This window comes from Trachypithecus francoisi, unplaced genomic scaffold (genome assembly GCF_009764315.1).
Source record: "Trachypithecus francoisi isolate TF-2019V2 unplaced genomic scaffold, Tfra_2.0 Lachesis_group11, whole genome shotgun sequence".
Lineage (NCBI taxonomy): Eukaryota > Metazoa > Chordata > Mammalia > Primates > Cercopithecidae > Trachypithecus > Trachypithecus francoisi.
In genome coordinates, this window is record NW_022681456.1 from 48,036,224 (window position 1) to 48,180,402 (window position 144,179).

The 144,179-nt window shown below is 35.3% G+C and overlaps 1 long non-coding RNA gene across 1 annotated transcript; it reads right to left on the bottom strand.

The window, feature by feature from the left end:
* Nucleotides 1–17,197: 17,197 nt before the first annotated feature.
* LOC117089668 lies at nucleotides 17,198–111,715 on the bottom strand. The gene is made up of 3 exons (XR_004439704.1): nucleotides 111,596–111,715; nucleotides 87,426–87,512; nucleotides 17,198–18,510 (listed from the first exon to the last, which is right to left on the bottom strand). It is a non-coding gene; the product is annotated as an uncharacterized LOC117089668 (long non-coding RNA).
* Between the last annotated feature and the right edge of the window lie 32,464 nt (nucleotides 111,716–144,179).

The window sequence follows — 144,179 nt, forward strand, 5'->3', positions numbered from 1 at the left end:
AAACGTCATTCACCTTTAGTCAGTCTGAAAATGCTAACTCTGCAAAAGTTGGCAGAATATGGCTACATGATATCATATGAAAAGATATACAAGAATATTTTTAGTTACTCATGGGGAGAAAAAAGTATGCTTTGAAATTTAGAGGTAACTTTTTCCAGTTGGGGACTGTGGTAATTAGAATTCTAAATTTTCCCCAACGCCCTAACACTTCTGTGTGAAAGCTTTGCATAATCCTCAAGACAGTGAACATGGTGTCTGCTTAGAAGAATCTGCTTAGAAGCAGATTCTTCCCCAGCTCCTTCAGAGGAGAGCTCAGGCCTGATTGACAACTTGAGTTCAGTCTTATAATATCCTGAGCAGCATAAACCTAGACACATCTTGGTGTACTTTTGGCATAAAAAGCCATTAATTAATACATGAGCATTGTTTTCAGCTGATACATTTGTGGGACATGGAATTCAGCAATAGAAAACAAGCATATGGATTATAACGGAGTCCTTTATTCAGGCTTCTATAGATTTAAAATTAATTCCAAAGTTATAAAAGCAGCTAACATTTTTATGTCTTATATATTTTAATATTTGTAGTTAATGTTTTTTAAAATTATTTGAAGTATCACATTAGTCTCTAATAACAAACTTTTAAGACTTATTAAATGATCAGATTATATGTTTGAAGGTATAAAAAAACTGGATAATGTACAACTCACCAAGGAACAACTCTCTAAATTACCCATAACCATTCATAATTCACTTTGTTAGTAATAAGCCAATTATTACTACTATTTAATAAGTGGGATCATGTGCATAGAAAATATGTACCATAAAATAGAATTTATAGAGTAAAAGAGTGTTAACATACATGCAATGCTAATGAATATGTAATATAAACAGAAAAAAAGCACTATTCAACCAAATGGGCTGAATACAAAGGGAAGATAGTTTCATTGAAATTAGAGTACTTTAGAAAAAGGTGGAGCAAGATGACAAAACGGTACTCCCCAGCAATCATCCCCTGACAGGAACATCAGTTTGAACAATTATTCATGCACAAATCTATCTTCACAAGGGCTGAGGAGACCAGCTGAGAGATGAAAGTACCTGAATATAGCATAATAATTTTTTAAAATGTATTGAAGAGAGTAGAAAGAACAGTTTTACATTACCCACATTACCCTTTACACCACTTTCAAGCAGCACAGTGTGGAAAGAAATAAGGGAAAGAGAAAAGTTAGCATAGGATTTTTCCTTGGAATCTAACACTGGGCCTGCCACAGTAAAACCCAGCATCAGGTGGATCCCCATGGCCTCTGACTCCAGGTTGATACCAGTGGACTGAGCCAGATGTGCCCCAATGCCATACAGGAACCCACAGTTCCTGCAAAATGGGCTCCATCTATAGTTTTCATCACCACAGCCAACTATGAGAGACTTGGGTACCTGTAAAACCACAGCAGTATGCAGTACTCAGCAGCCATAGGCTTCAAGAGCACCTTAGTATTAAATCAGTCTCAGTGGTCATAAGATTCCAGCCCTGGCCCATGCAAGCCATGGTGGTCCTCAGCTTAGGGCATTCCATAGCATTGAAAAGGCCACAGTGGTCCTTGGTATAGGGATCACACCAGATGATCTGCTCAGAATCTCTGAACAGGTTTACTGTTGAAGGGCATTCTCAGACAAAGACAGATGCAAGACTTTAATAAATACCTACTTCTTCAAATCAGTAGACATCAAAGAATGTTTATAAGGATCAAAAACAATTGGGGAGACATGATATAACCAGGGAGATAAAATAAAGTGCTAGGGGTTGACTCCAAAGAGATGCAGATGTATGAATGGTCTGACAAAGAAGCCAAAATAACTGTTTAAAGGACATTCAGTGTATTTCAAGTAAATACAGATAAATAATTCGAAGCAATGTGAAACAATAAAAATTAATGGTCAGAATTAGAAATTTAACAGAGAGACTGAAATAGTAATAGTAATATTTTTTTAAAAAGTTAAACAAATTCTGGAATTGAAATAATATCTGTCAACCTTTCAAATCTGCAGAAAATGTAAATGTGCAGATCAAGGAATGTCAAAGGTCTTCAATCAGGTTAAATTCAAATAATACTAGCCTAAGCCATATTATAATCAAATTATCAAAAATAAAAGACAGAAAAAGAAATTCTGAAGGGAGCCCAAGAAAAGAAGCAAATAGCATATAAGAGAGTTTTAATACACCTAGCATCAGACTCTCAGAAGAAACATTACAGGCCAGAAAACAGTGGGATAAAATATTAAAAGTGCTCAAAGAATGAGAACATGTCCTTTGCAGGGACATGGATGAAGCTGAAGCAGCTATCCTTAGCAAATGAACACAGGAACAGAAAATCAAATACCGTATATTCTCACTAATAAGTGGAAGCTAAGTGATGAGAATACATGGACACATAGAGGGGAACAACACACACTGGGGCCTTTTGGAGGGTGGAGGATGGGAGGAGGTAGAAGATCAGGAAAAATAACTAATGGGCACTAGGCTTAATACCTGGGTGATGAAATAATCTGTACAACAAATCCCCATGGCATGAGTTTATCTGTGTAACAAACCTGCACTTGTACCCCTGAACTTAAAAGTTAAAAAAAAAAGAAGAGAACTACCAAGCAAGCATACCGTACCTAGCAAATCTGCACTTGAGAAATGAAGAGGCATTGCCTTTAATCCCAGCAATTTGAGAGGCTGAGATAGACAGATAGCTTGAGTCCAGGAGTTTGAGACCAGACTGGATGACATGGAGAAACCTCATCTCTATAAAAAATAAAGTAAAATAAAAGATTAGTCAGGCATGGTGGTACACATCTGTAGTCCCAGCTATTTGGGAGACTGAGATGGGAGGATTGCTTAAGCCCAGAAGGCAGAGGCTGCAATGAGCCATGATCTCATCACAGCACTCCAGTCTCAGCAACAGAGCCAAACTCACTCTGTCAAAAAAAAAAAAAAAGAATGGAAAAAAAAGAAATGAGGAAGAGATAAAGAAGATAAACAAAAGCTGAGGGATTTTATCACCACCAGACTTGTCCTATAATAAATGCCAAACAAAGTTCTTCAAGCTGAAGAAATAGCTTACTCACTAATGAGTAAGACAAAAATATCTGAAAGTATAAAACTAGCTGGAAAAAGTAAGTACATAGAACAATTTAGAATACTCTAATACTGTAAGTGGTAGTGTGTAAATCACTTGTAACTTTAACATAAATGATATTAAAAGACAAAACTAAAAATAATAACTACAGTAATTTGTTAAGAGATATACAATATAGAAAGATTACAGTGATAACATTAAAAATTTTAAGTGTGGGGGCGGAGCAAGATGGCCGAATAGGAACAGCTCCAGTCTCCAACTCCCAGCGCGAGCGACACAGAAGACCGGTGATTTCTGCATTTTCAACTGAGGTACTGGGGTCATCTCTCTAGGGAGTGCCGGACAATCGGTGCGGGTCAGCTGCTGCAGCCTGACCAGCGTGAGCTGAAGCAGGGCGAGGCATCGCCTCACCTGGAAGCGCAAGGGGGAAGGAAATCCCTTTTCCTAGCCAGGGGAACTGAGACACACAACACCTGGAAAATCGGGTAACTCCCACCCCAATACTGCGCTTTAAGGAAACAGGCACACCAGGAGAATATATCCCACACCTGGCCGGGAGGGTCCCACGCCACGGAGCCTCCCTCACTGCTAACACAGCCGTCTGCGGCGATCTATCCGCAAGGCAGCAGCGAGGCTGGGGGAGGGGCGCCCGCCATTGCTGAGGCTTAAGTAGGTAAACAAAGCCGCTGGGAAGCTCGAACTGGGTGGAGCACAGCAGCTCAAGGAAGCCTGCCTGTCTCTGTAGACTCTACCGCTGCGGACAGCGCACAGCTGCAGTCCATTAGGGGAAAGAGCGGGGCGCTGCAGACCCGAAGACTCTGTCTGACAGCTTTGGGGAGAGCCGTGGATCTCCTAACGCGGAGGTTGAGATCTGAGAACGGACAGACTGCCTGCTCAGGTGGGTCCCTGACCCCCGAGTAGCCTAGCTGGGAGACATCCCCCACTAGGGGCAGTCTGATACCCCACACCTCACAGGGTGGCGTCACCCCTGAGAGGAAACTTCCAAAGAAAGAATCAGACAGGTACACGCTGTTCAGCAATATTCTATCTTCGGCAACCTCTGCTGCTGATACCCAGGCAAACAGGGTCTGGAGTGGACCTCAAGCAATCTCTAACAGACCAACAGACAGTCCTTCTGACTGTCAGACGGAAAACTATCAAACAGGAAGGACACCTATACCAAAACCCCATCAGTACGTCACCATCATCAAAGTCCAGAGACAGATAAAACCACAAAGATGGGGAAGAAGCAGGGCAGAAAAGCTGGAAATTCAAAAAATAAGAGCGCATCTCCCCCTGCAAAGGAGCGCAGCCCATCGCCAGCAACGGATCAAAGCTGGTCAGAGAATGACTTTGACGAGATGAGAGAAGAAGGCTTCAGTCCATCAACCTCTCAGAGCTAAAGGAGGAATTACGTACCCAGCGCAAAGAAACTAAAAATCTTGAAAAAAAAGTGGAAGAATTGACAGCTAGACTAATTAATGCAGAGAAGATCATAAACGAAATGACAGAGATGAAAACCATGACACGAGAAATACGTGACAAATGCACAAGCTTCGGTAACCGACTCGATCAACTGGAGGAAAGAGTATCAGCGATTGAGGATCAAATGAATGAAATGAAGCGAGAAGAGAAAACCAAAAGAAAAAAAAGAAGAAAAAGAAATGAACAAAGCCTGCAAGAAGTATGGGATTATGTAAAAAGACCAAATCTACGTCTGATTGGGGTGCCTGAAAGTGAGGGGGAAAATGGAACCAAGTTGGAAAACACTCTTCAGGATATCATCCAGGAGAACTTCCCCAACCTAGTAGGGCAGGCCAACATTCAAATTCAGGAAATACAGAGAACGCCACAAAGATACTCCTCCAGAAGAGCAACTCCAAGACACATAATTGCCAGATTCACCAAAGTTGAAATGAAGGAAAAAATCTTAAGGGCAGCCAGAGAGAAAGGTCGGGTTACCCACAAAGGGAAGCCCATCAGAATAACAGCAGACCTCTCGTCAGAAACTCTACAAGCCAGAAGAGAGTGGGGGCCAATATTCAACGTTCTTAAAGAAAAGAATTTTAAACCCAGAATTTCATATCCAGCCAAACTAAGCTTCATCAGTGAAGGAGAAATAAAATCCTTTACAGATAAGCAAATGCTTAGAGATTTTGTCACCACCAGGCTGCCTTACAAGAGACCCTGAAGGAAGCCCTAAACATGGAAAGGAACAACCGGTACCAGCCATTGCAAAAACATGCCAAAATGTAAAGACCATCGAGGCTAGGAAGAAACTGCATCAACTAACGAGCAAAATAACCAGTTAATATCATAATGACAGGATCAAGTTCACACATAACAATATTAACCTTAAATGTCAATGGACTAAATGCTCCAATTAAAAGACACAGACTGGCAAACTGGATCAAGAGTCAAGACCCATCAGTCTGCTGTATTCAGGAGACCCATCTCACATGCAGAGACATACATAGGCTCAAAATAAAGGGATGGAGGAAGATCTACCAAGCAAATGGAGAACAAAAAAAAGCAGGGGTTGCAATCCTAGTCTCTGATAAAACAGACTTTAAACCATCAAAGATCAAAAGAGACAAAGAAGGCCATTACATAATGGTAAAGGGATCAATTCAACAGGAAGAGCTAACTCTCCTAAATATATATGCACCCAATACAGGAGCACCCAGATTCATAAAGCAAGTCCTTAGAGACCTACAAAGAGACTTAGACTCCCATACAATAATAATGGGAGACTTCAACACTCCACTGTCAACATTAGACAGATCAACGAGACAGAAAGTTAACAAGGATATCCAGGAATTGAACTCATCTCTGCACCAAGCGGACCTAATAGACATCTATAGAACTCTCCACCCCAAATCAACAGAATATACATTCTTCTCAGCACCACATCGCACTTATTCCAAAATTGACCACATAATTGGAAGTAAAGCACTCCTCAGCAAATGTACAAGAACTGAAATTATAACAAACTGTCTCTCAGACCACAGTGCAATCAAACTAGAACTCAGGACTAAGAAACTCAATCAAAACCGCTCAACTACATGGAAACTGAACAACCTGCTCCTGAATGACTACTGGGTACATAACGAAATGAAAGCAGAAATAAAGATGTTCTTTGAAACCAATGAGAACAAAGATACAACATACCAGAATCTCTGGGACACATTTAAAGCAGTGTGTAGAGGGAAATTTATAGCACTAAATGCCCACAAGAGAAAGCAGGAGAGATCTAAAATTGACACTCTAACATCACAATTAAAAGAACTAGAGAGGCAAGAGCAAACACATTCAAAAGCTAGCAGAAGGCAAGAAATAACTAAGATCAGAGCAGAACTGAAGGAGATAGAGACACAAAAAACCCTCCAAAAAATCAATGAATCCAGGAGTTGGTTTTTTGAAAAGATCAACAAAATTGACAGACCGCTAGCTAGACTAATAAAGAAGAAAAGAGAGAAGAATCAAATAGACGCAATAAAAAATGATAAAGGGGATATCACCACCGACCCCACAGAAATACAAACAACCATCAGAGAATACTATAAATGCCTCTACGCAAATCAACTAGAAAACTAGAAGAAATGGATAATTTCCTGGACACTTACACTCTTCCAAGACTAAACCAGGAAGAAGTTGAATCCCTGAATAGACCAATAGTAGGCTCTGAAATTGAGGCAACAATTAATAGCCTACCCACCAAAAAAAGTCCAGGACCAGATGGATTCACAGCTGAATTCTACCAGAGGTACAAGGAGGAGCTGGTACCATTCCTTCTGAAACTATTTCAATCAATAGAAAAAGAGGGAATCCTCCCTAACTCTTTTTATGAGGCCAACATCATCCTGATACCAAAGCCTGGCAGAGACACAACAAAAAAAGAGAATTTTAGACCAATATCCCTGATGAACATCGATGCAAAAATCCTCAATAAAATACTGGCAAACCGGATTCAGCAGCACATCAAAAAGCTTATCCACCATGATCAAGTGGGCTTCATCCCTGGGATGCAAGGCTGGTTCAACATTCGCAAATCAATAAACGTAATCCAGCATATAAACAGAACCAAAGACAAGAACCACATAATTATCTCAATAGATGCAGAAAAGGCTTTTGACAAAATTCAACAGCCCTTTATGCTAAAAACGCTCAATAAATTTGGTATTGATGGAACGTACCTCAAAATAATAAGAGCTATTTATGACAAACCCACAGCTAATATCATACTGAATGGGCAAAAACTGGAAAAATTCCCTTTGAAAACTGGCACAAGACAGGGATGCCCTCTCTCACCACTCCTATTCAACATAGTGTGGAAGTTCTGGCTAGGGCAATCAGGCAAGAGAAAGAAATCAAGGGTATCCAGTTAGGAAAAGAAGAAGTCAAACTGTCCCTGTTTGCAGATGACATGATTGTATATTTAGAAAACCCCATCGTCTCAGCCCAAAATCTCCTTAAGCTGATAAGTAACTTCAGCAAAGTCTCAGGATACAAAATTAATGTGCAAAAATCACAAGCATTCTTATACACCAGTAACAGACAAGCAGAGAGCCAAATCAGGAATGAACTTCCATTCACAATTGCTTCAAAGAGAATAAAATACCTAGGAATCCAGCTTACAAGGGATGTAAAGGACTCTTCAAGGAGAACTACAAACCACTGCTCAGTGAAATCAAAGAGGACACAAACAAATGGAAGAACATACCATGCTCATGGATAGGAAGAATCAATATCGTGAAAATGGCCATACTGCCAAGGTGATTTATAGATTTAATGCCATCCCCATCAAGCTACCAATGACTTTCTTCACAGAATTGGAAAAAACTGCTTTAAAGTTCATATGGAACCAAAAAAGAGCCCGCATTGCCAAGACAATCCTAAGTCAAAAGGACAAAGCTGGAGGCGTCACGCTACCTGACTTCAAACTATACTACAAGGCTACAGTAACCAAAACAGCATGGTACTGGTACCACAACAGAGATATAGACCAATGGAACAGAACAGAGTCCTCAGAAATAATACCACACATCTACAGCCATCTGATCTTTGACAAACCTGACAAAAACAAGAAATGGGGAAAGGATTCCCTATTTAATAAATGGTGCTGGGAAAATTGGCTAGCCATAAGTAGAAAGCTGAAACTGGATCCTTTCCTTACCCCTTATACGAAAATTAATTCAAGATGGATTAGAGACTTAAATGTTAGACCTAATACCATAAAAACCCTAGAAGAAAATCTAGGTAGTACCATTCAGGACATAGGCATGGGCAAGGACTTCATGTCTAAAACACCAAAAGCAACGGCAGCAAAAGCCAAAATTGACACATGGGATCTAATTAAACTAAAGAGCTTTTGCACAGCTAAAGAAACTACCATCAGAGTGAACAGGCAACCTACAGAATGGGAGAAAATTTTTGCAACCTACTCATCTGACAAAGGGCTAATATCCAGAATCTACAAAGAACTCAAACAAATATACAAGAAAAAAACAAACAACCCCATCAAAAAGTGGGGAAAGGATATGAACAGACATTTCTCAAAAGAAGACATCCATACAGCCAACAGACACATGAAAAAATGCTCGTCATCACTCGCCATCAGAGAAATGCAAATCAAAACCACAATGAGATACCATCTCACACCAGTTAGAATGGCAATCATTAAGAAGTCAGGAAACAACAGGTGTTGGAGAGGATGTGGAGAAATAGGAACACTTTTACACTGTTGGTGGGATTGTAAACTAGTTCAACCATTATGGAAAACAGTATGGCGTTCCTCAAGGATCTAGAACTAGATGTACCATATGACCCAGCCATCCCACTACTGGGTATATACCCAAAGGATTATAAATTACTCTACTACAAAGACACATGCACACGTATGTTTATTGCGGCACTATTCACAATAGCAAAGACTTGGAATCAACCCAAATGTCCATCTGTGACAGACTGGATTAAGAAAATGTGGCACATATACACCATGGAATACTATGCAGCCATAAAAAAGGATGAGTTTGCATCCTTTGTAGGGACATGGATGCAGCTGGAAACCATCATTCTTAGCAAACTATCACAAGAAGAGAAAACCAAACACCGCATGTTCTCACTCATAGGTGGGAACTGAACAATGAGATCACTTGGACTCGGGAAGGGGAACATCACACACTGGGGCCTATCATGGGGAGGGGGGAGGAGGGAGGGATTGCATGGGGGAGTTATACATGATATAAACGTCATGCACATGTACCCTAGAACTTAAAGTATAATAAAAAAAAAAAAAAAAAGGAAAAAAAAAAAAAAAAAAAAAAAAATTTTAAGTGTTAGGTGGACAGTGAGCAAATGCATAGAGATTTTCTTTTTTTTTTTTTTTTGAGGCAGAGTCTCACTCTGTCGCCCAGGCTGTAGTGCAGTGGTGCGATCTTGGCTCACTGCAAACTCCACCTCCCGGGTTCACGCCATTCTCCTGCCTCAGCCTCCTGAATAGCTGGGACTACAGGCGCCCACCACCATGCCCAGCTAATTTTTTATATTTTTAGTAGAGACGGGGTTTCACCGTGTTAGCCAGGATGGTCTCGATCTCCTGACCTTGTGATCCACCCACCTCGGCCTCCCAAAGTGCTGGGATTACAGGCTTGAGCCACCATGCCCAGCCGAGCATAGAGATTTTCACTGTGGCAATCAAAGTTAAGCTATTTTCAGCTTGAAATAATCTATTTTAACTATAAGATGTTTATTGTAAGCATCATAGTAACCACAAAGCAAAACCTATGGTAGATTTAAAAAATAAATAAAACACAAGAAATTAAAACATACCATGAAAGAAAAATCACTTAACCACAAATAGAGACAAACAGAAAGAAAAAAAGAAAAGAACAATGGAATTACACAGCAAATAGAAAACAATTAACAAAATTACAGTCATAAGTCCTAACCTATCAGTCATAACCATGAATTTAAATGATGTAAATTCTCTTATCTAAAGATATATAACGGCTAAATGGATAGACAATCAAAACCAACTGTCTGCTGCCTACAAGAGACTCACTTCACCTGCATGAACACACAAAGACTCAAAGTAAAGAGATATTTTTAAAAAAGAACCACTCCAGGGAAATAAAAAGCAAAAGAAAACAAAAATAGTTACACATACGTTAGATAAAATAGTCTTTAAGAAAAAACTCTGAAAAGAGACATAGAAACTCATTATATAATGACAAATGGGCCTATTCAGCAATTCCAAACATATACACACCCAACACAGTATACCCGAAATATCTGAAGCAAATATTATTAGCTTTAAAGGGAGAAATAGGCTCCAATACAACAGTAGTTGAGGATTTCGATGCCCCGCTCTCCAGCTTTAGACAAATCAGCTAGATGGAAAATTAACAAAGAAACATGGGATTTAAACTGCACATTAGAACAAATACATGTAACAGACATTTACAGAACACTGCATTCAACAGCTCCAGAATACACATTATTGTAAATAATACATGGAATCTCTGGGATAGATAATATTTTAGGCCATAAAACAAGTCTTAACAAATTTTAAAATTGTGAAGGCATATTAAATTATCTTTTCTCACCACAATGTTACAAAACTAGAAATAAACAGGAAGAACATTGGAACATCTACAAACAAATGAAAATTAAGCAATGTACTTCTGAACAAATGGACCAATATAGAAATTAAAAGAGAAATTTAAAAATTTATTGAGATAAGTAATAATGGAAACAAAATATACCAAAACCTGTGGAATACAGCAAAAAGTGTTTTAAAAGGAAAGTTTGTAGTAATAAATGCTACATCAAAAAAGAAGAAAAATCTCAAATGAATAATATAATGTTGCACCTAAAGTAATTAAACAGAAACAAACTAAGCCTAAAATTAGTAGAAAGAAGGAAGTAAAAAAGATCAGAGAGAAAATAAATGAAACAGTGACTAGAAAAACAATAGAATAGATCAAGAAAGTAGAGTTGTTTTATTAATGAGATGAAATGAACAAACCTTTACCTAGACTAAGAAATGCAGAGAGAAGACTCAAATAAGATTTCAGATATAAAGGAGTCATTATACCTGATACCACAGAAATACAAAGAATCATAAGATATTATTGTGAACAATCATATGCCAAAAATTGTATAACTTAGAAGAAATGGATAAATTCCTTGATATATACAAACTACCAAAATTGAATCATGAAGAAAGAGAATATCTGAACAGTCCAATAATTAGTAAGGAGATGGGATCAGTAATAAAATGTCTCCCATCTAAGAAAATCGCAGAACCTGATGACTTAACTCTTCCAAAAAACTGAAGAGGAAGCAAACTTGAAAACAAAAGGCCATAATTACCATAATATCAAAACCAGACAAAGATATAGCAAAAACAAAATGATAATTCACTATCCTTGTTGAATATAAAGGCAAAAATCCTCAACAAAATGCTAGAAAACTGAATTCAACAGCACATTAAAAAGATTATTCACCCAGTTCAAGTGAGATTCATCCGAGGGATCCAAGGAAGGCTCAACATACCCGAATAAAAATCATGACATATCATATTAAGAGAATGAAGGACAAAACCATATGATCAGTTCAACAGATACAGAGAAGCATTTGACAAAATTCAACATCCTTTCATGATAAAAACTAAACAAATTATGTTTAGAAGTAATGTATCTCAACATAATAAAGACCATGTATGGCAAAACCACAACTAACATTCACAGTCAACTGGAAAAAAAATGGAAAGCTCTCATATAAAATCTGGAATAAGACAAGGATACTCACTCTTGCCATTTCTATTCAACATAGTTTTGGAAGTCTTAGCTAGAGCATTCAGGCAAGAGAAAGAAATAAAAGGCATCCAAACAGGAAAGGGAGAAGTTAAATTATTCCTGCTGGCAAATGACATTGTATTACATTTATACAACTCTAAATATAAAATGCCACTGAAAAACAAAATTGTTTGAACTAATAAACAAATTCAATAAAGATGTAAAATACAAAATTGACATGCAAAAATCTGCAGTGTTTCTGCATATTAACAGTAAACTATCAGTAGCTACAAAAAAGCAAAAAAAAAAATTAGTAATAAACAAGCGGATGAAAAATCTTTACACTGAAAACTATATAGCATTTATGTAAGAAATTGAAAAGGACACAAATAAATGAAATAGTCATCCATGTTAATGGAGTAGAACTAATATTGTTAAAATATCTATATTGCCCAAAGCAATCTGCAGATTCAGTGCAATTTCCATCAAAATAGCAGACGCATTTTTCACAAAAATAGTAAAAAAAATCCTAAAACTTATATGGAACCACAAAAGACTGAATTGCCAAAGCAATCTTGAGCAGCATCACATTACTTGACTTTAAAAGATACTATAAAGTTATAGCACAGTCAACAATACATTAAATTCAATAGAACATGAAAAATATTATTCACTATGATCTAGTAAGATTCATCCCAGGGCTGCAAGGATGGCTCAAAACAGCATGGTAGTGACATAAAAAGACACATACACCAATGAAACTGAATAGAAATCCCATAAATTCATGTTTACATAGCCGATTATTTTCTCAAAAAGGTGCCAAGAACACACAATGAGGAAAGAATAGTCTCTTCAATAAATGGCTCTGGAAAATTGGATCTCCATAGGCAGAAGAATGAAGTTAGACCCTTATCTGATACCATAAACAAAATCAACTCAAAATGAATTTAAAATTTAAATATAAGACCTGAATCTACGAAACTACTAGAAGAAATCATAGGTGCAATGCTCCATGACATTGGTACGGGTAATATTTTTTTGGATCTGACCTTAAAAGCAGAGAAAACAAAAGCAAAAATAGAAAAATGAAATTATATCAAACAAAAATGTTTAGCACAGGAAGGAAGACAATCAATAGAGTAGATATAATATCTACAGAATGGGAGAAAATATCTGCAAACTATATATCATATCAGGGGAATATCCTAAATATATTATAAACTCGACGACTGAATACCAGGAAAACAAATAATAAAAATGGGCAAAAGACCTGAATGGACATTTCTAAAACAAAGCTACACAAATGGCCAACAGATATATGAGAAATGTTCAACATGCCTAAACATCAAGGAAATGCAAATCAAAACCAAATGAGGTGATGAAGTATCACCTCATTATTGTTAGAATGGTTATTATTAAAAACTTATAAAATGAGTATTAGGAAAGGATATGGAGAAAAGAGACACTTGCACACTGTTGGTGGAAATGTAAATAGTACAGCCACAATGGAAAACAGTATAGAAGTTCCTCAAAAAATTAAAACTAGAACTACCATATGATCTAGCAATACCACTATAGGGTATAAATCCAAAGGATCTAAAATCAGTAGGTAAAGAGACATCTACTCTCCAGTGTTTATTTCAGCACTATTTAAAATAGCCAAGATTTGGAATCAATTTATGTGTCTATCAACAGATGAGTGGATAAAGAAAATGTGGTAACACATGGAATACAATTCAGCCATAAAAAGAAGGCAATTCGGTCATTTGTAACAATATGGATGAACCTGAATGACAAGTGAAATAAGCCAGGCACAGAAACACAAATCTCACATGATCTCACTTATGTGTAGAATCTAAAAATGTTGATCTCATACAAACAGATAGTAGAATGGTGTTTACCAGAGGCTGCAGAAGTTATACTGGACAGGGTCCCGGGGGAGAAGTTGGTCAAAGGGTACTAAATTTCAGTAGGATAGGAGAAAGAAATTCAAGAGATCTGTTATACAGCATAATGACTATAGTATATGAAGATACACTGAAGAATGCAAATGTTAACTGTTCTCACAAGAAAAATAATAATTATGTGAGGTGATATATATGTTAATTCGCTAGATTTAATCATTCTACAATGTATATGTCCCATAAGACATCTTTTTTTACATGTTAAATACATAGAATTTTATCTATATTAAATAAATATATTTCAAAACCAAACACTTGTGGAACAAATTAAGAAAAAGAAATTGTTGGAGAAATAAATTTTGAACAATGTTGTAAATGTGCATGAAAGATTTTTCCCCTTAAGATCTTATTTCTGGCTATTTCCAATACTCACGAACTTATTCAATACTAATTAGGAAAAGAAATTAGAATGGCAATTGATAGACAGACCCTAAATTCTGGGTTATTGTAACAAATATTCTATTTTTTAAGGAGAAATTTCAAAGATAAATCACGTCCAATATGTAGAAAGCATGTTCTTTGTATCAACAAAGGAGAGCTAAGCTTACAGCACAGGTTAGCGATGAGTGAAAATTAAGAAAATTGATCAAAATAAGCTAAGGGTTCACCTGATAAGGAAGGTGAAAAATGATTATTAAATCACTTAAAACTATTGACAGTCTCTAAATTGCCATTTTAGTAGATTTTTCATGGCTGATTTCATAGTCTAGGCTTTATCTCAGTTCAACTTTAAGAGCCTTATCCACAATAGGTAACTAGCTATACGGCCTTAGCCAAATTGCTGTACCTATATGTGCTTCAGTTTATTCATCTGTAAAATATTACTCAGTTTACCGCGACAAAAACTAGCTCCCAAGGTGCGGTGAGGGTTTGGTAAGCTAATATTTGTAAAGCACTTAGAACAGCATCTGGCACAACAAAAGCATTACATAAGCATGTGCTGTCATAATCTTTAAAATACTGGGCAAAAAGAATCCTTTGATTCATGCATGAATGCCTTAACAAATGCATCAACCAGTATTTTGATTATTGATTAGGTGTTAGGCACCATATAAGATTCTGAGGATGAAGCAGGACCAGATATAGTCCATGTAGTCAAAGAGTTTACAGTCTAACGTGGATTAGAGAGACAACTAACAACGAAATGTCAATGTCATGTGAGAGCACAGGCAATATATAAAATGGATATAGTGATAATACCTACTTCTGAAACTGGCATGAAGTTTCAATATAATTCCTGAAAATATTTTAGTACAGTAATTAGCATAGAGTAAGAACATAGTAAAAGTTAGCTCTTACTCTTGTGTTGTAGTCTTTTCTGTTTGTTTCTTTTCATGCTTGTTTTTTTGACTAGCTCATGAGATTCCCTCCAGAAAAAAAGTCTTATCCTCAATGAACATTTAACATTTTTTGAACAATATATGCTTGATATTCTTAATACTAAATATATGAAGATTAATAATACGAGGTTCTTGCTCTCAAGAGACAAACTTGCGTACTTTAAGTTACAACATAATATGATAAACAGTTACAGTGCTATAAGCAATAAACTCTAGAAATGTAGAGAATGGGGTAACTTTCCCCGAGGAAACAAGAGGTTTCAAAGGACTTATTACCTCATCTGGATCTTAAAATGAAGGAAGTGTTTTTACAGCTAATGAGTGGTATTGAATGAACCATGTAATGAAAGAATATGATTAATCTAGAGGTTTCACAAAAGGTAATAGAAAGGAAAAATAATAAACAGGAGGGCAGACGTGTGGGTTGATCCCACATGGGGAACCAAGCTCTGGAGTAAGTTGGGAAACCAAGCCCTGGAGTAAGTTGTACTTCAAGGTAGAAATTTTAGATTGTGTACAGAGAGCAATGTGAAGCACTGGAGTAATGTCCTTGACCTTACTTGCTTTTTGCATCCCCTTTTTGCTTAAGTATCTGTGGATTATAATCTTCATATAGTAAGCTTTGTTTTAAAGAAGAGAACTCTGAAGGATCATGGTTGGTTCAAGCGTCGTATACCCTGATGTCTTGATTTTAATCCCCAGTATTGTGCTTTAGAAACACTATGAGCTCTATAAACATTTGTGGAGCTAAATTGAAAGCATGCGCTTAATCTGAAACAGTTTCTCACTGAACTCACATAAAAATTTTTTTTGGTAGAACAGTCTGGACTTGAATATATTTAAACCTGTGTTCTCACAATAGACTCCTCTTATCCCACAACTTGCTAAGAAGGTCAAACCTTTTACTGTCACAAGAAAGATTGATTTGTGATCTGGAAAAACTGGGAGCTAATTTTCTCCATGGCAAATGAGCACCTCCCATCAGAAATTGTGCTTATTGCAGTAAAGTATTCGTGATTAAAAAAATTTTGGTCTCTTTCTATTAATTTTATTATCATAGAAAAAAGAAATTGAGTATCCAATTGTTGAAGCTGCAAGAGTTAGGATATGTTATCATCAGTTTCTATTTATATTCTGGGAGCCAAAAGTACAATTGGTTGCTCATCAACCATCAAACCAGAAAAATAGGAGACTGGAAAATTAAGATTCTAAATTTAAAAAGTGGAGTTTTCCTCTCCATTACAACTATCCTAAGAATTTTTCCGAATATGTTTTCTCAATCATCTATAAGTGAGTTTATTATTCAGTCTTGCATGATCACACTGTATTTGTAATCTATTATTTGGCCTATATGGGTCTGAATTTTGTAATGGGTGTGCCTTAGCATACAGTAATTAAATTATGATTAAGTCTATTTAGATGAGTATCTCCCAGTGTTTATGTCCAATTTTGAAAGCATTAACAGTATTAGTCATAGTACATGTTAAGCACACCAAATTGCCTAATGAGGTATCTCTATTAATATAGAAAAATTGAAAACTGTAATTTAGTAAAATTAATCCTGGCAAAATACATAAATCAAGTAATAATGTCTCCAAGTGGAGACTACTACTTTTGGCACTATAAATGTTTTTTTTCCCTAGAGTTATATGTTTCAGGTACCATTGCACATTTCTATTTTCCATTATCTAAATTACCATAGACTAAATTCAAATCCCTAATGCACCGAGTTCATTCATCCACATGTTTGGGATGGGCAGGAGAGAAGCAAAGGTCCAGTTCCTGAAACTTTCTATTTAATTGGAGAGTATCTCATTGTCTATTTTCTAAATTAATGGGTTCTCTTTTTTTTTTTTTTTTTGCCATTATCTATAAAGTATGGAGGCAAAACATACTTTTTCTTTGCACATAATTCATATTTAACTGGGAGATTTTATAATTGTCACAAGAGGTGTCCTTTTATACCCAATAAGCCATGACAATTTAAAAACATTTTTTAAAAGATATAGGTAGCGTATATTTATGTATAAACAGAGTTTATTATTTTTAAATGTGTTAGCATTTAGCAATAGAATCCCCTAATAAAAAATGTGCTTTTCATTAATATTATCCTCTTCCTTTCCAATGCAATTGTACCTGATCATGTCCATTTAGAGCTACAGCCTTTATTACATTTAATTTTCACCAGTCCCCAGTGAAATGAAATAGAGGCATTCATTGTCTCTTTTTTCTCTGATTGGTGAGGAAAAACACTATTTTATACTGTGATTTATAATTCATGTTGTCAAGTGGCCAGATACTCAAGCTAAACAATATTTTTAAAATATATACTTTATACTTACAAGAGAATAAACTGTGAAGGAGATCAGGGAAAATGAAGATCATTTTTCAACTCTAAAGGAAATAAAACTGGAGCTTATGTCACATTCTCTAAATGATAATAGACTGATGTCCAGTCATTTGTCTCCTCAGGGCTACTTTCAAGACTTTTGTAGAAAAAAAATGTTTCTCTAGACTTAAGCACTTTTTAAAATTTATGTTCACCTATTTCCTTGATAACCAAATTTAATTGTACTGTATTAACAGAGTTTTTCACAGCTTTTTCAGGCATTGGTATTTTGTTACATACAAGTAAGAAATGGAAGAGGTTTCATTTAAAAAATATATACACAATGGCAGCTTGAATTTTAGTAGAAGCTTTTCAGAATAATACAACCAACAGTACATATAAACTATGAAAGAAAAATTATTAATTTACTTACAATGAATACCACATAAAGAATGTCTTTATTCTAATTAAAATGATGACATAAGATGAACAGTTCCTAAAGAACTGAAGTTATCCTAACAGAACCTTATTCCCTATCTGGAAAAGTGTATACTAATATTTACATAAAATACTTCAATTAAAATCCTGCATTTGTCAGCTCTGATTTTAAACCTCTCAAATGTGGAGTACTGGCTTTTCAAGAATCCAACAAGAAAAAAAGATGCTGTATATTTTATTACAGAGTATTTTGTTTGTTTGTTTAGCTCAAAATTAGTTATTATCATCTAGCAGGCACAGTTGCCATGAAATAAGCTCTGCTTTCATCATCCTCAAAAGCAATCTCATAGAAGCAGGTCATATTTAAGGACATGATTGATGGCTCAGAAACTGCAGGCAAAGTAGCTTTGCCCTGAGTTTTGATGAGGATCTCGCCCTAGTGGAAATTATAGGCTGTTACATTACCAGAGAAACAGGTGCCCCAGATACTTCAATTCCCTTCCAGTTCCCACTGTGGAAAGAGGAGAGGAAGTAGAAGGTTAAACGGGCACACAAAAGCAGAACTGATCGGTAATAACGGCTCACTTTTTTCTCATGAGAGAATTACTCATTCCACTGCTGTTTCTTAGTATATTTGGAGTTTGATAACAGGTTTTTACCATCTTTTATGCTGCAGTGAGCTTATATCTTTATCTCTTAAAATATCTACTTTTTAAAATTTGTAGTAGTTTTAGGAAATACTGCATAGTTATGTTTCTATAATATGCTAACACTCCCTTGTTAATGTTTCTCACATGCCTCATTCATTTTCCTAAATCCTGGGCAAAATCCCCAGAAGGAAATGTCAATTGCTTATACTGTTTCCTCTTTAGTAATTTTCCAATACTGAGAATCTCAATAACCTGATGAAAAAAAAATATTTTCTCAAAAGTATAGCATAACATTTGGAATAGTCAGTAAAAATGCCATGTTTTCTAGAAATTTAAGTTTCTATTTTTCATTGTCTTTCAAAAGTAATTATCACTAGATTTATAATTAAGTTTTGTGAAAAAATGCCCAAAGTGTCCCAAAATGAAATTTAGAAAAAATCTACTCCTCAAAGGAGAAGAAAAATAAAGAGGTAAAGGAGGGGTATTTACTATTTTACATATTAGGAACAGCTGAAATATTTTTAAACCACTATTTTTATTCTTCACAGATTTTATGCACAGCACACACAAGTTTAAAGGAGAAGAATTGGAAGTTTCAGAGAGAAAAGGAGTAGTACAAGGTAACTGTCTCTAAGAATTCCCTTAAGGTCACAATAAAAGAAACATGCATATCTTTTAGGACTTTTAGAATTATTTTAGGCCAACAACCATGGAAACTTTAGATGAGAAATAGAAAGACAAAACAGAAGTCTCCTTGTCCTGAAATAACGGCTCCCAAGGAAAGAAGATGGTGGAACATATTGATCACATACACACCCTATTTCTTCTAATTTTCATTGTCTCAGGAAGGAAATGACTTGAGTGGATTCAAGGGTAGACATCAGAGAGTATCACAGACCTAAAACAACTAGAGGATGTGCAACTGTATAGCTATTCTTTGTCCTAAAGTGGACAAGGTTCTTTGCTGCATCAGTGGGAGTGAACAGATCATTCTGAAAAAGCTTATATAGAGTAACATTATCTTGAAGTTTTTTGCAGGGGGTTTCAGACTCAGGGGCCCTCTACAGTCTCTCTTACTTTACTCTTACCTTTCAAGTAGTACTTGGGAGTACCTTATTTGAAGATGCTCTTTAAAGGTTAGGAGGTGCCAAGGTTAGGAGTTAGCTCTTTGGGTCTGACTTTTGTGTGAACTTTTAATGTAAGAGGATAAAAAAAATGTGGGGTTAATTGATTGAGGAGTTAGTGCTATGTATTCTTTTAAAATGACTGTAAGTCATACCTATAGCTATACTTATACACACACAGACATACACATATATTTGATGTCTCTTTAGTAACCTATGATATAGGTACATTATTATTATTCTCATTTCACAGGTGAAGAAAAAGAAGTGTAGAGACATTAAATAAGTTTTTCAAGGGGTTACAACTGTAGGTAGCTGAGCCAAGATGCAAATCCAGACTGGATCCCACTGTAGCATTCTTGGACACTATGCTACAGGAAGGATAATACCCCTATGTTAAAGACAATTAATAAATTATTGCTATACAATCAAGCAATTTTCCAGGAATTTGGGATTTCCTTGTTGCCCATCCCATATCAATGAGGTAAGAAACTTGAGTTAAATTTGGTATAAGTGCATAAACAAGGAAAAGAGTTTATGCATATTACATAGTTTTTATCTTTGCTGTATTTCTTAGAAACCTAAAACTCAAAGAAGCAAGTTATATAAATTTAAATTTTCTTGTTTTTAGTTAAATTCTGATTGTATTAATATTTTCCAGTGAGTCCTAATACCAAAATATGACCTATGCAAAAAAGAGGGTTTGCTTTTGTCAAGCAAATTTTGGGAACTGGTAGGAACTCCATTCACCTCTTGGAGCTTCTCTGGGCATCTCAAATGTTAAAGGCTCTATGAAATCCTGCAGTGGGGTTTAGTGTTGTTCACTTCATCATTTCCCAGACTTCTTTGAGCAAGTGTTTTTGGTTGTCTGTGTAGTTGTTGTTTCTTACATACACCTACTCAATTTTTGTATAGCTACTTGTTCAGTGGAACACTCCACAGTAAATTCTGGATTGCTAAAATTAATGTGGGAAATGAGGACAGCCATTTCACTCCTCTCGCATTCTACAGAGAGTTGGAATCTCACAGGTTTTCTCACTGGATGAAAGCACATGCAGTCTCTGGAATTGAGCAGAGTTTCCATGGTAAATTATTTCTTTCAAGCCTCTTTAAAGAAGGTATTTGGCATCTCCTTTGTTGACATTAAACAATATCACTTTCCAATTTCTATGCAACAGCAGTTTACTGTTGTCAGTTTAGAGTTATTTTGCATTATAAATGTTTCTCTGGTTCCTGTTCACTTTTAATAGAGAATTTTAGTCTTTATTAAACACACTTGTATAATGTGTTTTAATTATAACATTCAATTTAATTTTGTTGGCTTCAAATTATACTGAAAAGGCAAGAAAAGAACTTTGCATTTTTATGTTTCCTTTTAGTTGGTTGGCTGATTGGTTCAGTATTAGTTGATACTTTAGCCAAATAGAATTAATACTAATAAGTTCTTTCTGTTGTCAAAACAGTTGTTACAACGATGGCTTAACTACTAATGGCAGATTTTCTAACATCAAATACAGACTCATTATACTTTGTACCATTAAAAATGCTTGTCAATATCAAATTATCTTAGATTTCTGAAGATGTAGTGCTTAATCATTATTCTGATATTTCAGACAAGCAGATTATTTTTAAAATTGGCAGTGGTATCAAATAGCAAGTTCATTAGCTTAGAAAAAATAATTGTATCAGCCCTATAGAAGGTCATTTGTTAACTTTCTGTCTACAGACATAAACATTTGTAAGATCCCAAACCAGGGAATCAAGACTTTTAGTTTTAATATGTGGCCTATAAATCCCACTAAGTAGCTCCATCGCATCCTTTTTTCTTTCTTATTATTCTTAACTTCATTGGAGGTTCTGGACTCTTCAGGTTCTTGTAATAATTAGTTTGGTTCTTCTATTAAGGGTTAGTGGTCTTATCTCAGTACAGGAACTAAATCTCATGTCTTGTATTATCAAGAGAGTTTGGGAAGGGGATGAAAAGTGTGAACAATGTAAATGGACAACCATTATTTCAAAGTGATATTTTTTCTTCACTATTAAAAAAATGAAGGTTAGAAGTAAAGCAGTTGAACATATCAATTTTTATATGCTTTTCTAAGATATTCATTCCAATAGCATTTCCTTTCTTGTATAGTATTATGGTTAAAAGTGTAGCTACACAGATGGCTATTAAGATGCCAGAAGTGAATGAGACTTCCACTTGAGAATACTTGTGTTTGAGGGATTAACACAAGGCAAAGGAATAATGGAAGAGTTAATGTTTTGTCCTCTTAGGAAAGCAAATAGATGACCAATTACTATAAATACTTCAAGGCAAGGGATGTATGGCCAGTGTAGATTCCTTAAGAAGTCTATTATAGTACCTCAATGAATTTTGGATAATAGATTAATAAAGTTTAGGACTTAGAACTAGGATAACTTAAAAAAATATTTGTAGGGTAGCTATCTATGGGATGGAGAAAAAAGAGTGAGTTTTGTTCTGGATCATTTTTGTTCCAATCTAAAGTGCTAACATAACCAGTTTTTCTGCCAATGTAAAACATATATTTTATTCTCCTTCTGCTCCTTTAGTTGTAATTACTTCCTTCTCCCATCAAGTTTAATAATGAAAACAGTATTACTTTTAGGGACAGACAGACCAAATATTTTCTTAGACTTCAGTATTGGGCTCTAAGCAGAGCATTAAGACAGACAAAATTGAGGTTTGTAAGCTTCTGTTTGACTCTCATTTCCCATCCTAATGCACTTCTCTGCTTCCTTTTCCCCAGTCACCTCTTATGTAGACTTTCCCTCATCATACAAGAATTAAGAAACTCAATCTCTGTTTCAAGAGCCTCCCTAACCTAAAGCAAGGGAAAATGGTGTGTTTTTAGTACACTTGAGATTACGGGCACAGCTCATTACTGCCACGACAACCTCTCCTGCAAATACGTTTCCCTCCACCAGCAGACAAAATCATAAGTATTTCTAACTGGGTGAATTAAATTCATCTTTTAAAAGTAAATTGTCACAGAGTTCTATATCATAAGAGACTAGCAGAACAGTTCTTGATCCAGTTACTCTCTGCTCTGTGTTTCCAGAATAAAAAAAAAAAAAAAAAAAAAAAAAGGCCTGTTTCAGCTTTCTTACTGAGTATATTCACTCACCCAATCCCTTCCATTCTTTCCAGGTGGAGATTCTTTCTATGTGGACTCTTCTCTTGTGGGCATATCTGGACATCAAGTGTCCCCAATATTTTCATAAAATTCATTTATTCCTTCTTTTTCCATCCTATTGAAAATATCACAGGAGATTGTAAGAATAAAATACTTTGGCCGTTTTGGTCTTGTGAGAAAGCACCTCAGGTTTACAGGTTATAGGTTCTGGCACTTATAAAAACCATATTCCAAGTTAACAAGAGATAATAAGTAAAGTTCCCATTACAGAACTCTCACCATTGAGTCTCCCACCTAGATTTGCCCATGCTGGGATCTCAGTAGAGACCATGATGACCAAACCATACATTTTATTTTCAAATCTTACTTTATTAAATTTTGTTTATCTTTTTTTTTTTTTTTCTTTTTTTGAGCGGAGTCTCGCTCTGTCGCCCAGGCTGGAGTGCAGTGGCGCGATCTCGGCTCACTGCAAGCTCCGCCTCCTGGGTTCACGACATTCTCCTGCCTCAGCCTCCCGAGTAGCTGGGACTACAGGCATCCGCCAATATGCCTGGCTGTTTTGTATTTTTAGTAGAGACAGGGTTTCACCGTGTTAGCCAGGAGGGTCTCGATCTACTGACCTCATGATCCGCCCACCTCGGCCTCCCAAAGTGCTGAGATTACAGGTGTGAGCCAAATTTTGCTTATCTTTATATCCACACCCAATTTAATACAGTGAAAGTTTTTTTTCTATTGTTTTTAACACTTCCTTTATCTCTAACACCCCTAAATATTCTTCTGGAGCCTGCTCAAATATCACCCTCTCAATGTCGCATTATACTACCAATCTCAGCATTCTTTGTCTATTTATTCCTCCTCTGTTTTCCAAAAGACTCTATTCATACTTCCAGTGTTGAATTTGCAATGAATAGGATGCATCAGCTTACATGACTGCCTTTCACATAGTAGTCCCTAAATGAGTATGCTTTATGTGATTACAGGAATAGATGAATAAATGGTTAGCTGGTGATATGGTTTGGCTCTGTGTCCCCTCACAAATCTCATCTTGAATTGTACTCCCATAATTTCCACATGTTGTGGGAGAGAACTGATGGGAAATAATTGAATCATGGGGTTGGTTTCCCCCATACTGTTCTCATGGTAATGAATACATCTCACGAGATCTGATGGTTTTATTAGGGGTTTCTGCTTTTGCATCTTTCTCATTCTCTCTTTGCCTGCTACCATCCATGTATGACAGGACTTGCTCCTCCTTGCCTTCTGCCATGATTGTAAGGCTTCTCAGCCACGTGGAACTGTAAGTCCAGTTAAACCTCTTTCTTTCGTAAATTGCCCAGTCTTGGGTACGTCTTTATCAGCAGTGTGAAAACAGACTAATACAGTAAATTGTTATCAGTAGAGTGGAGCATTGCTGAAAATATACCCAAAAATGTGGAAGCAACTTTGGAACTGGGTAAGAGGCAGAGGTTGGAACAGCTTAGAGGGCTCAGAAGAAGACAGAAAAATGTGGGAAAGCTTGGAACTTCCTAGAGACTTGTTGAATGGCTTTGCCCAAAATACTGGTAGTGATATGGACAATAAGGTCCAGACTGAGATGGTCTCAGAGAGAGATGAGGAACTTTTTGAAACTGGAGCAAAGATGACTCTTGTTATGTTTTAGCAAAGAGATTGGTGGCATTTTGCCCCTGCCCTAGAAATTTGTGGAACTTTGACCTTGAGAGAGATGATTTAGGGTATCTGGCAGAATTAATTTCTAAGCAATAAAACATTCAGGAGGTGACTGGGGTGCTGTTAAAAGCATTCAGTTTTAAAAGGAAAACAGGGCATAAAAGTGTGAAAAATTTGCAGCCTGACAATGCATTAGAAAAGAAAATCCCATTTTCTGAGGAGAAATTCAAGCTGGCTGCAGAAATTTGCGTAAGTGACGAGGAGCCAAGTTAATCCCTAAGACAATTAGGAAACTGTCTCCAGGGCATGTCAGCAGTCTTCATGGCAGCCCCTCCCATCACAGGTCCAGAGGCCTAGGGAAAAAAAAGTGGTTTTGAAGGCTGGGCCCAGGGTCCCTGAGCTATGTGGAGCCTAGGGACTTGATGCCATGTGCCCCAGAGGTTCCAGCCATGGCTGTAAGGGACCAACGCAGAGCTTGGGTTTTGGCTTCAGGTGGTGCAAGCCCCAAGTCTTGGCAGCTTCCACATGGTGTTGGGCCTGTGGGTACACAAAAGTCAAGAATTGAGGTTTGGGAACCCCCACCTAGATTTCAGAAGATGTATGGAAATGCCTGGATGCCCAGGCAAAAGTTTGCTACAAGAGCAGGGCTCTCATGCTATGGCAGTGTGGAAAGGAAATGTGGGGTCAGAGCCCCCACACAGAGTCCCTACTGGCACACTGCCTGGTGGAGCTGTGAGAAGAGGGCCACCATTCACCAGACTCCAGAATGGCAGATCCACTGACAGCTTGCACCATGCACTAGAAAAGCCACAGACACTTAATGTCAGCCTGTGAAAGCAGCCAGGAGGGAGGCTCTACCCTGCAAAGACACAGGGATGGAGCCACCCAAGATCATGGGAACCCACCTCTTGCATCAGCATGACCTGGATATGAGACATGGAGTCAAAGGAGGTCATTTTGGAGCTTTAAGATTTGACTGCCCCACTGGATTTCGGACTTGCATGAACCTTGTCGTCCCTTTGTTTTGGCCAATGTCTCCCATTTGAAACAGTTGTATTTACCCAATGCCTGTACCCCCATTGTATCTAGGAAATAACTAGCTTGCTTTTGGTTTTACAGGCTCATATGTGAAAGGGACTTGCCTTGTCTCAGATGAGACTTTGGACTGTGGACTTCTGAGTTAATGCTAAAATTAGTTAAGACTTTGGAGGACTGTGGGGAAGGCATGATTGGTTTTGAAATGTGAGAACATGAGATTTGGCAGGTACTAGGGGTGGAATGATAGGGTTTGGCTCTGTGTCTCCACTCAAGTCTCATCTTGAAATGTACTCCCATAATTCCCACATGTTATGGGAGGGATCTGGTAGGAGATAATTGAATCATGGGGGAGGTTTACCCCATACTGTTCACATGGTAGTAACTCTCACGAGATCTGATGGTTTTTCCACCGGTTTCCACTTTTGCATCTTCCTCACTCTCTCTTTGCCTGCTGCCATCCAGGTAAGATGGGACTTACTCCTTCTTGCCTTCCACCATGATTGTGAGGCTTCCCCAGCCACATGGAGCTGTATGTCCAATTAAACCTCTTTCTTTTGTAAATTGCTCAGTCATAGATATGCCTTTATCAACAGTGTGAAAACAAACTAATACAACTTGGCAAGGATCTTCTTTTTCAACTGGATGTAAACTCATTCTGGATTTAGAATCAGTCCTTCACTGAGGAAATGAAGGTAACTCTAACCAGTAGGCATTTTCTAGATTAAAGTAGGTTTGCTCAGTACTGGGTCTTTTGACCAGAAAGTTCAATTTCAGTCCAATTTCATTCATTATCTCCTTCTATTATGTTTTTAATATCTCTTGGCCACATGATATATGCAGTAATTATATGCAAATGACTGGGAACAAAGATCAAAGTGTGTGTCTCTAGCAAAGACTATTCATTTATTGAGAACATGGTGCCAGGTTGCTTATAACTGTGCTGATTACCTGCTTATGCTTTTAACAAAAGTTCCACAAAACATTCTCATGTATCTTCCTAAAGTCTGTCATTTGGCTTTGTAATTTTTTAGAATTTATTTTTTCAAGAATAGAATGTATACACTCTGTTATCTGTGCACTGGTAAGAGATATGTGTTTCAGGGAACCAAAACTTTTCAGATTGTATTTCTGAGGATTGTTTCAAATTTTTTATTCAAGAGCAATAGAAAAAAAGTTCTGATATTTGATAGTGCTTAAATATTCATGTCTTCTCACTCTTAGATGAGTTGATCAACTCAGAAAATTTTATTAGATATTTTATTTATTTTTCATGTTCCCAAAGGAATATATAATGGGGAAAATATTTTCCCTCCCACTCAAGCAGTTCTTTGGGATAAGAGGCAGACAACTTTCTAATAAATATCCCCATCTAGTGGTACAGTTAGAAATATATTGAAGACATAGTTCTATAAGAAAACATTGCTACAAATTCATTTTTCATGTTATGTATTAAAAGTAATGGCAATAACCGCAATTACTTTTGCACCAACCTAATGTTTACACATCTCTGTGTGTGTATTCACTAAAGTATCTAGTTAGGAAGTCAAATTCGACCTCCCATATGATAACAATATTTTTGCTAAATTTTGTAAAAATGGTTGTACCAAAAACTTAAACATTATTTACTAAATTTGAGACATTTTATTCACTAACTTAACTGATATTTAACTTATTCATGACCAGCCCCTTGTATATAGCATACATATCAATACCAAAAATAAAGAAGCAAAATTGATGAACTTTTCACATTTTCAATTTGGGTCAGTTGAGAAAATATTTGACATCACATTTTCTTTTTAAGTTGTGTAATTTGAGAAAATATTTGACAATGGCTTTTCACTATCTAGAGTAGGTGCAGAAAAATATGTTAAAGGTTTAAGACATTGTTTCTTCCTTGCTTTCTGTTCCTGTAAACCAGAATTCAGGTTCATAACACAGAACTTCCGATAGTCATATTGATGGAACCATGAAATATAAGAAAAATAAACACCTGCCACTTCTCAATGTTTGCCTCTATGAAGCTAAAGTGATATCAGACGTTGGCATATAAACAGATATAAGATTTTTTTTTGCTGATTTTTGCTCATGTGGGTGTGTAAAAAGATGTTGTAAGATATATTACGACAAATACACCACCTCATGTCAGGTCTGTTGCTAAGTAACTGACTATCCCAAAACTTAGTAGCTTAAAACAATAGTCATATAATTATAACTCATGATTTTATGAGTGAGAATTTGGACAGAGCTCAGCTGGGGTTTCTTTTGTTCCATGTGGCAGTGATTGCAAAAACTCAGTGAGATTCAGCTGATCTGGAGGGTATATTTGTGAAGATGGCTGGAAGGTGAGCTCAGTTGGGAGTGTTGACTGGGATATTTACATGTGGCTTCACCAGCATGGGTGTCTCAGTATACCTGGACTTCTTACATAGTGGATTAGAGATGTAGCAGCAAATGTTCCAATGAACAAGAAGAAAGCTACATTAATTTAAATGACCTAACTTTGGAATTCACATAGTATCATTACAGTCACATTCTCATGCACAAGTCCACCTAGAGTTACTCAAGTAAAGACCTGTTTACTTAAAAATAAAGTATCAGAAAATTTGCAACCTTATTTTTTAAGCCACCAGGCATCTAAAGGGAATAGTTACTAAGAATATCCCATATGCAGAAGAGACAAAGAAGTTCTGGTAACTGTTTTCAGTTATCTGAAGGGTTATCAATGAAATTAAGATGTGTGTAGTCCATATACAATAGTCAACTCTTACCAACAGTTTTTCTTTCTGAAGTTTCAGTTACCCATGGTCAACCATGGTCTGAAAATATGAGATGGAAAATTCCAGAAATAAATAATTAATTTCCTTTAAATTATGTGCCATTCTGAGTGTAGTCATTGAATCTCACATAGTCCCGTTTCATCTTTCCAGCTATGTCAGTCGTCTCTTTGTACAGTATATCGTTAGTCACTGAATAACTGACTAAGTTATCAGATCAAAAATACCTAGCCTAAATAGGATTCAGTACTATCTGTGGTTTCAGGTATCCACTGAGAGTCTTGGAATGTATTTCCTCAAGAAAATTGATACAAGGACTAATAAGTAAAATGATAGAGAAAAATGTTTTGGTTTAACATAAGAAAGAATAATTTTCTGATAGTTAAATCTCCGTTAAAGTAATAGGCTGCCTTGTGAGGCAGTGAACAATCAGTGTATAAGCAGGAGTCTTAACTGTTATAGATGTGATACCTACATCAAATGAAAGGTTAGACTAAGCAGACCTTAAGGTACCAATACTGCAGCTGTATTTAAAGAGATTAACCTATTCCTTCATGACTATTTGGGTTTAGAGGACAGATGAGATATTTAAAGTAAAAGTTATGTAATTTATAACATGACAAAACACTCAGCTGCTTTCCATATTGCCTTCATGTTGTTACACAATAGCTAGTGCACTTTTAGAGTTCATTAGTAACATGATTCAGTTTAGGAAATATGGAAATGTCTAAAGCAGTGTGTTTTAAATCCTCACTGTGGGGAATTTTAAAACAGACAGTGATTCTCTATCTCCATCTGCAGAGATTTTGATTTACTTAACCTGGAGGGGGTCTGAGCATGGGTACTTTTTAAAGAACGCCAGGTGATTTAAATGTATACTTGGGCTTGAGGACTCATAGCTACAGCATGAGTCTCTGGACTCATAGATAAACCTGTGCAGCAAGGTCCCCTAGAAGGGCAGGGAAAGTAAGTAGCTGTAACCTGAAACAACATGGTGTTCCAAGAACCAGAAGAAAATTTTAGTAGTTTTTTATTATTATTATTGCTATGCCAATATTTAGATCTGTCTAAAACTTCCTAAAGAGCCTGAATAACTTTTACCTTGCCTTTTCAGAGGAATTAAGGAAAAAGTAAACATTTGTAGCTCACACATGAGCTACATGTGTTCCACATGGAGCGGAAGTCCTTGTTTAATATCAGTTTCAAGTGACAGATTTGTCTTTCTTATTAAATCCAGTTAGACTGTGACCAAATTGAGGACAGGGACCATATCTCAATTATTTTGGAGACTCCAGTGCCTAACACCCTGGCCTACATTGTAAGACTTCAAAAATTAATTGTTTGTCAAGGAGAACAACTATACACAATAGCAATTTAATAATATATTTTAAGAACATGTAATAAGAGGTCATATTATAGAGGCTCCTTGGAATGAAACAGATATTTATGAACAGCAATGTTTCCAGAAACATGTATATACTTAGGCCATTTACATTTGAACTTCAGCAACTTTTTAAAAATATTAATCTCCATGTGATCTCTTAGATAGTCCTTGAACTAATGGTTTTCGCTGAAATTTAAAAATAGAACAAATAATCTAAAAATTTTCAGGGAGCCCAAAGCTATGATTTTTAGTATATTTTCAATTCGGTTGTTCATGTGTTATTCAATATGAAATCATTTCAGATTTAACTGAAGGGTAAAATTAAATTTACCATTTAAAACTAGTCAGCTGGAAAATTTCAGATCTCTCAGGAACCATGTCACATCTCAATTTCTGGATTGACTTGAGTGAAGATTCAGAGCTTACTGTGAATGCTGATGTGAAAACTAGTATTATTTTTCAGTTTTGTTTCGAGGCCTTAAACTGCTATCTATGCCACTGAAGTGAATCATTAGTTCCAAGCATCAGAGCAAAGTTCAACCAAAATATCTTAGGGTTTAGTCATGGTAAGTCATCACAGTATGATATGCTAACACTTAAAAACCGGGATTTCCAAAAAAAAAAAAAAAAAAAAAAAGTTTGACAGTCCTTGAAATTTCCTCATAACTTTTAAGTAGGAATTATTCTGCACTGTAGTCTATAAGAAATTGGTAGACTGCTGTGCCAAATTCATCTTGTAGATCACTATACATAGCTAGCAAATTACTTGACAATTTTACTTTCTAGTTCTGAAAACAAACAAAAAAGTTTATATAAAATGGCTGAATTTATTTTTTATTTCTGTAAGTAGCTTATTTTACCTTTGAAATGTGTTTTATTGACTACAAGGATTTTATGCTTAGTTCTCACATGAATAATATCATAATCCAAAATCAAAACCAGAAAAGCAGGAGAAAATATGTGCATGTGAATAAACTACAACAAATATCTATCATTTTTTGTTTCTAAACAAAATGTACTTAACATTGAGTGTTACCTACATAAGGATGGGTATAGTAACCTTACTCATCATTGGATTCCCAGCATTTAGCGCAGGGCATAACATAAAGTAGGAATGTAAGACTTTTTTTTTAAAGCTAAAATGAATTAATGAATCAATGAAAGTTCTCTTTCTAGTAAATTGCAGGATTTTTTGGTAGGATTAATTGTTATTGTTAGAGCAAAATTAATTCTTGATATACATAATGCTTTTCTGAATAAAAATAATATTTTTAATAATTTAATAATTATTTTAAATTAACCAATTAGTTAACATTTAATTATTAATATATATTTGAATACCAATATGCTTATTTGTATATCATATTTTTTCTATTTCTATAAAATATCTTTTTACTGTAAATGTCAATTTAGAATTGTGAAATTTAAGCAGATAACTAGATACCGCAAGATGTGATATCAACTAAAATGACAGCGATATTAATCTAACAAAAAAGAATGTCTCAAATATCTTTATTCCTCTTAAGCTCATTTTTTAAAAAAGTAATGCACATTAGATTCACATAATAAATGATGAGAACAACCTTCCATTGGTCTTCTTCGTATAATCAACAACAGTTCTAGTCATTTTTTATTAGGGTAAATAGAAGAACAATAATCTTAATTCTGAGAAGGGAATTTGATTTTAACTTATCATCCCTTACCCAGTTTAACACTCTCCCTTTATTCTCTCCCAGGAAAACTTACTTTTTCTCTGTCTTATGTTTCCTATCATCATTTCCTCTTTGATCTTTTCTCTCTATTTCTGTTCCTGGGCTATTTTATAACAGAACAGGATGAGTTAAAAATACTAGCTTCCACTTATTAAGTTTCATTTGAGCTTTATGACAGCCTCATGAAGTAAAGATAATACTTTAGAGTGATTAAGTAACAAAGTGAACATTAGTCAGTAATTTGCATAGTTGAGATTTGTAAACAGTTGTGTCAGACCCCAAACCTCTGTACCATGCCACCTATCTGACAGATATGCTTGGGTTTAATAGCAGTTTCCTTCCATTCTGTAATTAAAGAATTATTAATTTGAGTAATCTACTAGCATTAGAAAAGCAATATACTACCACTTATTTTAAAACAAGTAGTGTATTCGAATCTTAGGAAATATACATATTTTTCAAAGACAACTGTTTTGACCTAAATAACTTCATTACTTCGGACTAAAAGCTGTGAAGGGGGTCAATCTGTGATTCCAAGTGGGAGGCTAATTTTGGACTTCAGATCCAGGATGACAATGAAAAAACCTAAAGTTGGATTGCTCCATGGTGATCTTCATTCGAAGGCCTGTTGTCCTCCCCTCCGTGCAGCATTACAACGTGGTTGATAGGGGTAAGGAGAACTATCTCGAACTCAGAAAGTTAAATTTTCCTCTTTGAAAAGCCTAGTAGTTCTATGATAATTCTATTATGAATGTCAGCTGCATGAACCCAACTCTACTTTGCAAATAAAAATGAATGATTTTTTAATATATTAATACAAATTGATATTTCCAGGAATGAAACTATTGTATAATAAGGAAATTTAGCTTTTATTTTTTTTCTGGAGCTTTAAGACATGCTCACCATTTAAAAAAATCATGGCATTGATCAAAAACACTTATGATATTATATTTTAGTTGGCCAAAAAAAAAAAAATCCTGTATTAGTTTACAATTTTTAACTGTTACATTATTGGCAATTCTATATTTAGGTATAGACATCTAATTACTTTGTTATGTTTTCTAGTGTATTTGTTCCCAAGTATTTACATGTGTTGAAATATAGAACTTTTTTTATCATCTAGTACATTTCTTTTTGTCTTTTATATTACCAATGGGACATTATCTGGATTTATAAATTATATTTGTAGATGAGTTATATTACTTATGAATTTCAGCTTAGGATATTTGTTATGAAAAGGAATTGGATCTGAGAGGAATGAAAATTTCTGCAGCCCACGCTCTCTTTAATGTGGAAACTTTTCTTCTAAAAAAGTTTGAGCTGAAGAGACAGATATTTAGAAGATGGCCAACAATTTAACTTGCCACTACACAGGAACTCAGGAGTATCTACAATGTCCTAGATACCTATTTCTTCTACGACGTTTCTAGGAGTGTAGGAGGGCATAATGTTCCTACAAATCAACATTTTTGTACAAACGCATTTGCCATATGACCCAAAATATATCCTCTTTCCATAACGATTTATATAATTTATCTGTTTTTTAAAATGTATTTCTACCCTCATCTGAAGAATAAAGATGACTGTGCAAGGAGCCATTGATCAGAAAACAGCTGGAGGACATACTCCCTAGGTATGAAGCTTCTTCATTGACTAGTCAATGTAGACTAAAGAAAAATATCTCACTAGAAGATTTACACAAATCAGTAGCATCTGCTGATTTATGGCTTAAATGCATTTCTAATTAATCTACAAAACACATTTGCAAATCATCTCGTATAAACACTCGTAATGTCGTGGAGTTCGCTACTGTGTCAGAGAAGTAAGAAGAGTGTTAATTGATGTGTCCAGTCATCATCAAGGCTATCTTTCTACTCTCATGTACCAAGAAGTGAGAACAGAAAATGAAAACAGCAGAGGTCAATGTGATCTTCCTGTTCTCTCTCTCCTTCTGTTTTTTCTTTTTTTTCTCTCTCTGTCTCTTTCCCCTTCTTTCTTTCTTTCGTATTTCTCTAATTCTAAGCAGATGGCTAGGATAAATCAATAACAGAACAAATACTATAAGCTGGGTGTGGTGGCTAACATCTGTAATCTCAGCATTTTGGGAGACCTGGGCAGGCAGGGAGCTCTAGACCAGCCTTGGTAACATAGTGAAACCCTGTCTCTACTAAAAATACAAAAATTAGCCTGGCATGGTAGTGCATGCCTGTAGTCCCAGCCATTTGGGAGGTGGAGGTTGCAGTGAGCCAAGATCACACCACTACACTCCAGCCTGGGCAACAGAGTGATACACCATCTCAAAATAATAATAATAATAATAATAATAACAATAAATAAGATAAATGCTACAAATATCCTAAAGCCTAACAGTCTAAAGCGATCAATAAAGACCTCGGTATAAATCTATAAAAATATTTAGATTAAAAATATAGCAACAAACTTGGTTGAATTTAGCATTTTAAGTAAGGCTTGAAATGAAAACTAGAGCCAGGAGCAGTGGCTCACGCCTGTAATCCCAGAACTTTGGGAGGCCGAGGCGAGCGGATCACAAGGTCAGGAGATCGAGACCATCCTGGCTAACACAGTGAAACCCCGTCTCTACTAAAAATACAAAAAAGAATTAGGCGGGCGTGGTGGTGCGCGCCTGTAGTCTCAGCTACTGGGAGGCTGAGGCAGGAGAATGGCATGAACCCGGGAGGTGGAGCTTGCAGTGAGCCGAGATGCGCCACTGCACTCCAGCCTGGGCGACAAAGCTTGACTCCGTCTCAAAAAAAAAAAAAGAAAAGAAAAGAAAGAAAACTAGAGGTATGTCAGCAGACATTGGTAAAGTGAAGAATATGAAGAAAGATATCAAATATATGTTGTTGTTTATAGTTCTTAAAAATCTTTAAATTGAGGCTTAATTTAAATGTAGTGCTCATTAATTATTATGCATAGATTAGTTTTTATGTAAAATCTAAGTTAGCTTTAGATTTTACATAAATCTATATTTATGTAAATAAATAAATCTAGATTTTACACTCAATCATTCTTGTAAGTAGTCCAGCCTTCAAGGTGAGGGCCATAGAGAATGTACAGTTACTGATGGTTACTGGCACAAAGTTTGCAGGACAGAAGAAATACTGATACTTATTTTGCATTCAGTAAAAAATAGAACCGTTTCTTGGATTAATAAACTACTGAGACTTTTTTTTCTGGCTTTTAAAAATATTCTCTTTGGGCAGGGCGCAGTGGCTCATGCTTGTAATCCCAGCACTTTGGGAGGCCAAGGTGGGTGGTTCACAGGGACAGGAGTTCAAGACCAGCCTGACCAACATGGTGGTGTAATACAAAACTGGGTGTGGTGGCACGAACCTGTAGTCCCAGTTACTCAGGAGGCTGAGGCAGGAGAATTGCTTGAACCCAGGAGGCAAGGTTGCAGTGAGCCGAGATCATGCCACTGTACTCTGGCCTGGGCAACAGAGAAAGACTCGCTCAAGAAAAAAAAAAAATCTCTTTTATTTGCCTCAAATTTAAAATATAAAAAAAAAATTGGGAAGTGTTCCCTTACGCCAAACCAGTCAAACAATTCTAACATTTCTCATATTTTTGTCAAACCCCATTTCAAACAATTAAAGTTCAGAGTTTTGTTCTGAACTTTCTCCAACTTCGTTGATGTCTGGCCTCCAAAAATTGTATAAATATTAGAATTCTGGATATACCAAGTGTCAGTCCTCTTTTATCTTGACTCCCATAAATGATTTTCTAAAATCTTACTTACCATATTAGTAAATTGAGTAAAAATTTTTCATTTCCATAAATTGTTATTAGTAGGCCGTCGTCAACTTAGAGAACATGTTCAGGGAAGTGAGACTGGGTCTGATATTTTAGACAGTTATTTTTTCTGATATGAATTATTGAGTACAAAACATTCTTATTAAAGTTACAGCCAGTATCAACTGACCTGGTTTTAAGGGTGATAGAAATTCAGAATGCCATTGGAAAATATAGAAGTGATCAGAAATAAAGAAAGGGAAATAAGTTAACCTTATTGCACTATTTGTGATATTTAGGTGCCCACACTTCACAGTACTAATCTAATTTGTTATTTAGTACACTCTGCAAGCAGTTTTTTTTTTTTTTTTTTTTTGAGACGGAGTCTCGCTCTGTCACCCAGGCTGGAGTGCTGTGGCCGGATCTCAGCTCACTGCAAGCTCCGCCTCCCGGGTTCACGCCATTCTCCTGCCTCAGCCTCCCGGGTAGCTGGGACTACAGGTGCCGCCACATCGCCCGGCTAGTTTTTTGTAGTTTTTAGTAGAGACGGGGTTTCACCGTGTTAGCCAGGATGGTCTCGATTTCCTGACCTCGTGATCCGCCCGTCTCGGCCTCCCAAAGTGCTGGGATTACAGGCTTGAGCCACCGCGCCCGGCCGCAGTGTTTTTTTTTTTTTTAATGTGATAACATAAATCTACATTTCAACCCAACCAATGTTTCACTCTGACAAAAAGAAATAAGAAAAAAAAATTCAGCAAGCTGATTTTTCCAAATATATTTGATAATTCTTAATGTTTTAAAATGAAAATAAAAATAATATATTGTAGAGTGTGATTAAGAAAATTGATTTATTTGGCCGGGCGCGGTGGCTCAAGCCTGTAATCCCAGCACTTTGGGAGGCCGAGACGGGCGGATCACGAGGTCAGGAGATCGAGATCATCCTGGCTAACACGGTGAAACCCCGTCTCTACTAAAAATACAAAAAACTAGCCGGGCGAGGTGGCGGGCGCCTGTAGTCCCAGCTACTCCGGAGGCTGAGGCAGGAGAATGGCGTAAAACCCGGGAGGCGGAGCTTGCAGTGAGCTGAGATCCGGCCACTGCACTCCAGCCTGGACGAAAGAGCAAGACTCCGTCTCAAAAAAAAAAAAAAAAAAAAAAAAATTGATTTATTTTTATTCTCTGATGATACGACTTGTTATTTATTACATAAACCCATGAAGCCGCTTTAGAGTATGCCTGTACATTCAAAAAGACTACAATAAAGTGGAAACATTTCCAGTTTAAAAAACTGAAAGAAAAATCAGTTTCATTTCAATACCTTTAAGATTGACAATTGGTGTTCAGACATGTCATCAGCATGAAACTGAGTCAAGACATTTAACAACTTGAAAATTTAGCATGATCAATATAATTTATACATTTTTATTGTATATGTTTGATTTTTATTGTCAAAGTTTAAATGAGCTTATTACAAATTATTACATGAAAAAAATTAGGTGGATTGAAGAGGAAGCCCATACTTGATTAATATATCAAATTATTTTCTTAATTTATTTTTCCACAGGCTGAAGGTCACTAATACCCATTAATTCAGTTTTGCTTTCTGAATCCTCTTTTTTTTTTTTTTTATCATTCCTTATCATTCTGAGGTATTAAAATCTCAATGTTCCAGTCCTGCAACCACTCCAACTCTGATATCACTTCCCTACAAATTTACAAATAAAAGAGTTCTTTCTCAGTTAAGTTATGTGCAGAAAATTAGAGTTTTCTTGCTAAGACTCTTAAAGTATAAAAGCAAAGTGACCCAGCATATGTGCATTTACTAAAAACTACATAAAGAGTGTTAATTGAAAAATATGAATGCCTTCCACCAAGAGACTCTACTGTACTAGTCAAGACACTCTGTTCTGATACCCTACTGAATGCCTTATTAATATGCTTTACAAACATCGTATAATTGAAACCTCACCAGCACCTTGTAAGACTGAATATTATCATCACAATTATACAGATGAGAAAAATGAGGCTTACAGAGTTTAAATAATTTGCTCAAGATATACAAGTAGACTGTTCTAGAGAATGTTTCCAGCGCTATCCAGAGGAGGAAATGAGTGAAACCCAAGACAGGGCTTCTGCCTTTCAGGATGTACCATTACCTAAATAATGCCATAGATAGCACTGCTTTAGGTTAAATAATCTCATTATTTTCCCCTCTTTCTAGATATGAAATGTTTCATCATTCTCATAATTTGACTATAGTCCAATTATAAATGAGTAAAGTTGGACATTTGTCTCAATATTTTCTTTTTTTTCTTTTTTTTTTCTTCCTTTTTCTTTTTTGAGATGGAGTCTCGCACTGTCACCTGGGCTGGAGTGCGATGACTTGATCTCGACTCACTGCAACCTCTGCCTCCTGAGTTCAAGCAATTCTCCTGCCTCAGCCTCCAGAGTAGCTGGGATTACAGGTGACACCACCATGCTTGGTTAATTTTTTGTATTTTTAGTAGAGATGGGGTTTCACTGCATTGGCCAGGCTGGTCTCAAACTCCTGACTTTGTGATCCACCTGCCTCGCCCTCCCAAAGTGTTGGGATTACAGGCGTGAGCCACCATGCTTGGCCAATATCTTTTTATATTACACTTCTGTTTACATATTATTATATATTTTCATCACTTAAGTAAACATACAGCTTAAGACCCTCTCTACCCTTTTATTCTTTGAATTCTACCTGTGCATGGTTATTAGCCATGTTGTTTTGGCTTCCATTTCCTTACTCTGTAAGTTCCGGTACTTGTTAACTGTCATTTTACTAATTCAGGTAAGGGTGATTAAAATTAAAATTCTTATTTATTTAAGGTGGGTGACTAGTGACATCAGACACCAGTTCTTCTCGGAAAGATTAAAGTTACCAGTGAATAGACAACTTTTGAATAGAAAATGAAGGGAAGAGAGCCAAGACTTGTCAGAGTCCCCAAGGGAAGAAGCCGGAGGAGGAAAGAAAAGGAAAGGAGCAAAAGTCTGTCAGAGATTGACCCTGAAGAACTTGGTGCCTCATGGGAAGGGTAGGTGGAAAGGCTTCTCTCCTCCTCCTCACCCCTCTGACAATTTGCTGACCACCAAACTGTTGCAGGGTGCCTCTGCCCCCCAACTCAGGGCAATACAATTGGTGGTGGTATGGGAACTTCCCGGGGACAGAGAACCAGGTGACCATGCAGAAAAGCCTACACTCCCAGCAGACATGAACCAAGATGCTGGGTTCCATATAGGTTGTGCCCCTGTGGTGAGACACTGCCCTACCTGGGGATTCCTTCCTCCTACACCACCAGACACTCCCCCAGACTCACTCTGGTTTTGGCAAGTACTGAGAGTGTACACTGGCCAAAAGTGTTTTTTGTGCTTTTTGTGAAGGTTCCACCCCTGCTGAAAGTGAGCCTGTGCTGCTCAGGCTTTCATGCAGAGCAGGGCCTAACTGTTCTCCCTACACAGACTGGCAGTGCCCCAGCAATAGAGGACAGACAAGTCTTTAGCCTGACTGCTCTGGTCTCCAGGAACAGGCTTTGCCCCAAACCCACTTTAGTGGCAGTCATCAGGGAGCCTGCCATGGCCCACAGCCACACTACGGCCCGGAATCAAAAAAGAAAGTCTTTATGAACTTAGAGTCCTGTGCCTTGCAACAAGGACCTGGTAGGGGAACAGAACACATCCCTGCCAGTTCAAGAAGAGGAGTTGTTGCACTTCCCACCCCTATCCTGGAGACCTCAATGCACTCCAGTACAATCTGTTCCTGCCACCTCCCTGTCAGGGTGGTGCTTCTACTTGACATCAGCCTACCTGAGGGAGAGCCCACTCGCACTGTCAAGTATCATCTGCGGGACTGCAGCCTGAACTTCACCATCACATAAAAAACCTGCTAATAGAAGGACTTAGTGCTAGTCCTTGAGATAATCTTCCTGAGACCTTTGCACCCTCAGCTCTGTAGGAGATAGTGTGTCAGCGCTTACCTCCATTGCATCACTACAACCAGAAGAATATGAGAAAGCCACCTCTCAGAACTTATCCACTACCTAGGAACCCATCTAGAACTGTGGCTCCCTGAAAGCACCCAGAAATGAAGCCAAAGGATGATACATAACAAAAATCACAGTCATACCCTCAAGGGGAGAAAAAAAAACTAATTAAAAAAAGTAAAAGTCTCATCCAAACAATAGCAATTTCAAAAATAAGAAGTGACAATTCCCTCAGATGAGAAAGAATGAGTATAAGAACTCTGACAGTACAAAAAGCCAGCATGCTTTGCCTCCTCCAAAGGACCACACTAGCTCTCTACCAATGGATCCTAACCAGACTGAAATGGCTGAAAGGACAAATAAAAAATTAAAATATGAATTTTAAGGAAATTCAATGAGATGCAAGGAAAAGTTGAAATCAAATACAAAGAAATCAGAAAAAAAATAGGATACAAAAGATGAGATAGTTATACTAAGAAAAAAAATCGATCTGCTGAAATTGAAAATTCTGCTAAAAAAATTTCAAAATACAGCTGGAAGCTTTCAGAGTGAACTACACCAAACAAAAGAAAAAATTTCAGAGCTTGAAGACCAGCCTTTTGAATTAACCCAGCCAGATAAAAATGAAGAAAAAAGAATTTAAAGAAAATAAACACAGCCTTCATGAAATATGGGATTATGTAAAGTGATCAAACCTACAGCTTATTTGCATTCCTGAGAGAAAAGAAGAAAAAGTAAGCAAGTTGGAAAACATATCTGTGGGAATAATTCAGGAAATTTTTCATAATCTTGTAGGAGAGGTTCACCTCCAGCTTAAAGAAATTCAGGGAACACTTGCGAAACACTATAGAAGATGACCATCCCCAAGGCGTAGAGTCATCAGATTATGCAAGGTCAACATGAACGAAAAAAAGTTAAAGGAAACTGCACAGGTCATTGAGGTAGAAAACTAACACAGAAACTTGGTACTGAAATTGGACTCGACCAAATGGACCCAATAGACATCTAGAGAACACTCCATCCAATTACCACAGAATATACATTCTTCTTATCTGAGCACAGACATTCTCTAAAGTTAACCACATGGTCATAAAACAAGTCTCAATCAATTTAAAACAAATTGAAATCATATCAAGCATCTTCTCAGCCCACAATGAAATGAAACTAGAAAACAAAACTATGTAAGAACATGCAAACTAAACAACTTGCTCCTGAATGACTTTGGGGTAAACAGCAAAATAAAGGCAGATTTAAAAAATAAAATAAAATAAAAATAAAGACACAACATACCAAAACCTCTGGGATGCAGCAAAAGCAGTGTTAAAAGGAAAGTTGATAGTACTAAATGCCTATATCAAAATGATAGGAAGATCTCAAGTTAACAACAACATTCTCCCTAAGAACTAGGAGAAGACAAGGACATCCACTCAGCCACGCCTACTCAACATACTATTAGAAGTCTTATGCAGAGCAACTAGGCAAAAGAAAGAAAGAAAAAGCACCCAAATAGGAAAACAGAAAGGCAAATTATCTCTGGTGGCTGATGACATGATCCTAGAAACCCTAAGATAACTAGAAAACCCTGAAGAGTCCTCTAAAAGCCTCTTAGAGGTGAAAACCAATTGCAATGTTTCAAGATACAAATCAATGTACAAAAATCAATAGCCTTTCTATACACAAGTAACCTTCAAACTGAGAATCAAATCAAGAACTCAATCCCATTTACAGTAGCCACACACACACAAATAAAATATCTAAGAGTATATTTAACCAAGGAGGTACAAGATATCTACAAGGACAACTACAAAACACTGATGAAAGAAATTAGAAATGAAACAAACAAATGGAAAAACAGCCCATGCTACAGATTGGAAGAATAAACATTAAAATGATGATATTGTTCAAAGTAATCTACAGATTCAATGCAATTTCTATCAAATTAACAATGTCACTTTTTACAGAATTAGAAGAAAAAATTCTAAAATCCACATGGAATCAAAAAGGAACCCAAATAGCTTTAAAAACAAACTAATTAACAAACGAAAACATCATAAGCAAAAATAACAAAACTAGTGGCAGTGGTATCACATTACCTGACTATACTGTTAGGTATACCTGCTGACTATATGTTACCTATAATTATACTACAAGGCTACAGTAACCCAAACAGCAGGGTACTGGTACAAAAATAGACACATACATCAATGGTACAGAGAAACCAGAAATAAAGTCACACATCTGCAACCAACTGATTTTCAATAAAGCTGACACAAATAAGCAATGGCGAAAAGACATACTATTCAGTAAATGATGTTGTGAAAACCAGCTAGCGATTTGCAGGAAAATGAAACTGAACCCCTTCCTCTCACCATATATAAAAATTATAAACAAACTCAAAATGGATTAAAGACTTAAATGTAAAACCTCAAACAATAAAAATCCCAGAAGGAAACCTAGGAAAAACTCTTTTTGACATTGGCCAAGGCAAATAATTTATGACTAAGACCTCAAAAGCCATTACAACAAACACACAAAAAATTGACAAACAGGACCAAAGTGTTTCCGCACAGCGAAAGGAAACATCAACAGAGTAAACAGACAATCTACAGAATGGGAGAAACCATTTGCAATCTATGTATCTGATGAAGGACTAATATCCAGAATCCATATGTAACTTAGAAAGAAAAAAAATAACCCCATTAAAAAGCGAGCAAAAAACATGAATAGGCACTTCTCAAAATAAGACATACAAGCAGCCAACAAACAGATGGAAAGGTGCTCATCATCACTAATCATCAGAGAAATGTAAATTAAAACCACAAAGAGATATCATCTCATACCATTCACAGTGGTGCTGAGGATGGAGCAAAAGGGAACATTTGGTAGAAATGTAAACTAGTTCAGCGTGTACAGCAAGTAGTATAGTATTTCTCAAAGAACTAAACAAACAAACAAACCTACTATTTGACCCAGCAATTCTACTACTAGGTATCTACCTGGAGGAAAAATGAATCATTTCACCAAAAAGACACCGGCACTCTCATGATATCGCAGCACGATTTGCAATAACAAAGTCATGGAATCAACCTAAGTGTCCATCAAAAGTGGACTGAATAAAGAAAACGTGGTCCATACACATTCTGGAATACAGCATAACTATAAAAAGAACACAATCATGTTATTTTTGCAGCAACATGGATGCAGGGGAGGCCATTATCCAAAGTTAAATTTTTGCAGAAACAGAATATCAAATACTGCGCGTCCTCACTTGTAAATGGGAACTAAACAACGGGTACCCATGGATATAAAGACGGAAACATCAGCATTCCCTCCAAAAGCGGGGAGGAAGACAGGAGGGCAAGGTTTGAAAAACTACCAGTTGGGTATGATGTTTCCTATTTGTGTGATGAGGTCAGTAGAAGCCCAGACCCCAGTATTATGTAATATATCCGTTTAACAAACCTGAACACGCGTCCCTGAATCTACAGTAATACAAAAATAAAATACAATATTTTTTTAAAAACATAAAACTATCTTATTCCAAACCCCTAATCATTTCTTCTGAAAATATATCTGTTTTTTAATTAAAGTCATAAGATGTAATAGCGAATATGAAATAGAACCAAAATTATTATGAAAACTTATAGTTTGTACAGTGGAGAGAGTCAAGGAAGGTAACCAAGGAAAATGTGCGGCACAGCGGCTGTGCTGTTTAAGAGTTGGAAGAGAAGAGAGGCCACTGGTGAAAACAGAGTTGTCTCAGTGAGAGCTATAGCAAGACCCAAGCTCTGTCTCTGGGAAAGAGGTACTTGGCTCCTTCTGGGCTCTTGAATCTACGACAACAAATAGTGGGGGGACCCAATAAAGGCATTTACCTGCTTACTACTGTTTGCCTCCATTGTAAGGTAACCCCGAAAGTATCACAATATAATAAAGTCAGATTCAACAGTAAAGTACATATCTTAATTTCTGAAACAGTGTAAAACGTTGCAGTACTTCTAACCAACCAAGTAAATCATGAAACATAAATTATGGATCTTTCAGCTTTTGCTTCACTGTAAAACTCCTGCATTGATGGAAACTGGAAGCAAACCTAACCTAAGAGTGCCATCTAGTGGAATGATCTAGCATGACTACAACAGGTTGTTCGCTCTCCCTAGATTTTTCTTAAAATGATGAAAATAAATTGGAAGGAGTCAGCCATCCAGAAATGGGATACTCTAGCTATACTCGGCAATTGAAGAAAGAAGTTTAAGCCTAGAAGTAAAGGTGGGAGGGAATGCTAATCATTGTCTCCTTTCTCCCCCACAGAAAAACTCACTATCCAGCCCAGAGGCAGAGAAGGATGTGGAGGAGGCCAAGTGTGTGTCTCAGCAGAAGAGTTGTATATACTGCGCTGACACAGGGTGAGAAGGACCATCCCACTGTGCTCATATTCCAGGGTAGGAGGGTTCTCTCATGGTGATGACTCCTGTGAAGGAGAAGATGTGACAAAGAAAGAACTAGGAGTTGAGGGGGGCTGGGAGGAGTGCAGCTTTCCCTCAAAGAATTTGATAGTGGTGTAGATATGACTGCAATAATGAAAACTTTGAAATGGCAGCTATGGAATGTACAAGAGACAAGAGGGCCTGATTGGAGCTTAAACATCTAATAATTGCCCTGGGGCAAGGGTTGGAGGGAAGACCCTGAAACAATAATGTTCAGAATCCCATGTGTACACCAAGCACTCCTGCATGGGGCAGGATTTTGGTAACCCCCAGGTATGTATACCACCAAATATGTAGGTAACTGCAACTTGGGGTCTTATTTAAATAAGTGCCTGTATTAGTTAAATAAGTTAAATGCATCAAAAAATGAGTGTGAGGCTTTTGTCAAACTCTCTCATTACCTAAACTTGATCCAGATAGCTAAAGACAGAAGTTCTCTCTTGCTACTTTATAGACTTCATAAAGAAATACAGTCCAAACTTTAATGAATACAGGGATTCCTATAAAATATTTATTAGCAATGTGGTTTTGCAAGTTCCATTTGTGAGATTTGAGGGTTGATCTGAGGTAGAACTCAGGGATTTGAATTTTAAAAAGCATTCTTACTCTGCTTCAGGTTGTATGTAAACACAATTGCAGAAATGCTTTCTGCTAAGCCAAAGGTAAATTGGCACTGCCAATTGCTACTTCACAGAAAGTAAAAATTATGCTGAGAGGAAAGCAAGGAAGTATGGGATTTTGTGCTGCTGTTGTTACCTGGCTACTCCAGAGAACCGTAAGATTATAACCAACTCATCTTGGTTTGCCTGGGATTGTCCTGGTTTATCACTGAAATTCCTGTATTCTGGAACACCTTTGAGCCCCAAGCAAACTAGAACAGTTGGTCACCTACTGAAGAAACCTCCTTCAAAAAGGTTTGCACAGTTGTAGCTACCAGAAGAAAGTTCAGCAAAGATCCAGAAGTCCTTCTAAAATGATCTAGATTGAGAATACCAGCTGCTGGGGAATCATTATTAGGCATTACATCATGAGCAGGCATCAAAAATCCAACAGGAGAAGCTACCTTTGCTAACAATAGGGAAGACACAGAATTCAGAATTCTCACTGATTGGAGTCATCACAAGAATAGATTAGATTAGATTAGATGGTTTTTCCTGCTAGAAATCATTTTTTTTTAACTTTAGCAGTCTTTTATATCCAAAATGAGTACATCAGTGGACAAAAAAGATATAGGAACAAAATGAATTTGGCATAACTCATTACCAGAAAAGCAATGTTCATGTTGAATAATGGGAAACTGAATTTGTGTGAATTTGTGTGACATCATCCAAAGCCTCCAATTTCACCAATGCCACTCACTTACATCTGAGTTACACAGTTGGAAGTTTTTCACTTTAACTCTTCCAAAATAAAAGTAAATAAAAATATTCTATTAAGAAACCTGGTAAGTTTTGAAATCCAAAAGCTCAAGCCAGTTCTACAGACCTTGAACTTTCAACCTAGCACTAAAATTGTCAGTAATGGTTTGGATAGAATATAGGCTTACACAGAAACAAATATGGTTGAATTTTTCCAGACACAGAAAATAAAGTTATCAATGTTATAAAATATCTAAGTTATATCTACTTGGAGATACTGTGCTTGATATCAGTGGTGTCAATTTCATTAGGAGAAATCTGATTATCTTTCTGGAATTGAAAACTGGGAATGGCCCAGCTGGATTTCCTTTTGAAGACACAAGGTTTCTTGAAATGAGCTATCTAAAAGTAAGATATTCCTTTCTTGCACCAGTGAAGACTGAATGAGCTTGAACAGGTGTAGCATAAATAACCACTTGATCACCCAAATGCATGAGCCTCTCTTCTTTCTGGATACACAGCCAAGCCAAATCATGTTTTCTTGCCTCCCTTTTACTTATGTATGGCCATGTACTAAATTCTAGCCAAAAGAAAGGAAGCAGAAATGATATGTGCTACTACCAAGATTGGATTATGACAACCTACTACACGTTCTCCTCAACGTATGTTTCACTTCAAGTCTGCCAAGATGGTGGCTTACAGGGTATTGAAATCTGCTGAAGACAAAAGGACCTGCATTCACCTGGGAGCCCGAATGACTGTTAAGAAGGTAGTCCAGTTGATCACCTGATTGGTTTATGTGGGGAAAAATATATTGAGCAAGAGCTTATATGGTTTCAGGAGTATTGCTAGAGAAGTAAGCCTACTTTCATCAATTTAAACAAAAGCCAAAGACAGGCTGCCTTATGAAGGTGTTGTTTCTAGGGCTTGCTGTGAAAGAAAATATCCAGGTAATGAGCATTCGTGAGGGCAGGTGATGCCTTTTACTATGTGCTCGGGCCATGTCAATGCACAAGACAGACATACTTTCTCTAAGGCAGCCCATTTCCCAGCAGAGAGTTTCTTAAGTGTCAAAAAATATTGCAGTAAGCAAGCAAGATTTATTTTTAATTTATTGCTGCTAAAAGTAATAAACATTAAGGTCTCGTTTTAAAAATATAAATAAATGGAATTACAGGTGAAAAGGAATGCATCATGCTGCTACTTAACATTTCTTTTATTTCCCCAAATGGAAATTATGGTTAAGCCTAAGTTTTAAGTTATAAGTCATTTGAGACGCTTCTGAATGCTGTCTCCATATTTGTCTCCATATTCAAAGAACTATGTATTTCTCCAAGGACTCATAAAGTGGAGAGTGCTCAAATGTGCCAACAGTCTAAGAAAAGGAAACCCCTTAAGTGAAGGAAATGTTGCTAATAAGTGGAAAGGTTACATTTTATTGAGTATACATATTTATGGTCATAGTGTTAAGTTACGCTTCAAGCAGCATTGCCAAGATTAAAGTTATAATTAAATCCCCATTTTACAAAGATGTCAGTTAGTTTTTTCAGTGATTTTATGATTTAATTAATGACTAGGAGTTCTAATAGTAAAATACAGTTTAGATTACTAACTTGATGTTCCAGAGGGACTGCTTCCTTGTGAAAGGGTAATTCCCTGTAAGACTTCCTTATGTTCAAACCTGTTCTCTCTTCATGCAGTGCATTTTATGACTCAGTTTTGTGGTTTCCACATACAGCTATCCTAATAGCAGCTGCTTCCCAACCTCCCCCCACCCCAAACAAACACATACACACACACACACACACACCACACACACACACACACGTTTTTGTCTTACAGATTTAGTTCTTTACTTATGGTGAAACTGTTAGAATAGAGGCAGAATGCTATATGAATCTACAAAGATATACCTCTTCCAATGAACATAGTAATTACTTTTTCATAATTTCACAAAATGACCAAGGCTAAACAAGCAAGACATATGCAATGAACAGAGGAAAAAAGAGGCAAGTCCTAAAACACACGTAAAAAGCTTTGTTTACCTTGAGCTCTGGCCTTTTCTCACCACTTAAGAAAATTTGTTTCAGTGGAGGAGTTGTGAGAGTACTTGTCACATGCAGATATCAGCCTTTTCCTACCATCAAGGAAAGAAAAAGAAAGGAAACTGATGAACCTGATGAATAATAATTTAGGGTGGCAGAAGTAGAAGGGAGTCAGAGATTCATCCAATGCATTTTTATAATCTAATATTGGACAAAACTAAATACATGTAGAGTATCACAAGATGCCTTAACGGAGTCTATATTGGGCATACAAAGACTGGTTGATTAAAGCTCTTAAAAACAGACATCTGGTGACTCTGTGATTGGTAGTAGTGCATGCGTGTGTGTGTGTGTGTGTGTAGAGAGAGAGAGAGGGAGAGAGAGAGAGAATGAGAGAGAGACAAGGAGAGAGAAAGAGAAAGAACAGAGGGAGAGTACACACACATACAACAGCTCTGTGGTTTGGATGGTCTTGGCACTTGGAGGATATACAAAGTATGAACCTATAAGAACCCTCTACCAAATTGGGAAACAAGACTCATGCAATGAAACAATAAAGTAATACAAGAAAATAAGATGTGATTCAATGCCAAAACAACATGTTATTGGGGAGAAAAATAAAAAAAACGAGAGAGAGCACTGTCCTGTGATATAAAATTTGAAGTTGTTAGTCAGCTCTGCAGTAGCTAGTTCTTTGACACTGATAAATTTCCTTAAATTTTCTAAGGTATTGAACTACATGATCTCCAAAATTCCTAATTTCCTTAGATTATCTAAGGTATTGAACTACACGATCTCTGAAATTCCTTACACCTGTAAATTCTAAGACTTTAATTTTAAAGATAATCAGACTAGGAAGTGAACAAATGTGTCCTCAGAGGGAATAGGACATGAAATGAGCCTCAAAGCAAAAACAGGTTTCAAAAAGTGTTCAAGAAGGACAAAGTAGGCATCCAAATATGAAATTAAAAAAAAAACACAAAATATATATCTGATATGGTGAATGATGTGGCATGTCTACTTTTCCATGACAAGGTATTGGAGTAGAACACATAATCCATGTCAGAGGCAGTCGCCACATATCAGGAGATCCTGGCAGGTTTTGAAAACCAGGGTGAGAATTTGACCATCACATTTGAAAGGAAACAGGAAGAACATAGTTGGAAAATGACAGAGAAAGAACCAAGTGTTGAGGAAGAAGTTGAGGTAATGAAATGAAGCAGAATTAATAGAGAACCAAAATGATACCACAATGGGCTGGGGATATTGTTGAAAAGAATAGCCAATCAAATAGTAGACTTTGACTCAAAATATAAATATGTCAAATGAGACAGAGACATACTGTTTCAAAGCTATTCCCAAGTCAAAAGAAAATGGAAATTTAAAGCCATGCTATGCTTGCTTACTTCATAAACAAAGAGAAGACTATTGTAATCAGCAGCACGTTTGCTTTCTCCAGCCCGTGTCCACGTGGAAGCAGCCATTGACACAACCACTGTTATTGCCAATAGAAGGGAGAAACATAAAACAAAATAAAATAATAATTACATGTGGTTTCTAAATGTTTGCAATTTATGTATTCAAAAGTAGATATATTTTTATAATAAAAATTAATTTTAAAAGGTGAGTGTTTGACATAGGCACTGATTAAAACAATGATGTATATGAGGCAATGCTAGCCATATCATTATGGGTGAGATGTTTTGTGCTATAGTCAATAATCTGATTTTTTAAAACTTTAAATTTCCCATAGCTTCAGGCAGGAAAGGAGCACTTTGTGTGTACCAGCGGAAGAAAGACAGGGAGGTTCTTACCATTACACTGCAGAAATTGACAAAATTTGGCCTACTCAGAGGCAGTTAAGTAAAGAACATCATGATTACTTGTAGTTTGTGGAAACAAAAATAAAACTCACCATGCTATAAAAGAAACAAAATTAATCTGACACAGAGGAGCAAGGAGAATTTAACACTCCCTGTATGTGAAAAACTGCTAAGCCAAAATTGATTAGCAGCCATTGTTTTCTGTAGACAGGAAGTAAGAATTAACTTAAATTGTAGCTTGCTTTTAAGTTAAATATAAGGAAGTGTTTATTTACTACATAAATTATTTCCAAATACAGGAAAGAAATACAAAATGTGAGAAAATTATGGAATGAGTTTTCATAGTCATACTGAGAAATGGAAAAGTAGGAAGTGAGTTCTCTCTCTGAGCTGTGAATCTGTCAAATGTAAAACATTGGAAGAAAAGCACTTAGAGATTTGGATGAGAAATATTAAATCAGAAGCCTGCATAAGGAAGAGTGACAAAGTAGAAAGAATTATAAAGGAATATTAAATACATCATTATATTAAAAATACTTCCCCCTAAGAAATTAAATGTTTCATGTTTATTTTATATATTCAGTATAAAAATTTTAAACAATGCAGCAAAGAATAACAGTTTTTAAATTAAATGTAACAAAATTTTAGTTAAGTCACAAACAAATGACACAAACTACCACAATCCAGAAATGACTATTTTTATCATTAGGTAAATATCATTACAAAAAAATATATATATATATATATTATTGACATAATAGATACAATCTTTTTTACTCTTAGTGAGGTATAATCAACATAAAACAAACTGCATATATTTAAAATGTACAATGTGGTGAATTTGAGACATGTGTAAACCCACGAAACCATCACCACAGTCAATATATTGATACATGAGAAAAGTTTTGGGGGTAATAGACATCATTATTTTGATTGTGTATTTAACAGACATTAAATATATTTTTAATAAACATTAATTAATCATTCTAAAAATCCTACAAGCGTGGTGTTATTTTATCCCCACTTAAGAAAACTAAGGTCTAGTTGGGTTAAGTAAACTGATTAATGTCACACAACTAGTATCAATCTGAACTTGAACCTGGCACTCTGGAATATAAATAAGCAAATATAATGTCTGTAGGTATATACTTATAGAAATGGTACAGAGATTACAAAATAAATTCTTATAAACAATAACAAAATAAAAGGAAATTGTGTTTCTAATTTGGTTTATTTAGCAACCCTTAAGGGCTTAAAGGCTAAGATATTACTTAACTCTAATGTAAGTAATTAAGGCATGTAAGATATTGGCTGGGCATACTGCCATCTTCTGGGAAGCTCTCTGTGAAGGTGAGTTTAACTGTGAGATGGGGACAGTACATCTCAGGTGAGTAACTGTGAGGTGGGGATCTAATTCATAGGGAGAAATTTAAGTGTAAGTCAATGATTTAAATCACTTAAAATTTTGTCTACCCACCCTCGCCAACCCAGGGAAAATTTAGCAAGGTCTGGAGATATGTTGGTTGTGACAACTTGGGGACATTTCTGGCACCAAGTGCCAGAAGTAGGGATCTTACTAAACGTCCTACAATGCACAGGACAGACCCCTACAAAAAAGAATTATTAGGCCCCAAATGCCAATGGTAGCACCATTGAGCAGGTCCTGAATGAGGAGAAGCCATGAGTCAGCCAAAGCCATGGACACAACAAAACAGAGTAGGGACACTTAGCCTGTAGCGCACTAACAGTAAAAGCCAAAACACACAGTAGTTTAGCTGACTGTCCACAGTGGCAGAGGTCTTGTACGTAACAATGGAAGCCCACTTTTGAGAAGAAAACAGGGGTCATCCAAAGAGAATCAAGTCTCTAGAACTATCCTGAACCTTGACTCATATTGAAGTTCTCCCCAAAACCTGCTGAGACAGGTTCCTTTCCCTTACTGATGAACCTGAAAACTCCTCTTACCTGTTATACAATAAGTATGCCTCTTTGTATATTTTTGTATGCTGAAATATCCTAAAAGAACCTCCAAGTTTAATTATTTATGTATTATAGTCTTATGCTCTTTAGTATTTAATATACATTTAAATACTAATAAAATATTTTACCCAAATCATTTATTCATTTCTCAGAGTATATTCAAGTTGGTTCCCATATATATTGTTGTTTTCCTGTACATGGTAAAATTAAACTTCTAGTACTGGCATTGATCCTTAAACAGGATATTCAAGAGCTATTGAGTTAAAATCATTAAGATTATTTAATATGAAGATAGAGACAGGTTACTCTCAACTACCTGCATTTAAATATTACCAATGACTGAAATTACAAGTCGTTTAATAAAACTCTTTATAAGCAAAAATATTAATATTGTCTTAATTAGAAAATATACATAGTATATAGATAATTTTAATGTAATTTTTAAGAAAGGTTCATACTTTCAATATAGTCTCAATTTTTTGTCTTCAATGAAATTTTATGATTTTGATAGATTAAATGATTAAATAATCCCAATTCTCTCTTTGAGATAGCATGTCAAATTCTTCTGTATCTGTTTATAATCATTTATTATAGTGTAATTGTTTCAAATATACCTGAAATTATAATTTAGCATAATATCATTTGAAGTTACAATTTATTAGTAAATATAACAAAGCCTGATATAGAATGAATTCTCAGTTATAATCTAACACATTAAATGTATGAGCATGAGCAAATTATATAATCTCCATTAATCTAAAGATGTATTTTCTATAAAATATGGATAATAGAGCCTATGTTATAGTAGTTGTTAAAAAATTAAGATAATGCACGTAAAGCATGTTGTAAGATTATGGACAAATGTCATCAATTATTATTGTTGTTGATACTTCTAATATCATGACATCAGAAAAATACTTTTTTTAAGTGAAAAGTTCATTCAGTTAAATGACAACAGCTGCAAAGAATACAACTAATTTATTATGTTTTTGTAATTCTATAGATTATCTTAAATTTGAATCATCACATAAATTAGGTAAGAAAATTCTAAAGTTGAAAGTAAGTGACCTAGTTTTAAATATGATCCCGTTTACTTACTGGAAGCTTACAAAATAAAAGACCAGCAAGAACTAATTCTGACAATGCTTCTTTTTAGACTGACAGCAGGAAAGAACTTGAGCCACAAAAGTACAATTTTTAATGATAGTAGAAGTCAAATTCAATTTCCATATGGCAGATAAAGATTAAAAGGTGGTTGTCTCTAAAAGTTAAAATGTGCAAAATATAGTGTTCATTAAGGCAATTGCTCCAAACACTGTGACAAATGTATAAAGCACTGACACTGATTACTACACTCAAGTCAGAGAATAAATCCCAGTTGCTACAAAGAGAAGACAATGAAAAACACGAATTGTCATAGCAATGACGGCCCATGGGCTGAGCTGGACTTGCCATTTTTGAAAAATAAGTGAAAATCTGAGTGATATTAAGGTGCCAGCAGGGACCCAGGGACCATAGATGGAGCTCTAAAACTATCCGATAGAAATGTTAGGGGCAGGGGTTTAGGGAGAGATCTATGTGAGTTTAAAATTGAGAGTTAAAGAATAGAAAGAAGTAAGGCCGGGCACGGTGGCTCCCGCCTGTAATCCCAGCACTTTGGGAGGCCGAGGCGGGCAGATCACGAGGTCAGGAGACGGAGACCATCCTGGCTAACACGGTGAAACCCCGTTTCTACTAAAAATACAAAAAAAATTAGCCGGGCATGGTGGCGGGCCCCTGTAATCCCAGCTACTCCGGAGGCTGAGGAAGGAGAATGGCGTGAACCTGGGAGGCGGGGCTTGCAGTGAGCAGAGATCGCGCCACTGAACTCCATCCTGGCAGCCTGGGTGACTCCGTCTCGGAAAAACAAAAAACAAAACAAACAAACAAAAAAGAAGTAAAGAGGACTTGTCATTTATGTATGACTCCATTGCTTTTTTAGGATTCCGTTTTTTGTGACCTATAGAAACACACACACACAAATTAAAAAGAATTTTGTATGATTTTAGTCATAGAAAAACTGTGGCAAAGTGAGTCATTAAATTACTTTCATTTGGTGAGACAGAAAGAAATTCCAGCTATTAAGTTTTTGTACTGTTATTCCAGTGTGCTACAGCTAAGTGCCTTTTTTTTTTTTTTTTTTTTTTTTTTTTGCAAGAGCTCAGTTTCTTCTTCAGTGGGAGAAAATTGTTCAGTGTATTCAAAGTAATTGTCAGGCAATTATGTTATTTAAAATCTTTCAGAAGGTGCTTTCCTGAACAATTTAACAATTTAGGAACAAAAATCTAATTTCAAACTCCAGATTAAATTGTTAAAGTTCTAAAATATTCCAATCAGATCTGGAAGGATAGTCTTATTCTTTTTCTTTTCAATAGAGATATTTTAAGGAAGGTGTATTCTGCACAGTGATCTCCCTATATTCTAAAATGAATTGACCTGACACTTGTCAAGTTAGGGTTAAGCTGAAACCCCAGAGCCTCTTCGTATTTCTGTATTTAAAGATGCAACAATGTAAGAATATGTGTTATAAATGTAACTGACTACCCAGAGGGAAAGTACCTTGAATATTTTCAATGAGAAAAAAACTATTTGTCTTTTTCTTTTTATCTAGTACTTGTTTTTAATTTGTACTTCATAAAATAATCGTTTCAACCATTCAAGTATTTTTTAGCTACTCAAGATTCATGACCTTTAATATTTTATATTCTAGTCAAGGATGGAAAAAACACAAACAGAATGGAAAATAAAAACACTTTTTAAACAATATGCTGAAATACACGTAACTACCAAGTGTAATACCAACTGTGAAGATGGAGCAATTAAGTCTTCCTAGTGGAAGAAATGGTGTCTTAGAAAAGATTAATTTGATCTTGATCTGGTTTTAAAAACTTGTCATTCCCACTTACAAGTAGAAGGTGAACAATGAGAACACATGGACACAGGGAGGGGAACAACACACACTGGTGCCTGTTGGCAGGGAAGGAGGGGGCGGGGAGAGCGTCAGGAAAAACAGCTAATGCGTTCTGAACGTAATACCCAGGTGATGGGTTAACAGGTGCAGCAAACCACCATGGCACACATTTACCTATGTAACAAACCTGTTCATCCTGCACATGTGCTCCACAATTTACATTTTTTTTAAAAGGCGGGAGAAACATATTTAATGCAGTGAAGGTAGTTTAATTCGTGGGTTCGTGCCAAAACACTTTTTGATTTCTTTCCTTCAGGCAAGCATTGTTCTTGTCATGGAGATAAAACTACGAACAAAATAAAGTCCCAGTTTTAAATAAGTTATATTCTGTTGGTGAAAAACAAGGACCTAAGAAATAAATAGGGAATGTGTTAGGTAGTGAAAAGTGCCACAAAATGACATGAAGTAAAATCAAACAGGTAACAGGATAAAGCATATCATGGGGAGGACTGCTATTTAGGCAGAGAGGTCAAGAAAAGCCTTTCAAACTGGCATTTGAGAAGATGCCTAAAGTAAGCGAGATCAACTCATGTGAAGATAGTATATGCAGGAAGTGCATTCAAGAAAGAGAAGGGCAAGGGTAAAGACCCTAAGGTAGGATCCTGTTTGGACATGTTTGAGGAACAGGTAGTACAAAATAACAAAAACAATATCTAAGTTTACTTTTGACTGCACAGTGGTTAGGGTAGGCTGGAGGTAAGGATAGTAAAGTACATTTCAGATAGGTTGCATATCATCTCCTAATTTTACTGACAAAAGGAGTATGATCTTTGTTTAGAAAGAAAACTAGTGGCAATATAATCAATCTCACTGGTTATAGAATATTCAGTGGAGTACCTCAGTGAGCATACTCTAGAGACAGAATGCCTACATTAAACTTCAAAAGGCACCATGCGATCTTGGACAAATTTACCTCACTTGTATGCCAACGTTTTCTCTCTATAATATCACTGTAATGAGGTATCTGCAGGATTGTTGTGCATGTAAAGGCTTGATATGAAACCTGACATCTGTTAGATAAGCAAAAACAAAACAAGAAATTCTCCATTATCTTACCACAAAATGCTGAAATGGGAGAGTTCCCTTATCCCCTTCTCAGGGCGTGTGACATGGGTGTGGCGCTCTTCTTCAGTGCCCCACTGCTCAAACCCATAAGGGAAGCATGCAGACGGGCAGGTCCTGGGGAGCATTTTTGGGCTCCCACCCCACGGCAGCATCTAGGATTGAGTATTTATAGCTCTCGAAGCCCTAGTGGGCGTGTGTTACAGTGCACCGTTTCAGTTTTGCCATCTTCAGATGACTTGTGTTAATCGGCTCAGATAGACCCTCTGCCTTATCACAAGGACAGAGGGCTGTCTGTATCGTGGGTTCTTGCCCTAGTGTACCAGAAACATCGGATCAGACGTGGGTTTGGAGGATGAGCGCAAGGTTTCATGGCATGGTGGAGGTAGCTCTTAGCCAGATGGATGGGGAGCCAGAATGGGGATGGAATGGGAAGGCGGTCTTCCCTGGAGTCGGGCCGCCCAGCACCCAGACTCCCCTCCAACGGCCCCTGGCCAAAGTTTCCTTGGCATCCACGTCATTGCACCATCTCTGGCCTGCCACTGTCTGCTGGTGTCTGTCAGCGTCTTCTTCTGCTCCTAGTGATATCCAGCCACTTGGGTCTGTGCCCTGGGTTTTTATGAGCATAGGGTGGGGGTGGGTGGGGTGTGTTGGGCCCAAAGGCAACTTTTGGCGCACGAAAACAGAAATGCCTGTCCTCATTTAAATCCATGGACATAGGCCCGAGGGTGGAGCTCTCACCAGGTACCCCACCCTTCTCTACCCAGCACTTCCCTGCCTTCCTTCCGCATCAGTGCCAAATGCCGGATGAATTCGAAGAACATGAGAAAGTAGAGGGTATCAAATGCTACAAAATGAGAAGATGCCTAAAGTATCTTCTTTAAAGAATAATTAAAATTGGTCTTTAGGACTGACAGAGTTAATATAAACACAAGAGTAAAAGAAAACAGGTTGCAGGTGTTGAAACCACATATTTGAGAAACACAGGAGTATTTAAGAGGTAAGAATGGCAGAAAGTTGGTGGTGTGATTTTCATTTAATCTTTTCCCTGGATACTTGAGGTAAGAGGGGAAGGCACCTGAGAGACAAAGAGGTAAATTGGGAAGGTGGAAGGCATAAAAAGTTGCAAGAGGCAGACCAGAAAGGAGTCAGGTTTATAAATGAGTAATGGAAAATTGTGTAAGCACAAGCAAATGCTGACATTCTCCTACATTAAGACCTATCTCAGCCCACCATCTCATCTAGAAGTTCTAGACATCCATTTCTAAGATGTCTTAAAAATAATGCAATCTTTTACTGATTATTTCTTGCAGAAGACACAAAATGAAATTAAATCACATGCTACATGTCAAAAACTACTTTTTAAGTTACTGCTTCCTTTCCAAAAGTTTTATGCTCTTCATGTACTCTCAAATCTACCCTATCTCAGCACACATTCTTAGGTCACACTGAATCTACATTTTACCTCTCCTCTCACTGGAATTTTCCACTCTTTATGATTCACATGTTGACGTCGAGCTATCAAGTCATTCTCCAGGGTTCTTTTATTTCTGTCCACCACTCAATATAGCAAAGGAAGAGATTCTTCCATCAGACCCACCCTCCACAGACAGCAGAGGAGGTAAATAATATAAGTGTTTATAATTTAAAACTATTGCCTCTCTCAGAAAGAAAAGTCATATCAGAAGATTGCATAGAGGCAATATCTTTGGAGGAAACAGAATACAAATGCACTATAATTAAAATACTGTTTTTAGGTTTATCTTATACCATTCATGAGTACTTCAGATTATGAGATTATGTTTCTTTGGCCTGTTTAGTATTAAACATACAATTAATGCCTTAACCTCCCTTTTAAAATCGATTCTTAGAAACTAAGCAAACACAAATTATAACTTACAGGGATAGCATTTTGATTTTAGATTTTTGGTGACATTTACTTTGCAGGCCATTGGAGACATTTATCTGAGTTTCAGCTTAATCTATTAGACTGGAATGCCACAAAGGGGTCAGAAAAATAAAAGAGAATCACTTTATAAAGCTCTTATGAGTTTTAAAATAGCATGAAAATCATTTGTGAAATGAAAAACAAGAGGTAATTGTTTTCTCTTCTTTCCATAAATGAGTTGCAATCAAACCCTTTGCCTGAAATTACTCAATATACTTGCATTGTCACAGTATTCAAGGCAGTAATTGTGGCACTAGGATTGTTAAAAATTTATTCAATTTTTTTTCTAAAAGTTTCCTCCATGTTGAAGTTTCTGCCAGTTTCTTATATTATATGCTATTCATTTGCTAATCTTTAAAAAAATTTTGACTTCTTTAGGAAAAGAAGCAGTAAGTAGGCTACCAGTAAGTAGCACTGCACTATTAGCAGCAATACTGTTTAATTTCACACGTTCCATATTTGAATTGAGATAGAAGGTGACATCTGAGAATTGTACAATTGCTGCCAAGAAAAGACTGAAATGCATTTCTCTCTAAATGTATTATAGAAATATACATAATTATGAATTCTCATGAAATGCCAGAAAATAACAGCCTTCTGTTGGAAGAGGAAGTGTAATAACCAATATGTCTCTATTTATTTTTGCTCCAACATGAGGGTAAGGGCTTTCTTTCACAGACAGTGATTTTCAAGCAGGTTTAAGAGATAGAACTCTTGGTGATAGGTAGAAGGGTGAAGATAGACACCAACAACTTTCTTATTTTTTGAATCTCTGCTCTATCAATTTTAATCTGACTAGATATTTGGATACTGTTAAATTTTTACATTGGAATTTAGCCAGCCTATTCCCATAAATCACAGTGCCTTACAGAGTCCACAAAATGTCCCCACCCAAATTAAAGTGCTCTTAATTTATTACAGCAAAACATTGTATCCATTCCTTATTATATGTGTTGAGTGTTTTCCTTGTTTATATCTACCTTTCCTTTACTTATATCATTCCTCAATGCTTTCACTGTTAAAGCCAAGTGGAATATAAAACAAGTTTACTGAATTTAATTAATGCAAAGGAAATGGCTATACTAGCAAGAGAAACGAAGTAAAAGTTTTCAGAATTCCCTTCACTAGTGAATGAGATTTTCATGGACGTAGATAGAAACTAGGAAGCATGAAGAAAGAGAGAAATATATTCATAGATAAATTGCTTGGAAATAATTGTTAAAGTATTAAATTATTTAAATAAATTTGTTTTAAACCTATTTATAATTCTAATGGTAGAAATTTCTCATTTCTGAAATCCCAATTTGAAAAATACAGCAAAAGCTAAAATGTCTTGAATGAGTAGAGATTTAGATATATTAAATAATAGAATATATATAAATTATAATATTCAAATAATCAGAATATTGCATCATATTTACTACTAAAACTTAACCTGAATGTGTATATTATTGTTAGATAAAAGGATTTTATGGTCTTTCCATTTTTTAGATTATATATACACATAACATCAGATCATATTTTTCTGTACTTGAGATGAAAAATATGTAAAATCCACAAAAGCCTAAAATCTTAGAATTAGTGGGAGCCTGAACTTCCACTAGTCCAAACCTTTTATTTTATAGATGAAAAGTGCTCTAAGAATTGTTAGTCAGATTCAAAAATCAGTTAAAGTCAGAACATAAAGTCAAAGTTGTGATTGGGAGATTAAAAAAATTGAATTAGTAATCACAAACCAGTCTGAAGATAGTAATTAGGTGTACTGTGAAAGCAATATAACATTGTGACAAGGACAAAGAACTTCCAGTCCAGCCTGGATGTATATCTCAGCCCTATCAGATTTTAACTTTGTGAGTTTGGGTAACATTTTGAATGTTGGTCTTAATTACCAGTATATTTTCTATAGCTTGTTATATTTCAAAAATATGGGGCAAATTAAGAAAAAAATATGATATGTAGTAAATGAGACCATTTTTACCCTAATTTCTTTTGTTTGAAAATTTTTAGACCTATAAGAAATTTGAAAGAACTCCCACATGGCTTTAATTTAGATTCATCAGTTGTTAATCATTTGCTTCATTGATAAATATAGTTGCATATGAGATATAAGTATAACTATAGATATTGAGTTATTCACATAGATATAGTCATAGAAACAGAGGTAGGCATAAATGTAGATATAGATTTGCCTTCTTTTCTGGAAAAGTATTGAGAGTAAATTGCAGATACAATGATACTATATCCCTAATTATTTAAGCATCATAATACTTTCTATATTGTCTCATAATGACACAACATTCTCCTACATAATCACAATAACATTATCACACTCAAGAAATATAATACTAATGCAATAATAATCATCTTATATAGTAAATCTTCCCAAGTATCTCAACAAGTTAGATTATAGTTGCTGTTTTCCCTCTAAATGATCAAAAAATTAAATATTATATCTAACTGTCTTGTTTCTTTAGTTCCTTTAATCTAAAACAGCTCTTACTTTATATTTTATGACATTCACACTTTAGACTCTAGGCCAGTTGCATTATAGAATACCTTGTAGATTTGTTTGTGTTTTCATGATTAGATTCAGATTAAATATTTATGTCAACAATACTATATTTTAGATAACATTGTATCCTTCCCATGGTATCATATCAGGAGAAATATAATTTAAGCTTATGCCATTACTGATTATGCTAATCTTAAACACTTGGTAAAGATGATGCTCACTAGATTTCTTCACTGTGGAGGTACATACCTCTTCCTGTTAAAATTCATATGTAATCTATAGTGATACTTGTGATCAGTTGAGCATTAAGTTCTCAGACAACTTTTTACTCAATGTTTTTAGCATGCACTGATAATCTTTGTCTGAATCAGTTAGTACAATTTTGGTTACAAAATGATGATGCTTAGTAATTTATACATTTATTTATTTGATTGATTATTTGTTTTAATTTCTAAAAGATATATAGCTCATTATCAAAGTTATACTAGATATATGTAAGGAACTAAATACATTTGTGTTTGACTTGTTTAGAACATAGCAATAAAAGTAAAGCAAAAAAATATGAACTTGGTATTCAAATACAATATTTTAAATGTATATTTTTATGATCATTTACAAAATCAAAGCAAACTTTCTTACACAGCCATTCTCTTATCTTTTGGTAAAATGCTGTGGAACTCCTAAAGCAAATTCAGTGAACCCAATTTAAAAAACAATAGTCTAAACTAGTAATTTGGCTTCTTCATAGAGTAGAACAGTGGTTACTAGAGACTGAGGAGGTGAAGGAGTTAGGGAAGATGGGGACAGGTTGGCCAATGGGTACAAAGATACAATTAGAAAAGAGGAATAAATTCTGGCATTCTACTGTATCAGACCTGTACCAACCTTTGTGGCACCAGAGACAGGTTTCATCGAAGACAATTTTTCCATGAACCAGTGGTGTGAGTCATGGTGGTTTTGGGATGACACTGTTCCAAATTATATCATCAGGCATTAGTTAGATTCTAATAAAAATAATAAGGGGTGCAGAACCTAGATCCTTTGCATATGTAGTTCACAAGAGGGTTCTCTCTCCTATGAGAACCTAAGGCCGCTGCTGATCTGACAGGAGGCGTAGCTCAGGCAGTAATGCTCACTGGTTGCTTACCTCCCCTCCTACTGTTCCAATTCCTAACAGGCCACAGACCCATAGGGGTCCACGACCCAGGGGTTAGAGACCGCTGTTGTATTGCACAGTAGGATTAGGATAGTTAAGAGTAAGGTATTATATATGACAAAATAGCTAGAAAACAGCCTTTTGAATGTTCTCACAACGGAGAAATGATAAATGCATGAAATGAGGGTTGTGCTGAATACCTTGATGTTATCATTATACAACATATGTGTGTTGAAACATCAAACTATACCTCATAAAGATGTGCAATTATAATGTGTACATTTTTTTAAAATGATAGACCATTTTCTTGAAGAAAATGGTACCTCTTAGATAAAGTATAAACAAAACAAAAATAATAATCTGGATTATGAATAGCTACTGCATACTTATTTTTTATTGCTATAATTTCCAGTTTTATTATTCCTTAAATATTAATAGGTTGTAAGCTCAACTAGGGAAGTAAGTTTCCTCAGGACAGCGATATTGATTTATATAATTTATTTGGTTTCCCACTGGACCTGATGTCATTATGCATATACAGATAATGTATTTCAAAATTTTTGAGAAATGAATGAGTAAATTAATGAATTCCAGCTGCCCACCTTCATGCACCTCTATTCCCTGGTAACCACCTTTCTACTCTGTGCTTCTAAGACTTTTCTTAGATTCTGCATATAAGTGAAAACATAAGTTTTTAATATTTTCAGCAAAGAAAATAATAAGTTGGCAATGTGATGGATGTATTAATTAACTTGATATAGTCTTTCTGCAAAGTATACAAAGATTAAAACATTACATTGTATTCTATAAACATACACAATTATTATTCATCAATTAAAAAAAAAAAGCAGAATAGCCAAACAATACTGAACAAAAAGAATAAAGCTGAAGGCATGAGATTACCTGATTTCAAATTATACTACAAAACTACAGTAATCAAAACAGCATGGTACTATCATAAAAAGAGACATATACACCAATGGAATGGAACAGAAAACCCAGAAATAGATTCAAGAATTTACAGTCAATTGATTTTTTTTTTTTTACAAAGGTGCCAAGAACATACATTGAGGAAAGGATAATTTCTTCAATAAATGGTGCTTGGAAAAGTAGATGGACATATGCAAGAGAATGAAACTAGACTCCTATTTCTCACCACATACAAAAATCAAATCAACATGGTCAGATTTCAGGTCTTCCGTAGAAGATCTGAAACAATGAAAATAGTAGAAGATAACATTGGGGAAGTATTTCAGGGCATTGGTGTGGGCAAAAATTCCTTGAGTGCAACCTCAAAAGCACAGGCAACCAAAGCAAAAAATGAACAAATGAGATCACATCAAGCTAAAAATCTTTAGAACAGCAAAGGAAATAACAAAGTGAAGAGACAACCTATAGAATAGGAGAAATTATAAGCCAACTATTCAACTGACAAGGGGTTAATAAACAGACTATAGAGTCAAGTGAGGTGGCTCACACCTGTAGTTCCAGCTACTCTGGTGGCTGAGGTGGGATGATTGAGCCCAGGAGTCCAAGACAGCAGTGAGCTATGATCATGCCACTGCATTCTGGCCTGGGAGACAATGACTTTATCTCTAAAAAAAAAATAAATATTTTTTAAAAAAACAGAATATATAAAGAACACAAACAACTTGATAACAGGAAAATAAATAATTATATTTTTTAAATGGGCAAAAAATCTGAAAAGGCATTTCACAAAACAAGGTCTACAAATGACCAACAGGTATATGAGAAAATACTCAACATCACTAATCATCAGAGAAATGCAAAGGAAAACCACAGTGAGATATCATCTCACCTCAGTCAAAATGGCTTTCATCAAAAACACAAAAAACAAAAAACAAAAACACGTTAATGAGGATGCAGAGAAAGGGAAATGCTAATACACTATTGATGGAAATATAAATTAGTACTGCCACTATGAGAAACAGTATGCAGGTTTCTTTGAAAGCTAAAACTAGAGCTACCATAAGATCCAGAAATCTCATGTCCAAGCAAATGTTCTAAAGAAAGGAAATTGGTATTTTGAAGAGGTGTCTGCACTCCCATGTTTATCACAGCACTATTCACAATAGCCAAGATATATAGAGAAAATGTAGTATGTATATACTATGGAATATTCAGCCATTTAAAAAAAGAATGAAATTCTCTTATTTCCAGCATGGATAGAACTGTAGGACATTATGTTAAGCAAAATAAGCCAGGCACAAAGAGGCATGTATTTCATGTGCCCATTCATATGTGGTAGCTAAGAAACATTCATCTCATGGAGGTAGAGAGTGAATGACAGTTACCAGAGACTGGGAAGGGGAGTGGGGAGGAGTGGGGAATTTGGAAATAGTTAATGGTTAGAAAAATACAATTAGATAGAATAAGATGTAGTGTTCAGTAGCACAATAGGGCAACTATAGTTAACAAGAATGTATTATACATTTCAAAATAACTAAAGAAGCAGATGTAGATATTTTGAACGTAAAGAAATGACAAATGCTAAAGTGATGGATATCCCAGTTGCTGACCTGATCATTACAGTGTATGCTTACATCAATATATCACATGTGCTTCATGCCTATGTACAAATATTACATATTCAGAAATATTAAAATAAAAATGTAAAAGTAAATATATTTATTTTTTAAAAAATAATTAAATTTCTCTAGGATACAGGGAAATGTATTATACCACCCTTTTTTTACAGATTTTTTAAAGATACCTGTATATTATTACCACAAGATGGTGCTATTTTCCTAGCAGCGAGACCAAAAATAGGCGTGTGGTTTATATGTACAGCTATAAAATTCAGTACATACGACTGAGGGAAAATATTTTCCTATTTGAACTGGAATCACAATTTTTTTTCTATTACTATTCTAAATGTCTGTCTTCTCCCATAAACTTTTTTTAGAATGTAAATCTATTTCCTAATACTTCAGTTTTCATGACCAACTAAGGGTTCAATGTCTCCACATAAATGCCTAATAGTTTTCTCAAATTCAACACATCCAAGATTAAGTTTCTGATCTTCTTCATGACTCTCACCCAAATCTATTTCATCGACAGGTTTATTGTCTCATTGGATTAAAAACTGCATCTTTCACACTACTTGGGCTCAAAAGTGCTGGAGTCATCATTCACTTCTCTGTTTTTTCAACTCGTTCCTTTTTTGTTGTTGTTCTCACATTTCTCTTGCTATCGCTGTCTCCCTCTCTCTCCACATCCAATATGTCGGAAAGTCATGTTGACTCTGTTTTCAAAGTATTCCCAGAATGTACCCACTTCTTTTCACCCCTACTGCTGTTATCTTCTTCTTAGCCACCATCACCTCTCTACTGGCCTCTTCATTTCAGCCCCTGTTTTCCTGCAGTTTATTCTTAACCTAGTAGTTAGTGGGTCTTTTTAAATCACCACTCAGATCATGTCCCCGACCTGCTCAAATCATGAAAATGTTCCCATTTCACTCTGAGTGAATGTCTAAGTTCTGATTCCCTACTACCCTTCTGGCCTCAACTCCTACCATTCCCTGCTTCTCTTATTCACCCCAAGCCACATTGGCCTTGTGTCTTTTCTGCAGACAAAGCAGATACACAACTCTGCTCTAGTTCTTCACTTTGTTTTACTTGAAATGCTCTTCCCCAGAGTATTACTTGGCTACTGCCACACCATCTTCAAGTCTTTCCTCAAATGGCACCTTCTCAATGAGTCCTACCTAGCCTGCCCCACCTACATCTTCATCACCTCCATGCTACTTATTTCCTAGCACTCTGTACACATTACTTACTTATAATTGTTAATACCTGCCTTCCCCACTCCATGAGAAAAGAGGTTCTGTTTGTTTTTTTGATTTCAACCAAAGTTCTGAAATAATAACACTAGTAGGTGCTCAATAAATACTTACTGAATGAATAAGTTATACTCTAAGCATTAATAGTGTTCAGTCAAAAGAGATGAGAAGTTTTTCCTTATAGAAATATTTAAAAAACTGAAGATATCAATTATATTACATACTTGGTATGAATTTTAATTCAAAAGATATTTATTTACAACCCATAATATAAAAAATATTTTCAGTAAATGGCTACCAATACGCAAAATAGATATCTCTAAAGTTTGCCAAAGCTCACTTGGCATTATATGCTATAACTTGATATCACCCCTCCTTCTGGAAAAGATAGTGGGAGTTAAATTAGGACGATGCAGTGAGCCAAACTGGGTTTCTTAGAGTGTGTATTTCCATAACACAAGTACATTTGTTGCATAAAGGCATAGACATTTTTACATTTCACTTTAGCTTTTGGTTTGATGTGATTATGTTTTAATACGGCTTTTATGTCTAGTCTGTGGTGGAATCAGATGTCACTAAGTGTCCGTTTCTCTGATTCAGTAGGACGTCCCTGTGAGAAGTCAATCCAGGATAAGTAGTTTTTAACAATCACATTGAATTGGGGTCAGGGATTTCCAAACCAAAACAACTTTTGGTCACATTCAATTCTGTCATAGTCTTTTGGATATAATTTGAGGCTAAAACTATATATTCTACCAATTTGATGATTTTTCTTAGTTTAACTCACTACTTTAGCTAAACACACTTGTTTTTAGCCAGTTATTTGACTAAATTGAAAAATAAGTATTTAGTAAGCTCTAAAATTAGTTAAACTGTCAAAGCTGGTTATGTAGACTCAGTGAAATTTATAAAAACCCATGTTCCTGTTTCTAAGAATAGTCACTTAGGCTCCCATAGAGAGGAACTTTAATTGCAACCCCGTCCCTCCATTGCCATAATCATGGTCACAGCTTTATTATTATCATGCTTTATTTCAAATAGTTTTTCAAAAGCAGAATGGTTGAATACTTTTGTCAAGTATTTTTAGTTCATATTTTATGCATTTGTCACAAGATTTTAACTGTAAAAGTTATATAAAGAAGTACAAAATCCTTTTAAAAATATTGCTTAATTTATGTTTTCTAATGACAGTTTATGTTTCAGATTTCAAATTCATTGGGGGAGGTGGGGAGAAGGAAGGAAGGAGAGAGGGAGGGAGGGAGTCTAGATTTTATATAATTTAGATATATTACCATCAGATGGTGCTCAGAACTCACATAATAAAGTTAATTCAAGGCATTTTGCCTTTTAGATAATATTCTCTGATCAAGACCTTTTGCTTTTTCAGAATAAACTTTCTACTTATTTAGTATCACATTTATAATTTCTCACGCAAAATCCTGAGATAAATGCTGAGCATGGTGGCACACTCCTGTAATCTCAGCACTTTGGGGGGCCAAGGCAGGCAGATCACCAGAGGTCAGGAGTTCGAGACCAGCCTGGCCAACTTAGTGAAACTGCATCTCTACTAAATATGCAAAAATTAGCCGGACATGGTAGCATGGGCCTGTAATCCCAGCTACTAGGGAGGCTGAGCCAAGAGTATCGCTTGAAACTGAGAGGCAGAAGTTGCAATGAGCCAAGATCATGCCACTGTACTCCAGTCTAGACAACAGAGTGAGACTTCGTCTCAAAAAAAATTAATAATAATTAAAAAAATAATAAATCCTGAAATAAATGTTACCTAGTATAAAAATTTTACTTAGTGATAAATTGTTTTAGGTCTCACTACCTTTGCTTTGTTTCTCTTTCCTTTGTATAATAGAAGGTTTCAAGACCCCTGCATTATGTAGGGTCATATGACAAGTATTGGCCAAATGCCTGTGCACAGAGTGGCACTTGTCATGTCCAATCTACAGCATTCGAGAATGAGTATAACTTCTCTGGCCTTGTCTCTTCGCCTCTTGCAGCTGCCCTGGAAGCCATGCTTTGAGGTGGTGTGTCTCAGTATTGAGGAACATCAGTCAGCTGGGGTCCCTAAGTAACCTCCCAGAACAGTGTTTCCACTGAGCTCACAAGACAACTGCTAACATTTGGAAGGTAAATGTTTAATGCAGCATAGTCTAACATATCCTGACTAATTAAACCATAAAGTAAATAATTGTAAAGTTGTGCTCCATTTTTTAAAAACTCAAGGTAAAATTTGCTACTTGATCACTATTTCTCCTGTGGCTACTAATATATTTGGCATATTCTAAATATTTTAGTACAATAATCCCATTTGAAGCAGGCATCCTGATGTTAACTGTGTAAGGAACAATTTCACAGCAGCTTCTCTTTGCCAAGTAACATGATAGGATTGGGAGAACAAACAGGCATCGGGTCCTACTCCAACCAGGTTTAGAAGCTGTGGGGGAGAAAGCTAATAAAGAAAAAGCATATCAATCCAATCATGACAAACTCCCTGGAAGAAGAGAGTGGAAGGCAGTGATGGGTGTGACCTTGTCTGGGAACACAGGGAGGGCTGGAAAGAGGGAGCTGGGTAAAAGCTGATACTTAATGTTTGAGGCTGGGATCAAGAGTCATGATAGAACACTTAACCTTTGCAGCTTTAATCACCATCTTCATAAAGAAATATATCTACAATCACATCACTATCTGGATCATAACCAAATAGATACATTTGTAGCCAACATTACAGTTACCAACAACTTGATCCAGGGAATGAGTATTTCAATTGAACATTTTAGGCAGGGGGAAGAAAGCTTTACTTTTTTTTTTTTTTTTTTGCTTATAAATTGAAGTCTAAAGTTGGAAACAAGCATAAACACAGAAAATTAATTCTCTCTCATTGACATAAAAAAAATCCAAGAAACTGCACATTTGGCAGGAAAATTCTAAACAGCCTTCAGGTGCCAATATCAGAACAATCTTTACACTATGTAGAAAATTGTTAGTTAATCCTTCTCCAAAAAATTTATTTTGTAAAATGAAAGCAAGTTCTATGTTTTAGCTATAGTAAAAGAGTATGTAGTTCTCTCAAATTGCTGGATGATGTGAATTTCAAACAAATTATTTCAAACAGATTTAAACTACAATGTTCCTAATACATGATTTAATCTTTTGCATATATAGAGTAATTTAGGCTTTTGAAAGCATTTTCATATACATTATGTCATTTGATCCTAATTGGTGAAATGTACACAATCATATTTAAAAATATAATATGACAGCTCTACCACCCTCAAAATTAAATGTGAATTGAAAATAAACTTAGTCTCTCTGAAGCCAGAGTAAGTAAAATAAAATCAGATTTAATATAGTATTAAATGGCAAAAGACAATGTACAAACCAAAAGAAATTGAAAGAACCATTACAGATGAGCTAGTTCAAATTTCCCAATTGTAATAATGATCATAATAAATTCATACAGTTTATAAGGCATATTTTAAAATATGCTTAGGACTTTTAGATCACAGATCATAAGTGGTACATTGACAGGAGACAATCTTCTATCACGGCTTGTCTTTCAGCAGCAAATGGTACTTTATAATAAGGCTTTCTCCCTTTTGTCCCTAAACTGTTTTCTAAATGCATTGAAACCTCTAAGTCTTTAAAAAAAAAAAACAGGACGATACAACAGTATTTTACATTTAGGACCAGATATTATTTCTACCAACAAGTCTTGCTAAGATTTCACTGAAATAATTCTCTTAAAACTGATCACTCTGTTTCTACTCTTGATCCCTTCATTCTATTTTCAACGTAGCAGTTGTACGGATTCTGGTCAAGCTTTATTCAGGGAATTCAAGGTCAAATAAGATATGACGCCTCACTCCATCTCTGACATCTACTACTCTCTGTCCATCTCACTTCCCTCTAATCATGGGGACTTCATTGCCATTCCCCTGATGTGCCTGAAGGCCAAGAATGAATATATTATTCCTGGGGCCCAGTACAAAAAGCAAAATGCAAGTTTTACTGTTCAAAAATTTTTAAGAATTTCAAGATGACAAGGGTCTTGTGCACAAGATCTTGTGCAACAGCACAGGGTGCACACTTAGGAAACTAACGTGCTTAAAGTATTGAAAAGTTTTGTGCTTTCTGCCTAACACTCTTTCCCTAGGTACCTCCTAGATACCTGTTTGCCAAACTAGTTATTACTCTTTTTTATTCTTCCATTCTACTTCCGAAACTTCAGTTCTTTCATTAAATACCACATCTCAGGCCTTTCTAGCCAACTCATTTAAATTTATAATCCCTATTCATGCACACCTAACCACCTATCCTCTACAATTTTGTTCATAGCATATATTGCTATTTATTACTATTTTTTTTTGAAACGGAGTCTCGCTCTGTCGCCCAGATTGGAGCGCAGTGGCACAATCTCTGCCCACTGCAAGCTCCACCTCTCGGGTTCACACCATTCTCCTGCCTCAGCCTCCTGAGTAGCTGGGACTACAGGCACTCGCCACCACACCCAGCTAATTGTTTGTATTTTTAGTAGAGACGGGGTTTCAACGTGTTAACCAGGATGCTCTCGATCTCCTGACCTAGTGATCCGCCCGTCTCGGCCTCCCAAAGTGCTGGGATTACAGGCGTGAACCACTGCGCCCGGCCTATTACATTTATATTTTGCGTACTCAATATAATTTTTGCCTTCTCCCATCAGAATACAAGTTTCAAGAGAGAAGGTGGTTATATTTAATTTTTATTGCACTTAAAATATTCCCTGCATTTAAAGTAGTAATACTCAATAAAGGTGTTGAATGAATGAATGAACGAAAATATGATTGGCTTTCAGCAATAAAATACTAAAGACCTGTGCATCAATAACCCATGGGCTGAATGCTGGTCCGTCTCATGCAGGAAGATTCCCAGGGTTTACTTTGGAGCAAACTGAGGTCTCAGAATATGTACCGTAATGTATAGGATTGCCTGAAACCTATTGGTAGAATCATGGCCCTCAAGAGCTGAATCAGAAAATCTCAGGTAAATCATGGTTTCTGGGACACCAACCTCAACCTCCTCGCCTATCTACTAGCAAATTATGCTCCACCCTTCCTGGAATAAAGAGATCCGTAATCCTTAACATTCCCCTACCTAGGGATGTTCACTTTCTATCCCTTCAGGTAAGTTTGACTGGAAGGTCGCATTAATTAACTGTTTTTCTTGTATTAACTTTTGGTAAGTCTGTTTGTTTTTGTTGTTGTTGCTGTTGTTGCTTTGTTTGTTTATGTTTTTGAGACGGAGTCTCGCTTTGTCACCGAGGCTGCCAGGCTGGAGTACAGTGGCGCCATCTCGGCTCACTGCAAGCTCCGCCTCCTGGGTTCACACCATTCCGCGCCATTCTGCTGCCTCAGCCTCCCGAGTAGCTGGGACTACAGGGGCCGCCACCACACCTGGCTACTTTTGTTTTTGTAGTTTTAGTAGAGACGGGTTCCACCGTGTTAGCTAGGATGGTCTTTATCTCCTGACCTCCTAATCTGCACGCCTCCGTCTCCCAAAATGCTGAGATTACAGGCGTAAGCCACTGTACCTGGCCTGTTAAGTCTATTTTATCTCTACATATGCCCACGTGTTTAGAAGATTTATTAAAAACTCTTCTTATGTCACATTGAGAATTTAACAACACTATTGCAAGTGTCATACACAGCTTCAAACCCAGCAGTGACTCAAATCTGGTTATTTTTTATCTATAAGAACATGTAAACATAGTTGCCCAGCTTTACCCTCCCAGTATTTCACTAAGTAGCTCAAAATCATCTGGGAATAACTTTGTGTTGTGAGTCTTCCTCTAACTTTTCTCTCTTAACCCTAGATCAGCCCTCTGGACTATCCATTAGGTGGCACTGCAAATCTCTGGATAGTTGTCTTGTCCTCTTAGAGTCAGATTAATCTCGTTTTATTTTCCAGTTAAATATAAGTTAATATCATCACCTAGAAATTAGAAGATTGTTGGAGGTTTGTACAGAGGAAAAAAATGTGTGTCATAATGCTCTGAGAGAACGAGTAGGAAAGCAAATATTCTGAGAAAATACAATGGAATGGTTTGTCAGTTTTAGTATACATTTGAGATTTACAGTAAAGCAAAGGCAAAATGTCAGCCCTGTTGTGCCTGAGTGCATGTGTCTCATGAATGTGCGTTTGTGTGAATGTGGCTGTGTGTTTCAGTCCCATTCATCTGCACAGGTATAGCTGTAAAATATGCAGCTTGTTGGATAGTCACTTAGTCACTTTCTTATGATGGGCCATGATACTAAACATTTTGTAAATATTATTTGAACATTTGTGGTTTTTAGCCATGAATTTAAAATGAAAGCCCTTGTATTAAGGTTGCTTTTTCTCTGATCCCACAATGGTTACATGAAATTTTCTTAGTTTATTCAGATTGCTGTAACAAATGCCTTACCCTGCGTAATTTATAACCACAGAAATGTGTTGCTCACAGTTCTAGAAGATGGGAAATCCAAGATCAAGGTGCCAGCAGATTTGGTGTCTGGTGAGGGCCTGTTTCTAATAGACAGTGCCTCCTATGTTTCCTTGCATGGCGGAACAGGCAAAAAAAAAAAGCTCCCTAGGGTCTCTTTTATAACGGCACTCATCCCATTTATGAGGGCAGAGTTCTTATATCCTAATCACCTCCCAAAGTCACCACGTTTTAATACTATTGCATTGCAGATTAAGTTCCAACTTATGAATTTTGGGGAGACAGACATTAAGACTATAGCAGCAATTTAATCAGCCAGTAGTTTTAGAGAATTATCCTAATTAGTGATCATAGAATATAAATTGTGCCCACAGGTGATAAAGGCATGATAGGTTGATACATGTTGAAAAAGTAATGGAATAAGTGGATTGTAAACCTCAAATGAACTTATACAATTTTTGGAAGGGGTGCTAAAATATATTTTGTAAAAGAGTAGGACATAGGTCAGAGAAAAAGGTACTTGAAATTAATATATGAAGAAGGATGGCAATTATTGGTGGTAACTTGTTCAAGAGTATTACCTAAGACTTCCCTTAAGGTTTTCATAAATTAAGCTATCTGGACCCTGTGTGCAACAGATTCATCCAGTTGCAACATCTATTCATCTATACAGCTTTCTCATGTGCAAGTGTACAAGAAGAAATGTTATCACATGATAAAATCAATATATTCTTATAAGAATTCTGAAATACCATGAACATCAGAAAAAGAAAATTATCTTAGTTTGACATACTTTTGATGTGAAATGATTCTCCATGTTTCTTGCATTTCTGCACCTCCTAGGAGAGAGGCATTCACTGCCTCTTGTTTCTGGCAATCTTATCGAGAATGTTTGTATAGCAAACAGTCTTAAAAGATAACAGTTATATTCTCTCTTCAGAGCAAAGGGCAAGTTTGTTTACTGCCCTGAGTAAAAGATTCCAGTTCTCTAAGGTAGTAATTTCTCTCTTGTATGTAAGCCATTGTATTTTCAGGTATCATTTGGGTTTGTTAAATCACCTCAGGAGTATTGAGGCAAAAGAAATTTATGCAAATATGTTGATGTTCAAATTGCTTGCTCTGCCATGAGAAATATTTTTCTTGATCTCTAACCCAGGAGTCTCATATTTTCTGCCAACATCTATGAAGTTGTGGCAGGCTAACTTGCTAGCTTGCAAGTAGGGCAATATTTCAGATCCATTGCAACTCTAGACAAACTTTATTCCAAGTGATTTTATAATATTTTCTAGTGATCAATGATTATAAATGATTATAATTTTAGAAATTTATCAGTTGATGTCAGGGTGTTGGGGCCAAGATATTTAACTAGAAGTAGCTACTGTGCATTGCTTCATGAAGAAAAGAAAGAGTAGTGAGTAAATACTAGCGTCTCAAGTAGGTCATCCAGCTGGGCATATTGGGATTCATCAAGAAAGCAAGGTGGCCCATGGAGAACAGAGAAGAGCAAGACAGGAGAGCCACTCACCCAGGATTGGTGTGGAGTCAGGGTAGGCTCCCCACCATAGTGAAATGATGAGTGAGTGAGAGCTTCCAGGAACCACTTGTGCTGTGGACCTTTGCAACCCTGGGCTCAGGAGATCCCCCATGACTCTCACCAGGGCCTCCAGACTGACTCCAGACTGAAAAGACAAGGATACTCAGTCTCACCACTCACCACTCCTATGCAAAGTAGTGCTGAAAAGTCCTAGTCAGAGCAATCAGGCAAGAGAAAGAAATAAATGGGATCCAAATAGCAAGAGGAAATCAAACTATCTCTATTTGCAGATGATATGATTTTATACCTAGAAAACTTTTAGTCTCCGACTAAAAGCTCCTAGATCTGATAAACAACTTCTGCAAAGTTTCTGGATCCAACACTAATGTACAAAAATCCGAAGCATTTCTACACACCAGTAAAGTCCAAACTGAGTGCCAAATCAAGAAAAGCTCCATTTACAATAGCTACAAAAAAGATAAAATACCTAGGAATACAGCTAACCAGGCAGATGAAAGTTTCTACAATGAGAATTAGAAAGCACTGCTCAAATAAATCAGAGATGACACAAACAAATGGAAAAACATTCCATGCTCATGAGTAGGAAGAATCAACTTTGTTAAAATGGCATACTACCCAAAGCAATTTAAAGACTAAATGCTAATCCTATTAAACTCAATGACATTCTTCACAGAATTAGAAAAAAAAATTCTAAAATTCATATGGAACAACAACAACAAAAGAGCCCAAATAGCAAAAGCCATCCTAAGCAAAAAGAACAAAGTCAGGGCATCACATTATGCAAATTCAAACTATACTACAATGCTACAGTAACCAAAACAGCATGGTACTGGTATAAAAATAGACACATAGACCAATGGAACAGAATAGAGAGTACAAAAATAAAGCTGCACACCTACAATAATCTGATCTCTGATAAAGTAAACAAAAACAAGCAATAGGAAAATGATTCCTTACTCAACAAATGGTCCTGAGATACCTGAGTGGCCATACATAGAAGACATACATAGAAACTGGACCCCATTCCCTAAGCCATATACAAAAATCAACCCACTATAAATTAAAGACTTAAATGTAAAACCTAAACTGAAGAACCCTTGAAGAAAACCTAGGAAATACCTTTCTAGACATAGGCCCTGACAAACATTTTATGATGAAAACACGTAAAGCAATTGTAACAAAAACAAATTGACAAGTGGGACCTAAGTATACTAAAGAGCTTCTGCACAGCAAAGAAACTATCAACAGAGTAAATAGGCAACATAAAGAATGGAAGAAAATATTTGCCAACTGTGCATCCGACAAAGGTCTAATATCCAGAATCTATAAGAAATTTAAACAAATTTACAAGCAAAATCCAAACAACCCCATTAAAAAGTGGGCAAAGGATTTGAACAGACACTTTTCAAAAGAGGATATATATGTGGACAACAAACATATGGAAAAAAGCTCAACATCACTAATTATTTGAGAAATCCAAATCAAAACCACAATGAGATACTGACACCATTTTATACCAGTCAGAATTGTCTATTATTAAAAAGCCAAAAAGTAATAGATGCTAGTGAGGCTGCAGAGAAAAGGGAACACTTATATATTGCTGGTGGGAATATAAATTAGTTCAGCCACTGTGGAAGACAGTTTGGCAATTTCTCAAAGAACTTAAAACAGAACTACCATTCAACTCACCAGTCCCATTATTGAGTATATACCCAAAGGAATGTTAATCATTCTACTATAAAGACACTTACACATGCATGTTCATCGCAACACTATTCAAAATATTAAAGGCATGGAATCCACCTAAATGCCCATCAACGCTAGACTTAATAAAGAATATGTTGTATGTATATCCCATAGAATATTATGCAGCCATAAAAAAGAACAAGGTTATGTCCTATCCAGCAATATGGATGGAGTTGGAGGTCATTATCCTAAGCAAACTAAAATAGGAACAGAAAACCAGATGTCACATGTTCTTCCTTATAATGGGAGCTAAACTTTTAGTACACATGGACACAAAGAAGAGGAAAATAGATACCAAGGCCTACTTGAGGGTGACGGGTGGAAAGATAAAAAAAAAAAAAAAAAACCTATTCGGTACTTTGCTTATCACATGGGTGACAAAATAATATGGATACCAAACCCCAACAACATACAATTTATTTGTAGAATCAACATACACATGTATCCCTAAAACTAAAATTAAATTCTCTCTCTCTCTCTCTCTATATATATATATGTGTGTGTGTGTGTGTGTGTGTGTGTGTGTGGTGTGTGTGTGTGTATATATATATATATATAAAACATCTCCATCACTGCAAGAAGTGTCCTCACGCCTCTTCCAGTTAGTTCCCCTGCCGAGAGGCAACCACCATTTTCATTTCTATTCACATAGATTAGTGCTGCCTGTTTTTGAAATTCACAGAAATGGAATAATATTTTATGTACTCTTAATGTGTCTTTCACTTTACACAATACTTATGAGACTGTATAAGTTGTTGTGGGCATCATTAGTTTGTTCCTTCATTGCCTAGTAGTTTTTCATTGTATGAACGCACCACAATTTATCTACTCTCCTGTGGATGGATATTTGGAGAATGTCTAGTGTTTGGCTGCTACAAATAAAGCTTTTGTGAAGAAAAAAATATGGGAATTGGGATAATCAGAAGAGAACTAGAATACTTCACCATTATCAAATTTTTGCATTCAATAAACATGGAGTCCCCCCACCAAAAGAAAAAGAATTGATGTCAGATATGTAACACTAAATGTCATTGCCATAAATTCTTCTCCCTTTTGTTAATTTGGACATTTTTCTGTCCCTAGCTGTCTTTCAAGATAGCTCTAACTTTGCATGATGTCTTATTAATAATTTGCAAATACCTGAATCACATTTCAAAATATGACACATCTGTTCTAGACTTGAATTTTTGTAATGGTGCCCTCTAGTGCTTTTCCAACAAATTCTTCATCAGTTATATTTAAAAAATTTAAATTTACATCTTCCCTACTTTTTACTACTTCAAGGAGACAGGAGTAATGCTCAATGGGATAGGTAAGAAAAATATGAACTAATCATTCTAATTCTTCATTATTCATTAAGTACACATTTTAAGTGTGTATCCACTTTATTCTATCTCCTAGATAAGCCCTTTGAAAATCCAAATGAATTAAAATCTAATTGTATATAAATATTTGCTTAAATGTATCTATTTTTCTTCTGATTTAAATCATCTGATTCAATTCAGTGATTATTTAATGCTTATCGTATACAATGGAATACTTGGTGTGGGGAACACAGAAGGATCAAATCAGGTTAAACTATAATGAGAACAAAGAAGTAGATAATCAACTCTAATATATAACAGAGAGAAATAAGTGTATAACGTAATACTAATTTGAGAACAAAAATACAATAATTGCATTTTTTAGAGCTTCTCATCTCTTTTCAAGTGTCTTCTCTTTTAGAGCCTCAATCCCTGTTCAAATTTATCTGAACATTCTGGAAATCCTATTTTCTAAAAATAGATATTTATTTCCATTAGGAATTATTTGATTAATGTCAGCTTATATGATATTGTAATTTTCCCTGAAGATTCTGCCAAATTCTACTTCACCAATCAGTTCCTTCTTATTCAAAATTAAGCTCAGAGTCAGATTGACATAAGGAAAGTATATGAGTTTGAAAGCTCAGTAAATTTTTATTTCCATCACAGAACTGTCTCTAGATAGCACTCATCTTTTTTTGCTTATCTAATAAATTCACTCACTCATTCCAGAAATATTCATTGAATATCTTACCACATGACAGTCACTATTCTTTATCCTAGGAATAGAGCTGTAAACAAGATAGCAAAATGGTATAGGGACTATTATAATTTGCTTATAATTTATTCAATTTTACAATTTGCTTTTAAGTAATTTCTTAATGTATATTCCACCTTAAACTGTCTTTGAGGATAATTTGTATTTCTTCTTATAACAGGAAAAAATAGATAAAGAAAATGGAAAAACATAGTGAGAAAATAGAAAAAACATAGTGAATTGTTATTAGGAAAACAGCTAGAATGGAGTAGTTGGTGTAGACAAACAGTAAAAAGTAAACAAATGAATACATAAAATTTCAGATAGTTGTTAACTGCTGAGAAGAGAATAAAACAGAGTTGGTGATAGAGAATGAGCTTAGTGGGAGAATATTGGCAAGATTTTGGAGATGTTGTTAAGATGAAAGATACTAATGTGGTAATAAAGGTAGGGATTGTGCAGAGTGCTTGGTGAGCTTTGTTTAAAGAAATGTTTTGATGATCAGCAATTTTCTATGTAAAATATATCTCTTTGATCAATTTATTGATTTTAATTTATTTTTTCTGTGAGACAGTTTTGCGCTGTCACCGAGGGTGGAGTGCAGTGGTGCGATCTCAGCTCACTACAACCTCTACCTCCTGGGTTCAAACGATTCTCCTGGCTCAGCCTCCCAAGTAGCTGGGATTAGAGGCGCATGCCACCGTACCCAGCTAATTTTTGTATTTTTTGTAGAGTAGGGGTTTCCCCATGTTGGCCAGGTTGATCTCAAACTCCTGACCTCAGGTAACCCACCTGCCTTGGCCTCCCAAAGTGCTGGGATTACAGGCGCGAGACACCGTGCATGGCCTGATCCCTATTTATAATAAAGTTTGCTTGTAAGGAAGCAACATAATCACTCTGATGATTTTCTTCTGGATAAACTGTATTGTGTTGTTTAATTTTAGATGTCAACTTGACTGGATTAAGGCATACCTAGGTAACTGATAAAACATCATTTCCAGGCCTATGAGGGTGTTTCCAGTAGAGATTAGCATTTGAATCGGTGGACTAAGTAAAGAAGATCTAACCTCACCCCATGTGGATAATGTGGACAGAAACTATCCAATCGAATTAGGGCCCAGATAGAACAAAAGGCAAAGGAAAGGAGAATTTCTCTCAGTCTCTCTCTCTCATTCTCACTTTCTCTTCTTTCCCTTCTGGAGCTGGGAGACCTATTCTCCTACTTTGGACATCAGAACTCCAGGTTCTCTGACCTCTGGACTCTAAGATTTGCACCAGTGGCCCTCCATGTTCTCAGGCCTTCAGTCTTTGTCTAAGAGTAATACTATCGGTTTCCCTGGTTGTCAGGCTCTCAGACATGAGTTAGCTATGCCACTGTCTTCCCTGGTTCTCCAGCTTGCAGACAGCTTATTGTGGGACTTATCATGCTCCATAATCATATGAGCCAATTTTCCTAATAATCCCACTTCATCCATCTATCTATCTATCTATCTATCTATCTATCTATCTATCTACCTGTCTGTCTGTCTGTCTGTCTATCCATCCATCCCTTATGGATTCTGTCTCTCTGAAGAACCTTGACTAATACACATATTATTTGAGGTAAAGAAAGTTATGAGATTGGAGGACTGAGGGCAAACTACTAAAAAGTCATGTTGTCACTGATAACACACCTTTTCCCCCAAATGTTTGGAAAACTATTACATATGTATATGGCATTTTTGTATTTTGCCTGTCATTAAAAGGAGGGTTCATGCAAAGTGGAGACTACAGAGACCATATAAACGACATTCAAATAAACTCAAAACCTCAGAGTTAGAATACAAATTGAGACATGTCTTATAGATCAAATAAGTTCAGAAAAAATTGTCACAATTTAACAGTTGAGCAGAAATGTGAAAAACTTTAAATAAAATACAACTTAAAAGCCCCAAACACTTACATAAGCCCTAAATTACAAAGCATAATGTTTATTGATCTAAAAGTTTTCATCAAGTACAGCATTTTGCCTTACCAAAAGAGGACTGTTAAGGTTGAAAGTGCATCCAGAGCAGGCAGAATAGAAAAGAAGGTATCTGGTCTGGCAACCATAGGTTAAGGGTTTTTGATCCACACAGCAAGCATTTTCAAATAGGTAGAGATAGAAAGTTGAAAGTTATAACCCAAACCTATAAAACACATTCTTTCACAACTAAATACATAGATTGCTTCACAAAACAAACTATTTACTTGTTGACATGATATCAATTGAAATATGTCTTAGTGATACTTAGCTAAAACAATACAAAAATTAAAGATTAATTGCCAGAAAATATTTTAGAATACTTTCCATATCCCTACACTTCTTTCTATAAAAAGACTATTTTTCATAATATAACTTTTCTTTTAATATTTTATGTATTAAGACTATAAATTGACAGTCATATCACCACCATTGTCAATTAGCATTGACTACATTTCTATCTAGGTAAGTGCTGATTTATAATATGATAGAAGGTGAAATATCTTATTCTTTTAGAAAAAGGCAGAATAATATCTTCATGACCTTGAAATTGACAAAATTTTGTTAAATGGACACAGAACGAGTTATAAGAAAAAAATGGATAATAAATCATGCTGCTATAAAGACACATGCACACATATGTTTATTGCGGCACTATTCACAATAGCAAAGACTTGGAATCAACCCAAATGTTCATCTGTGACAGACTGGATTAAGAAAATGTGGCACATATACACCATGGAATACTATGCAGCCATAAAAAAGGATGAGTTTGTGTCCTTTGTAGGGACATGGATGCAGCTGGAAACCATCATTCTTAGCAAACTATCACAAGAAGAGAAAACCAAATACCGTATGTTCTCACTCATAGGTGGGAACTGAACAATGAGATCACTTGGACTCGAGAAGGGGAACATCACACACTGGGGCCTATCATGGGGAGGAGGGAGGGGAGAGAGATTGCATTGGGAGTTATACCTGATATAAATGATGAATTGATGGGTGCTGACGAGTTGATGGGTGCAGCACACCAACATGGCACAAGTATACATATGTAACAAACCTGCACATTATGCACATGTACCCTAGAACTTAATGTATAATAAAAAAAAATTTAAAAAAATGCTAGAATTAAAAATTTCTGTTCCCCAAAACAGAGCATTAAAAATAAGGGAAAAGGCAAGGCACAAAGTATAATAATATGCTTGTAGATGAGGATAGACATTTTAGAATAGCACTATGCAAGAGAACTTCCTGCAAAGTCTGTAACTGAGCTAGCTGTCCAACATGATAGCCACTAATTGTCCATAAATATTGATTACTTGACATGGGACTAGTATGACTGAGGAGTCAAATTTAAAATTTTATTTAATTTTAAATGAAAATTTATTTAACTTCTTAAAAATATTGCCAGTGGCTACTATATTAGTGCATTTCAAGTGGGTTTTAGAGACTTATGTACAGTTGCCTATTAGAACCCAAGCCTCCTAACTCCAGATGTACTCCTCTATGATATCATAACAAGTATACATTTCTAGCAAGTTTTGACCTTCACAACGAAGACATATACATTATTAGAAATAAGTTTGTGTTCTATTCATTTTATTCTTTAAGCTATATTCCGACTAGTGAAGTTTACTCATCTAATTGTTATATGTAATAGCTATTGAAATAGCTAAGATAATCATTTTCATCATTTTTTAAATCAAATTTTATCAAATTTATAAATTTTACTTCCCTGGAGAAGCATCATGAAATAGTGAAGACAAACAAATTAAACTCAAAGTCAAATTTTGCGGGAGTTTTTTAATTAACTAAAAGTCATCTTTTTAATTACATTTTAAAACTTTGTCCAAATTATTGGAAGCTGCTTTGCAAATAAGCTTGGTTTAAAAAGAAAAAAAAAAGAAAAAACCCTTATTTTGTATGATTTGAGAGGTGCTAGAAGATAATTTAGTGATAAAATCTCTTTCCCCTAGGCTAGGATCATTATCATTGGTCTTTGGTCTTTACCTTAAACATCTATTTGCATCATCAATGCCGTTAATAAATAGCAACCAGATTAATCAATTTTAGCATTAGAACACTATGATTTTAAAATCAAATTATGATTAGCATAAAGAGTTCTGTCTTTACTATCGACAGCAATAACAGCTTCTATAAGTCAATGCTTACTATATACTAGTCATTATACTGGACACATTACATGTTTAATCCAAATGCTAGCTTCAGATATCTGTTTCCTATATGAATCATCTACCTGGAAGTTGTTTCTCTGTCATATTTGAGTTCTGCATTAGGCTCTTACTGGTCACTACCTAGAAATTGGCATCTATTGAATGCCATTCTACCCAATCCCTTAATTTCACATGGACTACTACTAAGACTTTTATATATGTGACAGAATTGATTGAAAAGTTGAGGCATTACTGAAGAGAATCAAGTTACAACATAGAAAAAAACAACAAAATAATCCTTAACACACTATGCATCTCATAGTGCTAAATAAAATAACTACAGGCTGGGCATGGTGACTCACACCTGTAATCCCAGCATTTTGGGAGGCCGAGGTGGGCGGATCATCTGAAGTCAGGAATTCGAGACCAGCCTGGCCAACATGGTGAAACCCCATCTCTGCTAAAAATACAAAAAAATTAGTTTTATATTTTTATATAAAATACTTTATGTCGTGGGTGTGGTGGCAGGCGTCTGTTATCTCAGCTACTTGGGAGACTGAGGCAGGAGAATCGCTTGAACCCAGGAGGCAGAGGTTGCAGTGAGCTAAAATTGCTCCACTGTACACCAGCCTGAGCAACAGGGTGAGACTCTGTCTAAAAAAATAATAATAATAAAATAAATAGAAAACTACAAAAGGCAAATCCTTTATAAGACCCTTTCCTAGCTTGCTCTTGAAAGCTGCCTCTTTCTTAATTCACAGTTCTAATCTCACAGTCACGTTTAGAAACACTCAGTTTCCTAAGCCTGAGTCTCTTTCTTTCTTCCTTCCTTCCTTCCTTCCTTCCTTCCTTCCTTCCTTCTTTTCTTTCTTTTTCTTTCTTTTTCTTTCTTTTTTTTTTGATGGAGTCCTTCTCTGTCACCCAAGCTGGAGTATAGTGGCACGATCTTGGTCACTGCTACCTCCGCCTCCCAGGTTCGAGCAATTATCCTGCCTCAGCCTCCCTAGCAGATGGGATTACAGGCGCCTGCCACCACGACCGGCTAATTTTTATTTTTACTTTTTATTTTTAGTAAAGATGGTGGTTTTACCATGTTGGCCAGGCTGGTCACGAATTCGTGACCTCAGGTGATAGGCTTACCTCAGCCTCCAAAGTGTTGGGATTATAGGCATGAGCCACTGCACCCAGCCCATGTTTCTTTCTTAACACTATAAGTTTATTGGACAAAATGCCATAATTGTGCATTTCTCTGACTCAGAGCTGTGCAATGCTATAGAAGTCAGGAGCTTCAAAAGACTATGTTGAAATGGACATCAGCATTCCAAGGTCAAAGCTTCCTCACTCATCAAACTTGTTGATGGATAATTACTGTTTGAAATGCTTGTGCACACACACACTCGAAACAACTTTAGGATGAACAAAATTTCTCATTGCCAGTGTCAAGTAAATCACATTAATGAAGATGTTAATTTTCCTAAAGGCAAAATAATCCATATAGTGTCTACTGCCTTGAAATGCAAATCCATATTCCTACTTCCAAGCTGAGACACAAAGAAAATAGGCATATTGTATTTTCCAGATATGGCTGAAGCAACATTTCTAGTCCCTAACGTTCTTTCACAATCTTGACATTCCTCATCCAGAAGTTACAGTTCTTTCCATTCTCCTTGAACCTGGTAAGGTTTTGACCATCCTGATGAATAGAATATGTCATAAGTGACATTGATCTCTGAGGCCAGGTTATGAAAGCAGATACAGCTGCTACCTGGCTTTCTCTTGGAACATTCACTATTAGAACTCAGCCACTAGGTAGGGCACGGTGGCCTATGCCTATAATCCCAGCACTTTGGGAGGCTGAGGTGAGCAGATCATCTGAGGTCAGGAGTTGGAGACCAGCCTGGCCAACATGATGAAACCACATGTCTACTAAAAATACAAAAAAATAGCTGGGCATGGTGGTGCACACGTGTAATCCCAGCTACTCCGGAGGCTGAGGTACGAGAATTGCTTGAACCCAGGAGGTGGAGGTTGCAGTGAGGTAAGACCATGCCACTGCACTCCAGTCTGGATAATAAAGTGAGACTCTGTCAAAAAAAAAAAAAAAAAAAAACAATCAAGCCACTATGTTGTGAGAACGCCCACACCACTTGGAGAGGCCATATTGCAGGTGTTTAAGCCAACAGCCTCAATTAAAGTCTAAACCAGCATCATCCACCAATGTTCTTGAGGAATTAAGCCTTCCCAGATTTCTACGATACTGCTTTACTCAAAAGTTATCTCCCTATCTCGCGAAGATATTCAAGAACTCCTCAGTAAGATTTTTTGCTTACCGAAGATATTCAAAAACTCCTCAGTAAGATTTTTTGCTTACTTTTCAAGAAGAATCACTGACTTCCTTTTCCTTCACCAAATTTAACTCCTTTTCCACGAGCACAACAGGAAGCACCCTGCCTTCATTCCATCCCATTACTCCTCCTGTCCTTTTCAATCTCTCACCATCTAAGTTCTACTCTTTCTTCAAGTTCCACAAATCACACCTCTTTAAATAAGACTCATCTTGGCTTTCCAGCCTTCACTCAACTCTCTCTTCCCCTTACTTCTGGAGTTTTCCCTAGGATAGCAACTTGAAAGTGAACTTGAGCTACTGAGTATTTCTACTTAAGCTTTATGAATGTGACTACAGTCAGATCAAGTCAAGCATATAAAAATCCTCCAGCCTTTATACATATGCCGTTATGTGTTTTGAATCCTTTTCTGCAACTCATCACACACCCTTCAATTCTATGCTTAAATGTCACTTCCTCAGGAAAGTCTTACTTCATCTTTCAATCTAGCTTAGGTCTACAAAACAAAATCAATAAAGGCATAACAAAATATCAACAAAAACTATCAACATTGAAACAAGCAAAATGCCTTTTTCAAATCAATACTCCTTTGAAGATCATCTGGCTGACTCAGAATTGCTTAGCTTTCTCTCTTTTTTGATAAGTTAGACATTCTGTTTGGTTAAAATGGGCAAATGTCTGTTAAGAAAATAACATCTAAGATTCAACCTGAAATTGATCACTGAGTGGTGCTGCAGTGTTGACCCCATTATACATGTGAGTGATGTTTGTGGTGGGCGGGGGAGCGCCAAAGGAAAAGGCTATATAATCTGTCTTGGTCTACGAAATGCAGACAGAAGGACAACAATGTAGGAGTTAAATTCGCAGAGAAATAGAGATTTTAGTAGGAATATGGAATTAGGGAAAGGGATGCCTCTCAGAAAATAAGTCTGGAGGAATCTGCATGGCTATGAGGAGCATATCTGTTTTCTGAGAGAACATGATAGAAGATTAATATTTATGTTTAATTCTATGTAGAGGGTGACTCCCAGCTGACATCTAGGCTTTAGCTATGCTGTACTTTGTCATCATGGCACTTACAGATTATGATTTTTAAAATATTTGAATAATGTGTTTTTCCTTAAAGTTTGTTTCTCCCATACAACTGTAATCTTCCTAAGTGCAAGGTTCATGTTTCTTTCATTCATTGTTATACAGGTTGAGAGTTCCCAGTCTGAAAATCTGCAATCCAATATGTTCCCAAATCTGAAACTTTCTGAGCACTGACATGTCACCACAATTAGAAAACTCCTCACCTGATCTCTTGTGACAGGTTGCATATATTATTTTTAAAAAATTATATAAAATTACTTTCAGGCAATGTGTATAAGATGTACAGAAACATAAATAAATGTTGTGTTTAGACTTGGGTCCCAATCTCATTATGTATATGGAGATATTCCCAAATAAAATAAAAAAAATTTCAAAAGGACTTCTGATCTCAAGAGATATGTAAAAGGGTTATTTAGCCTGTAATACCATCAATATCATCATCAAAACCAATTTCTCTTATACACTAGGTGTTCAGTAAATATTTGTTTGTGAAGAAATAATTATCTCAAGAGGACGGTATATATTTTAAGGCATAGAGTGTGCCTTATGATATTTTCATCTCAATCTATCACAGTGCCACACAGAGTTAGGTTTTTAAAATGTTTACTCTTGATGAAAATTGCTACCATTTATTGAGAAGTTACCATAGGCTACATGATTAAGTGTTTCATATGTTTGATCTAACCTGATAATCAAAACCACTGTTAGTTGTAGGAACTATTCTTCCCATTTTCCAAATTAGGTAATGGAAATGCAGAGATGTTAAGTAAATTAACCTAAATCATGTAATCTGTAAATAATGGTATCAAGATTCTAACCCAAGCCTATTTAAAACCTGTGCTTTTGTTTTGTCAAGTAGTGAACTAGTTTTCTTTGGAACTGTTGTAATTCACTGGTGTTTGCTGAGCACGCCTCATTTTAAGCTGCATTTTTTTTAACCAGCATTATGAGAATGTTTGACAAATACATGCAGTATAATGAATTTCGCCAGAAGTTTTAAAAAGTAGGTAAAAATAAATATGTTTACAAATTATTATAGAAACAATACAAAAGAAGATTAAAATTCTCAGTGAGGAAAAAACAAAATGTGCCCCATCACATAAAGGCTCTTCCTTTGCAAGAAATGGGGATAAATCTGAAGACCCATTTTGGTTTTGCTGCTGAAAAATGTACTTAGAAAAAAATGTACTTAGAAATAATGTACTTAGAAAAAATTGTACTTAGGAAAACCAGTTGCGGTCAAACGTTGTAAGCCCACTACCTGTACCTGCCTATTTTTGATCTGAGAAAAGTTGATGACCACAGTGCAAGACAGAGCTGAAGATAGGACAACCAGGCGTTCTCCATCCAAAGTCCATCATCCTTCATTAATCTTTAAGTAAGAGCAGAAGAAAAGCAAGCCCTTAGTGAGGTCTGAACTCTGTAGAGAGGTAACTGGATATCCTCCATTATAGTGCTCAAAATCGTTTATTTTTTGGCCAGCAGAACAACTCTGTAGATCATCTGCCTTTAGCAAATGTCAGCTGCCTCGCAGCCTTCACGAGCAGAGTCTGACACTGACCAACAGTCCTATCAGAAACTCAAGGTCTGTGTGATGTGGCAACTCTCGGCTATACCTGGAAAGCCCTTGAGAACATGAGAGGTAAAGGAAAGCACCAGGGTTTGCCCATTACTACATGTAATATGGAGATAAGGTCAGGGAAAGAGATTATTATGAAGCAAAACCAAATCACCTACTGCACAATTTGACTTATATCTGGCTCTGCTTGGTCATACAAGGTGGGTGGTGGGATATGGGACACATAACTACATCCTGTGGAAGACCCTAATATGTGCTCTATTTATACTAGTTGTGCACTTCTTTCTTTTAGCCAAGACTGACCTGAAATGGGATTTGTACATGCAGATATGCAGAAAGATACAGAAATTAAAGTCAGAAGAAAGAAGAAGGAAAACCAACTCAACAAGCTAAAAGTAAAGGCATGTATCTAATAGGAACCTTGACTACACCTCATTGGAATCTCAATCCTTACGTGAGATTTTCTATTTACAGTTGATAGCTCATGTAGCACACAAGAGCTAAACATTATTAAACTGAAATGAATGTCCTATATAGCCGTAAAGATTCCAGTTCCAGAAATAATCAGAGTAGTTTATAGGGGTTGTTAATAATAGTCCATAGCCAGGGAATACTATTAAGCGAAATGATATCTTTCTGGAATTTTGAAAGATATTTGGGATAAGAAATACCTTCTTTAAAAGCTGTGTAAAATTATGCAAAAAATTTAAAACCTGATTGTAGAGAAATTGTTGTGGCCAGTGGGCGATTGAATACATAGTGGTAAAAAATATTTTATTCCTGATAATTATTCCAAAAAAACGTAATTTTACCAGCATAGATAAAATCTTTCAATAGCTCAAAAGTTTCTACAGCTTTCTGTAATGCAAAATTATCTACCAGCAGGCAGAACCAGCACAGTCTGACTGACATGCGGCACTATAAACTGGTAATCTGATTAGAAGAATAGTAGTTCTGAATTAATTAACCCTTAAGTGGTTTTTTTTTTAATTAGATTTTCAGTTTCCCGGTCTTTTAGTTGTCTTCATGATTATGGACTTTCAGCGCCACCCAGTGGAGAAATGCATACATTTTGGAATTCTTGAAAATAGTAATCTTCTTTAAAGTCTCATTATTTAATACATAACCTCATGAACATCTGGATGAAATCTCATAATGGGAACATTACTTTTTTTTTCACTTTTTTCTGCAGCCTAGGAAGGCAGTCGGACACTGTTTGGGCACCCTAGAGGAAAGTCCTCAGTGCACTTCTGCAGGCAGCCATATGGTTAGAATCAGCGGGTTCACCCAGTGCCAGCTTACAACAACGGACGTGTATATGAATAGCATGCAAGCAATCAGACTAGCTATGGGTTTCATATACTCCCTCTGTATAGGGTGCTTTTTACACCTTATAGAAAAGGTAAGTTAGACAAGAGCTAATATTTTTCTCCCCAGTAAGGCAGCAGGACTGCCGTTAAAGTGATGTCAGAGTTTCCATTTCAGTTCCTTATTTTCAATGCTTTAGCTCTCTGCTGTAAACATTAACTCTATGAAAAAAATACACACTCACTTATATTGCATCTCAGGCCAGGAGAACATTCTTCTTATTAAATAAATGGTCTTGAAAAGAAATTAGATTGAGCATCATAAAATTCTATTTTTAGGGGAGGTAGAACCAACACGGGGGAGAATGAGGGATTTTTTTTTTTTTTTTTTTTTTTGTAAACTGTGATGTGTTTTCTTTCAGATGTTTGGGAAGAAAACAGCAAGAGGAGTCAGAATATAGAAAGTTTGCCCAACCTTGCCTAAAAGAGCATATCTAGTTATTCTGATTATTATAATGCTATGCAAGGAGTTTATTCTGTAAAAATCAGGTCAAAGCAGCATTCCCCAATCCTACCCTCCTAAATAACACAAACAGGTCATTTAGGAAATATTTTTGAGTAAACAGCAAATGCTCCCCTCACCCTGTCCGGTGGTACTCCAGCTCTCAGAGTCACGACTCAGGCAGATTGAGATTTCTGTGGTATGGCCTCTCCCCATGCAGTCAGTACCTGTTACCATGATAAAAAAGCATCTTCCATGTGGTCTGAAAAGTTCCAGTTCTGAGTACTCAATTCATTTGGATAAAACAGATTTTTTTAAGATTAAAAAAAATACTCAGCTGTCTGATCAAGGCCATATTTTTCTTTTGTATGATCTGCATTCCCTGTGTAAAAAGGAGTTGGTAGTAACCTCAGATCTCTGCCTCGAAGGTTAAAAGAAAAGGACAAAGAAAACAAGGAGGAGGAAGAGAATGATAGGAAGAGGAGGAAGATGAGAGAAAAGAGAAAGAAAGCAAGAAAAAGAGAAAAAAGAAAAAGAAAGAAAAGAAAGGAAGAAAGGAAGAAAGAAAGAAAGAGAGGAAGGAGGGAGGGAAGGAAGGAAGGGAAAGAAAGGAGGTAGGGAGGGAGGGAGGAAGAGAAGGAAGGAAGGAAGGAAGGAAGGAAGGGAGGGAGGGAGGGAGAGAGGGAAAGAAAGAAAAGAAAAAAGATAAAAGAAAAAGAAAAGAAAAGAAAGAGAAAGAAAAGAAAAAATCTTAAGAATTTAATATTAGATGAAAAAAATTGTGGTTTTGGCATAAAAACTGCCCTTTTAACTTCTGAAATCTTTTTTTTTTCTGGTTTGGAAAAGAAATAGAGCAGTTTTGTGATGCAAGGAACCATAGAGAAGGTTTTCTTGGTATTCTGGTTGGATTTATTTCAACTACTATTTAGAAAGAGAGAATGTTTGTTATGTGTTTAAGTTGTTTTATAGTATTAGGATCATTCCATGAGAAGACGAAAGCGATTGTAAGAATATTGTCTAACTTGCTGTTCATCCCCATCTCAATTTCACGAATACCAAAGTACCAGATGTAAATTTAAATTTCCTGAATTATGAAGAAGGATGTTAGCCATGGTGTCATCTGTATTTTTTCCTTATGTCTCTGTATTTCCTTGTAACCACCGTAAGGCTTATAGATGCTTTACATTTTTAAAGTATATTATGTCTTTTTATATTATTTACTTCTCTCATCTTTCTAAGACATTAAGAAACTACAAAATTTGGGTCATAAGAATGAGGGCTATACAGGAAGATTAATTCAAGGCTTCAGATTCAGGGCAGGCAGTTTAGGACACAACACTTATTATCATCTCCCTGAACCTCAGACGTTATCAGTCTGCAAGAGAAATTTAATCCTGAACATAAATTGCATTTCCTAAAAAAACATAATCTTGCCTTAAGACACCCACCTCCCTGATTACAGGGAATGTCTGTGTTTACACATTTACACAGAGCATGCTGACTGTATTAGTGTCCTAGGAAACAAACTGTGTGCTGCTCGCAGACCTGCTGCAAGCACTAAGGAGAGAAAGAAAAAGAAATTTTGAAATCAGACCCCCGATCTCCAACTCCTTTCAAATTCTTGAAGCACATTAGCTTTACTACTGCATGATGTACACGGTAGTATTTCTTCTAATGAAATCTGACTAAAAGTTTAAATGAGTTTAATGCATGAAATGTATAAATAAAATGTGGCCTTGATTAAATTTAGACTTGATACATAACTTAAATGGGTAGCCCAAGAATAGCATTGGTATCATGTGTCTAGACCTTTTCAGGCTTTGCAAAAGTAGTTTGGATTTTATCAGTTAGTGTAGAGCATTTTCTATCAGAGGCACAGTATATGTAAAAAGCTGAAATATGCAAAAGTACTGTAGAGAAAAGTGAGCGGAATTGAAAAGAAGTGACTGAGAAAATAACATAAGATACTAAAAGGTGATGGCGGAGTGGAATTTTGGTGTTGATTTGCAAACAGCAATTTCCATAGGTAAAACATTCTATTTGCTGTTTCTTCTGGATTTATTTTCATGACTTTGGAAAAATATCTTAATTCATGAAGCCTCAGTTTTCCCCAGTCGTGGATCCAGATGCCTCATTTGCCTGCTTTCTAGTTTGTTGGAAGGATTAGAATGAGAAGACAAATACAAATGAATTTGGATTCTATACAGTTCTTACAAATCTAAGGCATTATCATTGTAATAATTTCAGCTCTATATCTAATACACTAGCTTTTCAGTGTATTGAAAATACACAGTTGGCTTTTTTCTTAAGGATTTATCCAAAAAAATCTACAAGACCAAATCCATTACTCATATAAAACTCTTTGACCACATGACATAGAAAAGAGACCTTTTCAGAAATGAACTTTTCAGTTAGTGTATTAGATATATAACCATTATTTGTAATAGGTAGGGCTAAAACTATTGGGCATATTAAATGGATTTTAAAAACAGCTCTTGGGAAACTACATAGATTAGTAGTAAAATGTATGGTCTTTGAAGTCAGCCATCCTCAGCTTCAATCCTGCCTCTGCTACTTACTTGCTATAAGTATCACAGCTGTATAATTGAGAATGTTACTATATCTTCATAAACTGCTTTTATATCATTTATTAAATGGAGATAAAAATACCTGCTTAATGGTTTTGCTGTGATGATTAAGTAATATGATATGTGGTGAAGTTTTAACTCATCCCTTGTATTCAATAGTAGCTATTCAAAACAAATTCTACTTTTTTAGTGTTGAATATACATACACACACACACACACACACATATATACACACACACACACACCACAAAAAATACTAAAATATGCATTTCAAGGCAATCACACCCGTAAATAAAAAGGAACGTATTCTACTTCAAAAGGTCAAAGAGTTATTCCTTACTGACGGTTTAAAAATGGAAGACCAGTACTGAAGTCTCCCAAACTGAAGATGGAGAGGGGGGTAAATGAAACATTGCAACATAAAGGCAGTGCAGGATGGAGTGGCAAAAGTTTCTCTTAAACCTCCTCAGGAGAAATGGTTGATGATTTTAGGCTAACCCACAACCAAACTCTGTTTTTGTTTTGTTTTTATTTTTTCTGTTTTAAAGATTGCACAGTGCCACTCAGTTTCAGGCTTCTAACAGAATCAAACCAGGTGAGTTTGAGCCAATTTTGCCTTTCATTTTTCAACTTTGTTTATTACTTTACTTAAACCACAACATTCTGAGATCTCACAAGAAAATCTGTTTCTGTGACATTTTCAGCCTGATTTCCAAACCAGAGAAAGAGGTTCAGATAAACTTGGGCTCGTTTCAAAAAAGCATCTGAGATTCTGGATGTTTATTTGAAGCAATCTGGACTCCTGACCTTTAGAGATTCCCCCACCACCGATAAAGAGAGCCTACAATGAATTTACTGTGCAAGGGTCTAGTGCTTTAGTTTCTGAATGGATAAAAATCCCATTGGTTTCAGGGAAAGTTGTTTCCAAACACATTCAGTGGAATCGAGCCTTAAGTAGATATATCGATGCCCTCCATTTAGGAAAATATATCAACCAGTCAGTGCCCTAGTTCAGAAAACCTGTAATAGATTATGTATTCAATATGCTTTATGAGTTTGAGAAGTATTCCTAGGTTGACACCAATAAGAAGAGGCTCTTGTTGAAGTAGGTGGAGGGTTTAATATTTCCTGGAGCACTATAGAAAAATTCAGACCGAACTGCTCTCTCCTATACAGAGCTTCCTTTAACATCAATGTGGAACTTTAGAAAGTATGCCAATCCTCCCCACGTTCTTGAACTTTTTCAAAAGCTGAATTCTGCCACTTTTGAAACGATGAACACTGAGAAATTGGATTTGAAACCACAGCATTAAATGCTTAAAATCTGATCCTTCTGTCAGGACCTGGGATAAATTAAACTGATGTACATTATTTTTAAAGAAAGGAAAAAAATATGGGAAGTGGGTTTTGAACCCTGAAGGCATAGAACAAAACAAGTTATGCAGGTGATACAAACCATCTTAGTTCATTCCTATAATGGCTTTCTACTTCCATATGGTGGCCCATGTTGGAAGTAATTCTTAGGAAAACATGTTTGTATGTGATAAATAAAACATTATTTTAGAGGTTTCTGTTTTTATTTTCAGAGATTGCTATTTTTGTATTTGGAGCTGAGACTGCTGTTAATTTTTTTTTTTTTTTTTTACTTTAGTATTTATTTTTTCAAAGAGAGAGTGCTAGAGAATGTGTATAGATGATAAGGGTATAAGGTGAACAATTATCAAGTGTTTGCATCAGATGAATTCAGTGCAGCTGGATGATGTGTACTAGAATTTAATCAAAGCTTTAGGAATGTAAACATAAAATGGGTTGAGTTTCACTTTAGCATATTCCAAACTTGTTAATAAGTTATTTTACTAATACTGCATAGATTTTATTAACATCTAACTCTCAAATAATAGCATTAGTCTAAAGATAAATACATAGTTAACAGTAAAAGCCTCTAGTTTATTAATTTTGGTTGTTGTCAGTGGAATAATTTAATTTCATAATAGGTGCAAAACTGATTGAAAGCTTCCCAATTTGGAGAACTCTTGAAAAAATGAAAATGTTGATAATGATTCAAGCAGTAATAAGAAAAGCTCAAATATCAGAAGAAACCCACCATAGATAACCATCATTCAAGTATTTTAAAAATCTAACAATTTAAGTTCACTACACATATTTCTGCCAAAGAGTATGGCTTTTCTCTCTGTTATAGATCATTCTGGTATAAAGTATAAACCTGTTTTCAGATCCTGGATATTTGCAAAGCAGGAATGAGAAGAAAGAGGATGTCTATCAAATTTTCACTTTTGAAAAAGTTGCATGTGTACATATATACCTACATTATTACTATAGACAGCATCATTTGTCAATCACATTATAATTACTTAAATGGACTTTGAGATTTACTGTGGATTTTTTGATGTCTTCAGAAATTTCACTTAAAAAATTTGCTATTTTGTTTAATAAAATAATTTAAATGGATTATCTGTACATAATAGACTTTTAAAAGTAACAAGACATTGCAGAATATAGACATAAGTGTCCCTGTAGGCTACAGAATATTTAGAACTAGATCCATTCAAATTGAAGTGGAGACATTAAAGAGTAACTTGGAAAAAAAATGGGTAAAATAGAATTGATGGAATATATAAATATCTGAGACAATGAAATACACAAAAGTTAAAAGAGCACTTTATCCATTTCACACAGAACTTTTATATTTTCTCAAAAATGCTCTTGGAACAAGGCCCAAATATCAGAGGTGGAACAAATGAATGCTTACCGGCAAAAAACAAGCTAGTGTAGGCTGCGAAGCTGCCACACCGATGTAACCCCTTGTTTCAGTTTGCATTCCAGACTGTTCCATTTCATTTTATAGCATCAAAAGTGAGCAGAAAACATATTCCTGAATCAATTAACACAACATGCAACCTTTTTTTTTTTTTTTTTTTTTTTAACCTCTGATCTTAAACAGTGCCTATGAACTAAAGAAAAAGTCATGCAGCTTTCTGGTGAATTTGATCTCTGCAGTCACCAATTAGTTCTAATCATTCAAGATCTCATATCCTTAGTTTTATGATTTAGATCATAAAGTGCCTAAGTGTTTTATTTCACATTACTTCATTGATTTGGACCTGAGATTCAAGGGAAAGCTAAGGAATACTACAACTCTCAAGTTTGTAAATACTCGTGTAAAAACCAGGTAGTTCCTAAAAGAGGATGTTTTCTGGAATTTTTTTTTTAAGTCAACTGGACTCTCCATTCTCGTATATATTAAGCAGCTCAAAGGGCATGCTCTTTTGAGAAACACTTTATGATTTGTACTTCCTTCCTTTCTCCCACAAATAACTGAGAGGAGTTTTAATCAATTTTTGTTAACATATTTATTTTTTACCAATTATTTTTAAGTTTTCAATTTTGCAATGTATTGCATACATTGAATTTTTTAAAAAGTGTGCTAAACTACAAGCAAATGGATTCTCAAAATTTTTTCTCACATATGTGACATCAAAGTGGAGTTTATATATTGTGAGATTCCTTGATAGGATATGACTAATATCCATCTGTCATTATTCATTGTATGCCAGAGTTTTCTGATAATTTATTATATTTAGAGAGTATATGTTTCAAACTATAGTACCTCTAAAATCATGTGATAACAGATTTTTATTATTTAAAGAGTTTACAATAAGATAATTAATGTATCAATAACATTGTTATAATTTTTCTCACAAGAAATTTTTCAAAAAAATTATTTTTGTGAAAGCATTTAAAGAATTCAGTCTTCATCTCCAATTATTTTTTCTCTATTAAATTTTATTAAGGAAAAAGGCAGGTAAATCATCACAACTGGTACTTCAGCCTTGAATAGATGGAAATTCATCCCATGTATTCACAAAGGGCCACTTTGTACTACAGTAACACCTTACTAAGTGGGTGTCATTGGCTGTCAGCTGAAAAGAAGAAGTGTCTCTGTCCTGTTGTAATTTTCGTTCAAAAGGGACTCAAAATACTTTCCAAATTCATCACTACCTTCAACTTGAAATTGAACCACCCTGGAGAAATTTCAAGGGCCGTCAATCATTTCATGGCAACTACACAGCTGATGGGGAAACAACGTATTTTTGGCAACCATGGAGAAACCTTTTTCATACCAAAAACACAGTGGTGTCTTTGATCTCACAGAGGGAGGGGAAGACTTGTTGGCTTTTTTCTTAAGGATTTATCCAAAAATCTACAAGACCAAATCCATTACTCATACAAAATTCTTTGACCACATGACACAGAAAAGAAACCTTTTCAGAAACATTCAATAGGGAATTTTCCCTCTAGTCCTAAAGTTTGCAAAATCCCTGATAAATTTCTTACTGGAATTCAATCTTAACCAACATTTATTTTCATTGGGTAACTCGCATGCTACCTTCCAATGGAAGCTTTGCTTTATTATTCTGTTAATGGTGCCCATTTAATTGATACACACACACACACACACACACACACACAGACACACAAACCGTTCACCAGTTCTTTTCTGCAATTGGTAAAAATAAATAAATAAAAACAAGTTTCTAAGAAATCAAGAATGCCTAAAAAATTAAGACTGTACTTCTAAAAATCAGGTCTTAATTTATCCATTTATTGACAATTGAATAGGAGGATTAAAATCTTTCTAAATTACTGAATTTTGAAATATGATTTTCATTCTTTTAACTATCAATTATTATAATAAAAGTTGCAAACAAAATGGACACTGGAAAATTGTTATATGTAGCTGCAATTCTTCATGAACTTGGTCTTTGTTTAGCTTAACTCTGAATCCCATAGAATGAAAATGAAATAAAATTTCTAGAGCATGTATTATGTGCCTAAAATCTTGCTGGGAGCTTTACTTTTTCATCTAATTTAATCATATGATAATCCTGTGGATGTTGTGGTAGACTATTGTATTTTTCCAGTCATCCTCTGCTTTTTCCTATGAGGTGATGATAACTTCCTCCATGTGAGGCTTGGGTGTGTGGCTTCCTCCTGCTTATTTAAAGGTCAGTGAGAGTGATACATGACCCATTTAAACAAACCCTTTCAGAGCTACTGTATAATTGGTTCCTGCATCTCTCTTCTCCCTCTGCCATAAGACCAACACATCCCAGAAGGGGTGGCTTCTTCTGCCAGGAAGAAGAAAACAGGGAGCGGAGCAAGACTTTAGCTGAACTGAAAAGGATCTGCAATCCAAGCAAGAAATGGACCTTTGTTGTTGTAAGCCTCTCAGATTTTGGCAACATTTTTTACCACAAACACCTTAACAGAATACAGGTAAGTAACATTAATACTCACTTTACAGAGGATAGCATTAAGGATCAGGGGAACAAAGTAAGTTGCCCAAAGTAGCACAGTTAGTAAACTAGACAGCAGGGAAATGAATGCAGGTGTCTGGCTCCATCTCCCATGTTCTATCTTACAGTATTTCAGGAAGTCAAAATGCATGGCAACTCATTATCTGAAAGATTCCTCATTTGTATAATTCAACTAAATACCAAACAGAATTATCCATTATTCCACTGATTCACACAGTTTTTCCTTGATAGGCCTGTAAAAATGCTAGACCACTAGTTTGAAAAACTTCTTTGTTCTTTTATCTATTCTATTCTTCTATTCTATTCTATTCTGTTCTATTCTCTGTTATTTACTCATCATCTGTTTATATTTCTTCCAGGGTTAATATACATACTTTCATTATTTTTAATATTCGAATCTTAACTCCATACTTAGGTACAAATCCGTACTCTCCCACTTATTTGCTATATAACCATGAACAAGTCACAACCTCTGTAAGCCTCAGTTCTTGGCATATATAATATGTGATAATAATATCTATTCACATGCTTTCTTTGATAATCAATAATACATGAAAAACTGTTCTCATAGCAGGCATCTAACAAATATTAACTTTCTTTTCCTAGTATCCTATCCCTTCTGTTAAGTGAGGTAACATATCTAAAAGAAATTGCAGAGTCATGGATAACCAGTTCCACAAAATAGTCAAACAACACTCTTGAAATCAACACAGAGAAAAAAAATATGCTTCACCTTTCACCTTGATTTTCCTCAGTATATTGTTTTGTTCCTTTTTGTTTTGGGGACAGGGTGTCACTCTGTCACGGAATGCAGTGGCGTCATCTCAACTCACTTCTCCTTGACCTCCTGGGCTTAAGTGATCTTCCCACCTCAACCTGCTGAGTAGTTGGGACTACAGGTGCACACCACCACACCCAGCTAATTTTTGTATTTTTTGTAGCGACTGGGTTTCACCATGGTGCTCAGGCTGGTCTCAAATCCTGAGGCTCAAGTGATCTGCCTGCCTGGGCCTCCCAAAGTGCTGAGGTTACAAGTGTGAGCCACTGAGCCTGGCCTCAGTTTATACAGTTTCCCTTTAGTTTCCTCAAAAGAGGCAAGCTTGTTTTATTTTGTTTTGTTTTTCTAAAGGACTTTGTATATTGTTTTATAAAATCAGTAACTTTGGAGATATATATTATGTGTGTGTGTGTGTGTGTGTGTGTGTGTGTATTTTTGTTTTTTGAGATGGAGTCTCGTGTCACCCAGGCTGGAGTGTAGTGGTACAATCTCAGCTCACTGCAACCTCCGCCTTTCGAATTCAAGTGATTCTCCTGCCTCAGTCTCCTGAGTAGGTGGGACTACAGGCCCGTGCCACCACACTTGGCTAATTTTTTTTTTATTTATTTTGTTTTATTTTTTAGTACAGACAGGGTTTCACCATATTGGCCAGACCTGTCTCGAACTCCTGACCTCAAGTGATCTGCCTGCCTCAACCTCCCAAAGTGCTGGGCTTACAGGCATGAGCCACCACACCTGGCCCTTTGGGAATATTTACTTTTCTTGTATCTGTTCAATCAAAAGTATCAGGCCTTCTATACTGGATTTCTCTTGTATTATTATGTTTCTATTCTAACACACTCTGTAACATTAACTATAAAATATTACAAAGTTTTAGCTACAACCATGTTTTAATCTAATTATCAACCAGAATTGAGAGGTAATATCTGCATGCACTTTTAGCATGTTAAAGTATAACATCAGGGTGGCAGATCCAGTCTTTATTTAACATGAAGTTATTTGTCTTTACATTAAATTTTGGCGTCACTCATTATGTCTTGAGTCACTTCAACAAACTTCTAATTTTATGAAAACCACAGAAAGAAAGGTAGTAGACTTGAAGTTCAAAGACTGGATCAAGGTTGGATTTCATTAATTTTTCTTTCTAGAAATAGATAAAACAATCTATCTTCATAATATGCAATGTACTTTTGAGGTTCAAATGAGAAAACAAGAGAAAAACATTACTCTAAACTAGAAGATTAATATTACAGTATTATGAATGTTTTCATTGTACCTGAGATAAAAAGTACACAGCATTTTATTCCTATATTCTTTGTCATTTCAGCAGTTCAGTAAACTTCAATGTAATATTTTAAACAAATTTTATATGAAAACCGATATTAAAATATATTTACTTATCCTTTTATATATGCATGAGGTATATACTTTTTAATTTGCAAGAAAATAAATTATTTTCCGCATTTGTTTAAATCATTTTATTAATAGATTAGCACAGGTATTACTTAATGATTCTGACTTACATGGAGAGATAGTTTTTTTTATAAAATTAGGGTGTTTTAAAATATAATAAGGCAATAGCATATTATGACTTGTAGTTGTAAATCTCACCAAAAAAACAGCTCCACTGACACTTTACCTTGTAGTTCAGTTTTACCTTTTCATTTTAAGATGTTCATATTATGTTCAATTTCCTCTTCCATCCTCTTTCGAGTTTAGTGTCCAGGTTATTTTCATTTCTGTAACTCATCACTATTCATTAGGAATTATTAGGGGTAGTATTTTCTGCTTAAACAAATGTGTAACAAATTTAAAACCAAAGAAGCTGATCATGAAGCAATCCTAGAAGAAAACATGGTTTTCAGATTTTCCACAGCCTGCACAATAAATTACATTGAAGACAGAGAGACTTTTACAGGGAAACTCAACAACACATGTAGAAAACATAGATTTTCGCCTGGGTGCTCATGTTTCTAGACTGTATTTCCTCTAATGCTAATATACTTGATTCAACCTGAGTACTTTTGGCAAATGGTAAATAACTGGGTACCAAATGTCTACCTATTGCCTATTTATAAATTACTAGACATTGTTCGCTCATCCCTGCATTGTCTTATAAATTTTCATGCATTCTCATACCTAAAACAACGTATAATCACATCTCCTTAGTTGTTGTTTTTCTTAAAGATTTAACCTAGTGGCTTCAAATATAAACTCACCAGCAAGAAAAAAAGAAAAAGTACTCTTGCTAGCATTTTAGCATTTGTTAGAATCTACCATGTTGGAAATTACCCTTTAATTATTACAGAACCTTGACTATGTTGTTGTTTGAAATGAATGCAACGGAGTTCATAGTCTTGATTAACCATGCTATCTGTCCATGGTCTTTGAAAGATGGCATATTTTCAAATATCCCAGACTGGCTCACAATGCTGTCATATGTCACATTGGATTACCTTTGCCAGCTTGTGTTATGTTACATCAAGGATGTGACTAACATTAACCACATGTAATACAGCAGAGCAGTGCTATCCGTCAGGGAAATTTCAAAATGGCAGTTTTAGAAACCAGAATTTTAGACATTTTTGGTCATTAAGAGAAAAAAAGCCATATTTAAATTGTTTTAGAAGAGATTTCTATTTTTTTCACTCTCACTTTCAAAGGAGCTGGCAGTTATAGGCAAAGCACAACTTGCCATACTCAGTATTGCAAATAAAAGGAGCTATAATATCAAAGCAATGTAGATTAGAAATATTCAAGTGAAACTTAAATATAAGTACTTTAGAAAACAACATTCAATTGAAATTTTGCAAATTAAGTAAATAATTTTAATAAAAGAGAAAGCTAATGACGTGTAATTTAACTTTACCTTAGGTTCCACAGGTTTCATTTTGTAAAATGATTATATGTTTATGTATCTTTCAGGAAATAAATTATTTTCTTATCAACAAAATAAAGAAATTATTTGCTGAACAACAAAATAATCAGACCAACAGTGCAAATCATATTTCTAATATATGTAATCTAAATTTATATAAATCAATGAATACAAATTATGTATTTAAAATACTGTTAACAGTAGCATGTAACTAATAATGTTTATAGTAGCATGTAACTAGTAATGTTGCCTTATAGGGTTCAACAAAGTCCTAATATTCTATCAGTCTTCAAAGATACTAGGAATTCCCATGAAGTCACTAGGGTTCATTGGCAGTAACAGGAGCAAAAACTCCAGTGAAAAAAGATTCTGGCCTGATTAATGTCTGCATGTATAGTAGAGATACAGACCACTCTGCTTTTTCTGAAAATGTAATCAGCAAGAACATGGTCTCTCAGTTAAGCTTATTCATGGAAATGCAGGATTAACCACCTGTATAAGTAGATACATCCCTTCCAAATTAGAATTTACAAATATTTCAAACCGTTTAAAATTCTTTTGTTTCCAGTAAACTTAATCTCAAACCACTTGGAAATCTCTAACTCTTTTGGCTTTACTTCTCCATCTATCCTGGATCCTATTTTAACTGAAAGTCTCAAAATAGTACTGCAAAATAATGTTGTGTTCCTGTTCTTGTTACCCACTTTTATATCCATGACAATTATTCCAATTAAATAATTAAAGAAAATTATTTGAGCCATTAATATTGAAGCCAAATTAAATTTAAGGTTTCTTGTCTCAGTAGGGTTATATGGTTTTCTTGTTACTCTGCATTCTCTTCCTACTTACTATCGTTTAACAAGTGTTTTTCAAAAAGGTGTGGTTTTGCACCCCTATGGAATATCTGGTAAAGTCTGCAGACATTTTTGGTTCTCATGACTTGAGTTGCTACTGACATCTGTGAGCTAGGGATGCTCTGAACATTCTACAATACACAGTGTCGCCCTGTACAATAAAGAATTATTCGGCCAAAATGTCAGTGCTCCAACGTTGAGAAACTTTCTCTTGAGCTTCAATTATACCACCTATATGACCATTGCATCAAAATTTTTACTGCAAATAGCTGCTTTGAATCTTTGGTCCTTGCATTCAGTTCTCTATATAATATCTCCACTTGCATGTCCCAAATTTGTTCAAACTCAACTTGTCACAAACTAATCTTAAATTTTGTTCTATGAGTCTTTAACCCCAGTATTATTGAACAGCATCACTACCCACTACCTAGTACCACAGTCAGACACTGTGCCACCTTTCCCATCTTTCTTCCCCATCCACTTGCCCAATTTATTACAGAGCTCTATCATTCCCAAAGCCTAAATATTCTCTAATGTGTCCACTTCTTTCCACTATAATGTCAAACACCGTACGCAAACCACCTGGACTCCCCAGATCCCAGATCCATTCTTAAATTTCCTGAGTCCATTCACCAGATGCCTCTGGGAGTGTTTTGTTTGTTTGTTTTTGAAAGCTTGACTCTCATCATGCCACCCTACTTTCTACCATATGCAGACTTAGAAATTTCAGTATTCTGTTATTGTCCCTGCTTGCCACTCCAGTGTTCATTTTATCTTTCTTCAAGTTTCTCCTTTATTTAGATAATCTCATGCTTCACATGTAATTTCATTAATTTCACAACACACGTATTACCTTTCAATAATTATTCTTACATTATTTTTTACTGATATTTATAATAATTTTTTAACTTAGAAAGTTAGAAGTCATCACCATCCCTTTTAGCCAACATCTTCTTCATTCTTGAGTTCAGCTTTTTAGAATGCATCTTTTTGTTTTTCTAAATGAAGCATAATTACTATATTTTCCATGTATCCATACATGTAAATATGTATTCTTATTGTCTTATATATTAGTCCAGTGATCACATTATTGGCCATAATGTTTTTTTAATCTTCATTTTTTTTTCTGATACTTTGTACTACAGAGAGGTCAGAAACTAGACTTATTTTTTTGGTAGGTATTTTTTTCCTGTTTATAGAGATTATTTTAAAAATTATTAAATGCTTTGGGAGGCCGAGACGGGCGGATCACGAGGTCAGGAGATCGAGACCATCCTGGCTAACACGGTGAAACCCCGTCTCTACTAAAAATACAAAAACTAGCCGGGCGAGATGGCGGGCGCCTGTAGTCCCAGCTACTCGGGAGGCTGAGGCAGGAGAATGGCGTAAACCCGGGAGGCGGAGCTTGCAGTGAGCTGAGATCTGGCCACTGCACTCCAGTCCGGGCAACAGAGCGAGACTCCGCCTCAAAAAAAAAAAAAAAAAATTATTAAATGTAATTACATGTAATTAAAATAGTTTTCTAATATATGTCTAATTGAATGTCTTCTCTAATATTAAAAATGATAATGAGAGTATTATTGATTAAATCCTTAGTATGAGTCAAACGCTGTTTTATATATAGTATTTAATCTCCACAATTACCATGTGATCTCATTACTTTATCTCCATTTCACCAGTAGGAAAACTGAAATTTATAAAGGTTAAGCAATTTCCCCAAGGATGTGCAAATAGGGCTTACATGAGGCTGTAAAACTAGTTCTTGCTAATTGAACGTTGGTAAAAGTGATTTGTCATTTTGTGCAGAAGACAAAGCAGACTCTGTCTTCCCCACAGTCTCTCTCATCAGCTTACCAGTTGTTTTTTGACATCCAGGGTGACTCTGAAAGCCATTGTCATAGATGAAACTGCCTCTATCAAATGTTTCCATGAATGACTGCATGGAGCAGAAGTCCTTCTCAACTCCAACCAGAAATACCTACATGGAATTTCTACGTGAGTGAAACGTAAATTTGTACTATGTTAAGCTTTTGGGCCGGGCGCAGTGGCTGATGCCTGTAATCTCAACACTCTGGGAGGCCGAGATGGGCAGATCACCTGAGGCCAGGAGTTCGAGACCAGCCCGGCCAACATGATGAAACCCCGTCACTACTAAAATAAATAAATAAATAAATAAATAAATAAAATTAACCAGGTGTGGTGGCAGGTGCCTGTAATCCCAGCTACTCAGGAGGCTGAGGCAGGAGAATTACTTGAACCCGGGAGGCAGAGGTTGCAGTGAGTCAAGATCACACCATTACACTCTAGCCTAGGGGACAAGAGTGAGACTTCATCTCAAAACAAAAAAAAGCTTCGGAAATTTTGCAGTTTAGTATTGTTTCTCTCTAAATACTTATTAACACAGTCAAAAACATAAAATAAAGCTACACATCTAGTCTTCACTGGGTAAAATAGGGTATGCCATAAATGTTATTTCAGCATGTGTTAAAGGAAAATACAGTTTGCTTTAGATAGGAAATTAACTATGTTGGACTGGCATTGGTAAGGTATCTGTTCTGAATGGTTTTCCTGGTGATAGTATTAATATAGGCTATCTATTCCTCTGTGGAAAGATTACAAATGTCAAACATTTGCAGTGGTAACAAGCATATTCATAGCTAAGTATATAAAAGTCAGAATGTGCTGAGGATCTTCAGGTTGATTATAACAATTTTGTATCCAGTAGGCCCTTTGCGATATTTAAAAGTATACTATTTTTATTAAAAAGTTAAAATACTTAAACCCTTTAACCTAAATTTCAATTATGGTAATCCATCCAAAGCAAATTATGCTAAAACACATAAAAACATAAAGATGTGACCAAAATATATTTCAGTTATGAGATTAGTTCCTATAAAAATTGGAAACAAATTACATGTCAGGGAAAGGGGCATGTACTAGGGAAATCATAGCACTAATGTTTTTGTTTAATTATCCATCCATTTTGTTGTTCAGAAGTATATAGCTCCATACATACAAAGACAGTAAAATATAAAGACAATGAAATTGATGTGTACTAAATTGGAACTTTGGTGTAATCTTGCCATATCTGCATCTCAGTTTGTTCTGTACATACACCTATATGGGTGTATATGTTTGTATTTATATCTCTATTCCAAGATTTTATCTTGCAGCCTTTTTTTATCTTTGTCCTATTACATTTACTAAAATATTTATCTGTTTATTGCTTAAAAGGTTACACAAAATAATTATATAAAAACTATCACCATGTTTATTTTAAGGAGTGGATTGAGTATTTTTTTATTACATCATAATGTGTCCCTTTTACTAGGAGTCATGAAAAAAAATCCCTCCAATTCCAAGCATAATTGAACTGCTCATGTGCAAGGATTTAATTTTCAATTTGGACTAGGAATCGAGTAGTTGATAGTCACCCCTTTGACTTCTAGGAAGCTGAGAGCTAAAATTAGGGCTTGTTTCTAACATGTGTGCAGCATTTTATGGCACATGTTTTATCTTCTGAATTCCATCTAGCACCATTCTCATTTTTAATCCTTATTTTACTTTTATTACATTTTCATTATTTTCAACTAATTATACATAATTCTAGTGTTGCATCTTAGCAGTACCCACTTTAGGGAACAGGAAAATCTACCTTTAAAGCCTGTTGATAACAACATTAAGCAATAGGTGGGAAGAAAGTTACATTCCTGCATAGTTAAGACAAAATATGCTCTAAGATGAAAAAGCACATATTTATTACCGAATTAACATCACTTTTATTTATTTGTGTTTATTCATTGTGCACTGAGATTTCGTTTATTTTCTCCAATCAGTTATTTTAATCGAGGCTATGCCTTTACTTGCAAACTGTAGACCTCAGAATCCATAATATGTAAAAACTAGGAAGCAGGCATGAAGGATCTTGTCAGCAGATGTGTTAAATTTAATTGTCTAAAATGAGATACTAGCTACATTTATTTATTTAAATCTTCATTTTTAATGGAGATGGCAAGGCAAAGTCTCTGGGCTTATACTGCCTGGATTCAAAACTCACTTCCACTACTTAGTAGTTGTGATGCTTAAAACAACTATCATGTAGTCTCAATTTTTTTCATCTGTCAATTGAGAATAATACTGTCTATCTCAAATGTACTCTGTGAAGTCTAAATAAGCTAATATGTTTAAAAGTGCTTAGGATGTAGTTTGGCACTTCATCGGCATTGTATGTGTTACTTATTATTTGTCTCCTTGCAATTAAAACATAGTTTCAAGATGCTTGATACTAACTCTTAAGTAAGAAATCATTGAATGAGGTATGCTCAACTTAAGTATACCTATTAACTGACTGAATCTGGAGAATTAGTTCTTATCCTGTGCCTATTATAAATTGTAGCTGATGTTACTGCTTTACACAAAACACTAACTTGTTCACAGCAGGGAAGAATAGTTAGCAAAGCCTCCAATTAGAGTTTTGTTTATACTTCCACTGGGAAAGATGATTTGTTAGTTTAAAAGATACCTATTGTGTTGATTACAGGTGTCAGCACACCCAAATTTTGGCTGTGCTCGAATACCTAGTGTGAGATGTGAGACACAAGAAAATCAAGCCTAATTGTTTTAATTCAAACATATTTTCATGTACAACAGTGTTGATTGCTTTGACCCTGGTCGAATAACTTACTTAAAACTAATGTTTTTAAGTACAAAAGAAATTTGACCTAAATTGATTAATTTCTTATTGCTGTCTTTGCTACTGAAAAATAGCTTATCTTTAATACATAAGCATCCAGTACATTTATTACATTTATTTTTTATGGAAATAACTTAGGAGTTCAATTCACCTTTAGAAGGGGCTATCATGTATATGTGGTTGTGGGCATGACTGGCACATTTTTAAGTTCAAAGAATTCAGGAATTAACATTCGAAATTACTCAGGTAGAACACATAAAAGAAACTACCAAAAATGAATTAAGATTTTTTAAAAATGCCATGATAGATCCCCCAAAATGTAATCTTTATTCCTGGGTATGAGTGTGGGATGGATTTGAGGGGGCAATGACTGACCACCTTCATGCCAAAAGAAGCTAGATTGTGACACTTCTAGATGTCTAGATTTCTATGAGATCCCCAAAAAGTTATTACATGGAAATGCATAACCTTAAAGTGAACCTACAGACATGGACACATTATATTCCCTTTATAATCCCACAATATGCTTAAGGCATTTAATATTTTATTTTATAACCAGCTCTTTAGAATTTAGTTCCAAAAAACAAAATCATGCAAATATTTTAAACTTCTTCACACTGATACAAGCTATTTATTACTGCTGCTATTTTATTGAAAGAACAGAAATGGAAAATATTAGATAAGTGAAAAAAGTTAACAAGTGTACTAAACTAATATTTCTCTTTTTTTCCTTATCTTTCAACAAAATGCCTATCTCTTTCATTAACTTTAACTTTCGGGACTCTTAACTTGGCTCATAATAAAATAAACAACATAAGGTTGTCTTCCCTGTCTAAGTTAATTTGAATCAGAAGAGAATATTTACCTTTTCTTGGAATTTGTGTGATTCAAGGTTAGTCTATTTTGGAAAGACTGCAAACCTAATCCTTTTCTGAAGCTCATTAATTGGAAGCAGGACCACACTGCAATAGCCTCTTCTAAACTGAGGGGGAAAATTAAGAATTTAAATGAGGTGAAAACTCCAAAACAAGATTCTCCCAGTGGCCTCTTCTGTTTATACAGTAACACTCTAAATAAAAAGCCGACACCATCCGTGTTAAATTTCCCTAGTTAACTGATAAGCTGGAGCAGAGAGTACATTGACACTCTGGGTAGTCCTGTCAGTCACTCAGGCGGAGTCCATACATAATGCTTGAGGATTTCCACTTTATTAGCAATGCTATTTTTTTTAAGTCAATGAATGAATAGATAAATTGATAGACAAGTAGAGAAATAAAGGGGCTAGACATTCAGTTTAAACTCCCCTCAGTATTACTATCAGATATGAAGATTTAAAATATTATTTAAGCTTCTCCAAGTGAATGAAAATACACCGGCATTTTGTGTCTATGAAGATCTGGAATGCATAACATTCCTTGTAATTTTGCAATTGACCACAATGTCACAATCTTGCACTATTTCAGCTGTCTCCACAATGAAAACCAAATTGTAGGTTAAAATTACTTGCATAATGGAATGAAATTCTTGCACTAGTACTTTAAGCCTTGTCTAGATTTTAAGCACTCACTTAACCACCAATTTTTTTTTTCATCGGTTATAACTAACCAGTGAATTTCTCAAATCTACAAGTTAGTTACTAAATGACTTCTTGGCATGTTTGGGCAATAAAAAAGAATAATTCTAGTGCAAAGCATGGTTTATCATCTTTATTCAACTATGTTTCGATAGAGAAAAACACCAATATCTTTTATGCTGAAACATCTGAACACAGCTCAGAAGGAAAGAAGGACAGCTACTTTTTCCAAGGAGGCATCAGGGTATGTCAAAGGAGCATGGACCTTGAGTTATGATACCTGGAATCTATTCCCTGGTCTTCCACTAACCAGTTGAGGAAACATGGGCAAGCCTCTGGGACACATCTATGTCATGTGAAAAATGAGGATGTTAGATTATCTCTTCTGTTCCTTCTATCCCAACTCAATGAGACCATAATATTTAAATTATTTATGCACAAACACTGACATCCAAGCTTGTAGATCTGGAAGATTCACTGGCCTTCCCTTTACATTTACATGCAAACTGTCCAAAAGAGGAGTCTGTACAAAAAATCTTCAAGTTCACCCCTGTCTGCATTTTTGGTCCTTTTCAGCTAGAGCATAATGTAGAGTCTGTAAATTACATGTAATACGGTGCAAGACTGTGGTACATGATCGCATGTATTTGGGGGAGTTATATTAGATTTTCAAAGGAATCTATGACCTTAACTGTAATGTCTATCTCTAATCCATCTATAAGATCTAGCCACAATATAATCCCATCTCCTACCACGGTTTCAAATATTCCTTTTTAAATAAGATTTTATTTTTAAAAATTTTTTCTTATGAGTACAGGGGTACAAGTGGAGGTTTGTTACATAGGTAAACCAGGATTTGTCATGAGGATTTGTTTTACAGATATTTCATCACCCAGGTATTAAGCCTAGTACCCATTAGTTATTTTTCCTGATCCTCTCCCTCCTCCCACTTTCCACCCTCTGAAAGGCCCCAGCATATGTTGCACCCTTCTATGTGTCAATGTGTTCTCATCACTTAGCTCCCACCTGTGCCTTAAATAATTTTTCTAAGTTTTTATATTTTTAAGTTATAGAGCAGAAACTCTAATCCAATTCTTTTTTATTTCAAAACCTTAGTTATTTTATGGGGATATAAATTCCAATATTGACTTGAAAATCTTCTTTAGCTCCTAAAGCTTTAGCTCCTACAAATTAAGCCACAGAGTACTCATTTCCAAGATGGAGACTACTCCTTGAAATATTGAATATTCATTCAAATATTTTGGAGCACCCACTATGATCTAGTAATGGTGTGAAGAGGCTTGTTATTTGATTAAGATAGTTAAGCAAAGCCAATTTGATTAGGTGCCTTTAAAGCAGAGACCTGGAGCTAGAAAAGGGACGAGTCTTGGAAATGTAAGAGGGAAGAACATTCCAGGCAGAAGAAAGACCAAGTAATAGGACCATAATGGTGAAGCCTTCTCAGAGTTCCGGGAATAGCAAGAAGTACATCCTGGTAATAAAAGGGGTACAGAAGTTAAGAGGATAGCAGAGTAGTAACCAGGCTTTTTGCTAAGGACTTCGACTTTTTTATTCTGAGGGTTGTTAGCAGAGGAGTGGTATGATCTATCATATGTTTTAAATAAACAATTCTGCCTGTTCTGTGGATCATAAATTAGGAGGGCAAGAGTGAAACAGAGAGATCATTTAGGAAAAAATTGTATTAATCTAGATGGTACAGGATGCTGGTTTATATCAGGATATAGTAGTGAATATGATAAGTGAATTTTGAATATATCTTGAAGGTAGAGCTACTAGATTTACTTATCGATTGAATGTAAAGCATGAGTGAGGAAAATAAGTATAGAGCAACTTTTTTTGTTTGTTTGTTTTTGCCACCTCAGTAACTGGAAAAATGGAGTTACCATTTTCTAAGATCCGGAAAGACTGCAAAAAGATAAGGTGAAATAAAAACTTTGTATCTGATCGTCTTAAGTTTAAGATATCTATTAGATAGATATGCTAAGTCCCAGGAGAGTCTAGACAAGCACATTTATGTAGGTGTCTTTAACAACATAACGATTGTGCTTCAAGTCATAGGACAGGATGTGAAATTACTTAGGGAATGAACATAGTTAGAGAAAGAGAAAAAGAAAAGAGGATCAATCACTGCACTTTGAAGCATTCTTACATTTATTAGTCAGAGATATAAGGTAAAATTAGGAAAGGGATTGAAAAGTGACTCATTAACAGATGGTGACATGAACTAATGGGTATATAAAATTGTAAAGTTTTAAAAAGAAATGCCTTGCATATTGTGAATCCTCAATAAATAAAAGTTCCTTCTTGAAAAGCTTATGAGTAAGCCTTATTCATAATAACTTTTCTAGGCTAAGTTTAAAATTTTAACATCAATTGACGATGGGCCATTGCTATCTAATTGTTCCACTAACACCTCAAACTCAATGTATAAAATTGAGCTTACTCACCTTCCCTGTAAACCAGATGCTTCAATTGTGTGCACTGTCTTGGTTTTGAGCATCAATGCTCTCCGGACAGGGTAAGGTAAATGTAATTTCCGAAAAGAATTTTTAATGTTTACACAGTAGTTTTGGTTAAATGAAAGTTCTCATGAACACACTTTCTAAAGCATGAGTCCAAACTTCCGGATTTCTTAACTGTGCTTTCAAGGTCCTCGGCGATTTGCACCAAACCTTTTCCAAGCTCACTTCACATTCCTACTTGCTTTTAAGAATAGCCTGCTCCAGCCAACATTAATAATTCCCTCTTGTCAAGGCTACTGTGTACACTGCTTCCAAGTTATCTCTGTTTAGATTATCTTTCTTTCCATCTCTGTTTGGTTCAATAATATTTAAGACTTTGTGTTGTCACAATATCACAATTCCATCTTCTTGGGATTTTCCCATTCTTTTATGGCTGACTCCAGTGAAGTGTTATTCATGAGCTTTCTGCAGTCTCCATTCATACTGTCTTCTCAGAGCATTTGGTTCCTTCCTGGCTTACAACATACCCAGTTTGAACCCGTATCTTCTTTAAAATTACTTAGGCATGGTCTCATATACCTTCTAGATTTTAAACTGCTCCAGAGGCCATGAATACTATCTACCAACTCTAATACTTTTCCTAAGTATTTTTGTCAAAAATGTGTCTCAATTTTTACAAACTCTACTTGTTGAATTGTATTCACTATATATTAACTGCCTTATTTTACAAAATGAAGCGCCGATGCCTAGCAAGCTTAAACTACCTGCTCAGGGACCACATGCTGACCTTGGTAGAATTATGCTCAGTTCACTTTTTGTTCCCATTCTACCACAGTAAATACAGATAGTAAATAATCATATATTGGATTAACCAAGAAGAATATACATATTTTAAATGGTATAGAATAGTGTCTGACTTTATAGTATCCCAAATCAATCAATATCTTGAAAAAGATATGTATTATCAAATTATGTTGATAAATGTATATACGTACCCAGTTGTGCCCTGAGAAAACCGGTAGCATCTATTTTGTAAAATTACTTGCAAACTACAGTTTTATCATTCACTTTCTAACTTTTTCTTTTTTACAAAAGCTTTATCAAAGTGTAAATGATGAGTTTTGCTTATCTATTTATCCATTAATGAACATTGAAGTTAATTTGCTTAATAGTCCTTATCTTATAGGGTTCCTATGAAGATCTAACTAATTAATATTTGGACAGTACATAAAATATTGCTTGTTTCTATGTTTCTTAAAATGGATATGGTTCTATACTTGTAACTGTATATGTTATTCATATTTGTATATTTATGGAAATCACTGGTCCGAAATATACCAAATAGATAACAATTACTTTCCTAACTGTTGATATTATGAATGGCTTTTATATTTTCCAAAGGTTTTATATTTTTTGAAATTTTAAATAAATGTATCCTTTTTACGTAAGATACATAAAAATTAAAATTACTTTGTGAGATAAAAAAACAAAAAAACAAAGTTTAAATGATGTAGAAAAATGCACATATTTATACAATTTGGTAGGTTTTGATATATATTTATACCCATAAAAGCCTCACCACAATCAAGATCGTGAATATATCCATCACCCTCAGTAGTTTTCTCATGCCTCTTTTTAATCCTTCCATCCTCAGCCTTCCAGTATTTGCCTCACCCCCACCCCAGCAACCACTATTCTGCTTTCTGTCACCATAGAAGAGTTTGCATTGTTTTGATGTTTTATAAAATTGGTCTATATAGCCTATACTTGTGTTTTCTGACTTCTTTCACTTAGCATAATTATTTTGAAATTCATTCATTTCATTGCATTTATCAAAAGTTCATTCTTTTGTATTGCTGTAAATAGTATTACGTTGTATGGGTATACTAAGTTTGTCTTTCCATGCACCTGTCGATGGAAATTTGAGTTGTTTTCAGTTTTTGGTTATTAAAATAGAACATCTAAGAACATTCATATACAAGTTTTCATATGCACATATGCTTACTTTCATGTGGGTAGACACCCAGTAGTGTAATAGGCAGATCATATATCTGTATGTGTAACTATTTTTAAAAATTGCCCCAAGTATTTTCCAAAGTGGTTTTACTATTTTCCCAGTATTTCCAGCAGTGTATGGGAGTTTGCGATCTTCCACAGCCTTGACTCAACTTACTCGATTTAGTTAGTCTTTTGAAGTTTAGCCATTATAAGATGTATATACTCGTTCACCTTTTAATTTTTAAAACACCTACTATGTGCCAGGCATTGGCAGTGGGAATATAATGCTTAATATGTCCCTTCTTTCACAGATATGTCAGTCAATGAGAAAATAATAATCAAACTCATAACTTCAGTACAATGTGGTAAACCCTTCAATATAGGTACAGAGAAATTCTTTTAGAAACATAGGTAAGTGAAGTCAAAGAAAGATTATGGAAAACTTTTAAAGATGTGGAATTAGAAAGATACCTTGACTCAGCTAGATATGAAAAAGCAAAGATGCAAATGCATAAAAGATGATGGTATTTTTAGAGAAGGGGAAAGACGTGTGTGGATAGTCCATGAGTAGTGAGGATATAGTTGGTCAGAAGGGTAGAGAGTAGATTTCAAAATAATTTACCTATCCTCCTATTGAGGTTGAGTATTTTGAAGCTGAGGACAGACATTTCCAGATCTATGCTTTTAAAAACAAAACAAAACAAAAACAGAGAAAGCTCTGAAGAATGGCTAAATGGAAAAAAGAATGTGAGCAGAAAGACACTTAGCAGGCTAAGGCAATGGTCTAATCAAAACAAAATGATGAGGATTTAATGTATGCTTTAGTTTCCAAATAGAGAAAAACTCTATATGATGTGTTTTTTTGAGCCATATATAATTTTAAATTCCCCCCTCCCATAATAAAGGCACTGATTTCCCAAAAGACCAAAACTCTTTATTATACACTTATGATGGAATCCCCTGAGTAGGAAAGTTTTTGAATTTTTAGCATCCATTTATCCTCTTAGAGATTTCAACAGCTATTTAGTCTCTTAATAAGAAAAAAAACCCACAAAACCGAAAAACTTCTAGCACAAGTCTTTAGAGAGTTTACAGAGGGTATTCATTAGGTTACATACATCTTACCATCCAGCACCACATTCTCTTCTGTAACTTCATTAAGTAGAAATAATTATTCTTGCAGTATAGTTGAGATTTCCATGGAGCAAAAGCCACAGCATATGGTTTGACTCTGATCAGTCTCCTTAATAAAAAAAAAAAAAAAAAAAGTTTAAGTTAAAGTGGCGTATGGTATAAATTTATAAGCAATATTACTGCCTGGGGCATATAAAAATTCTATCATTTGTGGCTAAAAACTGTAAAAAGGCCCTTTTCACAAGTTTTATTGTTCCATAAGAATGAGAAGTAATTTTACAGTATAATAAAATGGCTACATGTATGTATTACCAAATCCATCTTAATATGTCCCATATACAAAAAGGAGTTGAAACATATTTGTATCCTTCATTTACATGCATTCTGAAGTATGGCATAAACATAATCCTAAAAATGCTTCTCATACATAAAATAGGATATGTTGCCCTACAGCAATGATTATTAACATGTTTTGGTATAGAAAATAGTATCTACCCGTGTTCTTTTACTTACAAATACTGAGCAAGTCTGCAGTGAACAATTGTACTTTGCCTGTTTGCATTCATTCAATGAATATTTACTGAGTTTCTATAATGTGCAGTACACAAAGATTAGCCAGGTAGAATCTGTCTCTGACTTCATAATGCTTACATTTTTAGTCTACTATTTTTAATGCACTTTGTACCATTACGGTTCTTTAATACTTCTCTACTTCAGGGTTTTCCAAACTTGGCACTATTGATGTTTGAGACAGGATAATTATTTCTGTAGTGGATTGTTCTGTGCAATGAAGTATATTTAGCAGCATCCCTGGCCTCTACCAACTAGATCCTGCTAGTTTCCCTCCCCCAGTTGTGTCAAACAAAAATGTGTCCAGGTATTAAAAAATATCTCCTAGAGGACAAAATCAACCCCCATTGAAAATCACTTCTCTCCTCAAATAAGAAGACACAGTTTTGCTTTCCACTCTAAATAATGTTGCTTTAAACACTTAACTAAATTTTAATCCAAAACTATTTCTAAATGATGCCCAAAATCTAAGTAAAAAATAAAATAAATTCATTACATTGCTATTGCCTAACATGTCAATGTTCCTTAATATCTTGGTATTTGATGTTATGTAGCCAAACAATCAGGTGACTAACTGAATGTGCCTTTGTTCATATGGAAACGAAGGTAGGTTTTTCTTTTGAAATGAATTACAAAAGAATTTGCTTTAAAGGATACAGCATTTATTTCATTTCCCTTCTAAAATCTCAGAGTAGCTGAACAATTATAAAACAAAACGTATGTTCAATAAACATAAACAGTTACGTGATGCAAAATGCCTACACTGCAACGTTAAAATTATTATATTAAACTTAACTGAATCAGGACAGATTATGAGTAATCATATATAACAAAGACATGTCAATTTTAATTGAGTGACCAATTCATTTTTCCAAGTATTGAACTCAGCTTTATATTGGTGAAAAAGCATAGCTTTTGAATTTTGCATAACATATCTCAAAATGTTCATAAGGTTTTCCATATATCCGGTAAGCGTCTCTGAAAACTGACTGAGTTATTTAACTGAATCTAAGTTAAATAACTTTCTGGTAGTAAAACTGGGAAGTTAATAAAAGAAGAATGTTAAGAGAATGTTGATCACATTCTGCAATTTGAAATAAGGTGGAATTTTTCTTCCATTCTTTTTTATTCTTTTAGAAGTTAACAATAGCATAGATCTGCTTTTGTTATGTAGGCAAAGTAATATTTTAATTTTACTTTTAGCTATACAAAGCTATACTTTGTATAGTGGCTATATTCTTCAAATTTTCTGTTAAAATATGAGATCTATTTTGAAATCAAGCATCATTTAAACTCATTCTTCCATCATCATTTTGTGCTAATACAAAATCAAGGTTAACCCCTTCATAGTCAATTTAATTTTATAAATGGACTGACTGATAAACTTCCTTCTAGCCTTTCTTAAGAAAATCAGCGTCAACTTACTGATTCAGAGGTATTCTTTATTTACTTCAATGGGCTAAGATTATAATCAGAATTCAATCAGCCAACAAGAAAATAAGGTACCATAATCTCCCTTGGCCTAAGGTTCCTGCTACAGTGTAACAAGGAAAACCCAGAGTAGTTTTTCAAGAATTCTTACCTAGGAAATGTGTCCAAATACGTCTTCATAGATAATTTATGTGTTACATTTTTTTCTTATGCTCCTTTTATCTAATGTTGCCATGGAGAGGTGTGGTGATAAAAGGGAGACATTTGAAAATAGGGCCAGTTTGTCACCTGATACATTCTGCTTTGCTGAATTGTATAACTCTGTGGCTATCATTTACTCTAAACTAAGGAGATATCAATGGTCAAGGCAGCTTTATGACACCACGCTATATTCTGAAACTAGATGTAAAGCCACAACCCATAGATTTTTATTGTTTTGAAAGGTGCTAACATAGCTACATGTTATTAAGCATGTAGTATCCAATGTACATATGAATGGGAAAACAACTACATGTTATCAATCATCATTCTATATTTTCTTCTTTCCTAGTCCCTTAAGACAAAGTTCAGCTATTTCCTAGCTATATTCTATTGTTCATTTTCTAAGAATGAAGATATTGAAACTGGTTAAAAGCAGTAACTTCTACCTATTTGATATTCCTTTTTACATCCATAATCATATATAAGAACATTCTTCTTTGTGACGCTTTGTGTCTGTTAAGGTCCCTGATAATTGACAAAAAAGAATACATTCTCAACTAAAAGGATAGGTTGTCATGGTGAAATAAATGAGAGCTTTATTCGTGAGAAAACTCATGCTTCAAATCCTGGTTCTGCCACTAAACAGCTAACCAATTTATTGCCTTTTTTTGAGTCTTTATTATTTGTAAGTGATAAACTTTGGCTTCAGTTATTAAAATAAAGTATATTATACCCATTTTTTTTTCTTTTTGAGACAGGTTCTCGCTTTGTCACCCAGGCTGGAATGCAGTGGTGTGATCTTGGCTCACTGCAGCCTCGACCTCCCAGGCTCAATCGATCCTCCCATCTCAGCCTTCAGAATAGCTGGCACCACAGGTGTGCACCACCACACCCAGCTAATTTTTGTATTTTTTGTGTAGGCAGGATTTCAGCATGTTGCTCAGACTCCAAAATATTATTATAGATAATGTATTATTATAAATTATGATTTATTGTTGAAGATAAATTTATGGAAATTAAAATTTATCTTAAGGAAGATTTCATGAAGGAGGTAGGGTTTATGTATATTGGGGACTGCAAATAGATGGAAAATGAACATTTCTGGGATCATAGGCAAGGCAATGTTTATAGGACACGTGAAAGATAAACATAAAAAATATAAGGAATTTATCAGAATTGTATTACGTACACAAACACCCCTCCCATTCAATGTTGTGTCACATAATCCAGCCCACAGCAATAACAAAGTGACTACAAACCTGCCTCATTTCCCCAGTTAGCTGTATTTCTAGGTATTTTATTCTTTTTGTGATAATTGTGAACGGGATTGTGTTTTTAATATGACTCTTGGCTTGCATGTTGCCAGTGTATAGGAATGCTATTGATTTTTTGTGAAATATGTTGATTTTGTATGCTGAGACTTTGCTGAAGTTGTTTATCAGCTCAAGGAGCTTTTGGGCAGAGACTGTGGGGTTTTCTAGATAGAGAATAATTTTGTCTGTAAATAGGGATAGCTTGATTTCCTTTCTTCCTATTTGGATATATAAATTATTCATTCTACGATGAAGACACATGCACACGTATGTGCATTGCCATACTCTTCACAATAGCAAAGACATGGAATCAACCTAAATGCCCATCAACAAAAGATTGGATAAAGAAAATGTGGTGCATATACACCCTGAAATACTATATAGCCATATAGAAGAACGAGATCATGTTCTTTGCAAGAATATGGGTGTAGCTAAAGGCCATTATCCTTAGCAAACTAACTCAGGAACACAAAATCAAATACCACATATCCTCATTTATAAGTTGGAGCTACATAATCAGAACCAATGGATGCAGAGAGGAGAATAACAGACATTAAGGCCTACTTGAGGGAGGATGGTGGGAGGAGAGAAAGGATCAGGAAAAGTAACTATTGAGTACTATGCTTAGTACCTGGGTGATAAAAAGGTCTGTACACCAAACCCCAATGAGACAAGTTTGCCTGTTTTAACCAACTTGCACATGTACTCCTGAATCTAAAATAAAAGTTAAAATAAAGAAACTTGTTTCAACTACTCCTTGTCTATAATCTATTCTATATGTAATGGACAGAAGGATGTTTTTAAAAACATAATTCGTAATACTCTCCTTCTTAATATCTTTTAATGGCTTTCCATCACAACCAGAGGAAATTCTAACTCATTGCCCTAGCCTGTGCAGTAGTTTGTGATCTGGCCTCACATTCCTCTGATCTCCTCTCACCCCTCTTTTACCCACTTCGCTTGCGCTGGGCTCCAGTGATGCATACCTTTATTTCAGTTCCTCCAACACACCCAGCTTATTCCTTCAGGGCCCTTGCATCCTTTGCCTTGAATTTCTGTACAGATATTCACATAACTTATGCCATCTTATCATTCAGATCTCAGGTAACAAGTCGTCTCCACAAGGAGGCCTTAACATTTGCTATTTTTCTTATTTTTGTTAATTTGCTTGGTTATGATGCTATTCGCATCGCAAGGCTGTATGTGCTATGAGAAAGAGACCAGGCCTACCTTCTCTTTTTACTACATCCTCAGGGCCTAGCATTAAGATTTATCATGGGTGGTGCCCAATAAATATTTGTTATAGGAAAGAGTGAACCAATGAAAGCTGTGAGTACATGGGGATGGCTCAAGCCTGTAATCCCAGCACTTTGGGAGGCCAAGACGGGTGAATCACGAGGTCAGGAGATCAAGACCATCCTGGCTAACATGGTGAAACCCGGTCTCTGCTAAAAAAAAATACAAAAAACTAGCCGGGCGAGGTGGCGGGCGCCTGTAGTCCCAGCTACTAGGGGGGCTGAGGCAGGAGAATGGCGTGAATCCAGGAGGCGGAGCTTGCAGTGAGCTGAGATCCGGCCACTGCACTCCAGCCCGGGTGACAGAGCGAGATTCCGTCTCTAAAAAAAAAATTAAAAAAATAAAAAAATAAAAAAATAAAAAACCCAACAAACAACACCAACAACAACAACAAAAAAAAACGAAAAACACAATTCCTTCACATTCCTTCACAAGGAAGAGATTCCTATGCTGCTGATTCACTTTGTGTGTCTAGCAGGATTTTAAAACCTCATCAAAGTATTTTATATTTCTACTCATTTGCTTTTAGTTTGCTTGACCCACAAAATGTAAAGGAGAAATACTAACAACAATCTTTTTGAGCTAGTTATTTGTATTTTCCATTTCTTGGAACTTAACCAACACTTTTAGAAATCCACATTCAGAACGTTTGGATCTATTTACAAAGTATAGTATTTTGAAAGTGATTGAGCAAATACTGAATATATGGAAACAAAGGTAAATCAAATAATTAAACAACCAGCAAAAGTTCCATACACTGAGGATGACGTTTTCATTGGTAGAAAGCAACACCATACTCTTATTACTTAAAGAAAAAGGTATCTTATTACAAAGCCTATAATTCACTTCCTTTGTGACATTCACTGCAAAGAGCTTATTTCAGCACACGTGTACAAACACCCCCTAATTCACAAATCCTGTTCAGTTAAATTGAAAAGAAGGTTTTAAACTGCAAAGTTATGAATGAGTTCTCTTTCTCAGATATCTCTTGTTTGGTTACAATAAATTGGGGTTACTCTAACAACTGAACACATGACATGATAGGATCTTTGTTCTTACAGCCCAAGACTGTTAATTTAACTGCATAGCTTTGACACATCGTTTTACTGCTTTGAAGCAAAAAAGTCAAGTGGAGTTTAAAAAAAAATTTAAAAGCAGTTAACTTTCAGTAATAAAGTGAGGAAGAAATTTTTTGGATTATATCTTCCTTTTGGCTTGTCTATCCTCACATCATCACATTTTCAGAAAGAAAGATTGGCTGGAAGCTGGCTCCAACTAAATCCTCTCTAGGGCTGTTTCACTGAAGGATTAGAAAGTGCCAATTTCCATCAGGCAGCTGTTTTTTTCTTTCCTTGCCAGACTCCAGGGCAATCATATGAAACTGAGAGAAACCACAACTCAACTGTTGGCCTTCCACTTAATTTTTCATACAAATGTAAGGTCAGCCTGTGGCCTAGTAACCAGTGAGGAACTTGTAACATGGAAAAAGTCACGCAATTATGTGTCTATTTTGAATATGATCACTGTATTACCTGACAATTAAAAGCATGCTTTTAGGTTGGTAGCAGAAATGGAATTCAGTGCAATGGTATATTTTGAAGGCTGCACTAATTCTTATAAGACATCATTCTTAGCAAACTATCACAAGAACAGAAAACCAAACACCGCATGTTCTCACTCATAGGTGGGAACTGAACAATGAGATCACTTGGACTCGGGAAGGGGAACATCACACACTGGGGCCTATCATGGGGAGGGGGAGGAGGGAGGGATTGCTTTGGGGAGTTATACATGATATAAACGTCATGCACATGTACCCTAGAACTTAAAGTATAATAATAAAAAAAAAAAAAAAAGACATTAGTTTTTATTTCCTATGGATTGTAAAGTTTTGTCAGTAAGCAGAGTTAATATGTTTGAATTAATTTTTTTTGTGAAAGCATGCATTCCCTTTAGAAATGCCAGTAATTTCAAATAATCTATTATAGATAAAACATTTATTTATACATATTTATCTTCTTATATAAAGGGAGAACTATGTGTGTTCTTGAATCTGAAATTTCTATTTAAAAACAAAGTATCATGTTATTTTTCCTTTTTAATTTGCTGTAGCACATTATGATTTTTAAGTAATTGAATAAAAATGGCTCTAATATAACTTATTGTTTTCAGGAAACATCTAGGACTTGCTTACATTTTTAACAGAACCTTGAATACTTTGGTTTTGTAAAGGTTGATAACTCTTTTTCCAATTATTCATCTGGAGAGAAATGCAAATATTAAACTACATTTGCTAAGCAGCTCTTACGTCTTTTGGTTAACATCTTCTATGAATTGACTTTGTGATGCCTGATAGAGTCCTGAACTCTATGTTTTTCTGATGACTAGATTTGCCCTTCAGTAACATTTGCTCATCATCAATATCCCATGAATGAGATGACGTTTCATTGGAAGAAACAGATTGAAAACTTGTGTCTTTTATTTTGTGACATCTGGGTGAAGCTCCCAATGTGATTGTTTTTACTTTCTTTTAATCTTACAAAGAAATGTTAAAATTGAAGGACTGACCTTGTGTTCAAAGTTATTGTCAGAAACAGTGAAGTCATAGGCTTCTGTTTTTAATAATGCCTCACAAAACACAGAGAATCATTAATCATAAATGACTGCAGATTTCCTAGATCCTAGCACTGCTATGGGGCTTGAGCATTTTTAAGAGTCTTATAAATTTGAGCAGACAACAGCCTCATGACATTGCATAAAAATTTAGCTGTGATGGAAAGATGAAACAAAAGTTGAAAGCATTAAAATACTTAGAAACCGAAGATAGTTTTATTGCATTTCAATAAAATATGAGTCTAATTTTCAACTACTTTCAGTTTTTATGTTTCACTAACATATCTATCAATCAGCACCTATTTATTGAATGACTACAATGTGTTCAGCACCATTTACCACCATTGACAATACAGAGACATGAAAAATTTATTCAAGAAACTTTATATTGAGCATTTGAGTGTGATGCTCTGTGCTGAGTACTTTAGAAGTACTCTGTGCCTTTTAAAGAAGAGAAAGATATTTTCTTCAAGAATCTTATAGTCAGCTATGGAGATGTTATAGATTTAATGTTTTGTCCCTCCCCAAATTCATATGCTGAAATCCTAATCCCCAGTGTGATGGTATTAGGAGGTGGGACATATGGGGAGCAATTAGGTTATGAGAATGGAGCCCTCAGGAATGAAATTAGTGTCCTCATATCCCAGGGAGTTCTCTAGCCATGGTAGGATACATCAAGAAGACTGCAATATGCAACCTACAGAAGGGTCCTCATCAGAACCTGACCATGCTGGCACCCTGATTTTGGACTTCTAGAGCTATGATAAATAAGTTTCTGTGATTTATAAGCCACCCAGTCTGTGGTGCTTTGTTATAGCAGCCTGAATTAAGACAGAAGGCAATTTTTAAAAAATATAACATTTAAGAAAAGTACTAGATAAGTGAAGCACACTGAAGAATCTATCCTTTGGCTCTCAATTTCAGGGAATATTACCTGCTTGAGAAGGGAAACAGCATGGGTCTTAAAGAGCAGATAGGATTCAGAAACAAAGATAAATAGATGAAGTTATTTCTTAGAGAATAAATCTAAGAAAGGACATTCATGTAAAAGATGTGTTTTAGGAGAAAGTGAGTTGCACTAAAGGGAGATTATGTGGAAGAAATAATGCTAACAAAAAATATTTCAGCAATTTTATTATTCAGTTCAATTCAATAAAGCACATTAAACACTATGAGTAAGACACAACTAGATTCCATAAAGAGTGAAAATGGAAGAGATAAATCATGTGTTCTCAAGGAAGTTTTAATCAAGAAGGAACTTTTTTTTCAACTATCTCTGCCAAAACTACTGTACTCTGCCACTGCAGTGCAAAGGCAGTCATAGGCAATACCTAAAAAGTATATAAAGATCTCTGATGTGTTGCAAAGAAATATAAAAAGAGCACTACTGGTATTTAGTGCGGAAATAAGTCATATGTAACCTGAGAGGTAATGGTACTCTTGATGAAGGCGCCATATGAACTAAGTCTTGAAAAGTATATGAAGTAATAATAACAGAATTAGTTTGTGAAGTCATTCCATGTGGAAGAAACAACCCAGGCACAGGGAGTTGGGTAAATGAAAGGTGCGCTCATGGAAGAGCACATACTCACTTTCATTTGAATGCCTGTAAATGAAGGAAAGAAGCTGAAAATAAAGCTATATCCCATGGTCTGCTGATACGTACTTAACACCAGCTCTCAGAAAATGTATATGTATGCACAGATTCATGTACATTAATTTATGATAAATGTTATCGGTGTAAAGGATGTGTAACTCACAATTTTACAAATGATGATAAAATACAGTACTTTTTATTATAATTTCCACATAGTCAAATAATTCTCACAGAGTACTTTCATTCATTGTTGGTGCACTCTTGTATCCAAAGCCAAACTATAGTTGCAATTAACAACTCATTATAGTTCCAACATGAATACTGGTTGATAGTTTTGCTTACATTAATGAGTAAGATGAGAGTAAAACAATAAAGATGAATGTTGGACATTTATTCATTTTTTTCAATAACATGCACAACTTTTTAATCAAATCATATACAAAATAGTTTTTGAAAACTGAAAGAATATTTCCTCAATTTGTTAAAATAGTCATAATTTGAGGGCTATGCACAACACATTTTTAAGTTTGATCTGCATTATTAACATTTTTTTCTATTACTTTTGTAAGTCAAGTCCACGGGTTAGCAAATTATACAGTCTATGGGCCATGTTTGGCCCACCATCTGTTTTTGCAAATAACGTTTTATTAAAACACAGGAACTACCATTTGTTTCCCTGTTAGTTTTGGCTGCTTTCCCCATGCAATCATCAGCAAACTGTTTCTTAAAGGGCCAGAGAATAAATATTTCAGGGTTGGGAGCCAACTATCTCTGCCAAAACTACTCTAGTCTGCCACTGCAGTGTAAAAACAGTTGTAGGCAATGCCTAAAAAATGAACATGGCTGAATTTTAATACAAAAACCAGCAGCTGGTCCACTGGCTATCATTTGCCAACTTTGTACACAACCAAGAAAACAATTCATTTTAATTCCCAATATGCAGTATTTTCCCATTTCTGTGGTGTAAATTTTCCCATAATAGTGATTTCAATTTACTAACAACACATTACTGTATGCAGTTAGGAAAAGATGCATAGTAACACATGATAAAGAGTATTTCCACCATACAGATGCAACATATGTTAATAACCTCAAGATCATAATGGTAAAATGGCAAAATAATTTTAAAGTAATGAATTTTGAAGTTTTATTACCTTTGTTTTTAATACAAATGTTTAATTCTGTTTATATAATTTAATATTTCCTAATGCTTGTATTTAACAATTGGGTCACAAAATTTCTCAAAATTTAATATTCGGTCTTGAAAAGTGATATGAGCTTTCTCCGGCACACTAATGTCAAACTCAAGAGGTAGTGATGTAATTCACTAGGCCAAATAGAGTATTAGAATCGTTTTGAAAATGCAAGTTACATGATTATGACTGTGCTTTAATGAAGATTTATCTAAAAGCAATGTGAAGGATAAACTAACCTGCAGGGAAATTGAACAGAACACAGGTTATGAAGTTCTTACAGTGTCTTAGGCAGATATGACAAGAAATGAAACTACAGTAGTGACAGTAAGAATAGAAAGGAAGAGACTAAGATGTATGAGACCACAGGGAAGTATAACCAATATGTCTTGGCTATTGATTGGATCTGGAGAATGTGCAATTGGTAGAGTTAAAGATGATTTTAATTCTAAGGATTTTTTTAAATTCATATGTGATGGTAAGTATGTTGATTTCACTGACAAAAATAGGATTTAAAATGTTTTCAAACACTTTATTAAGATCACTATCATTATATTTTTAAAAGTAAAAATAATTTGATATACAGGAAGGAAAATACACTATTTTCTGGAATATTTGATGATCAAAAAGTTTTGATTATTGATGCCCCATCACAAAGTGTGGTATTTATATGGATCAGTGTGCACAGTGGAGACCCAAAGATTAAATATTCAAGGAAACTGCCTGTTATCATAAATAATAGTGAAATGTTTCACTTTCTTTTTTTTTTTTTTTTTTGAGACAGAGTCTCGCTGTGTCGCCCAGGCTGGAGTGCAGTGGCCGGATCTCAGCTCACTGCAAGCTCCGCCTCCCGCGTTTATGCCATTCTCCTGCCTCAGCCTCCCGAGTAGCTGAGACTACAGGCGCCCACCACCTCGCCCGGCTAGTTTTTTGTATTTTTTAGTAGAGACGGGGTTTCACCGTGTTAGCCAGGATGGTCTCGATCTCCTGACCTCGTGATCCGCCCGCCTGGGCCTCCCAAAGTGCTGAAATTACAGGCTTGAGCCACCGCGCCCGGCCAAATGTTTCACTTTTTAGTTAAAATTATTTTATATGAAAACATTCTAACGTATGAATGAAAATTAAAACACATATTTTTCTTGCTGGAACTATGATGATGAGTAAGGGACAAAAATATATGTATATGTCCATATTAATTACAATATTAGTGAAAATTAAAATTGAATTGCATTTTACATGAGGTTCATTCCATTGGAATAGAAGAGTGACTAAGAGTGAAGAATCTGAGTCATGAATCTATCACTTATTAGCTGTGATCATTTGAACAAGTTACTTAGCTTTTCTGGGCCATAATTTTCTTAACTTACAATTAAAAATTATGGTAGTATCCCCCTAATATGCCCAACAGGTTGTGAATTTTAAGTGAGGCAGTTCAAATAATGCACTTACAACACTGCTTGGCACAAAGTAAGTGTTAGAAATTAATATTATTTTATTAGTAGTAATGCAAATAGACTATTCAAACTATACCTTCTTTCAAATATTTGTAACTTATAATTTATCTCTACTCTACCCATGTAAGCATGTGCTATTTTAAACTCGAACTATCAAGAAATAGTTTATACTTACATTATTTTGAATTTGACAAAAATCTTTAGGATAAAGGAAAAAACAGTACTTAAAAAGAAGTAAGTAATTTTGATTAAATATAGACCCAGGAATTGGGGATTTGGGATCTTTCCAAATGAGTTGCTTTCTACTGAAGGAAGGCTATATGTTTTCCACACAAAATAATATTTGCTTTTTGGAAAGGTGAATTCACTCTCAGGGACTGAACTTCCATCTCTGTGTTGAGCCATATAGGACCATACCTTCCATCCAGACTTCTCTTCTGATCACTGTCAGAAAAAGTCAGTCAAGTGCCTTCTCCCTTTTAATATTTTACAAGCAACTTTAACTCCACATCTCTGAGAATAATTTCATCATATTTCCACCTCACTCCCATGCCCCCCAATCTTCTCTTTCATTATTTACTGGTGATCCAAGCCAGAAATCTGGGAGTCATTATTGACTCCATTCTTTCCCTCACTTCACACATTTAATTACTGGTTAATTCTGCACATTTTGTTTTCTGATAGTCCCTTATATGAATGGTGACAATAGATACTTGCTAGCCCTGGGAAGTTCTAAACTTTACCTGTTGTTCTAGTTTAAATATGGGTTACACTCTTCCATGCTCAAAGAAGTTGCAGCTTGATGACAAAATATGTCCTACTCATTTTCCTTTTTATCCTTTCAACAGCCAATGACACTACTAAAGCTAAAATCCTAGTCACCTCTTCATAGATTTGTATGATAATATCCTAAATGATCTCCAATCCTTTTTCACTTCAATTAAAAATGTACATTGAAAATTGAATGGTCTTTCCATAAGGTAAATTTGACATTTACTCCCACGCTTAAACCTACAAAGGATTTAACATTTATCTGAGACCAGGGAGATAAAACCCAAAGTTCTTAGGTCAGTCATATGGATGTTTCTAATGTCAAACCACTCTTACCTTTCTGCAATAAACTTTTTTTTATTTTCATAAATAATTTTATTCACTGTTGAATTGAGCTTTTATTTACGATTGTTAAATCAGTATTCATGATTAAACTAGGCTCGTACTAAAAAATTTTCCCTTTATGTGTGTGTGCTGTCAGTATCTGTTTTGACATCAAAATGACACTAGCATCACAAAATGAAAGCATTTTTTGAATGTTCCTATTATTTGGAAAAGATGGTATAAGAAAGGAATTTCCTGTTTCATGGAATTTGATACAATATACCTATGAAACCATTTGTTCCTGGGGTCTTTCATGGCTAATGGCTCATTATAGCAAAATTATATTCTTCAGAATGTTGTTTACTTTATGTTTTTTAAGTTCCTAGCACATGTTTTTCAAAACTATCATTTTTAAACTTGTCATTCATCACTTGTAAATATCTGTTGTCTGTAGTTATTTGTTCTTTTTATTACTTAATTGCTTATACCTGTTTCATAAGTATTGAAAACTGATTATTTTATTAATCTTTTGAAGAAAACAGTTTGTGGTTTTGATACTCTTATTTTTGTATCATTGTTCTCTATAGTATTCATTCCTTCCTCTGTCTTTATAATTTACTTTTCTCTTATTTCTTTAGTTTATGACTTTTATTTCAGCTTTTGCAATTAAACTCAATTTATTTATCTTAAAATATTTCTTGCTCTTGTTTTTTGAATTTGTATGTTTAACTATTGCTTTTCTTAGCAGTGTTTCACAAATTTTGTTTTCTTATTTATTTATTTTTACCATGGTTCAGTTCTAAGTTCTAAAATTACACTGTTGCTCTTGTTCTTTGTTTTTTAATGCAATGCTTTTGAGTTTCCAGATATATGAGATTTTTAAAGCTATCCATTTCACAGCATTATTATCAGACAACATTGTCTGTATGATAAATTTTGGTATTTAATATTAATTTGTGACATAGAATTTGATCAATTTTTATAAATGTTTCATTTGTTATTTAAAAGAATTGGAGGCTTGATCTCCAATACTCCAATTGAGACTATTAAAAACTAAGAATTTGGGGGCTGGATAGAAAGTTAATAGAGACGCAAAAGTTGCTGAGAGAATAGTTTGAAAGGGAAGTCAAAGTGGAAGAAGAGTCTGTTAACGGGGTTAATAAAGTTTTTAACAAAACCTAACAGTGATGCAAAAGGTAAAGGAAAGTTACTTCAAAAACCACACCCACACACACCCACACACACACAACAACTACAACAGAGAAGCAGAAGAAAGATATATAATAACAAGTCACATGGAAATCTTAATACTGACAGTAATGTCAGGCTTAGTCAAGCTATTTGCATTGTTATCTCATCCTTCATCTCTCACCTTAAAGTGGTGTCCCCAGAAAACAAGTCCTTGACTATCCAATCGAAAATAGGTCTTCCTATCACTTTCTACCTCAGTACCTACTTCATTTGTTAATAGCAGTTACCACGATTGTTAACTCTTTTACATATTTGACTACTTTTTTAGTCTATCATTTCTAAGTGACTGGACCTCCATGAAGGAAGACTCACCATCTTTCTCATTGATCATTGACTCTTGGGTATCTAAGACTAGACTGAGCACCAAGAGGAGAAAATACATATCATAAGGAGAACACAGGAGATCTTTGCAATAATGCATGGTGTGATTTGAAAGATATACAATAGGAATTGAAAATAAAATAGAATGTGTTTAAATGCGCTTTACTAGATTTGGAAGCTATATTAGTTTTAGAAGCTAAAATCTTCTAAGTTATAGGCCATCATTTTCTGTTAAATTAAGGGAGTGACTAATAATGTATATTTTGTGACTTTCATCATACTGCAAATTGAGATAAATCAAGAGAGACAAAGAGGAAAAGAGAGAGCGAGAAAGAGATAATTATATATTGTTAAGAATTTTATTTTTTGATAAAGAGATAGACATATAGAGAACAAATTAAAAATAACAAAAACAGATAAAAATCATATAGGCAAATGCATGGCATTTATTCAAAGTTGTTAGGTGAACTGAAGTACCAAAACAGTAAGAAGTGTGGGTCATCATCTCCACTAGGTAAATAAATTGAAAATTGAGGAAGGGCAGTTTCCCAGATGGCTTTAGTTTGGCTTGGCTCTGAAACAAAAATACTGAACTCTTACAGGGAAAATGATATTTCAGCCTTTCTGTTCCCATGAAAAGAAATATGAAGAATTGTAAATCTTTAAAGAGGAAGTTCATTTTCACTAAGCTTTTACTTAAAGTTCCAAAAGAGGAGAAATACCTCCATTAATGTTGGATAAACACTTATGAATATTTGAATTCCTAAAAAACAACAAAAAAATAGATTTCTTTGAAGTTTGTCTTAAGATTTTCTTCTAAAAAATTATTTAAATGAAAAGGCTGTTCTTAAACAAACAAGTTGCTGAAATACGGTAACCATAGCATATAAACTATGACTTTCTCTTCAGCTGCCAAGTTCAATTTCATAAATTATCCAAGTTTTCTAAAGTATCCACTGAAAGATATTTTCTAAAATAGGCTTCAGTATGTGTACCTTGTTATTAAAGCTTATCAATAAATGTCCTGTCTCTTAATGTATCAAGATGATCTAATTCTTCATGAAGAAGTATATAGGTACACAAAATAATTTCATAGTTATGTACATGATCCAGAATAAACTTAGATACTTGACTTAGAAACCTACTTTTTCAAATAAAAACTAAACAATTTTTTATCCTGTAGTGTGCATATTGATTTTATTTTTTAATATATTATTAAAATTTACATAGCTTTAATTTATATTTTCTTTAATTTTGATGGTATGATTAAGCCATTCTAACATCAAATATTAAAAATGCCTTATTTGATTTATTAAATGTCTATATTTTTAATTGAAGTGATATGTTTGAATAATTAATGATTTCATATGTATGTCAAAAACTTCTTAATCTCATAACTGTACTAATATTTTCCACTGAGCTTCCATACAAAAATTCAACACATTATAAATAAATGTGCCCTGAACAAAGAAACTTTTGCTACTCAAAGCCAAGAGTCTTCTTTTTGTTGATGAGAATTGTTACTTTTAAAATGATATTCATTCATCCCCCTTTTAGCACCTCTAAGTTTCCATTCACTCAAATAATTAACAAGTATCAAAAACTTTTTTCTTTTCTTTTTTTTTTTTTTGAGACAGAGTCTGGCTCTGTCGCCCAGGCTGGAGTGCAGAGCCGGATCTCAGCTCACTGCAAGCTCCGCCTCCCCAGTTTACACCATTCTCCTGCCTCAGCCCCCCTAGTAGCTGGGACTACAGGCGCCCGCCACCTCGCCCGGCTAGTTTTTTGTATTTTTTAGTAGAGACGGGGTTTCACCATGTTAGCCAGGATGGTCTCGATCTCCTGCCCGTCTCAGCCTCCCAAATTCATAGTGTTGAGACAACTTTGTGCTGATTATAATCCTGCAAGACTCAACCCCAAAACCCATAATCCAAGATGTTGAAACCCCCAGTCAAAATTCCTAAAACCTAAAATCCCTGATGTCTAAAATCCAGAAAAATAACAATACTGAAACATTAAATCCCCAAATGTTAAAATCCTGAAAGCTGAATTCTGGGGAAGAAATTAGTGTATTTTTCAGTTGTGTGAAAGACAGTTGTGTGGACTTAATTTTTGATGTCAACTTGACTGGATTAAGGAATATCTAGAAACCTGGTAGTACATTATTTTGGATGTGTCTGTGAGGATGTTTCCAGAAGAGATTAGCATCTGAGTCTGGATAAATTAGGTGATGAAGTTCTGCCCTCAGTGTTGATGGGCCATGGGGCCTGAGAACAAATATGAAGGCAAATTGGTCCCTATCTCTGAGAGCCGGGACAGAATATTTATTCTGCTGCCTTGGACATCAGAACTCCAGGACTTCCATCAGTGGCTCCCCTGGTACCAAAACTTTTGGCTATACCATCAGCTTCCCTGGTTCTCTGGCCTTCAGACTTGGACTGAGCCATGCTGCTGGCGTTCTCAGGTCTCCAGCTGGCAGACAGCTTGTCATGGGACTCTCAGCCCCATAATTGTGTGAACAAATTCTCATAATAAATACTCTCTCAGATATTTATATACATATCCTAATGCTTCTGTCTCTCTGAAGAACTCTGACTAGTACAGATTTGGAATTAGGGAAGCTAAATATTACTCCTTTTACTGTATACAACACAATGAAAGAGATCGGTGAAATTATTCGCTCACGAAAAGACTGTAATAATGACTTGATAAAAGTTTAAAAGCTAACTATTATAGGTACTGCATGTGAAAGCAGAAAAACTGCTTGTGATATCTGAGCAATAACCAGATTTTCAAATGGAGAGCATACACTTATAGAATGTGTAGACTACAGCCACTCTTCACATATAAGTGCAGAGAGTATTTTGAAGATCATAGAAGTGAAAACACAGGTGAAAAATGCATGAAATCTCCTCTGCCAAATAATTTGGTAGTGTACTTCTGTACCATAATGCCAATTTGCTATGTTATGTATTTAATCATTATATCATTGTTTAAAACCTTTTATAGATTTTTAATTTTTTATGTTTTCCTTTTTCAAATTTGACTCCACAAAAGTGCATTATCACAATGTTGACTTTGTGCGTAAGCATTATGAGTGAATATAAAAACACTGATCCTCAGTACATGAAGAGAGATCTTATTTTGTATATCTGCATTTGTGAAAGAAATTTTTTTTTCAAGATCTCAGCTCTTTGGGCAACTGCATATGTTGTGGTGACCCACTGCAGTATTTGATAGATCTTGTCAAAAGACTCAGTGCATCCATCGTAGTATTTTAGATGACCACAGTTAAAAAGTTGGGTGCACACAATTACAAACCATAGTGATATGTGTTTATGCATTTTGCTTTTTGATCTATTTCTCTATAAATATGGTTTATTTATAACTGTTATACTCATGTGAGTTTTGTTAGTATGCATTAGTATTTATGCTTGCTAAAATGTGTCCTGTTATTGTATGTCTTATTGTGTAAAGTGGCTGATGAAGTATTCTCTCATGTTCTATGTTTCTCAAATAAATGTCATTTTTAAAATGCAAATAATGTCTTTGAAAAGTTCTTTATTGTCATCTTCAAAATTATATTTTCAAGGTTTGATCTTTTGGGATTTGAGACGTAAGGGATTTCGATCTTTGGGGATTTTAACATTCAGGATTATGGCATTCAGGTTTTTGTCTTTCGGATTACAATCCAAATCCAGTTTGGCTTTACAGCATGGTGGCTGGCTTACCCAGAGCTAGCATTCCAAACAGTATGGGTCAAGTGGAAGCTATGTCTTTTTTATGACATACTATTTGAAGTTATACAATATCAATTCTTCCTTACTCTTCTGGTTGAAGTAGTCAAAAGTCTGATTCAGATTTAAAGAGAGGAAACAGTCTATACTTTTCCTGCCAGCTTTTCCATATAATTTTGTATGCTAGTTGACATTGTTAATAGCCATGGGTAGTTAATATTTGACAGCATTTGCCAAATATATCCAAATTTACTTTTTTCTTTTCTTTCTTTTTCTTTGTTTCTAAAAGTGTCTATTAATATCTTAAGAGCAAAGTTTGAGAATTTCTATTCTCTATATTAAAATGTCATGTTGATAAAATGTTTAACAAGCAGCAACCTCAGAATGATACATTTTGTGGTTATTTACTTAAATTGAAGATAAAATATTATGGTATTCCTTTGATGTGTCGTCGGTAGAACTTTACAATCTGTCCAACAATAACAACAGATCACTTTTTAAAAAGCCCCTAGACTAGGAATAAGCTTGCTTTCTACGTTGTGTTTCAATTCTCCCCCTTGGCAACCTGTTTTTACTTCCTGTAACTAAGGCACCATGCTAACCTTTCCAGAGAAGGTCTGTTTCCTTAAATATGCAAGAGGTACAGGTATGGTCTACTTTCGGCTAAGGTAACCAGGAAAAATTTACTGAAAACAATGTGAATCAGCCCTTGAACTACTAAAATGAATGAAGGTTTTGGAAATGTCATTCAACGCAAAATTATGACAATTCTGGGTATCTAGAATTCCAACTTAGATAAAGTGACACAGTCACACAGCCACTCTTCTGGGCTCCCTCTTTAGAATTCCATTGGTCATTTTTTTTCTTTCTTTGAACTAGTGCCACCTTGTCTAATTTACTGTAGGTTCATACTAAGTTCTGACAGTGGATATGGCAATTCCCATTTCATATTCCTCCTAAGATGCCTAATAGATGATCTTGAATATTTACCCTAACACATAAATTTTATCAAATTCCTTGGAAAACTCTGCTGATATTTTGATTAAAATTGCTTTTAATTAATAATTTATTTGGGGAAAATTGAACATAATCTTCACATTATTTGTGTTCTTTCATATCTACTAATAAAGTTTTAAAATTTTCTTTGCAGAGGTCCTTCACACTGTATGTTAGATTTATCTATGTACTTGATATTCTCTGAGAATACTGCAAGCGGTATTATCTTCTACTTAATTGCAATTTCTGGTTATTTTTGCTGGTATATAAACTGAAAGCACAAAGAATTTTTATTCATTAATTCTATATCCAGCTTTAAAAAAAGATAAAAACCTTACATTACTCCCTAAATCTTTTTCTGTATTTGGGGGACTTTCTAAATAAAAGATCCTTTTATCTACAAATAATGACAACTGTAGCCCTTTTCAATGCTAGACATATATTTTTATGTTTGTCAACAAAATACAAAGTACCCAGGTAACTCTCTAAAGAATAATAATTAGTAATTATTTCTGCCTTTCACATGTATTATATCATTCACTATTTACAAGAGTTATGCAAGACTGATGTCATTTATTATTATTGTTAGTATTATATTTATTTAACATCCCCATTTCATGATGAAGTCCATTAAGTGACTTTTCCAAGGTTGCTATTCATTAATATGAGGAGTTGACATTGTAAAATCAAATTACTTTAAGTAAATAATAATAATAATAATAATGGTATTTGAAGTGTAAAACTCTGGAAATATATCAGGAATGTCTGGAACTAGGTGCTCAAACAATATAAGAAAACTAGGCTCTCTTTTTCTCTTTCTGTCCTTCTCCTCTTTCCCTTATCTTCTCCCTTTTTGTCTCTTGTTCTCGCTCATCAATCATCTTTCTCTGCGTTAGTTATATTCTCAGAATAGTTGACATAGTAACCCACAGAAACTTTAGCATAAATTACTGTAGCTAACAATTGCATAATTTATCTTTCTATGGTTTAAAAAAAGAATTCTAGAAGGTATTCTCAGTATTCTGGCTTGACATATGGGCACATCTTTGAACTAATCACAATAAGCAGCTTGGTTATTTGTGCACAGATCTTAGTGTATGTGCCTGTGTGCTGTGAAATTTCCTAAGTGGGATATACTGATTCATAGTTCACTGTCTCCACTGGAATGCGGTCCTATCATGAACCTAAACCAAGTTGGCTAGTTCCTTACCCTTGCTTAGCCTTATCTGCATTCTTCTCCTTGAGGTGAGTTTTGGAGATTTGAGAGACAGATATTGTCCCTGAATCCCAGATGCTGAGTATGATCCTTATTAACCCACAAGGAACTAAGAGCAGCAGCTTACCTGAAAGAATGCTTCTACCGACACATCTCCTACTGTTTTGTTCACCATGTACAAGACTAGAACTCTTAGTTTTATTCACCCAATCAAACCTAATGGTTTCATGAGCACTTCAACATTAATTGGACTATCTGGCCTATATTCGTTTCTGAGCCCAGCCATGTTTAGGACAAAATCATCCCTTATACTCACCCACTGAGGTGACAGGTAATCCTACAGTAGAAATAACTTAAGTCATAGCATCCAGGGATTTTTTTTTTTTCTCAATTATCTGGTTGAGTATATTTTAACTAAAGATTTTCCTAGAACCTATATAGTAGTTTTTAAATGCCTACCTTTACTAATAATCAATATGTAATGCAGTGTGACATGCTGAAAAAAGACCTGGGTGTAAATATAACCTCTTCATTTCCTATCCTGGCAAAATTAGATGAGGAGCTCTTTAAATTTTCTGACCCTCTGCTTTTTATTTATAAAATATACATTAAAATACTTATAAGGTTGCTTTAAAGAATTAAAGGTATATAAAAAGTAAATTTAGGTATATAAATAATAGTATAAATTTATAAATTTACTATTTATATATCTAAATGGAAGTTTGGGTTATTTTTTAAATATCTAGTATGCTAAAAGCATCGCGGAAAGATAATACAAAGACATACTACAGACAGTTTCTCAAAGAAGAAGCGTATAATTTAGTAAAAACCAAAGTATAAACAAGATCAAACTAAAATTCTAATATAGAAACTGAATAACAAAATTTAAATGATTTCAGAAAACATAATATTTCTCATTTAAGTAATATACAGAATGAATATTATGATAATCTCAAATTCATATTTACAGTTATGATCGCTATGCATAAATCCTTGTTCATTTGGAAGTAAATGTTCTTGGCACCTAAATCCATGTATAATTGATGCTTCAATCTATGGCAATAATTCGCCACAGAAGAAAAGTATAATTCTATGTTTGGAAAGTTCTAATTAATTTCCAAACTCAATAAAACCCATCATTTAGTCAATGTCCTGGATTGTTGCTCTGAGTATAATTTTGTGGTCATGTCCAAATTTGAAGTGAAGTAAATTATGATTGAATAAACAGACAATTTTTCCCAGAATGATTTGGAGTTGATGCTTATACTGATTGAATTAATGAATCCTTTGGCACAGTCAAAATATATTCAAAGAAGAAACTCAGAAGAAATTACTTTGCCTGAATCCCTGTCTTTTCACAGCTACAAATAGTCTACCATTTTTGTTTTCTCAAAAGATTACCAATTAGATGCCAACCAACCAGAATAAAACATGAATTGGAGGTTTTAACATACACCTTATTTAACAGGAGAGCCTGCTGTGTTGTCCTGGGTACTCTGGAGAAGAGGAAGGTGTCAAATATTTGTTTCCTAATGCTGGGCTCAACAATCACTAAAGTTCTTAGATTTCCTAGCAGGATTAGTTAGAGAGGGCCTATCATGGATTCTTAATTCTTTAAGAAAACATTAAAAAGTGGCTTCTAATTGCTTTCGTGCAATGGTTAAAGATTAACCAGAGGGGGTGTATTTAGACAGAAAGTGTTTGATTAGACCTAAAAACTTCCTGCAACAATCTGTGTAAGATTCCTCTAAACAGACTATGGAATTCAAACTTAACAGACATTATTTTGGAAATTACAGCTCACCTCCACTCATGAATGTGTTATAAAATTATATGTTTTAAATGCATACCAAATAATAGTACCATTTACATGTTTTGTCTGTTCAGCACTCTATTTAGTAAATATAATTTGATAACCATAACATCTTAAGCCTTGAATTACAACTTAGTTCTAAATAAACTAACTTTCATTTATTATGTTGTTTAACAAAAACTTAAGTTTTAGCTCAAGGAATATAAGACATTATCCTTCTTATGAATATTAGTCTAGTAGAGGAATATGCAAATAATATAAACAGATTATACAGCAAATTTTATTAAAAGTGTGTAGGATTACTCAATTAGTAGAGAAAAGCATAAAATAAGAAGGGGAATGACTGAAGGCAAGAGAATTTTGAAGAATCTAGAACTCAGCAGTCTAAGACTGAGATCATGAAGTCCCAGAAAAAGGCAATAACAGTGAGTCAACAAGCATCACTTGAAAATAATAATGATGATGATGATAACAATAATAGCTAACACTTATTGAGTGCTCACTTTGCTAGATAACATTCTAAAAACTTCACATGTAGTGAATACATGTAATTCTCAGAACAACCCCAAGGGGTCCATTCTACTATTATCGCCATGTTACAGATAAGGATACTTAGGCAATGAGCGGTCAACCATATTTTCCAAGATCACAACAATAGTAAGTACATGACCCATGGAGCTGAAATTCAAACTCAAACATGGACTCTAAAGCCTGTTTCCATAACTAGGAAGCCATGAGAAATAACAATATGTATGAGTCTCAGATTTCTCTCTTAGATCACTGCATAGATGACTTGCTAGTAATAAGAATAAATATTAGAGGAGAAGAAACATTTCTGAAGAGAGAGATTACTAAATATTACCTCTGTTAGTGTTGACTTTGAGGGTCTTGTAGGAGATTTAAATGGAGTAGGCTGCTATTAGAAATAGGAATCTGGACCCGGGAGAGAGTTGAAAATTAGAGGTATACATTTGGAGGGTATTTTATTGAAGTCATAAACTCACCCAGGCATGAGTGGAGCCAGAAGAGATCCTAGAATGGAACTATGAAGTATGCCAATATTGAGTATGTAGGCAGTGAGCCAACAAAGAATTATGAATCCAAATGGCCAGAGGAGAGAAGATTTCAAATGTTCATGGGGAGGGGTGTTTAGGGGAGTGTAAATATTAAGTAAAGGTCAAGGAAAATAAGGATAAAAAGTGATGATTCAATGTAATATTTCACAAGCTTAATAAGTACAGTTTCAGAAAAAAATAAGAAAATTCAGATTTTAACTGGATTAATAGTAGTCATAATTATCTGAATCAATAAGTGATACTTAAAATGGCACAGATTTCAAGCTAATTATTTTACATTTTAATATGGACATAAAAATGAGATATATGAAAAGTCTCTGTACCTTCTTCTCAATTTTATTTTACTTTCCCCTCGGTTTTGCTATGACCCTAATACCTCTATAAAAATAAAATCTATTTATAAAATAGATGCAGCAAGTTAAACCACCTTTTTAATCACTAGCTTAAGTACACAAAGATGATCATAGAGTATTTGTTTTTATGATCATCTTTGCTACATCTATCAGTACTTTATACCTCTCCTAAATCAAACTGTTATGTAATCAAGAATCTATATCAAATTATAGAAAACCACTAATAATTGGAAGAGATGATACTATGAAAAATGAAACAAAACAAAATAAAAAGTTGAACTCAAAAAAAAAAAAAACAATACAAGGATAAGGTTAAGCAAGCCAGTTAGGTAACCATTAAAAACATTGAATTCATTCAAATCAAATTATTTGTATCTATTTAGCCTCTCAGTCATAAGGAATCACTGAATGTTTAAAAATGTGTGCAAATTTAACAGAAAAAGAAACCAAGACCTTTGGTGCTAAAATAGCCTAAAATCATGCTGCTAGTAGTCTTAGAATATAAATCACAACACATGTCTTCCTTGGAATCAACATAAATGCCCACTGACAGTGGACTGGATAAAGAAAATGTGTACTTATACACCATGGAATACTACACAGCCATAAAAAAGAATGAGATCATGTCCTTTGCAGCAACATGGAAGGAGCTGGAGGCCCTTATTCTGAGAAAACTAATGCAGAAGCAAGAAATCAAATACCACATGGTCTTACTTATAAGTGGGAACTAAATATTGAGTACACATGGACACAAAGAAAGGAACAATAGACACCAGTACTTACTTGAGGGTGGAGGGTAGGAGGAGGATGAGTATTGAAAAACTACCTATTGGATACTATGCTTATTACCTGGGTGATCAAATAATCTGTACACCAAACCCCCATGAAAAATAAAACAGAACACATCTTGATTCAAAGTTCAGTGTTCTTTTGACTACACTACACTGTATCCTTCTAAATTTTGTAGTCTAAACAATTTAAACTTGCATCTAAAAACTCTATATACCTGAGTAAATGACATTAAATATTCATGTATAGATTTATAAATGAATGGCATATCTGATTGTGTATGACTGAATATATTACTGAATATGTTGTAATTCTTTCATTATTATCCTTGTATATAGTAGGCAAAAATGACTTGCTAATGAAAAGATTAGCTTCAAATGGCATGTCTATTTCCAAGAACTGTGTAAAACGTTGAATCAGCATTACCCATTACCTTTAGTTTCTTGAATTTTTTGCCACAGTGATTATCCTCTATGAAGATCTGACAAAAACTTAAGAAAGAACAATGCTCAGAGAGACTGGAATTATTTTTTCTTAAATGTAAATATGTCAATGTGTAGAGCTTATGTTTCTTCATAATGCATAGTGCAAGTGTGCTGTTAAATGCTCCAGAAAAATTGACTTAAACTTAGGGAAACTGGTATTTTTTCCCAGCTTTGCTCTCAAAGAAAGACAACCAGATGAATGAATCCAAAACTTAAAGCTTTTAGGTTTTCGAAAAGGTGATTTCACCTTACATTTATAGATGTGGTCTATGACTGTATATGACTATGCTAATTAGTCAAAGGAAGCAGATATTTTTGTTCAGTGCACTTGTTTGCGTGTTTTGCTTCCATTAAAACCTTCCTTTTAAAAATAGGAATAAGCAGTAACCATTATAATTGGTATGACACTAAAGTCTGTAGCTTAAGCCTCCTTAATATAATAGATCATGAACTCAAGTTGCAATGACTTTCATTCCTTAAATGCAAGATAACTTTTTTAAATTAAAAGAAAAAACCTTCAACTTCATGTATCATAGAACTATGAATAAGCATTCTAACAGTTTTATCATTAAACATAAGTGTTTTATTTAGGTAAATGAAACAACCTTTTTTTTCTGAGAATATATTCACTACCACTCATTAACACCTCTTAAAATGACAGTAAGATTAGAACATGTAAATACAAATTACTATGGAAGATTAGATTTAGCAGTTAGTAGAATTATGTGTCAGGAATGATTTGAGAGAGAGCTCAAAAATATGAAAAAATTGCCTTAAAATCAATTACAATAATAACCAAGTAGGTAAAACTTACAAAAGTCAGTGCTCAGTTTTATCACAAATAAGAACTATATTGGAATTTGAGAGTTAAAATTTCTCAGAAAATCCGGAATTTTAAAATGTCAAATTGAAAATGTTTACTACAGATTAAGCTGCTCTAACAAAGGAAATATGAATTACAATGACTTCTTAAAATTACTTCTCACCTATGTTCATTCATATAGCCAGCAATCAGTAAATATTGTGGAATAAGTAAATAATTAGATAAGTCTCTCCTTGACACAAACTTCTTTCCTAAATATTTTTTGTTTCTTCTTTTAGAAATTCTAATAAAGTGTTTCTTAAAGTATTAATAGTCCTTGTATGCTCTATTAACCAGTGCTGTAGATTGCAAGTTACTAGAGAAATGTAGATTTACTTTATGTTATCTTATCCAATTGAGTTTAGAAGAAAAATTCTGGGATTTCCCTTTTCATCCACGTGTTTTCACTACTTTATCTTTCAAGAGAAAAGGAATGAGGAAAGATCAACCAAGGGGAAATGAAAAATGACAAGTGTTGAAGACACATATGTGTGAGATCTGTAAATATAACCAAGTAATCCCAGTCAGAATTAGAGGCCTTGGTGCCGATCGAGCAGGAATGCTCCCTAGAATGAAGCCTTAGACTTTTCCAGATATTTCTCTGAAGACCTCAGCACCCCTTTTTTTTACACACATATATATATGTAAAAAATATATGTGTAAAATATGTATATGGTAAATATATGTGTAAAAAATATATATGTTATTGTTATAGCATGAGAGCCTGTTAGGAGCCAGGCACCGTGAGAGAGAGAGAGATATATATATAGTATTTTTTTTTCTTTCTTCTCAAATCCCTGCATTTACTCACTCCCACTTCCCTATTTCCAGTGACCTAAGATATCAGAATTTCTATCCACTTCTCTTTTTAGCCCCCAGAAGAATCAATATTTTCCACAGGGAACCTTTAGTTAAGAAGTATCACTGGATGTGCTTAAGTTAAGCAGTATTACTGGATGTGCTTGGCCTTTTTAATAGAAAATATATTTATTTACCAAATGTGCTATAAATATATCTCTATGTGAAACAAATCATATACAATAAATTATCAGCTAAAAGTTTTCCTCGGAGGTAATTTGAAACCAAAGTCAAATTTGGCTGAAACACAGAAGTTCTAGTTCTCTTTAACCTAAAAATATGTAGTAGTTGAATTCCACTGAAGAACTTGGCAATGCAGTAATATGTTTGTAACCAGGGCCTAATTTCTTGTTATTACCAGTGGTTTATGGTCAAAGTATTACAGTCAGCACATTGTAAAAAACGTTTGGGAGAGTAGCTTACTTAGTGCCAAACTTGAATTGAAATTTCATTTCTGGTAGCTTATCTGCACACATCTCTAAAGGCATCTTAGTTCTGGTACTATGATAAACAAAAACAAAGGGGGAATCAGACAAGCAAAACAATCTGCATTTGTGGTTTGTTTTCAAACTGGCTTTCTTCCTCACTTGAGTGAACAAACCAACATACAATCAGAAAGAGTAGGGGCCCAGGGAAGGGAGTGGAATTTAAGATATCTTACAGTGCAGTAAACTCAAAACATTAACATTCACAAACCATTTTTAAAGCCTGTAATTTGTGCTAGAATGATTCAGAGTGATGGGCCTTTCATCCGAACCTGGATATTATGCCAGGACTCAGCTTTTCCTTTCAGTTCCTATAGGCCTCAGGAGGCTAGCCAGCTCCACTGTGGCTCCAGGTATTGTTCATTCATTTCTTTTGTAAGCATTTATAGCATGAGAGCCTTTTAGGAGTCAGGCACTGTGCTATTCCCTAGGGATGCAAAGATAAATAAATCATCGTTCCTGACCCCTCCAAGAACTTATTACCAGTTTAGGAGGGAAATGATAGTAAGACTCTTGGAGTGTGACAAGTGCTGTGATACAAAGAAACCAGAGAGCTGTGAGGGGTGGGGAATAAAAGGATACAACACCTAGCCCATGGAGTCAGAGAAGGCTTCCTAGACAAAATGGGTCTTGAAGAGAAAGGAGGATTTCACACAGAAAATATTCAATATCTAGCATCTCTTATTATTGTTATTGTTACAGCTTGATCATCTCTAATCTGAAATCCTTTTTTTTTGAGATGGCGTCTCACTCTATCACGTAGGCTGGAGTGCAGTGGTGTAATCTCAGCTTACTGTAACCTCCACCTCCCAGGTTCAAGCAATTCTCCAGCCTCAGCCTCCCGAGTAGCTGGGACTACAGTTGCCCACCACCACGTCCAGCTAATTTTTATATTTTTAGTAGAGACAGGGTTTCACCATATTGATCAGGCTGGTACCAAACTCCTGACCTTGTGATCCGCCCACCTCAGCCTCCCAAAGTGCCGGCATTACAGGCGTAAGCCACAGTGCCTGGCCTGAAATCCCTTTTGAGCACTGTCATAATGCCGTAAGTAGAAAATTCCACATGTAAGTACTTAACAAAAACTTAGTTTCACGCACTAAAATATTTAAAATATTGTATTAAATTACCTTCAGGTTATTTGTATAAGGTATATATGGGTCATAAATAAATTTCATGTTTATACCTGGGTCTATTCCCTAGGATATCTCCTTACAAACATTCAAAAGTACAAAAAAAAAAAAAAAAATCTGAAATCTGAAACACTTCTGGTCCCAAGCATTAAAGATAAGGGATATTCGACTTGTAATATGATTATTATTTATATGTCATAAAAGGGTGTTATACATTTCTAGTCTCAACTGATAAATCATTTCATATGAGAGATGAATACTATGTACAAATTTTTTTTTGGAAATTAACAAATACAAAATGCAGAGCAGCAGATGAAAATCGGGAGTTTTATGAAGCTGAAACTGGTAGTATCACAAAAAAGCAGTCTTTATTTATGTGACCTATCCCAACTGTCCTAAAAAGATCAGTTGAATTATGATTATAATGTGGTTTCAAACAAAATGCCTTTCGCTGTATCACTCTAGAGTTACTTTATCCCTGGAATGCAGCCTTCGTATTTCCTAAAAAAGGGAAGTCCCTTCTATGAAAGTATGTCACTCATGGATGAGAAGGAAGCCATAACTGTAATTTAGGCTATCAGAACAGGGGTCAGCAAACTATGACCCGTGGGACCAAATCCAACCTGCTGCCTGTTTATATAAATAAAGTTTTATTTGCAAACGGACACACTCATTCACTTAATCACTGCCCATGGCTGTTTTCACATTACAAAGGCAGAGTTGAGCAGTTAACATAGAACTTGTGGCCTCCACAGTCTTAAAATATTTACTATTTGACTCTTTACAAGTTTTCCAAACCCTGTATTATACTATTAAAGTAATTCATAGCAGTTTACACATTGCAGTGACTTATTTCTGATATGGGGTGGGTAGAATTTGTCACTAGTGCTTTCATCTTTAAAGTATTCAAGTACAAGAGCCCTTAATTAAAGTTATTATTTGAGTTATTTTATATTTTCACTTTATTGACTAACATAATTATTTTCCTTTCTGATAAATTTTCTTGACTATTTATAAACCAACCAGAAGGCATAATAATTTTAAAGCCTATTTTTAAAAATTGTATAATCTCCTTTGTCCTATTCAATTCAATTTTACCTTAAATATGACCTTTATCATAACATGTGGAAAGAAATGCTTAAGTTCTTGTAACCAATTCCAGTTAATATGACTCCAGACCAATTAAATGTACATGGTAAAGAGAGTTAAGTGGTTTATAATTTATCATACTAGGTTGGGCACAGTGGCTCACGCCTGTAATCCCAGCACTTTTGGAGGCTGACGTGTTTGAATCATTTAAAGTCAGGAGTTCAAGACCAGCCTAACCAACGTGGTGAAATGTGTCTCTACTAAAAATACAAAAATTAGCTGAGCATGGTGGTGGACACCTATAATCACAGATATTCAGGAGGCTGGGGCAAGAGAATCTCTTGAACCTGGGAGGTGGAGGTTGCAGTGAGCCAAGATTGCACCACTGCACTCCAGCCTGGGCAACAGAGCAAGACTGTCTCAACAAAACAAAACACTTTCACTAGAAGTGGGAGGAAGTGCTGGGATTGAGGGCATGGATTCTGTGTTTTACAAGATTTAAAGATTATTTTGTCAAGCCTGTAATCCCAGCACTTTGGGAGGCCGAGACGGGTGGATCACGAGGTCAGGAGATCGAGACCATCCTGGCTAACACGGTGAAACTCCGTCTCTATTAAAAAAATACAAAAAAAAAAAAAAAAAAACTAGCCGGGCGATGTGGCAGGTGCCTGTAGTCCCAGTTACTCGGGAGGCTAAGGCAGGAGAATGGCGTAAACCCGGGAGGCAGAGTTGCAGTGAGCTGAGATCCGGCCACTGCACACCAGCCTGGGCGATAGAGCGAGACTCCGTCTCAAAAAAAAAAAAAAAAAAAAGATTATTTTGATGATGAGATAGAACAAAGTGACACTAGGATAGATAAAGGGCAGAAATCTTGTTACTTAACAGCTCCAAATCGCTAGGCAGGGCCAACAGTTGTTGTACCCTGGGAAACGGTAACAGCAAGTTGAAGCTGTAGGGAGAAACTAATATATGGCAAGTAGGGTGGGGATAGCTAGGTTTCCTAAACTCTCCTGGACTGGCTAATTTGAACAGTGTCCTGCGCTTCAGGAAAAAAGGATTATCCCTAGTTGTCTGATACATGGTCTTGGGATGATACAGGCTGGTACACAGAGGATCAGAGTATAAGACTCAAAAAGGAAAATGGATGGCGTATGGACTTAACTAGCTGTTCAAGAAGAGAAAATGACTGGGCACAGTGACTCACACCCGTAACCCCAGCACGTTGGGAGGCCGAGGCAGGCAGAACACCCGAAGTCAGGAGTTCAAGAGCAGCCTGGCCACCAAACCCCATGTCTACTAAAAATACAAAAATTAGCTGGACGTGGTGGTGGGCACCTATAATCCCAGCTACTCGGGAGGCTGAGGCTGGAGAATCACTTGAACACAGGAGGCGGAGGTGGCAGTGAATGGAGATAGGCCATTGCACTCCAGCCTAGGCGACAAGAATGAAACTCCATCTCCAAAAAAAAAAAAAAACGCGAAGGTAAACTGAACAGCCTAGAGCCAAGGCTTCAAAATTGAGTCAAATTTCCTTTTTATAAAACAAACGCAAAACTACACTCTGGGGTTGGATTTCTTAAATTCAAGTCGGGTTATAAATACTGGTGAACGATTGGGTCCTGACCAAGCTACTTAATCACTTTAAGCCTCAGTTTCCAAATGTTTAAAATAGGGAGAAAAAAGTACCTATCTTTAAGGGATTGTTGCATGATGAAATGAGAGATCTTTATTAAGTGTTGGGGTATTAGTCTGTTTTCACGCTGCTTATAAAGACATAACCATAACTGGGCAATTTATAAAAGATAGAGGTTTAACTGGACTCACAGTTCCACATGACTGGGGAGGCCTCAGAATCACGGTGGAAGGCAAGAAGCAGCATGTCACATCTTACATCAAAGGCAGCAGGCAAAGAGATAATGAGAGACAAGTGAAACGGCTTTCCCCTTATCAAACCATCAGATCTCGTGAGACTTTCTCGTGAGACTTACTCACTACGGTGAGAACAGTATGGGAGAAACTGACCCAATGATTCAATTATCTCCACCTGGCCCTGCCCTTAACAGGTGGGGTTTATTACAATTAAAGGTGAGTCTTGGGTGGAGACACAGAGCCAAATCGTTTCAGTCAGGCTCTGTATCTGGCCCACAGCGATTACTCAGTATGTGATAGCCATTACTATCAGGACCAATTCTACACTTGACACACAGTATTATAGTCTGTTATCCCAGAAAATACTATTACACAAGATGGACTGTGGTGCAGTTTTTAAAAATATTTTTACATGTGCCTTTTTGAATATAGAAAACCAAATATATGGAGACTTACGTCTGATACCTAAATTCCCCTTCCTTTAACAGCTTCTTCTGTTAAGGCTATCCTAATGATCATATTCTGCTTACCACTTAATCAGTTATACAGTGAATTTAAACCAGTAGGTTATAATTTTGAAATCACAGCTCAAGTAAAATTGCTTTATATTGATTCTTTTTAAAGAAAACAGCATCATATAATTTTACCTTTCTGCAATAGCCATAGTAACCTAGGGTTTAACAATGATTCATGACATCATCTTAAATTTAAAAATCTATTGATTGGTTAACTTTCTCTTTAACTATCAGAAGAAAACAAAGACTAACTGAAGTAAAAATTCATCTGAAGTTACTGAAAAGAAATATTTTTGCTAAACATATACCTAACCATCTATATTTTCTAAATATGCAATGTTATGTTGCTATACCTTTATCATTTAGCTATATTGAAAAATAATTCATCTTTATTATAGAAATTACATATTCTTCAGAGAAATAAAGCCTAAAGTTATAAGCATATGAGATTTTTTTAAGGTTGTGAAATTAAATGGTATCTTTATATTTAATTGGGTTATTAGTATATTTGATTCTAGCATTTCCATAGCTCTAATCTTACTTCATTATGAGCCACACTCATTTTTTTTTTTTCTTTAACTTCTATGAGGAAGAAATGAAAGTAGCCCAGCATGAGATTATTCATTGTGGTCCAACATGTATACCTTGGTTTGAACCGTTTGCCTGCACTTGTGGCTGAGTCTCAATCAGCCCACTAGTTTCATGTAATTAAACATTATTTTATGTGCACAATCAAAATTATTAAATAATTAAGTGACATTTCTATGTTGATATATGGTTTTAATCTACAATGATTCAATGTATATCTCTAATTGAATATTTAAAGTATACATCATAAACTACCTATAAACCACAAAAACAAATTGTAGAACACAAAAGTAAATAGCACAGAAATTTTTTTAAAAAAGCATAGAAATCACCTGACATCAAACAGTAAGAAATATCACTGTTTATAAAACTATGGCAC